The 144,179-nt window shown below is 42.6% G+C and overlaps 1 protein-coding gene across 3 annotated transcripts; it reads left to right on the forward strand.

Moving 5' to 3' along the window:
• The first annotated feature begins 17,384 nt into the window (after positions 1-17,384).
• Positions 17,385-110,680, forward strand: LOC110506282 (LARGE xylosyl- and glucuronyltransferase 2). Of its 3 annotated transcripts, XM_021585734.2 has the most exons (15): positions 17,385-17,924; positions 53,191-53,298; positions 84,333-84,520; positions 90,500-90,792; positions 91,024-91,106; positions 91,400-91,523; positions 92,695-92,866; positions 93,137-93,354; positions 95,534-95,659; positions 95,809-95,964; positions 106,144-106,307; positions 106,577-106,855; positions 107,130-107,276; positions 109,421-109,616; positions 110,225-110,680. In XM_021585734.2, exons 3-15 carry the CDS (start codon positions 84,421-84,423, stop codon positions 110,420-110,422), a joined length of 2,256 nt encoding a protein of 751 aa, XP_021441409.2. In that variant the 5' UTR covers positions 17,385-17,924; positions 53,191-53,298; positions 84,333-84,420; the 3' UTR covers positions 110,423-110,680. The 3 variants fall into 3 exon arrangements, with proteins under 3 accessions (XP_021441409.2, XP_021441411.2, XP_036819941.1); XM_021585736.2 differs by lacking the exons at positions 17,385-17,924; positions 53,191-53,298 and adding an exon at positions 68,338-68,601; XM_036964046.1 differs by lacking the exons at positions 17,385-17,924; positions 53,191-53,298; positions 84,333-84,520 and having other exon boundaries at positions 90,657-90,792; positions 91,432-91,523.
• The last annotated feature ends 33,499 nt before the right edge of the window (positions 110,681-144,179 follow it).

Below are 144,179 nucleotides of genomic sequence, written 5' to 3' on the forward strand. Positions count from 1 at the left end.
ACCTGTAGTGACACCCCATCCCGTGAACGGGAACCGTTGTCATCATCTGACACGAATTAGCATAACGCAACGGACATAAATCTCCCTATAAAATATTCCTATTCATGAAAATCACAAGTGAAATATATAGGAACACAGCTTAGCCTTTTGTTAATCACCCTGTCATCTCAGATTTTCAAAATATGCTTTACAGCCAACTCTAGACAAGCATTTGTGTAAGTTTATCATAGCCTAGCATAGCATTATGTCTTGCTAGCAGCAGGCAACCTTGTCACGGAAATCAGAAAAGCAATCAAATTAAATAGTTTACCTTTGATGAACTTCGGATGTTTTCACTCACGAGACTCCCAGGTAGACAGCCAAAGCGAAATAGCTCCGTTTGTTCTTCCCGTTTGGCTGAGAAATCGCCCGGAAATTGCTGAAAAATATAACAAATTAGCTCCATAATATCGACAGAAACATGGCAAACGTTGTTTAGAATCCATCCTCAAGGTGTTATTCTAATATTTTTTCGATAATATATCCGTCGGGACAATTTGTTTTTCACTAGGACCGATAGGAATAATGGCTACCTTTGTATTTTACGCGAGAATCTCTCTCGGAGCCACCATGTGACCACTTACGCCTATGGCTATTCTTCAACAGAAATGCATAAAACTATGTCACAATGCGGTAGACACCTTGGGGAATACGTAGAAAGTGTAAGCTCATTGATGGTACATTCACAGCTGAATAGGGAGTCATTGGAACGCAGCGCTTTCAATTCCTGGGGCACTTTTGGATTGGATTTTTCTCAAGGTTTTTGCCTGAAACATCAGTTCTGTTATACTCACAGACAATATCTTTACAGTTTTGGAGACGTTAGTGTTTTCTATCCAAAGCTGTCAATTATATGCATATTCTAGCATCTTTTCCTGACAAAATATCCCGTTTAAAACGGGAACGTTTTTTTTTTTTCAAAAATGAAAATACTGCATACTAACACCAAGAGGTTAATATGAGTCTGGAAGGAGAGTTTACAGTCTAACCAGACACCTAGGTATTTGTAGTTGTCCACATATTCTAAGTCAGAACCGTCCAGAGTAGTGATGCTAGGCAGGCGGGCAGGTGCGGGCAGCGATCAGTTGAAGAGCATGCATTTAGTTTTGCTTGCATTTAAGAGCAGTTGGAGACCACGGAAGGAGAGTTGTATGGCATTAAAACTTGTCTGGAGGTTAGTTAACACAGTGTCGAAAGAAGGGCCAGAGGTATACAGAATGGTGTCGTCTGCGTAGAGGTGGATCAGAGAATCACCAGCCACAAGAGCCCCATCATTGATGTATACAAAGAAAAGAGTTGGCTCTAGACCTGAACCCTGTGGAACCCCCATAGAGCCTGTCAGAGGTCCGGACAACAGGCCCTCTGATTTGACACACTGAACTATGTCTGAGAAGTAGTTGGTGAACCAGGCAAGGCAGTCATTTGAGAACCCAAGGCTGTTGAGTCTGCCAATTAGAAAGCGGTGATTGACAGAGTCCAAAGCCTTGGCCAGGTCGATGAATACGGCTGCACAGCATTGTCTTTTATCAATGCCGGTTATGACATCGGGCACGTTGCTGTGGGGGGTGCAGAGCTGTTGACAGGGGTAGCCAGGTGGAAAGAATAGCCCGCCATAGAGAAATGTTGATTGAAATTCTCAATTATCGCGGATTTATCAGTGGTGACAGTTTTTCCTAGCCTCAGTACAGTGGGCAGCTGGGAGTAGGTGCGCTTTTTCTCCATGGACTTTACAGTGTCCCAGAACCTTTTGGAGTTTGTGCTACCAGATGCAAATTTCTGTTTGAAAAAGCTAGCCTTTACTTTCCTAACTGCCTGTGTATATTGGTTCCTAACTTCCCTGAAAAGGTGCATATCGCAGGGGCTATTCGATGCTAATGCAATACACCACAGAATGTTTTTGTGCTGGTCAAGGGCAGTCAGGTCTGGAGTGAACCAAGGGCTATATCTGTTTCTGCCTGCTCGCTGAAGTGTTTTAGGGAGCGTTTGACAGTGATGAGGGGTGGTCGTTTGACCGCAGACCCATTACGGACGCAGGCAGTGATAGCTGAAATCCTGGTTGAAGACAGCAAAGGTGTATTTAGTGGGCGGGTTGGTCAGGATGATATTTATTAGGGTGCCCCAGTTTACAGATTTGGGGTTGTACCTGGTAGGTTCCATGATCATTTGGGTGAGATTGAGGGCAACTAGCTTAGATTGTAGGATGGTCGGGGTGTTAAGCATATCCCAGTTTAGGTCACCTAACAGTACAAACTCTGAAGATAAATGGGGGTAATTAATTTACATATGGTGTCCAGGGCGCAGCTGGGGGCTAAGGGGGGTCTGTAACAAGCGCAAACTGTTTGGGCACAGACCTGGATAGCATGACCGTACGCTGCAGGCTGTCTCTACAGTAGATTGCAACTCCACCCCCTTTGGCAGTTCTATCTTGGCGGAAAATATTATAGTTAAGGATGGAAATTTCAGAATTTTTGGTGGCCTTCCTAAGCCAGGATTCAGACACGGCTAGGACATCAGGGTTGGCGGAGTGTGCTAAAGCAGAGGGGGAAAAAAACATAGGGAGGAAGCTTCTGATGTTAACATGCATGAAACCAAGGCTTTTACGGTTACAGACGTCAACAAATGATAGCGCCTGGGGAATAGGAGTGAAACTGGGGGCTATAGGGCCTGGGTTAACTTCTACATCACCAGAGGAACTGAGGAGGCGTAGGATAAGGGTACGGCTAAAGGCTATAAGAACTGTCCGTCTTGTGTGTTAGGGACAGAGAATAAAAGGAGCAGATATCTGGGTGTGGTAGAATAGATTCAAGGCATAATGCACAGACAAGGGTATGTGAGTACAGTGGAGCTAAACCTATGCGTTGTGTGATGATGAGAAAGGTTTTGTCTCTGGAGGCATCAATTAACGTAGGTGAGGTCTCCGCAAGAGTGTGGGGTGTGACGAAAGCGCTATCTAAGGCATTTTGAGTGAGACTGAGGGCTCCACAGTGAAATAAAGCAATATAAACTAGCCAAGACAGCAGTAGACAAGGCATATTGACATTAGTACTCACATACCCTTGTCTGTGGCTCCAGGTCATCTACAAGTCCATGCTAGGTAAAGCTCTGCCTTATCTCAGTTCACTGGTCACGATGGCAACACCCACCCGTAGCACGCGCTCCAGCAAGTGTATCTCACTGATCATCCCTAAAGCCAACACCTCATTTGGCCGCCTTTCGTTCCAGTTCTCTGCTGCCTGTGACTGGAACGAACTGCAAAAATCGCTGAAGTTGGAGACTTATCTCCCTCACCAACTTCAAACATCAGCTATCTGAGCAGCTAACCGATCGCTGCAGCTGTGCATAGTCTATCGGTAAATAGCCCACTCAATTTACCTACCTCATCCCCATACTGTTAGATGCATACAGGACCTGAGTTCGAGAATGGGGCCGACAGGTAAACAAAATGAGGTACCGTGTTATTCAAACAGTCCAGGGGGCATCAGCTGTGTAGCCGAGTGATCATCGGGTCAAAAGAGTAGCAATAGGTGAGTCAGGGTGCTGTACAGTATTCAGTACTATGCTGGGCGAGCAGGGGACACAGTATTCAGACAAAGCTAACGTAGATGGTTCTGCGGCGATATCGTGACAGAATACCCTGTTGAGACCAGGATCATGTCGGCAGTCCAGTCGTGATGGATCGGCGGGGCTCCGTGTCGACAATAAAGGGTTCAGGCCAATTGGCAAAGGAGGTAATTGTAGCCCTAGCATTAGTTGGTATATGGGCCTAGCTCAAGGCTAGCTGATGCTTGCTTCGAAATAGATGCGTTAACTAACAGTAGCCACTCGTTTGCAGCAAGCTAGGAAGCTAAAGCTAGCTAGGAGTAATGATCCAGAGCGGCAGGAATCCGGTGATATGGTAGAGAGAAGCAGTCTGGTATTCTCTGGGTTGATATCGCGCAGTGCAGACTGGCAGGTGATTGTCCGAGCTAAGGCTGGCTGATTCCAGGGGAAAAAGGTGAGGACAGCTAGCCGTGGCTAACAAATACTAGTAGCTAGTTAGCTGGCTAGCTCCTGATGGAAGTTACAGTTATAAGGAATAAAAATAGCAGATCTGTACCTCATTGGGTGAGGCGGGTTGCAGGAAAGTATATTTACTTCGTAGATAGAAGTGAGATTGAGATATATATGAAAAAAGACTGGCTATTTGCAAGGGATAAGACATGGGATAAGACAAAGACAGATATATACGTCCTATTGCGCTGACATCTTGGATTCCAGATGTAATGTGGGTTTGGAGTGTGAGAGTATGTATGTATGTATGTGTATGTGTGTGTTTGTGTGTGCGAGCATGAATGTGTGTGCTTGTGTGTGTTGTGAAATTTCATGTTTTGAAGAAAAAGTATTGAAAATGTTAATCTTGTCTTTAGGGGGGATGACCTTCACCTTAGGACCATCTGGCAGAATGCCCAGAATATGTTCTATAAGTTACGATAGGAGACGGTGCCAGACACATGCCAGAACCAACCCTATGAACTATGCCTATGTAACGTGTCTGTAACCAGTATGTAAGGGAACTGAGAGGACTGCCCCGTTAGAGCTCCTGACAGACGTTCACTATGACGCATTGAGTTTGTTGGAACCTCTCCAGTTAACTGATAATAAACAATGATTTATTTAAGATTGACTTTCACTGTCCCTGTGTTAGAAGTACAACAGTGTGTTTGGTTGTGCTCGTGTGTGGGTTCTAAAGGAGAAATTTCAGAAACTCAGCAACCCATTAATTACATAACCAAACATCAGACAGGCAAATAAGCACATTAACATCAACTATATTGAGTAATAGGCACTAGGGCTGTCCTATTATGACTGTGTCAGTGTACTGTGTACCAGTGTTACTTGGGAAAAAAGGATTTCCTAGGACTCATATGACAGTTTGATAGCCCTGCCACCTTCAGTCATTTCTGCTACAGTAGACTCTCTCTCCATCTCCCAGTCTAGACCACAATAAGCTTTGTGTCCACTTCATTTCACCCTGCCTGCTGTGTAGAAATATTCACGGTTTCCTTTTTTGCCTTGTTCCTCTTGCTAGGGGCTAATGAGGCGATTTACCTGCCTGATGTCAGTGGCTCTCAGAATTTTCATTAGGACGCTCAACATCAGCTTCCATGTAGCATTTCTTCACTAGAATGGCTGTTGCTATTCTCTCAGTGTTTCCTACTTGTATTCATAGATATGGTGATGAGGACAGGGCCTTGAATCAGCATACAGTGCTACCAAAACCAACGATCTGTATAGAAGACCAACTGTAGCCGATGACTATTTGGTCTGCCTCACAAAAGTAAATGTCGAGGAAACACTTCCCCCTGGATGCGACAGAGCAGGCGAAACACAACAGTAGTATGAGACAGTAATAGCTGTGCTGAGTTAGTTTAGCCTCTCTGTCTCTCTCAGGACGATAAGGCTGTATAGAAACTAATCCCTCTCCAATTTCCCAGAAAAAATAAAGGAAAGAAAGAAAAACGAAAGCTGTGCAGCTCTCGCTAACCTGAGAGGAGGGTTTCCCTGGTCTGGGAGTTACCGTGGAAACGGAGCGTGAAGATAACTTCCTCCAGAGGGATGGAGAGAGGAAGACACAGACTCAGAGGCAGGGAATGAATGAATCAAAGAAAGATATTTTACAGTAGGGATGAGGAAGGACAGATGAGATTGAGGAGGAAACAGAACGGAAGCAGAGGGAGCGAGAGAAAGGTCAATAAAACCTCTTAGAATATCCTTCCTCTCCGATACACATCATGGAACACATTATATTAGCCATGTTTCACCCCTGGTGTGTGTGTGTTGCATAGAGGGAGATTGAGCATACAGAAAGCACCTCCTTGTCCAAACAGCTAGGCTGCCCACGACAGCTGAAACAGAACAGTACCTAGCCAATTGCTTTGCCCTAGTTTTTTATCAGGCCCGCAATCTGGAGGCCATGCAATGCAAGCCTGTGTACGTGGCCAAGACTGCCAAATATCAGCGCCACCATCTTGAACCTACACCCGAGGCTGAACAAGCATACCACGAGGGGCTGGTATTTAAGCAGCTTCTCGGCAAAGGCCTGCTCCATGTTGCCGTCGAATGAGCAGGCCACTTCCAAAATGAGCACCTCCCCCTGGCCTCCCCCATAACAACAATACCTGGTGTATTTGGCACACAGGAAAACACATCCTCAACATCAAACCAGATTCCCCTTACACAAGAATGTTTAAACATGTGTGCGGTTAGTGAGACTGCTTGTAGCATGTCAGCATGTCTGATTGCCTTCCTCTCTGATACCCATCATGGAACACATTACATTAGCCATGTTTCAACCCTGGTGCGTGTGTATGTGTGTGTGTTGAATAGAGGGAGATTGAGCAGCCAGCAGGGCAGAGAAATGCCTATGAACTGTGTGTGTGTGTGTGGTTGCTTGCGTTCGTGTGTGCGTGCGTGTGCACGCTCTGTGTGAGTGACTGAACTGATGGTAATTTGTCCTCTGCTGTTTCTCCTGTAATTCTCTCTGTGATAAGCTGTAAACCTCACACACACACATACCACTCCCTTAATAGACACTGCCATCAAAAACAACACCCACTAAAGACTCTATGAATGCCTATAAACAAATCCCAGCGAGTGGCAGTACTGCTGGCTGACTACAAAGGAGGGTACACAGAGAGAGAGCTGGTGTGTTTAAAATTGTATTTGTATTTTTTTAAATTTAAACCTAATATAAAAAAGTATGTGGACACCCCTTCAAATTAGTGGATTCAGCTATTTCAGCCACACCCATTGCTGACAGGTGTATAAAATCGAGCACACTGCCATGCAATCTCCATTTACAAACAGTGGCAGTAGAATTGCCTTACTGAAGAGCTCAGTGACTTTCAGGAGGAATAATGGTCTGTTTTTCATGGTTCGGGCTTCGGCCCCTTAGTTCCGGTGAAGGGAAATCTTAACACTACGGCGTATAGTGATATTCTAGACGATTCTGTGCTTCCAACTTTGTGGCAACATTTTGGGGAAGGCCCTTTCCTGTTTCAGCATGACAGTGCCCATGTGCACAAAGCGAGGCCCATGTGCACACAGCAAGGCCCATGTGCACAAAGCGAGGTCCATACAGAATTGGTTTGTCGCGATCGGTGTGTAAGAACTTGACTGGCCTGCACAGAGCCCTGTCCTCAACCCCATCAAACACCTTTGGGATGAATTGGAACACCGACTGAGAGCCAGGCCTAATCGCCCAACATCAGTGCCCGACCTCTCTAATGCGGTTGTGGCTGAATGGAAGCAAGTCCCCCAGCAATGTTCCAACATCTAGTCGAAAGCCTTTCCAGAAGAATGTAGGTTGTTATATCAGCAAAGGGGGAGGAGGAACAACTCCATATTAATGCCCATGATTTTGAAATGAGATGTTCGATGACCAGGTGTCCACACACTTTTGATCATGTAGTGTGTCTTAAAAGACAATTCCGCCACTTTATAACCAGTTAAAAGGAGATGATTGAGATGATTGTGGACTACAGGAAAAAGAGGACCGGGCACGCCCCCATTCTCATCGACGGGGCTGCAGTGGAGCAGCATGAGAGCTTTTAATTACTTGTATTTTTTTTAAACTCCATTGTTGGTTAGGGGTTCGTAAGTAAACATTTCACTGTAAGGTCTACACGTTGTATTCGGCGCATGTGACTAATAACATTTGATTTGATTTATTATGCTGCTAGTATATATACACTACTGTTTTGATGTTTTATCGTGATTGTTAGTCATACTGCACAGTTCCTAGTTTTTGTAATTTTGAAGCTTCTGTATTTCCGTCGTCTACTGCATACTACGATTCCAAGGGTGAATTTCGTCTCCCATGATGCAATGCACTGTATGGTTAGCCTGCAGTTAGCTTAGCTAGCTGGTTATCAGACTAAGCTTAGTCTAAATATAGTGCTTATTATGTCATAAGTTATGAGTGCATTTCACAACAGTCTAAAGAAAATGCAGGCCTGTTAGAAGAACAAAACATATATTATGAAATTTACAGGCAAATTATTGCGGAATCCTATTCTCTCAGCCTGTATCTTTGGTGCTAATGTTAGCAATGCTAGCTAGGTAAACCTGCTGCATCTGAAATAGTGTTTTCAATGATAACAGACAAGTACAGCCTCACCGACTGTCCAATCAACCATCCAACAACACTGGACACCTATTGTAACTAATAAAAAGTATTACGTTTATAGGTTATTCAATACAAAATATAGGCGGTTTGGAAAGGGCATAATGTCTTCCAGAGATGCAACTTTGCTGGATTACATTGGTGGAAACAGACTGTTCTCAGGGTAGATCTGGCGGTTTTGACTCGAAGAAGCAACTTTTTTTTTACTGGGATGACAGGGCAGCTAAGGTGAACAGTTATTAGAGTATGAGTGCCATACTCTTGTTCTGTAATACAAAGTCTGCAACAATAACAGAGGATGGACCTACTACAACTCCAATAAGTAGGGGTGCAGCTCTAACTCTCTCGCTCTCTCTCTCTCTCTCTTTATCAGTGCCCGTATTCTTATCTGCTCCCATTCATTTCTCCACTCATCCTCCCGCCGGTTTATCTCCTCTCTCTATCCCCATTCAATCACCTCCATATCTTTTCTCCATTTTCCAATATCATCTATCCAATTTACCCCCCCACCCCTCTCACCATTTTATCCCCCTCTCCTCTCTTTCTACATCTTTTTGCCATTACCTGTGTGTGAGATGGGTCCTACTTGGGGTATAAAGATGCATCTCACTTCCCCTCTCAGTCCCTCTCTGCCCTTTCTACCCCCCCCTCACTTTCCCTTTCTGTCCCCTCCTTCCCTCTACCCACCCTTTCTTCATCTGTCTCCTTCCCTCTCCCTCTCCTCAGTTCCTCCCCACCTCTGTCCCTCTCTCCCTACTGTTACCCCCCCCCCCCCCCTGTGCAGTATGGTCTTCTAGCGTCTGTGTGGAGTTTTATTGCAGGTAGATTGAAACGGGTGGAGCTGTAATGAGATGCCTCTACTGCAGGAGTATGAATCTCCATCTACCTCCATCTACCCATGGTTTTTTGAGGTCCAACATGCACATACACATGCACGCACCAGGGGCGAACCGTGACTGTTGGAGCTAGGCCCTCAGTTGCGGAAAAAGATCTGACCGTCATACACATAGATGCCTGTGTATACAGAGCATGACTTGAGACCTTTCTTTTGCAGACCTAATGTAGGAGAAGCAATTCTTTGATGACAGTCGAATGGTCCTAAGCCACGCCTCGGCTGCAAATATCGATAGCGGGAACCACGTCAGAAGAAAACGCGGTTGCGTCGTTTCCACTAAACATTTGCCAAAACAAACAGTCACTCAAATAGAGGCGGAATAAATTCCACCACACAAGTACTCGCATTGTTTGAAGACCACGGACAGTATATGCTGTCAGAGAGAAAACATTTTTCTGCCGTATTCAATGTTCTATCTCCAGCCTGCAACACTAAAAAAAAATGCACCAAGGCCTCCCGGGTGGCGCAGTGGTTAAGGGTGCTGTACTGCAGCGCCAGCTGTGCCATCAGAGTCCCTGGGTTCGCGCCCAGGCTCTGTCGTAACCGGCCGCGACCGGGAGGTCCGTGGGGCGACGCACAATTGGCCTAGCGTCGTCCGGGTTAGGGAGGGATTGGTCGGTAGGGATCTCCTTGTCTCTTCGCGCACCAGCGACTCCTGTGGCGGGCCGGGCGCAGTGCGCGCTAGCCAAGGTTGCCAGGTGCACGGTGTAGCCTCCGACACATTGGTGCGGCTGGCTTCCGGGTTGGATGCGCGCTGTGTTAAGAAGCAGTACGGCTGGTTGGGTTGTGTATCGGAGGATGCATGACATTCAACCTTCGTCTCTCCCGAGCCCATACGGGAGTTGTAGCAATGAGACAAGATAGTAGCTACTACAACAATTGGATACCCCTTTTTCTCCCCAATTTCGTGGTAAAATTCACACAAAAAAAATAAAAAAATATGCACCACTAGACGAAATGTCATGTTCCCAGTACGTCCAATTGCAATGTTATCACCTTTGTTTCTACCACACAACCAGTGATCTACGGTTGTTGATCATTCTCCTGTCCTTCTTTATGAAATGAGCAATGACGGGTTCATATAGCGTGTCGTTTGATTTTAAAACCAAAATAAGTTCTTTTTCGATTGAGATCGAAGCCAGGGCCTGTCCAGTGGTGATCCTGGAATATGTCTCCTTTTTAGTGCAGAAAATGTTTGTTTATTTCTACTGATGCAGTGGACACTGGAATGGTCAAAACTAGACAGGTAAGCAGATCCAATTGGTGCATTCTATCAATTAGTCTCTTCTGCTGGAGAGGGGTGTGGCAGATCAGCCGGGCTCTTACTCTCAAAGTCAGACATTGAGTACATAACTGTGAGTTCTGTTTTAAACTGCGGCCAATCAAAATTAGGGTCAAAGCTTTCCTCGAGACTTGAGAACGCAGCGCTTGGAAAGTTTGGCTTTCCCTATATATTGGGAACTTTTGTGGGTCAAGGACGGCAAGGAGCGTGAGCCTTTCGTGGTCATTGAACCTGTTTCTTAGCTGAGTGACAATGTTGTCGATGATCGCACTGTGTAGCTGTTGGTACTGCCCGCAAACCTCTCCTTGCATGTGTGTCCTGCTCTCCCTTGGAACTCACTCACAGTGTCCTTGGAGATGTAATCTCATTTTCATTTCCCCCCTATCTGTGTTGTTGCAGAATTAATCCACCCTGGACAAGCAGAACTGCATGTCAAACTCCCTGTTCCGCAGTATTCCAAACAGCACGTCGGAGTATGCAACTATGGAGTAGAACGCGGATAGCAGAAAGCAGAACTCAAAGCTTGTCGGGGCGCAACGTGTATCCATCTGCGCCGAGAACAGTGTTTTCATCAGAGTCAACGGGATGGTCTGCTATGTATTCAAAGAGTTCAATGAGTTCTCCCTTTTTTTCATACACTGTGCAAACTAAGCGTGAGGAGAGGTTCCATCCTGTTGGCGCCACTCTGGGTAGTTTTCGCTGGCGTATTTCATCCAGCAGTTTTGTTCGTTTGACAGGTCTTGATTTAAAAACAAGATGAGAAAAAAAAATCTTGCATTTTTTTTGTTTACCAACACCTTGTGACATGACCAGATTAAGAGTATGTGCATAGAAATGAATGAACAGAGCTTGTGGGATAGACCCTTTCTCCTTGGTTTGTACTCTGTTTATACCATCGTAACACTTTGCCACAACTTTGACCTTGCATTCACACTCCTCTAAAAACTGATAATTCAAGCAGCAACCACTTCTGCCAGATTATCCTCAGTTACATCCTCAAGATTTGAAAAATCTTTCCTTCCCACCACCATCGGTAGTGTAACGCAACACATAAGACATTTGGGCTACATTGCTGATGTCTGTCGTCTCGTCAAACCATGGTGGTTACAAAGGGGGTTCTCATGACATCTGTCATTACATTCGCGACTGCGTGTATCAGGTCATTTTGGATTTTGCTGGAAGTGCCTGTGAACACCGTAGGCGTAGCCAAATGGCAGTTTAACGTGCTGTCATACTCAGCCAAGAAATCCAGTATTTCCAAGTAGTTTCCATTATTAGCTGATTCTTTACCCTCATCATGTCCTCTGAATGCTAATTCTTGCTAGCTTAAAAACACAACCATATGAATAAGGCGCTTTAGAATCTCCCTGTTGTGCCTGACTTTATCATTGTGAGCAAGTGTCTCATTGCTTCCGCTGCTCGTTAAGAAAAAGGTCTTCTCTTGTTTCAACAAATGTTTTTAAACTCACTGTAGCTCGCCGGTGTGAAGTTGAGTTTTGGTGTCGAAGTGCTGACTTTGTCAAATAAGCTAAATCTTTGAAACCAGTTGTCGTTATAGGCAGACTATCACATTTTACCTATACTGTAGCCCATATGGCTGATATACATATTTTTTTAAAGGACTGAAGACAGAAAACAGATCACTTGGTTCCATTTCAACATATTTAACATGTATAAATGAAATCACAAAAACTTTTCAAATGTTCAAATCAAAAAGCTATTGCACAGAAAAACGTGGACAGATGGGCACATCGCAAATTCAGAACCGCTGGACAGCAACATAATGAACTAAAGCACTGATCATTGGGAAGGAGTTAAGGCTTGATCCATACATTAAATAATGAAACAGGTAGCCTACAAAACCTAAACAATCCATATGTTCAAAACAAAAAGCCTGATTTAACATGACATCAATAACACAGCCACATCTCGAGTCCCCGGTGCCGACATGCTCAGAAATCAAATGAGGGTTTAATATTTCGTTTAAAAGGTCTGACTAAGGCCAAGAGAACAAGAAACACTTTTCAATTACAAAACAGAAATCCACTTTAGGTAAATACTCGTGATACTTTTAAGGAAAACAAAAACTACTTAGCCTATATTTGAACACCACCACAGAAGCTTTGCTATTCAGCAAATGTACAATTAAGTAGCTTTGTTTTGTTGTTTGGCTACATGAAGAGATCGAGGGCCCATCTCTCGCAGCCCATATCTTCCAATGCATTGTGGGAAAGTGTGCATCGAATTCTACTCGATGAAGTGCCGATATGAGTTTAACATCCTGTATTTAAACCCACATGCTATAAAACGTTCTATCTTCGCATACTGAGAATGCGTCATGCGCAAAATTTGTTTTCCGCTATTCGTTTATTTCGGTAGCGCATCCCCATATCTAATTGATCAGCTGTTGTCAAAGCCGAAATTAGTATGACATACCAGGCAGGCATTGAAAATAGACTAGACTTTCGAAATGTTGCATATTAATCAACTTAATTTTTTCACATACTCAAATGGCCCACTATTTAGGATGCAAGTACGGGTATTTGGATACAAGCCAGTATCTATAGTCCTAGATTTTCCACAAAGTTACACGACCCCAAATCCCCCCCCCCCCCTCACCCTTTTTCCAATCCCCCCCACATCAGCCTGTGCCACTTTTGCTGATTGTGTTGCGATGGGATGATTAGGCCCCCCTCCCCCCATGTCATGTTGCGGTTCGCTGGTTCACACACACTGCCATCAAAGCATACGGTCCTCTGACCGCGCTCCTCCTCCGCTTCTCTTTCTCTCGTTTCTCTCTCTATTAACAGCATCGCGCTTACTTCGCACTTCTGGGCGCCAGTATGTGATGCATTATGGATGTGTGTGTCTGGCGTGGGATGTGTGTGTGACTAGCGTGTGTGAGAAAGAGCTCTTTGATCTGGAGAGCCTGTCTTAAAGTGTAGAGAACACACACACACCAGTGTTAAAGATGGCCATTAGAAGAGCCACTGTGCCACCTGGGGACTCATCAAATATTGACCATATGTCTGGAATTGCGGCTCGAGCGGAACACACACTTCTCTCTCACACACACACACACAAACACATTCATACACACACACCAGTCAAGTGTAGCGGTGGACACTATGAGGGTGCTTGCTGTTGGTGTAACACTAGCTCAGCCTCCCTCCTTTGGGAACTCTGGAGCTCTCTCAATGTTCTTAATGATTTGTATACTCAGTGTGTATATGGAAGGCATAAGTTTTTTGGTCATGGCAACAAAACGTTTGACAACCCCTGTTCGAGACTGAATCAACTTTTCAAGTACTCCCTGTTGTCCTTTACTATACTCACACACAGCGCGCGTACACGCACACAAACGCACGTACACAGATGCCTACTGTACACATACACACACACCAGTAGAGGCTGATAAAGGGAGGACAGCTCATAATAATTTCTGGAACAGAGCAAATGGAATGGCATTAAACACATGGAAACCATGTGTTTGATGTTGTTGATACCTTTTCACTTATTCCGCTCCAGCCATTACCACGTGCCTGTCCTCCCGAATGAAGGTGCCACCAACCTCCTGTGACACTCTCGCAAAATGAACACAAAATGCACGCACACACACACAGCTGCCTACACACACACACACACACACACACATATGGTCTATCATATAGACACATATGGTCTATCAGCATTTACACTCATGTTTGCTTATCCCGCCTCACCGTGAGTGTGTTTGCACGTCCGTGTGAGTGTTTTAGTGTTTGTGTGTGTGCATGTGTGTGTGTGTTTCTGAAAGGGTGAGGGGACAGATTTTGGAGTTTAGAGGAGCAGAAGTTTAAGTGTCAGAGCACAAAGTGTCTTTGTATCTGTGCTGTTCTTGAGTGGACCTTCGCTCTGAATTATTTGTGATATTGTGACTGTGTTGTGCTTTCTCTACAAATGCAGTCTATAGGCTAAGCAATGTTTTTTTTATACAAAAATACTTGTTACATCACTATCTGTCTGCTTTCTGTTGCTGCAGTGTTTGTCTGAGACATACTCCAAGGCAGACACACATTCAGATGCACGACACAAACACAGAGGGAACCGTTGTCTGCCATTTTTCTGAAGTTTTCTGTCATGTCGAATTTAGCATTAGTAAGTTATATCAATGTTTCAAGTTTACTTAAATTGCAAGCCCTGCCCAACAGTGCAGTATTTCATATAAAAATATTATAACTAAAAACTATTTTTAAAAACACGAGGAATATGTAGAAGAATGTCAGTACCAGTACCAAATGTACAATGTTCAGGGATACTGGAGTATATGTAGATGTAGACAGATACTGTTTTAGGAGAAAGTACATTTTTATTATTATTATTAACAGTATGGCAGCAGGGTGTGGGTGTGTGTGCGTGCGTGTGTGTGTACATGCGTATGTGTGTGTGTGTAGGTCTTATAGGTGATTATACAGTACATGTAAAGAGGGCTGAAAAGTGACTGGTATCAGTAATATATAAATACTTCTGGCCATATACTAAAGGTAATACAGTTGAAGTCGGAAGTTTACATACAACTAAGCCAAATACATTTAAACTCAGTTTTTCACAATTCCTGACATTTAATCCTTGTAAAAATTAATTGTCTTAGGTCAGTAAGGATCACCATTTTATTTTAAGTGTCAGAATAGTAGTGTCAGAATAATAGTAGAGAGAATGATTTATTTAAACTTTTATTTCTTTCATCAAGTTCCCAGAGGGTCAGAAGTTCACATACACTCGATTAGTATTTAGTAACATTGCCTTTAAATTGTTTAACTTGGGCCAAACGTTTCGGGTAGCCTTCCACAAGCTTCCCAAGATAAGTTGGGTGAATTTTGGCCCATTACTTCTGACAGAGCTTGCTCCTGACAGAGCAAGCTTTTTCAGTTCTGCCCACAAATGTTCTATAGGATTGAGGTCAGGGCTTTGTGATGGCCACTCCAATACCTTGACTTTGTTGTCCTTAAGCTATTTTGCCACAGCTTTGGAAGTATGCTTGGGGTAATTGTCCGTTTGGAAGACCCATTTGTAACCAAGCTATAGCTTCCTGACTGATGAGATGTTGCTTCAATATATCCACGTAATTTTTCCTCCTCATGATGCCATCTATTTTGTGAAGTGCACCAGTCCCTCCTGCAGCAAAGCACCCCCACAACATGATACTTCCACCCCCGTGCTTCACGGTTGGCATGGTATTCTTGGGCTTGCAAGCGTCCTCCTTTTTCCTCCAAACATAACGATGGTCATTGTGGCCAAGCAGTTCTATTTTTGTTTCATCAATCTATTTTTGTTGTACAATTTTTGTCCCCATGTGCAGTTGCAAACCATAGTCTGGCTTTTTTTATGGTGGTTTTGGAGCAGTGGCTTCTTCCTTGCTGAGCAGTCTTTCAGGTTATGTCGATATAGGACTCGTTTTACTGTGGATATAGATACTTTTGTACCTGTTTCCTCCAGCATCTTCACAAGGGCCTTTGCTGTTGTTCTGGGATTGATTTGCACTTTTCACACCAAAGTAAGTTTATCTCTAGGAGACAGAATACGTCTCCTTCCTGAGCGGTATGACTGCTGTGTGGTTCCGTTGTGTTTATACTTGCGTACTATTGTTTGTACAGATGAACGTGGTACCTTCAGGCGTTTAGAAATTGCTCCAAAGGATGAATGAATGAACCAGACTTGTGGAGGTCTACAAAAAAATGTTTAGGTCTTGGCTGATTTCTTTCGATTGTCCCATGATGTCAAGCAAAGAGGCACTGAGTTTGAAGGTAGGCCTTCAAATACATCCACAGGTACACCTCCAATTGACTCAAATGATGTCAATTAGCCTTTCAGAAGCTTCTAAAGCCATGGCATCATTTTCTGGAATTTTCCATGCTGTTTAAAGGCACAGTCAACTTAGTGTATGTACACTTCTTACCCACTGGAATTGTGATATAGTGAATTATAATTGAAATAATCTGTCTGTAAACAATTGTTGTAAAAATTACTTGTGTCATGCACAAAGTAGATGTCCTAACCGACTTGCCAAAACTATAGTTTGTTAACAAGAAAAGTGTGGAGTGGTTTAAAAACGAGTTTTAATGATTCCAACCTAAGTGTATGTAAACTTCTGACTTCAGCTGTATATACATGTAAACAGGAGTAATAGTGACCAGTAGCAGGATACATAGATTGATACTAATGTTAATGGCAATCAATAAGGGGAATTATACTGGTAGTATTACATCTAATCAATAATCATTTTAGCTGCAGTTTAGGAGTGAGAAGGGGAGTGGGTGTACTGTATGTGTGTAGTGTCGGTAATGACTGTGTGAATGAGTGAGTGAGGGAGGGAGGGTGTGTGAGTTAGTGTGTGTATGTGAGTATGTGTTTGCGCGTGTGAGGTAAGTGAGTGAGTGGTGTGTGTGTGTCTGATTGGGTGAACAGGGAGTACAGGAAGTGGCTATGGGCACACATCCTGGGGTCGTGAGCTAAGGGCACTATGGGGTTGAACCCTGAGTTGTAGTCGATGAACAGCATCCTCACATAGGTGTTCCCCTTTCTAGGTGGGAGAGGGCAGTGTGGAGTGCAATTGAGATTGTGTTTGTGGATCTGTTGGGGCGGTATGCAAATTGAGAATTTGGGAACAGGAAGGATGGTAGTCACCTTGAAATGTGAGGATTACCGACGGGGACAAGGAGAGGTTGAAAATGTCAGTTAAGACTCCTGCCTGTGTGTGTGTGTTGAAGCGTGTGTGTGTGTGTGTTGAAGCGTGTGTGTGTGTCTGAGTTAGTGAGTGTTTCGTGTGATTACTCCTAAGTGTTAACCTGTGCCAATGTCTGTATTGCCAGGGAGAGGGAGTGCCTGTGAGTGTGTGTATTTCAGTGTGTGGGTGGTCAGCGCTCTCCTATTGGCTGAAACCCGAGGGGGTGTATTTCGGGGCCGGGCCAGGACTTGTGGGGGAGGGGCCGTGCGTTGAGTCTTTCTCTTTGCAGGGTGCTCAGTCGAGAGCGGTGTGTGTGAGTGTGCACACAACAGAGAGAGCAGACGATAGAAAGAGGGAGCTGTTCTACTCTGGTTTTTATTCATCTTATCCGTTTGTCTCCTCCTGACACCCAGGACTCCTCTGACTCTATCTAACCCAGCAGGGTGCTTTCTGTTGGTGTAACAGTAGACCAGCTCAGCCTCTCTCCTTTTGGGAACTCTGGAGCTCCCTCTCTCACCGTCTGTGTTTGCTCTCCATCGACTGGCTGATTTTTCTTAATTTGGAGTGTGTGAGAGTTTTTTACTCGGCAGGATTAGGCAGTCAGTATGCACTCTGGTACAAGCTGGTGCGGTGGAGGGCGTTTCACTCGTAAGTGTGTGTCGTTGCGCCTCGCTCTGTGAGCCGCACTTGAGTCTCATACACTCGTCGGATCTAACGGAACGAGCACCCACTCTTCCCAATGTTTTGGGATATTTGTATAAAGGTTTAGTCTTCCCTGAATTGTGGATACAGAGAGGGCTCCACCTTACAACTTCCCTGAGGAGTAACATCGTCTGAGCAGGTGAGAGAGGCGTACCACTGCTTTCACTGGTTGTCCACATGGACTGAGGTGTGTGCTTTCGTGTGCCAGCTTTTAAATCTGTTCATGTTGTGGGTAGGGGCATCCATGGCGAGTTGCATAAACTAGAGTCTGGTTCAGAGGGAGCAGAGCTTATGTGCAGCTTTCTGCAGTAAAGTATTTTCCGCATGGATGTTTGTCCTTGTGGTTCATGGGCAGATTCCATGTTTTGGTGCGTTTGTGTAGGTCAGTGTGCTTTTTTGGTAGTTTTCGTGTGTGTGTGTGTGTGTGAGAGAGATCAGGTACATGTGACTGGTCTGTGGGCTATAGCCGTGGAAAGGTTAGAGCTAAATTAACAACATTCTTCTCTGCTGAGCCACAGAATATGGAGACCTCCCCCTTGCAATATCCCCTTATACCCCCATCTGTACACCCCTCACCCTTTACCCTCACCCCCTATCACATCTGCACCCTCCCCTCAGGCCCCCTGCTTGCACCCCCCCATTAAGGCCCCATCCCCCCCCCCCCCCCCCCCCCACACAACCTTTATTGCTTCCCCATCCTAGCTCACTCCCCTACACACACACACATACACACACACACACCACTCTACCCCTAGGGTCTCGCTCAAACAGCTGTTACTTCCTCGACACTTTAAACACTTCGCTGGTCACAGGTTGGGGAATGGTTCCAAAACAAATCACAACATTCACCTAAAATGAACCCTACAAATAGCAGTGTTGGGCGATTTGGAAAGCCATAGTCAGTCAATAAATAATATAATAATACTGGTAGGAAAGGTTTTCATCTTTAGCTCACAATCTGGGGATACTATATGATTAGAAAGGTTTAAAATGTAAAACAAAACAGCACAATTAAAAGATATATGGCACATGGGAACCAAACGAGGGTGGTCTATGGTGATGGGTAGGATGGGCTGAGAGTGGCTGAGGGGTAGGATTAAAGAGCTTATGGTTGTTAATGTATTATCGTTTTGTGATTGCTTTATGTACATGTACCATGTATGTAAAATATGTATGCTAAATGTGTATGTAATATGTATCTTGTAAAATGTATGTATATGTAGCAGAAAAGCTGTCCTCCGAAAGGGGGGGTTAATAATAATAATAAACTAAAAAAATACAAACAACTGTGCTGCTTTTCTGCTCCTCTCTCCTCCCTCCACTTCTCCTCTACCCTTCCTTTCTTTTCCCTCCCTCCCTCACTCGTCTCCTCCTCCACTTCTTCTCTCCCATGCTCCTCTCCTCCCTTCTTTCATTCCTCATCTCCCCTGCTGCCATTTTACCATCTACCACTCTCTGGGCAACCGCTGCAACGAGCTCCTGTAAAACAGTAACCAGTGTGTGTGTGTGTGTGTGTGTGTGTGTGTGTTTCAGGATATGTTTTATGCCTTAGACCTTGTATTCTCTGGACGAATGCTGTATTACTTCTCTCACTGGGTCCTTTACCTCCCCTCTCTCTCTCACTCACTCACTCACTCACTTTCACTACATTTTTCAATTCAATGTAAGGGCTTTATTGGCATGGGACACATATGTTAACGTTGCCAAAGCAAGTGAAGTGGATAATAAACAAAATTGAAGCAAGCAATGCAAATGAACAGTAAATATTAGACTCGCGAATGTTCCAAAAGAATGAAGACGTTACAAATGTCATATTATGTGCAAAGTGTAATAGTTAAAGTACGAAAGGGAAAATTAATTAACGTACATATGGGTTGCATTTACAATGGTGTTTGTTCTTCTCTAGTTGCCCTTTTCTTGTGGCAACAGGTCACAAATCTTGCTGCTGTGATGGCACATTGTGTTATTTCACCCAATAGATATGGGAGTTTATCAAAATTGGGCTTGTTTTCAAATTCTCTGTCTTTCTGTGTAATCTGAAATATGGTCATACATTTAGCAGGAGGTTAGAAAGTGCAGGTCAGTTTCCACCTCATTTTCAGGGAAGTGTGCACATAGCCTGACTTCTCTTGAGAGCCAGGTCTGCCTACGGCGGCCTTTCTCAATAGCAAGGCTATGTTCACTGTGTCTGTAAATAGTCGAAGCTTTCCGTAAGATTGGGTAATTCACAGTGGTCAGGTATTCTGCCACGTTGTACTCTGTTTAGGGCCAAATAGAATTCTAGTTTGCTCTGTTTTTGTTTGTTAATTCTTTCCAATGTGTCAAGTAATTCTATTTTTGTTTTCTCATGATTTGGTTGGGTCTAATTGTGTTGCTGTCCTCGGGCTCTGTGTGGTCTGTTTGTGTTTGTGAACAGAGCCCCAGGATGCTTAGGAGACTCTTCTCCAGGTTCATCTCTCTGTAGGTGATGGCTTTGTTATGTAAGGTTTCGGGATCAATTCCATTTTGGTGGTTGTAGAATTGAATTGCTCTTTTCTGGATTTTGATCATTAGCGGGTATCAGCCTAATTCTGCCCTGCATGCATTATTTGGTGTTTTACGTTGTACACAGAGGATATTTTTGCAGAATTCTGCATGCAGAGTCTCAATTTGGTGTTTGTCCCATTTTGTGAATTCTTGGTTGGTGAGCGGACCCCAGACCTCACAACCATTAAGGGCAATAGGTTCTATAACTGATTCAAGTATTTTTAGCCAGATCCAAATGTCAAATTGTATATTCCCTTTGATGGCATAGAAGGCCCTTCTTGCCTTGTCTTTCAGCTCGTTCACAGTGGCCTCCTCTCTCTCTCTCTCTCTCTCTCTCTCTCTCTCTCTCTCTCTCTCACTCACTCACTCACTCACTCACTCACTCACTCACTCACTCACTCACTCACTCACTCACTCACTCACTCACTCACTCACTCACTCACTCACTCACTCACTCACTCACTCACTCACTCACATTCACAAAAATTGCCCCAAAAATGTAAATGTCAAATATCAGGTTATTGGCTATGTACAGCGGTGTTATAATGTGCAAGTATAGTGCATTCGGAAACTATTCAGACCCCTTCACTTTTTACACATTGTTACATTTCTGCCTTATTCTAAAATGTATGAAATAAATAAAAAATACTCAGCAATCTACGCTCAATACCCCATAATGACAAAGCAAAAAAAAAGTGTTAAATTTTTGCAAATGTATAAAACAAATTAAAGATACCTTATTTACATAAGTATTCAGACCCTTTGCATCCTGTTTCTATTGATCATTCTTGAGATGTTTCTACAACTTGATTGGAGTCCACTTGTGTTAAATTCAATTGATTGGACATGATTTGGGAAGGTACAAAGGTGTGCATGTGTGTGTGTGTGTGTGTGTGCGTGTGTGTGTGTTGACAGTGCATGTCAGAGCAATAGACAAGCCATGAGGTCAAAGGAATTGTCCATAGAGCTCAGAGACAGGATCTTCTCGAGGCACAGATCTGGGAAAGGGTACCAAAAAAATTCTGCAGCATTGAAAGTCCCCGAGAACACAGTGGCCTCAGTCATTCTTAACTGGAAGACGTTTGGAACCACCAAGACTCTTCCTAGAGCTGGCCACCTGTCCAAACTGACCAATCAGGGGAGAAGGTCCTTGGTCAGGGAGGCTGCAGAATGCACAGAATAAAGCAGCAAGGATTGTTTTAAGGCGGAGATATGGTTCTTTTGTTGCAGTCATGCGCAGTGTTCTTGGTTGGTCATCAATCGACAAGATAATTGAAAAAAAACATGCTTATCTTATTTTATAATATACATCATTTAAAAAGGCCAAGTTCTATTCACAATGGTATTCAGTTGGTAAGAGACAGACATTACGTAAATACTAGGAATAGATTGTCCACCATCTATGCGTTATCCAGACAGAAAAAATAAATGGGCAAAAGAACATTTCGATTTAGAGCAATACAGAAATGGAATAAATTAACTGAGCAAACTATAAACCTTTCAATATATAAGTTTAAACATTATTTAAAAACATTTAAATATAGATTAGAGTATTTATTGGGTCATTATGCTAGTATATAATGTATGTTTGTAATAGTGTGTTATATGTGAAAGTGTGTTTGTATTATAAATTGTATTTTAATGTTAAGGTCTCTTGGAAGATTAGTCCAAATGGTCAAAAACCCAATGGTCACTCTGACAGAGCTCCTCTGTAGAGATGGGAGAAGCTTCCAGAAGGACAAACATCTCTGCAGCACTCTACCAATCAGGCCTTTTTTTTTTACTTTACCTTTATTTAACCAGGCAAGTCAGTTAAGAACAAATTCTTATTTACGATGACAACCTACCAGGGAACAGTGGGTTAACTGCCTTGTTCAGGGGCAGAGAGATTTTTACCTTGTCAGCGCAGGGATTCGATCCAGCAACCTTTTGGTTACTGGCCCAACACTTCAGCCACTAGGCTACCTGCCAGCCTTTATGGTAGAGTAGCCAGACGGATGCCACTCCTCAGTAAAAGTTACATGTCAACCCACTTGGAGTTTGCCAAAAGGCACCGAAAAACAAGATTCTCTGGTCTGAAGAAACCCAGATTGAACCCTTTGGCCTGAATGTCAAGCGTCACGTCTGAAGGAAACCTGGCACCATCCCTACGGTGAAGCATGGTGGTGGCAGCATCATGCTGTGGAGATGTTTTTCAGCAGCAGTGACTGGGAGACTAGTCAGGATCGAGGCAAAGATGAAAGGAGTAACATACTCCCTCAGACCCTCAGACTGGGGTGAAGATTTACCTTCCAACTGGACAACAACCCTAAGCACACAGCCAAGACAATGCAGGAGTGGCTTCAGGTCAAGTCTCTGAATGTCCTTGAGTGGCCCAGCCAGAGCCCGGACTTGAACCCGATCAAACCTCTCTGGAGAGACCTGAAAATAGCTGTGCAGCAATGCTCCCCATCCAACCTGACAGAGCTTGAGAGGATCTGCAGAGAAGAATGGGAGAAACCTCACAAAAACAAGTGTGCCAAGCTTGTAGCGTCATACCCAGGAAGACTCAAGGCTGTAATCGCTGCCAAAGGTGCTTCAACAAAGTACTGAGTAAAGGGTCTGAATGCTTCTGTAAATGTAATATTTCTGGTTTTTATTTGTAATAAATTAGCAAAAACGTATTCACCTGTTTTTGATGTTTTTGTCATTATGGGTGATTGTGTGAGGGTTTGATGAGTAGTTTTTTAAAAATGTTAATACATTTTATTTTAAATCTGTAACTTAACAAAATCATGAAAAAGTCAAGGGGTCTGAATACTTTCCGGAGGCATTGTAGTTAAAGTATGAAAGGGAAAATAAATAAACAGATACATATAGGTTGTTACAATGTTCATGCTCCAGTGGTTTCCCTTTCCTCATGGCAATGGGCCAAAAATCTTGCTGCTGTGATTGCACCCTGCGGTATTTTCCCTAACAGATATGGGAGTTTATCATTGTTTGATTTGTTTTCAAATTCTTTGCGGGTGTGATCTGTCGGAAATATGTGTCACTAATGTTGTCATACATTTGGCAGCAGGTTAGGAAGTATAGATCAGTTTCAACCTCATTTTGTGGGCAGTGGGCACATAGCCTGTCTTCTCTCGAGAGCCAGGTCTGCCTATGGCAGCCTTGCTATTCAGAGATGCTGCCATAGGCAGACCTGGCTCTCGAGAGAAGACAGGCTATGTGCCCTCTCTGATTAGCAAGGCTATGCTCACGGAGTCTGTACATAGTCAAGGATTTTCTTAATTTTGGGTCAGTCACAGTGGTCAGGTTTCCTGCCACTGTGTGCTCTGTTTAGGGCCAGATAGTACTCCAATTTGCTCCGTTTCATTTGTTTGATTCTTTCCAGTGTATCAAATATTTATAATTTAGCTTTCTCAGAATTTGGATGGGTCTTAATGTGTTTCTGTCCTGGGGCTCTTTGTTGTCTGTTTTGTGAATAGAGCCCCAGAACCACCTGGCTGAGGAGACTCTTCTCAAGGTTCAGCTCTCGGTAGGTGAACGCTTTGTGGTGGAATATGTGAGGATCGCTTCCTTTTAGGTGGTTGAAGAATTGAACGGGTCTTTTCTGGATTTTGTCAGTTAGCGGGTATAGTCCTAATTCCGCTCTGCCTGCATTGTTTGGGGTTTTGCATTGTACACAAAGTATATTTTTACAGAACCCTGCATGCGGAGTCTCAATTGGGTCTTTGTACCATCTTGTGAGTTCTTGGTTGGTGAGTGAACCCCAGATCTCACAACCATAGAGGGCAATGTGTTTGATAACTGATTAAAGTCCCAGCGTCGTCCAGGTTTGGCCGTGGTAGGCTGTCATTGTAAATAAAAAATGTATTTAACTGACTTGCCTAGTTAAATAAAGATTAAAATGTAAATTCAAAGTATTTTCTCTCTCCCTCCCTCTCTCTCTGTGTGCTGATGCTTGTAATGCTTATAAAGGTTTGGCATGGATTCAGTCATTGCACTTCAGCAGTGTGTTTGGTCAGCCCAACAGCTAGCTGTGTGTCCCGGATGGATGGCGTTAACACCTGGGACACGATCAGGAGGCAGACGTTGTGGAACTTTGAATGAATAGAACTGTATCCACTTTTATATCATGTTCACTCTGCCTATTTGTACATAATGTTTGTAAACTTTGTGCAAACTCCTCTGTATGTCTTCTCTCTCTACATCGTGTTTATCACTAGCAGCACCATATTACCAAGTCAAATTCTGAGTATGTGTAAATGTACCGATTTTGGCACGATTCCTAATTCTACACGTCAGAGAGGCGTGTTTGTTCTACATAACGTATTTCTATTCCCTGCTCCCAGTCTGCACTGATTGAATTCCAACTTCAGTCTTTTGCTTTACCGACACAACTCTGGATATCCGTGGGTTCTCCCAGTCCATTTCCCAGGTAACCTCTAGTGCCTAATGCAATATGTTAATGTGACGCTCTGATAAGAGCCACTCTTATCATACAGCATAGCTGCCACCATGGAGGAGCTTATCAGCCCATGTTAACTGGTGCAGGCTATCTGGTGAGGTGTGTGCATCCGTGTGTGTGTCTGTGTGCGTGCATGCGTGTGATTTTTTTTTTTCAGCCCAACCCTCTCAAAGGCCCAGTCCTCAGCAGCTGAGACGAATGTATGCATGTATGTTTGTGATTCTGATTAGACTAAGTGTCAGTGCCACAAGATATTACTTTTTATGGCAGTATTAGTTTTAAGACGAGTTAAAACTGGACCCTTCTCTTCTCGTATGAATGTTGAACAGAGATTAAACTCTGTAGAGAGATTAAACACTGATGTAAATTAATGTGTTTTTGCAATTTAAGGGTAATTGTGTTATTAGCACAGACATGCACATACGTGTGCACACACACACGCGCTGCTCAGCCAGCGGTGGTCAGATGTACTCTTTGAAATTGTGACCTGTTGCCATAGCGAGGGATGGTCATTAATCATACAGAGGGAGGGGGGATAGGCTTCCAGCCTCTCTAACGTTTTAGATCGGTGGGCCAGTAACCGAATGGTCGCTGGTTCGAATCCCTGAGCAAAGAACTTAATCCCCTAATTGCTCCTGTAAGTCACTCTGGATAAAACTGTCTGCTTAATGACTAAACATTCCCCTCTGCCCTCCATGACCCATGCATGATGTATGACTTCAGTGACCCCTCTTTGTCCAATGGGACCCCGCAGTAAACCCTGAAGGTTCAAGCTTGTAAGTACCCTCCCCCTGGGCCTCTTATTACTGATTGATGAACTGGTGGCGTGCTCTCTGGAGTGGATGACAAAAACAATGATGATTTCATGAGTTATTGACTAACGGAGCCTGTACCTCACACTCTTTCTCATACGCCCACATTTTCTCATTAACATTCTCGCTCTCTACCTCGTACACTTTTTCTCTGTGGTTCTTTCTTTCCCTCTGCAATTTCCTCAACATTTTTTCTGTCTCTCCCTTCATTTTATCCTGTTTTCTTTCGTTTCTTCGCTCTTTTGCTCAGCGGTAAATTGGCAGGGATGGCGGCAGACATTTCCGTATTAAGCCAAAATCTCTTTACTCCACCCACGGCTGATTTATGAACGACCACGCCCCACCCGCCCTCTCCTCTCTTTTCCCCATCCCTCTCTCCCCTCTAGACGCTCCCCTGTTCCTCTCACGGTAATGTTTTCTCCATTAACCCCACCTGATGGCTGTGCAAGTAATTATAAGTCTATTGACGGCCCTGTGGCCACACACAATGAGAAATAAATAACGTGTTCGCCCAAGCAGAAACACATTAGTTAGCTCTCTCCCTCCCTGCTCCCATCTCTCTCACTCTCTCACTCTCTCACTCTCTCACTCACTCACTCACTCACTCACTCACTCACTCACTCACTCACTCACTCAAAACTCAAGGAGCTATAGGCCTTGATTTTTCCACAGAACTGCATTGTGCATTACATCTCTCTTATTGGCTATTGTATGAGTTCTGATTCGCAGAGAGCCTTGCTCTATTATCTTCGTTTCAACAGCAAGGCTGTGCCCTTTATCCACATGCTGTGTGTGTTCCACTCCTCGTCCACTCCACTTTCACTCCACTCCCCCACCGCCATTATTATATGTACACTGCGTTCACAAATAGAACTGGTGAATGATGTGAATAGGTTGTTGAGTCCATCTGTATTCTTCTCTGACGTTTGTGGAATAGTGTATGTATGACCTATAGCCGTATCATTTTAGAGTGGAGCCATGGCCATATTATCCAGCCTTTTTTTTCCACACGGGGCATCTTCCTATAGTACATGTCAAGCTTACCGCTCTGTTGGTAAATCTAAATGGGCATGTGTATGTGACTCCTTTCCTTCCTTCCTTCCTTCCTTCTGTACTGGTGAAAGCATTCATTTGGTTGGCGTCACACGCATCACTTTGACTCATCACTTGCTTTTATATCAGTGCAAGATAAAGTAGAGGAGAAGAAGCCACTTCATTTTGAGATGCAAACATTGGTAATATTATTATCGTTTCATAGTCATCTTTTCCAGAGGTTAGGTGTCATAGCGTCCTACATAACGTCAACCCCTGCTCCTCTGGACCTGCTGATGCTGTTAAGTTACTGAGGCAATTTCAAGTTGTTATAACTCATATTTCATTCACTTTGGAGTCATGCCACATTACTTATACTGGTATGATTTATCGCTGGTTGTTAGTCACTAAATCTCCACTGTGTGGTGTTGTGTGAGACATTAGGCAAGCCTAGGCGCCAGAATGATTTGCTGTGGTAGAGTCGAGCATGAAGACTTCTGATTGCTTGATTGATTCGAGGTCGTCGTTTGTTTGTTTACTCACTCGGCTGTTTACCTCCGCAGTATGCCGAGAACGCTTGTCAGACTCGTGGCTTAGGGTGTCGGCAATAACCATTAACTAGTGTAGGTCAAACTATGCTGTAACTAAGATGGTAAATCAACGTTTTTTACAACTCATTTATCGAGGCTCCCTTTTTGATTCATGCCATGTTGTGAAAATGTCGTCCGATGCCGTTGTATGCTCAATAATTTAATTAGGAACTCTGTGTATGAAGTGCTATTACACTTCACTGTGCCTGGAGTTTAAGACCCTCTCCAAGTTATAGAGGCTCAAAGAGGGAAGGAGGCAGAGAGAGAACGGGGTTGGTAGAAGTTCAATATGAAATATTGAAGTACTTCTACTTTGTTCCCTCCCGGTACACGAAAGCATGCAGGAGGCACGTTGAAACAACGTGTTCACATCTAAGTGTTCATCCAACATCCATGCCACATTGTGGTGTATGTGTGTGTACTTTCAAACGGAGTGGGACAGCAGAACACAGACACATAAAGAGATTATATAAAAAATAAAATAATAAGTTATATGATTTAACTGTTCCTCCGTACTGGTTCAGATTCTTATGGGCGGGTGTAATCACTATCAGCCAAGATATGCTCTCAATACTTTCTAATTCTGTGTGTGTGCGTGTGTGTGCGTGCGTGAGAGTGAGAGAACTGAGGTCATTTCGCTGCACTCGTTTTTCCTGTAGACATCCAAAGCAAAGAGTCTGACGAGAGAGCCTTGGTAACCATCCCTCTCTTCCACATGGATAAACAGAGAGAAATGCAGACAAGGAGGGACGAGAGTGGGAGCCGAGTATAAAGAGAGACTGGGGAGGATGGTTGAAATAATGGCCCCCTGTCCAACATGTTCCACTCATCCTGCTCTTTTCATATTGAGTTGGGTGAAGGGTTCCACCAGACAGACGAGAGGAGTCAGGGTGTGCATGTGTGTGTGTGTGTGAGACCTGTAGAGGTGTTGCCCCTCCTGATGCCCACCATTGTGCTCCGAAGAGATGTGCAGCACTTACTCAGTACCTATTATGCTGAACACTATAGGTAAATGTGAGTCAGGGGTCATAGAGCTGCAGAGACATGCGCGAGACTGACAATGTGGCCGATTATTCAGTTTCGTTCAGTTGATTTTAATCCATGACAACAATGTTAGCTAGTCCTTTAGAATAGGGGATAATTATGTTCTGAATAGGTAACTGGCACCTGCTTTATCCTCTCTTCCCCCTGCTCTATATAACATATGCATAACTGTTTAAATGCTAATTAGCCACTAATAGCTCTACATGCCCCGATGCCTACATGACTGAATAGTCTGATAGGTGCTTTACATAGAAATACCCCTGTACTGTTGTGTGAGTGATTGTGTCTGGAGCAGCTGCCCCCAATAGACCAGTACATTCTTCTCAATATGGCCCAGTACATATTTTTTGAAGGTAATTACAGTATAATGTGACACAACACAACTTTTGTTGCTGTACAAGGCACACTTACATCCTCACAGTTGAGTGGTAGAATAAACAACACTGCCACCTCTTATGCCCCAAAACTGCTATGTCGCGTTTTGAAGTGGCGTGATCTGTGTAGTACAATATAGATCGGGTTGGAGTTCCTAATGGCATGACTTTCTGATGCTGCCCTGTGTGTCTGTAAACCCCATTTGTAGATCTGTAAATTCAGTGGGAGATGCTTTGTCAGCTGGCTGTGTTCCCGACCTCCCTGTACCCGTGTGTTTAAAGGAAAGGTTCACCCATTTTGGAATGTTATTGTTTTTGTTCATCTCTGAGGGATGCTCTATTGATTCCCAGCATCATGTTTTCACGTGTATCTGAGCTGTTGCCTTTCAAGCGTGCAAGAAAGTATGACGTAGCATTGCTTATAAAGCCACTCTCACTACGGAGGTTAATAGGAATATGACTTTTAGATCACGAAAACCCCTGATATATGTCAGATTTCAATACTGGCCGATGTCATAACGCAGAGCGTCGTCTTCTCTTGAATGAGCCATTGATCATATTTTTGCGGTTTTCCTACTTTGAGAAATGTGTAATTTTAACAGAGGGCCTAGCACATATCTTCTATTTGTCTGCCTCATCAGTCCAGGGTGCATTGCATGGTGATGTTGCATGGCTGTTGTGAATGTCAGACTCCATTCTGTGAGACATATCGATCTGCAGGTTGAACGTGGTGAGATTGGTGACTCCTCAATTGATAGTGCAGTTTGCTTAGGCAATTTTACAGTTAACTAGCTACTTCACATGCTGATACTGACTTTTGGTATTATTGTGTGTAACTACGTTTGCTAGCTAGCTAGCTAGCTACCTACCTAGCTAGCCAGCCAGTCAGCTCATAGAGAGAGCATTGCATTGTGGGTTTTGTAGTTGACTTGAGCCGCAACATATTTTCACATGTTGCTAACAACCTTATTATAATGACAAAATTAAACATTTGTTCACGAAAAATATTGTTCTCATATATTAGTGTTGTTTAACACTGTAAATGAATGAATTAATTAATTTGTGGTTCTGGATAGGTTTTTCCTTTTATCAAGAATCGTTGATCTACAGTGGTTCCTCCTTTAAAAGTTGCGTTGTACTGCGGCACACCTGGCGTGCTGCCGCAGCATTCGGTGGCACGTCATTTAATTATCGGTCATTTTTTCTGTTACTGCAAGTTATTGCTAGTTTGACCACCAGAGGGCATATTTGAGAAGCATTTGATAGTATTCCATATTGGCATTACCAGAGAATTTTAAACCTTTTTTGTAATAACATAAAATATGGGATTGATTTTAAGAAATGTGGCTTATTTAATTTAATTGATATTATGCGGGTTCGATTCAAAGAAAAACAAAAACTAAACCCTCAGGGTTTCCGTTAGGATGGAATGGAAAATATGGCGCTGTACAATGTGACGGTCGGGAGTAGGCTACAGGATTGGAGGATTCTAAATTGTTTGCCTTCATTAGACAACTTTGTTCCAATAATTCCGTAAATCAGTGATATTTATTCCCATAGTAATTCGTTATCGATCCAACTAAATCAACATCTGCATTTTGAAAGAGTATTTTTTTAACCATTATTTTATGAACTAAATGTGTCTATTTGTTTATTAGAATGTCTGTACTACAGAAAGTGGGGCACGTGGGAGACCGGGGTTCAAATACCCATTGGGGAGGAAGGAGTAGGCTGTTCTTGTAAATAATAATTTGTTCTTAACTGATTACATTATTCTACAATGTAGAAAAATATTAAAAATTTAGAATAATCCTGGAATGAGTACAGTAGGTGTGTCCAAACTTTTGACTGGTACTTGCTGGAATGGAAAATATGGCGCTGTGCAACATGACGGTTGGATGTATAGTACTGGGCTATTTAGCTAAATAATCCCTGCAGGGCACGAGGAAGAAGTATGCTGTCCTTGTAAATAAGAATTTGTTCTTAATTGAGTTGCCTAGTTAAATAAAGGTTACACTAAGAGCATAACATTTCTGCACCCTAATTTTCTAATTCTTGTCTAACCAAAAAATCTCATTGATTTATCAAGACCAGTCCCCATGCTTGTCTCAGAGCAGTGCTAAACAGTGAAACACTAAAATAATTGTAAGCTTTTTCTTCTAAGTTTTATATGCTCTTTAAATAAATTAAACCTACACCATTAACAGCACATTACTCAACAATAGTGAGACTCATTTTGCCTAGGATAGGCCTACAGTATATCGAAAAATCTTTTTTTCAATGACGTGACTCTCTGCCAATAATTGCATTTAGAGGATTGGAGGACTCTAAATGAATATCTAAGGGGCATTTTCCAGTAGGATGTGTAAGAATATCTAAGGGGCTTTTATATAATTCTAAATTAATTAATAATAATAATAATAATCGCTTGTTTAAAAAGTAACAATATTTTGGTTCATTTAACCTAGAATGAGCGAGAAAAGGGCAATTCTTGAACACGGTGTGAGACATTCTCACTCATTTGTAAGTAAAGCCAGTTTGTTATTTAGAATTGTTTATTTCTCTAGAGAAACCTCACTTGATTATTTAGCAGACATCACTTGCTTATATTCATGAAGATGATGAGCGATCGGCAAAGGCAATCTGTAATCTACTGGCATCACGACACAGTCAGAAGACAGTTGAAGAAACTTGCGTGGACTTATGGATCGCTCGGTAAGAAATGTTCTATATATAAAGTTGAAGTCGGAAGTTTACATACATTTAGGTTGGAGTCATTAAAACTCGTTTTTCAACCACTCCACAAATGTCTTGTTAATAAACTATAGTTTTGGCAAGTCGGTTAGGACATCTACAGTGCCTTGCGAAAGTATTCGGCCCCCTTGAACTTTGCGACCTTTTGCCACATTTCAGGCTTCAAACATAAAGATATAAAACTGTATTTTTTTTGTGAAGAATCAACAACAAGTGGGACACAATCATGAAGTGGAACGACATTTATTGGATATTTCAAACTTTTTTAACAAATCAAAAACTGAAAAATTGGGCGTGCAAAATTATTCAGCCCCCTTAAGTTAATACTTTGTAGCGCCACCTTTTGCTGCGATTACAGCTGTAAGTCTCTTGGGGTATGTCTCTGTCAGTTTTGCACATCGAGAGACTGAATTTTTTTCCCATTCCTCCTTGCAAAACAGCTCGAGCTCAGTGAGGTTGGATGGAGAGCATTTGTGAACAGCAGTTTTCAGTTCTTTCCACAGATTCTCGATTGGATTCAGGTCTGGACTTTGACTTGGCCATTCTAACACCTGGATATGTTTATTTTTGAACCATTCCATTGTAGATTTTGCTTTATGTTTTGGATCATTGTCTTGTTGGAAGACAAATCTCCGTCCCAGTCTCAGGTCTTTTGCAGACTCCATCAGGTTTCTACAAAGTATTAAATTAAGGGGGCTGAATAATTTTGCACGCCCAATTTTTCAGTTTTTGATTTGTTAAAAAAAATTGAAATATCCAATAAATGTCGTTCCACTTCATGATTGTGTCCCACTTGTTGTTGATTCTTCACAAAAAATACAGTTTTATATCTTTATATTTGAAGCCTGAAATGTGGCAAAAGGTCGCAAAGTTCAAGGGGGCCGAATACTTTCGCAAGGCACTGTACTTTGTGCATGAGACTAGTAATTTTTCCAACAATTTTTTTACTGACAGATTATTTATCTTATAATTAATTCACTGTATCACAATTCCAGTGGGTCAGAAGTTTACATACACTAAGTTGACTGTGCCTTTTAACAGCTTGGAAAATTCCAGAAAATGATGTCATAGCTTTTGAAGCTTCTGATAGGCTAATGGACATAATTTGAGTCAATTGGAGGTGTACCTGTGGATGTATTTCAAGGCCTACCTTCAAAGTGGATCTTTGCTAGACATCATGGGAAAATCAAAAGAAAAAATCCAAACCCGCCATAAAAAAAGGCAGACTACAGTTTGCAACTGCACATGGGGACAAAGATTGTACTTTTTGGAGAAATGTCCTCTGGTCTGATGAAACAAAAATAGAACTGTTTGGCCATAATGACCATCATTATGTTTGGAGGAAAAAGGCGGAGGCTTGCAAGCCGAAGAACACCATCATGACCGTGAAGCACGGGGGTGGCAGCATCATATTTTGGGGGTGCGTTGATGCAGAAGGGACTGGTGCACTTCACAAAATAGATGTCATCATGAGGGAGGGAAATTATGTGTATATATTGAAGCAACATCTCAAGACATCAGTCAGGAAGTTAAAGCTTGGTCACAAATGGGTCTTCCAAATGTCAATGACCCCAAGCATACTTCCAAAGTTGTGGCAAAATGGCTTAAGGACATCTAAGTCAAGGTATTGGAGTGGCCATTACAAAGCCCCGACCTCAATCCCATAGAAAATTTGTGTGCAGAACTGAAAAAGCGTGTGCGAGCAAAGAGGCCTATAAACCTGACTCAGTTACACCAGCTCTGTCAGGAGGAATGGGCCAAAATTCACCCAACTTATTGTGGGAAGCTTATGGAAGGCTACCCAAAACATTTGACCCAAGTTAAACATATTAAAGGCAATGTGTATACATACATACATACATACATACATACATACATACATACATACATACATACATACATACATACATACATACAGTTGAAGTCGGAAGTTTACATACACTTTAGCCAAACACATTTTAACTCAGTTTTTCACAATTCCTGACATTTTAGGTCAGTTAGGATCCACTTCATTTTAAGAATGTGAAATGTCAGAATAATAGTAGAGAGAATGATTTAGTTAGGCTTTTATTTCTTTCATGACATTCCCAGTGGGTCAGAAATGTATATACACTCAATTTAGGACCGTTTTTACAAAAACTTCTGCCTTCTTGAAGGCCAACAGGTCACTGAGCAATAGTTTTCCCTTGGGCTAGCTAGCTTTTGTTTTTGGCTAGTTTGCAGTGCTGCACATGTGTTATCAAATAGGATGTTGCTGCTAATGTGTTAGCTTCTCCCTTTTCAAGAATGACTATAAACAAGAAGGTATGTTTCAAATGATCATCATCATCATCTGGTGAGTGGAACCATTTTTTATTGCAGTGCATTTGCTGTTGTTAACCATCTATTTGAAAATAACTTATCTGTGTGAAACATTTTTGCATTGTAGCAACATGAAATCTTATAAATATCTGTTCAAATACACCCCCAGGAAGAATATGACACTTAAAGAAAATCTGACAAGCTACCACTTAGATCAGGTCCTTTTCACTTTTTCATACATTAGAATGTTTGGGAATTATGTATAGTAAGGCATTTGTGAAAATTCAGTAGCAATATAGAGTGGGAAAGCGGCCGTGCATTTGGACAATTTATAGACACTGCAATAAAAAATATCTGTCTTGTCCATGGCCAGAGTCTACACACAGACCGGTGCTCTATAGCCGATCAGAGCTACAGTAGGCCTTTACAGTGCATTCGGAAAAGATTCAGACCCCTTGTCTTTTTCAACATTTTGTTATGTTACAGATTTATTCTAAAATAGATAAAACAAAATAATCCAGGTTTTTAGAGATGTTTGCAGATATACTTAAAATTAAAAACGGAAATACCTTATTTACATAAGTATTCAGACCTTTTGCTATGAGAATCGGAATTGAGCTCAGTTGCATCATGTTTCCATTGTTCATACTTTATGTTTCTAAATCTTCATTGGAGTCCACCTGTGGTCAATTCAATTGATTGGGCATGATTTGGAAAGGCACACATCTGTCTAAATAAGGTCCCACAATTGACAGTGCATGTCAGAGCAAAAACCAAGCCATGAAGTCGAAGGAATAGTCCGTAGAGCTCCGACACACAATTGTGTCGAGGCACAGATCTGGGGAAGGGTACCAAAAAATGTCTGCAGCATTGAAGGTCCCCAAGAACACAGTGACCTCCATCAGCTCTTCCTAGAGCTGGTCGCCCGGCCAAACTGAGCAATCGAGGGAGAAGGGCATTGATCAGGGAGGTGACCAAGAACCCAATATTCACTCTGACAGAGCTCCAGAGATCCTCTGTGGAGTTGGGGGAGCCTTCCATAAGGACAACCATCTCTGCAACACTCTACCAATCAGGCCTTTATAGTAGAGTGGAAAGACAGAAGCCACTCTTTAGTAAAAGGCACATGACAGCCCACTTGGAGTTTTTTTTCTCCTCAATTTCGTGGTATCCAATTGTTTAGTAGCTACTATCTTGTCTCATCGCTACAACTCCCATACGGGCTCGGGAGAGACGAAGGTTGAAAGTCATGCGTCCTCCTATACACAACCCAACCAAGCCGCACTGCTTCTTAACACAGCGCGCATCCAACCCGGAAGCCAGCCGCACCAATGTGTTGGAGGAAACACTGTGCACCTGGCAACCTTGGTTTGCGTGCACTGCGCCCGGCCCGCCACAGGTGTCGCTGGTGCGCGATGAGACAAGTATATCCCTACCGGCCAAACCCTCCTTAACCCGGACGACGCTAGGCCAGTTGTGCGTCGCCCCACGGACCTCCCGGTCGCGGCCGGTTACAACAGAGCCTGGGCACGAACCCAGAGTCTCTGGTGGCACAGCTGGCGCTGCAGTACAGCGCCCTTAACCACTGCGCCACCCGCGGCATATTGATTTATTTTTGTCCCAAAATGTTTTTGTTTTTTTTTGCTTTGTCATTTTTGCTTTGTCATTATGTGGTATTGTGTGTAGATTGATGAGGGGGAAAACAACTATTTAATCAATTTTAGAATAAGGCTGTAAAGTAAAAAAAAATGTGGAAAAAGTCAAGGGTATTTGGTATTATATTAGCTGTTGCAAAAGCAGCAGCTACTCTTCCTGGGTCCACACAAAACATGAAACATAATACAGAATTACATAATTGACAAGAACAGCTCAAGGACAGAAGTACATACATTTTGAAAAAAGGCACACAGCCTACATATCAATGCCTACACACAAACTATCTAGGTCAATTAGGGGAGAGGCATTGTGCCGTGAAGTGTTGCTTTATCTGTTTTTTGAAACCAGGTTTGCTCTTTATTTGATCAATATGAGATGGAAGGAAGTTCCATTCAGTAAGGTCTCTATATAATAATGTACGCTTTCTTGAATTTGTTCTGAATTTGGGGACTGTGAAAAGACCCTTGGTGGCATGTCTGGTGGGATAAGTGTATGTGCCAGAGCTGTGTTTAAGTTGACTATGCAAACTATTTGTGATTTTCAACACATTAATGTTTCAGTATAAAATAAAGAAGTGATGCAGTCAGTCTCTCCTCAACTCTTAGCCAAGAGAGACTTGCATGCATAATATTTATATCAGCCCTCTGATTACAATGAAGAGCAAAACGTGCCACTCTCTTCTGGGCCAGCTGCAGCTTAACTCGGTCCTTCCTTGCAGCACTGGACCACACGACTGCACAATAATCAAGATTAGACAAAACTAGAGCCTGCAGAACTTACTTTTTGGAGTGTGGTGTCAAAACACCAGAGCATCTCTTTATTAAGGCCAGACTTCTCCCCATCTTTACAACCATTGAATCTAAATGTTTTGACCACAATCTAAGGTAACGGCAAGTAATTGAGTCTTGTTCAACAGCCACACCATTCATTGCCAGATTCAGCTGAGGTCGAGAACTTAAGGAATGATTTGTACCAAATATAATGCTCTTAGTTTTAGAGTCGTTCAGGACAAGTTTATTACTAGCCACCCATTCCAAAACAGACTGCAACTCTTTGTTAAGGGTTTCAGTGACTTCATTAGCTGTGGTTGCTGATGCATATATGGTTGAATCATCAGCATACATGGACACGCATGCTTTGTTTAATGCCAGTGGCAGGTCATTGGTAAAAATGGGAAAGAGTAGAGGGCCTAGAGAGCTGCCCTGTGGTACACCACACTTTACATGTTTGTCATTAGAGAAGCTTTCATTAAAGAAAACCTTTTGAGCTCTGACCAATCGTATCGAGTGGTTTCCATGACGAATTGGACGCTATACCCTAAAATGTTTGGTATAAATATTAGTTGTGAACCTAGCTATGAACCTCCTAAGCGGGTTGTATGAACTTCAAAATAGTCTGACATTAAGTAGAATATAATGGATTGAGTAGAATATAATATAACTTTGTTTCAAGGATGCAAGTCGTAAATACATGTAGTTATTACCAAGGATGAGATCCTCACATTGTAGCATGTACATTGAATATATTCACTGATCATGTACTCTACCTGGGCAAATAAAGGTGCAGGTTAGGTTTGAATGTCTGAGACATTCTTTTTCAGCCATATCCAATACCAGGAGTATCAGACTCCGGTCTTTGAATGATGCTGTATCTGCATGTATGTATTACAATTATACACTTCAACAGTGTTTATCAATCCTGGTCCTGGGACATTGTTACACATTGTAACTATGCAATAGACTAGAAACATGATTTAACTAGTTCAAGGCTGATTTCTAATCCATTTATACAGAAACACAATTTAAAAAACTGTACACTGCACTTCCTATGCATCATGTAAATACTCTAAAACTGATACTCTAAAACTGATACTTATTTTCAACCAGTAGAGAATGTGAAAAGCTTTCTTGAAAGAAGTTCCTTATCCAAGTGTTATAAATACATAATGCATGCATTATAAATATTATATTTGTAATATTATATTATAAATACAAGTTCAAATTGAACTTCAATGCACATCTGGTGTCCATTATAAAAACAGAGGAAGAAAGATAAAGTGGGAAGAGATGTGTGAGAGAGTGTAAAAGACAGAAAGGGAAAGAGGTAAGACAACATATGATTAATGAATTACAGTGCTACTAAACTTAATATTCTCTCAGTTCCTCACAATTACATTATACATTATAGTTCTAGGGTTTCTAGCTGTGTCTCCTTACCAGCCTTGGGCTCCCAGTTGGCATGAAGGTTATCTTAAGAGCGGATGAGGTGGCGATGACGGGACTGGGGTTTGGCATCCTCTCTCACATCCAAACATACCTGCGGACAAGAGACAGACAGATGGATAGAGAGAGAGAGCATAATTAAGCCTTGTGTTTTGTTTATTCTAACACTGTCAGTCATCATAATCATCAGGAGGAAAAATGCAAAACTGACCTTGGATCATTAACTCTGGGACTACTACATCTCTATCTGTATTTCAATGTAAAGCATCCCTTGAATAACACTTCATGTTGACCCGACCAAGTGACCTCAAACCTCTGATCATGCCGTGCCCTCTATGTAGCCAGTTTTTATTTTATTTTTTATTTTATTTCACCTTTATTCAACCAGGTAGGCTAGTTGAGAACAAGTTCTCATTCACAACTGCGACTTGGCCAAGATAAAGCATAGCAGTGTGAACAGATAACAACACAGTTACACATGGAGTAAACAATAAACAAGTCAATAACACAGTAGAAAAAAAAGAGTCTATATGCATTGTGTGCAAAAGGCATGAGGAGGTAGGCGAATAATTACAATTTAGCAGATTAACACTGGAGTGATAAATTATCAGATGGTCATGTGCAGGTAGAGATACTGTTGTGCAAAAGAGCAGAAAAGTAAATAAATAAAAACAGTATGGGGATGAGGTAGGTGAATTGGGTGGGCTATTTACCGATGGACTATGTACAGCTGCAGCGATCGGTTAGCTGCTCAGATAGCAGATAGCAGTTCAGATGCGGGAGGGTTCACCGACACTGCTGATATAACCTAGAGGATTTAGTGAGAAGGGGGGGACAGGTGTAAAGTGAAGGAGAGAGACTGTTATTGAGAAAATCAGGTAGTTAAATAGAGTGTTCAACAGGCATCTGTGTGTGTGGCCTCACCTGGTGTCCACACTAAGTGGCTGCAGAGTACTTTATACTGATAAACATGCACAGACACTCGTGGACAAACAATATAGCGTAGTTATAGAAATAATGAAGTGTCTTACTATTCTCCATGGTTGGTCCTTTTGCCTATTCTTTGAAGGTGGAATAAGACACAGTAACACACCTGAGCCTGCTTACTGCACAAAACAATTCATCAATCAGATTGATACACGAGTGTGTAGGTGTGGGTTATAGGGTGTCTAATTGTTCTATATTTTTCCAATATGGATGACTCTTAAAAGAGCCTGTTTTGTTTTTGTACAGACATCACCCTTACCTAAACAGCACCCTCACCTGAGAAATAGAAGTCAAAGGGAGAGAAACTGTGAATTGAATAACTGCAGTTGACATAGCTAAGTAAATGGAAAAACACTTTTTTTTACAAGCCTTTGGTCATGTATAGTGTAGTCTATGGTGTTGCCAGGGTATAGCACCATCTTTGTTAAAGTAGGAGGTGAAGATCTCCTACACACGGATTGCCTCCCATGCTGCGATGTTGGCCCCCATCCTTGAAACATCCTGCAGAGCAGCAGACCTCTCTGGCACATGGTGGCAAGATGCAGATCCCCTCAACCTCATGAATTTATAGCAGGACACAGTTAGGTTTCACATGCCTGAATTCCCCTAGGAGGCAGTCCCAGATGGCCCTGGTCACCGAACCATGCAGTGCCCTACACAGTGACTATAGGCTATCGAATTGAAGGAATCTCCAGTTGCAAGGTATCTGTAGGAATATGGAAGATAATTTTATCTTATCTTTACTGAAGTTTAATATCTCTTATAACAAATCATGATAAATTTGGATAGATAGATGCATGCACACTCGTGCACGTGTAGCATGTGACAACAGCATGATCATATCAAGAATAGCATCACAAATGAATACATAAGTACCGCTTGAAGCTTGATGATGAGTTGATCATTTGAATCAGCTGTGTCGTTCAAAAACAAAAATGTTCAACCCTTTGAGTCCCTAGACTGAGAACCACTGCTCTTCATTGGGACCTCTTCATCTACAGACAGACTTTCATAGATCTCTGTATCCGAGGACAGAAGACATCACAAGAAACAGACTTCATTATTCTCAAAGTAGACAGCACTGAATGTTATGTTACTATTATCTCTGTCCTCACTTCTAGGGACTGGAACTACACAAAAGTACCTGCCCTATCCAGATTAGCCTACTCTCTCACTTTGACAGTTGGGGCTGCTATCATTTCACCCTTCTCCATGGCTGGTAACTAGCTACCGACAAATGCACATATAGATAGCTAATATGAAGTTAGGTAGCTGGTGATATTGAATCGACTTAGCTAGCTAGCTGTACAGTATGTAGAGTTTGTTAGACAGCTAGCTAGCTACATTAGCAGCTCATTTGAGTTAGCCTGCACTGTAGCTGGTGAGCTAATAATGCAGTTTAGAGCATATTACAGTGCCTTGCAAAAGTATTCATTCCCCTTTGGCATTTTTCCTATTTTGTTGCATTACAAATGGATTTTTTTTTTGTTGGATTATAAATGGATTTTTATTTGGATTTCATGTGAAATGAAAAAAAATTACTTAAATAAAGTCCACCTGTGTTGCAATCTGTGTCACATGATCTGTCACATGATCTCAGTATATATACACCTGTTCTGAAAGGCCCCAGAGTCTGCAACACCACTGAGCAAGGGACACCACCAAGCAAGCGGCACCATGAAGACCAAGGAGCTCCCCAAACAGGTCAGGGACAAAGTTGTGGAGAAGTACAGATCAGGATTGGGTTATAAAAGATTATCGGAAACTTTGAACATCCCACATAGCATCATTAAATCCATTATTAAAAAATGAAAAGAATATGGAACCACCTCAAACCTGCCAAGAGAGAGCTGCCCACCAAAACTCACGGACCAGGCAAGGAGGGCATTAATCAGAGAGGTAACAAAGAGACCAAAGGCAACCCTGAAGGAGCTGCAAAGCTCTACAGAGGAGATTGGAGTATCTGTCCATAGGACCACATTTAAGCCGTACACTCCACGGAGCTGGGCTTTTTGGAAGAGTGGCCAGAAAAAATTCATTGCTTAAAGACAAAAAATAAGCAACACGTTTGGTGTTCACCAAAAGGCATGTGGGAGACTCCCCAAACATATGGAAGAAGGTACTCTGGTCAGATGAGACTAAAATTGAGCTTTTTGGCCATCAAGGAAAATGCTATCTCTGCCTTAAACCCAACACCTCACATCATCCTGAGTGCCATCCCCACAGTGAAGCATGGTGGTGGCAGCATCATGCTGTGGGGATGTTTTCATTCGGCAGGGACTGGGAAACTGGTCAGAATTAAAGGAATGATGGATGGCTTTAAATACAGGGACATTCTTGAGGGAAACCCGTTTCAGTCTTCCAAGGATTTGAGACTGGGATGGAGGGTTCACCTTCCAGCGGGACAATGACCCTAAGCATATTGCTAAAGCAACACTCGAGTGGTTTAAGGGGAAACATTTAAATGTGTTGGAATGGCCCATTCAATGCCCAGACCTCAATCCATTTGAGAATCTGTATACTAGCAGAACCCATCCAACTTCAAGGAGTTGGAGCAGTTATGCCTTAAAGAATGGGCAAAAATCCCAGTATTGACTTTGGAGAGGTGAATAGTTATGCACGTTCAAGTTTTCTGTTTTCTTGTCTTATTTCTTGTTTGTTTCACAAGTGTAAATCAAATGATTCAACCCCCCCAAAAGTCCATTTTAATTCCAGGTTGTAAGGCAACAAAATAGGAAAAATGCCAAGGGGGGTGAATACTTTCGCAAGCCACTGTGCTATTTACCTGTGAGTAAATTTCTGAAATGGAGAATGGATTAAACTATTTACCCATTTAATAACCACATCATACAAACTTACTATGCTGGATTCTGGATGCACAATCGAACGTGCTGCTAAATGCTGCCAGCACACCCACAAGCAAGCCACTCGGGGCTTCTGGAGCGGCACACAGCAATTTACCACATAATAATGTATCCAGGGAATTAGTCATGGATTTTTTTTTTTAACCTATTTTTAAAACCTATTATGAAGTTGGTTTTGTAGCATAAAATGGGAATTTGATATTATTTGACTGATGTTGTAATTGTCTGTTTTTTCGTATCTGCAAAGTAGTTAAAACGGCGTCACTTCCACTTTAAACGTTAGGTCACCAATTACTTTGTGTGCCAAATGTGAAATGTTATTTTTTTTTCGCAATAGGAGGTAATAGTTGTACATTTCAATTGGGAAATGCTTAATGGTTGTGTTTTTGGATTCTTATGATTGGGACCTTCTGGCTTATTATGTCTGAGTTTATGGACTGCTTATTGTTTGACATCATACTGTGTGTGACTGCTGTCTTTCCATCGGCGCTATGCGATGGTGTAGTGGTGCCTGGAAGTTCCCAAATGACCCGCCCAGCGAAGCAAAGGCACCCTGTGTGGAAAATCTTGTTTTCCAATAGAAGGCCCCGACAGGCCCACCCAATCAGATTGATGTGGTTTAAGCATTGTTGTGGCCTTAGACCATCAAATTCTGTATCTTTTTTTATATAAAAAAAAAGGTCTGATTTTGAGAGTGAAAATCTGAAAATTCTATTGGAAAATCTTGTTTTCCAATAGAATTTTCAGATTTTCACTCTCAACCACATCAATCTGATTGGGTGGGCCTGTCGGGGCCTGGCTCCCCAGTGGGTGGGCCTTGTCCACCTAGGCCCCATCCATGTGTATGCCCCTGACGCAAACAGTGCATGATGACAATTGCGCAACACAAATAGCCTAGCAACCAACACTCCAGACTAAATCTTTTCAATATTTGGTTTGCATACCCATTGTTGCCGTAGTTAGCATTTACTGGTAGACAAGTGCACAACTTTGGTTTTAGAAGTGGGATGTTTTTTTTATCCAGCCAGATAACCACTCCAAACAGCCCACCTGACCACCCAGAGGCGTTTGTATGGTCCTAAAGCACACCGTTGCCTGGTTTGTATCACATTTCAATGATAAAATGGGGGGGGGGGGACAAAAATGCTATTTATGAATGTATGTGTGTGGGGGGGGTTAATCTTCAACTGAAATGTCTTTCCTACCCTACCTGCTACCACTGTCTTTATTCTGTGAGCTGCTCCATGCCAAAACCAGTTCAGAGCTGCACAGTCTTGCTCCCTGCAGGTTATATTCTGCTGAAACTAGGCTACGTGTGCGGCACACGGTTGAATATATTTCACATGCTTTGCCATTGTGTAGGCTACTTTGTTCATGATTGCTCTATTGTACTACATCATTGATAAGTCGTATACCTCCACTACACTACTTTGATACGCATCAGTAGGGATTCAGAAGTGAGTGTACACAATGCCCACTGAAAGTAAAATGTGTATACCCTCCACTACACCACTGGCCTTTGTGTTTTACAAAAAGTGCATTCTCCTACATGAGTGCGCTGGTATTATGGCCGCTGTCCTTTCAGAATCACAAACCTGTCACACACTGAAGACCTATAGGTTCTCTACTGTATGGACCTGTCACACACTGAAGGCCTATAGGTTCTCTACTGTATGGACCTGCCACACACTGAAAACCTATAGGTTCTCCACTGTACTAACCTGTCACACACACTGAAGGCATATAGGTTCACCACTGTACTAACCTGTCACACACTGAAGGCCTATAGGTTCTCTACTGTATGGACCTGTCACACACGTAAGACCTATAGGATCACCACTGTATGGATCTGTCACACACTGAAGGTCTATAGGTTCACCACTGTACTAACCTGTCACACACTGAAGTCCTATAGGTTCTCTACTGTACTAACCTGTCACACACTGAAGGTCTATAGGTTCACCACTGTACTAACCTGTCACACACTGAAGGCCTGTCTATAGGTTCACCACTGTACTAACCTGTCACACACTGAAGGCCTATAGGTTCTCTACTGTACTGACCTGTCACACACTGAAGACCTATAGGTTCTCTACTGTATGGACCTGCCACACATTGAAAACCTATAGGTTCTCTACTGTATGGACCTGTCACACACTGAAGGCCTATAGGTTCTCTACTGTATGGACCTGCCACACACTGAAAACCTATAGGTTCTCCACTGTACTAACCTGTCACACACACTGAAGGCATATAGGTTCACCACTGTACTAACCTGTCACACACTGAAGGCCTATAGGTTCTCTACTGTATGGACCTGTCACACACGTAAGACCTATAGGATCACCACTGTATGGATCTGTCACACACTGAAGGTCTATAGGTTCACCACTGTACTAACCTGTCACACACTGAAGTCCTATAGGTTCTCTACTGTACTAACCTGTCACACACTGAAGGTCTATAGGTTCACCACTGTACTAACCTGTCACACACTGAAGGCCTGTCTATAGGTTCACCACTGTACTAACCTGTCACACACTGAAGGCCTATAGGTTCTCTACTGTACTGACCTGTCACACACTGAAGGCCTATAGGTTCTCCACTGCACAGACATGTCTATAATAGATAAGGCTCTTAAAATACTAATGTTTCAAGAAAGGAGTGTATATATTTGGCCTGGCAAAGCAGTTTTATGAGCTGACCGAATGGAAGCTGATAATTATTAGTTTTTTACTCGGCTGGTCTCTGTTAAGTCCTCACTGTCCGAGACCTAGTCAAGACCAAGTACAATTGTATCCGACACCGATACATTTGCACATTGGTGTTGGATACATTTGTACTCGGTCTTGACCGAGTCTTGAGTACTACAAGTCTACAACACTGGGTTTAAGGATTCAAAACAGTTGTCTGAAAGTGTCTCAAAACATGACGATTGTACATCACATGTAGACAATGCTTTTAAACTTGGATTACTGGTGAAATGAAACTTTGGGGCTCAGTTAGAAACAGTGGCATGTATTCATTCATGGATGTCAAGGGAAGCCAGGCTTCCCCAAAAAATGGTCCAATAAAAAAAATCTCTGTGCTTCATTCATTTCCCTTCAATTCGCAAGATGCTGAATTTATCTCACTGGAAAAAGCACATGAGTGAGAGAAACAGGGCCCCTATGTCTCTGTATGTGAAGACCATCTACAGTGCATTCAGAAAGTATTCAGACCCCTTGACTTTTTCCACATTTTGTTATTTCACAGCCTTGTTCTAAAATGGATACAATTGTTGTTTTCCCCATCACCAATCTACACACAATCTACACACTTTTTTTGAAATTTTTGCAAATGTAAAAAAAAAATCTGAAATATCACATTTATGTAAGAATTCAAACCCTTTACTCAGTACTTAAATTAAGCACCTTTGGCAGCGATTACAGCCTTGAATCTTTTTGGGTATGACCTTATAAGCTTTTGCAAATTAATTACTTAAAAATCATACAATGTGATTTTCGGGATTTTTGTTTTAGATTCCGTCTCTCACAGTTGAAGTGTACCTATATGATAAAAAATTACAGACCTCTACATGCTTTGTAAGTAGGAAAACCTGCAAAATCGGCAGTGTATCAAATACTTGTTCTCCCCACTGACTACTCAAATAGAGAGGGATGCTATGTTAGCTAGCTGGCTATGACTATTCAACATTAGAACTTCCAAGTCAAGGCAATCTTTTGGTTTTATTAATTTATTGCCACGATGCCCGCCGGTGTAACTGCTAAACTGCTTTCAGGTAGATGCAGGCAAGAGTGTGCAAGGCGGTATTGAATGGAGGTACCTGTGCACCGACCTGTACACCTACATTGTCAACTTTAATTCATAGCTAGGTTGTAGCCACCTCATGATGGAGGTGATACAGGGAGTATCATGTAGTAGTCTCAACCTATACATGTTACATTGAGTTGGGTGAATGGAATATGAATGACTACTTTCACTTTCTTTCTCCTCTCTCTCTCTCTCTCTCGCTCTCGCTCTCGCTCTCGCTCTCGTGAACCCCAAATATGATCTGAATGCCATTTCTCCTAAAGTGGCATAAAGGATGGCAGCGTGGCTGAAGAGAGCAGCCACAGCTAAATTCTTCTCTGACTACAGGGGCCAGGCTGGGGATGCCGAGTAAGGACAAACTGACAAGTTAAATTGAGGCACAAGAAATAATTAAATATTTCAGGAAGGTCAGGGGGAGCAGCTGCTTTCTGCATGGGATTGGGAGTGTGTGTGGATGTGATGACTGAGGTTTTATGTTTGGTTGTTCCTATAGTTCCATTCGGACTGACATTCTGTGCAGAGAGCAGCACAGAGGAGAACATAGGCAGGGTGACATATGAAGGGAGGCAGGGTGACAGAGGGAGGGAGGGGCAGGAAGATAGGGGAGGAGAGACAGAGGATGGAATGGAGAGGCAAGGTAAGGCTGAAGACTTAAAGACCTGCACTTTCATCTCTCTCTCTTTGCCTCTCTCTTTCCCTATTAAATTCAATTAAATTCAAAGGGCTTTACTGGCATGGGAAACACATGTTTACTTTGCCAAAGCAAATGAAATAGATAATAAGCAAAAGGGAATTAAACAATAGTGCTGCGGTAGGTAGCCTAGTGGTTAGAGCGTTGGGCCAGTAACCAACGCTAGTTCGAATCCCTGAGCCGGTAGGTAAAAATCTGTCGTTCTGCCCCTGAACAAGGCAGTTAACCCACTGTCCCTAGGCCATCATTATAAAAAATAATTTGCTCTTGACTGACTTGCCTAGTTAAATAAAGGTACAAAATGTACAGTATGTACATTACACCCACAAACATCCCATAGGAATACTTTTCAAATGTCATATTATAGCTAAATGCAGTGATGTAACGATGTGCAAATAGTTAAAGTACAAAAGGGAAAATAAATAAACATACATATGGGTTGCATTTACGATTGTGTTTGTTCCTTACTGGTCACCTTTTTCTTGTGGCAAAAGGTCACAAATCTTTCTTTTGTGATGGCACAATGTGGTATGTAATATATATGGGACTTTATCAGAATTGGATTCGTTTTCAAATTATGTGTGTAATCTGAAATAAATTATGTCTCTCTAATATGGTCATACATTTGACAGGAGGTTAGGAAGTGCAGCTCAGTTTCCACCTCATTTTGTGGGCAGTGTGCACATACTGTATGTAGCCTGTCTTCTCTTGAGAGCCAGGTCTGCCTATGGCAGCCTCTCTCAATAGCAAGGCTATGCTCATTGAGTCTTTACATAGTCAAAGCTTTCCTTAACTTTGGGTCAGCCACAGTGGTCAGGTGCCACTGTGTACTCTCTGTTTAGGTCCAAATAGCATTCTAGTTTGCTCTGTGTTTTTTTTAAGTAATTCTTTCCAATGTCAAATAATAATAGTTTTGTTTTCTCGTGATTTGGTAGGGTCCAATTGTGTTGCTGTCCTGGGGCTCTGTGGGGTCTGTTCATGTTTATGAACAGAGCCCCATAACCGTCTGGGAAGTGTTAATAGTGATGACGTGATTGGTTTCATAAGCACTTCAACCTGGTCTAAAAGACTTGCATGCATGTGTGGGTATAAAGGGGTCTGAGTCATAGCGATAGTGTGTGGTATGTACACCCCTCCACTTCTGCACTTCTCTGCCTCTGTTCCTTCTATACCCACTGTGTACGTGGTCCGTATTTATATGGCTGTAGCAGGGTAAGCCCATGCGTGACTGGGACTGTTGTGGGTGTCTGGTTTCGCAGTGAACAGATAAGGCTTCTCACCCACTTCTAACCAGACTAAGTTACCTGTGTTCCTTGGTTATTACATTAGAACAACGAGACAGATATTTCACCGGATGGTAGTGAGAGGAAGCCCAGTGGCCGGCAGTGGGAGAAGATGGAAAAGGGGGGATTTTGTCCGACATTCTGAACATTTTCTCATCAATGTTTATTTATTAACCTTTGTTTAAGTAGGCAAGTCAGTTATGTCATGACTCTCCTGTGACGATCTGAAGGATCAGGTTACAGCGGGTCCACTCTACAGCGTGCTCTCTCTCGTAGAGGGGGAGAGCGGGAAGTCTGCTGTTTTATGACGGCCATTAAATATGCTGCCTCTATGCTCTGTAGTGTTTGAGATTGGAATGTAAAACTATGGAACACCGAGAGACCCTTGCACATCAAAAGTTGCAATATTTAAACAGTATTTATATTTTTGAGAATGGGAGTGGTCCGCGGACACTTAAGGAACAATCCTGTCAAAGTTGTTTCATTTGGTGACCTCATGAAAGGCAGGAGACCCATGTTACTGTATCTCTGTTTCTTTGTGTTTTTAATTATCAGATTTACATCTAGATGTTTGATAAAATGAATGAGTAAATATGAAACTATTTGTGAAAAGATGTAATGTGATGTTAGACTTCTAAATGATTGTATGTATTTTTATATGAAGTTTAACTAGTCAGCGGCCACGCCCCCGTGAGGCCATGGAATCGGCCATTTTACCAAACTGCTTCCTACAAAATGTACATTAGGTCAGAGAACGCCGGGACAGGGTCCCCACATTGGAATCGATACAATTCTATAGGCCATTAGGCCAGAAAATATGGAGCTGACGCTACATGTTGAAGTGGTTAATAACACAACTCTATAGGCTCAGGAGACCAGAGGGTGTGTAGTGTTGACTACACGGCTGGAAATGGTTCAACTCTGAGACTATCGATCACTACAGAATAGGATCAAATCTTAGACGTATAATTACTAGTCTGCAGCTGGAAATTACGTAAACCTAGTACGAGAATACCGTCAACCGCGGGAAGCATCTATTCTATGCAACGACCCTCTGTACGCCTGATCTATCCATTACGACAGACACTATCCAGAATTGCTGAGAAAGCGACAACTACGAAAGACATTGACTCTCTGATGAACTGACTCTCCAGCAGAGACTCTCCAACAGAGAAGACAACATATGGGCGTAAATATATACATTGCAATTATTTTCGAATGAGCGGCCGTTCATGTGCAAATGATTAGCATTTCAATTAATATAATTATCAACTGTATGTATTGAATCCATTTTGTCTTTCCTGCTTTTTATCTGTCCCCACCCCTTTCCATTGTCTACCAAGCCATCATACCGGTATAGCCCACTAGTGACTTATCAATGTATTGTGTTAGTAACCAATAACTATATTGTTTGTTTATGTATTTCTGTGATTTGATTAGTTAGTTCGTAAATAAATAATTAAGCCAATTTGTATATCGCTGACTCATTATGGAAACTAGGGTTTGTGCAGATATCCAAGGGTTTGCGCTGTTCAGTAATGAGAACTGATGAGGTAATGATGATACATTAATACAAGACTGTACTCGATAAGATGAAAATATCTGAAGAGTCGATTCGGGAAAAAGAGACTCTATAAACATTTTCCCGTGGTTCCCCGACTTCTTAGTTAATCATGATTAGTTTAATCACAATTACACATAGATAATTTATTTGATAAAAAACAGTCTTCACAGTCAATGATAGTCACAGACTCGACAGTTAAGAACAAATTCTTATTTACAATGACGGCCTACTGGGGAACTGCCTTGTTCAGAACAGATTTTTACCTTGTCAGCGCAGGGATTTGATCCAGCAACCTTTTGGTTACTGGCCCAGCGCTCTAACCACTAGGCTACCTGCCACACCAATCAATTAAACATTTGATCTTAATACAGTTTTCTGTTCCCAAAACTAGAATATTTTACCCTGTTTTTTTTTACCCTTTGCCTAAGTTTTTTTTTTAATTGCGTGGTTTAGAATGAGTGCAAAGGCGAATTGAGTTATTGCACACGCTCACTTCAGAGTAGGCGTTTCCTAACGGGAATATGCAAATGTATGCTAGAACGCGCCAATAGGATCTCGCTAGCAAGTGCTTGGTGATGCCCACCTCCTTGCTTGTTCTGCCCACTATGACTCATTTGTTCCCATTTGAAACGATGTGCTGTGGTCTATCTTGGTTAAGTTATAAATAATCTTTGCCTTGTTACAGGGGAGGGCCTCCAGAGAACAGACAAACTCACTCACTCGCTGGTGGAGGTGAAAGGAAGCTTAATTAGAAGCCAGTTCAACTATCTTAAAGTAAATTGCTTGTGCTGGGACGCACACTAAAAAGATCAAAGAAAAAAAAGTGGGAACAAAATAATGATAGGGACAGGGAGAAGGAAACATGGCAGATGGGCAGCTGAAAGGTTATGCTGAAAAATATGTCAGTGCCCTTGAACAATGCACTAGAAACCTAATCGCTCCAGGGTCGCCATTGATAATGGCAGACCCTGTGAACCCACTCTCCGAGGGTCTCCGGGGGAGTTGGGATGTGCAAAAAAAACACATTTCCAATTCACACACGCGTATAATACACACACTTGTACAATAATATATAATGATATATATAGTATAACACACACACTTGTACACTTGAAATAGGACAAATATAAGCACCCACACACGCACTATCAATGTTATCCATAAATAATGCAGACTGTATTTTGCCGACGCTTCTAAATTCAGCGCCCCGAGCGGACTGTGTGTGGACGAGTCAGAGCCCGTCAGGCTATGTGTTTGTTTTCTTTGTGTCTGTTTTGTCTCTGTATATTCTATGCCTGCCTGTGTGTGTGCTTCTTTGAGTGTTTGTTTGTGTGTGAGTGCGTGAGATTGCTGTCTTTGAAGACATTTTAGCCTAATGCAATTCCATCTCAGTGAAGGGAGGGGGTGACTTCAAGCTAATTCTCTGGTAAGTGTCAAACCCAGGTGCTTTGAATACATGTTTACATCATAGAGTGTTTGCCTGTGTACACGTGTGGTTAACATTGCTGTGTGACCAACAGGAACTCCCCTTTGAAATGTTATGGACAAACAGTTAACATTTAACTGTTAAGTTTAGGCATTCATTCCAGCGGGTTAGGGCTAAGGTTTTTGGATAGGATTAACACACACACACACACACACTGGAAGCACAAGGTGCTGGGATTCAGTCAGGTTGTGTGTGTGTGTGTGTGTGTGTGTTTGTGTGTGTGTGTGAACCCTCCCCTTTTAACACACTCTGATACCTTGACTGTTAGTTTGGTGAAAATCTCACCTATTATCGCCATAGACATCACACGCCAGTGTGTGTGTTTGTATATGCGTGTGTCTGTCTGTGCATGTGTACTTGCGCTTGTGTGTGTCCCCTAGCCTTTTGTCTGCTGCTGTTCCCTTAGGGGTGCGTTCAGAGGCTAGCATTGATTCACACTTGACACCATATCCAGCTGCATCCACAGAGAGTGGGGTGGATCGGTGACAATGTGTTGAATGCAGCTGTAGTTCTAAAGGGTTGCTAAGTTGGACCGAGCTCATTCTGAAAATCCTCCAGGTATTCAACAATCTCCCGGAATAGCTTTACTGCTCACCATGTGGTGGAGCCCTATTCTGGGAAGCCCAATGTAGCAACCCTAGATTGCTAGCACACTGGTGTGGTCGTTGTTGCATCGCTAACTGCATTGTCAGTGGGAGATGTGCTGTGGTGTGTGCTAAGCTAAAGAGGTAGCTGTGGGAAATTGCTACTGTTGCGCTGTATGCTAAGCTAATTTAGTGTTGTGCTGCTTTGGGAGCTATGGCTACTGCTGTGCTCTATGCTAAGCCAATGTAGCACTGTGCTACTTTGGGGAACATGGGTGTAATGGAGTAGAGAGAGATTACTGTTCTACATTAGCTTCATTATCTCTGTGGTCGTTCCTGAAGAGACAACAATTTTGCGTTAGCTTTAAATGGGATTGTTCTTAAGGGCTGTGTGTGTGTGTGTGTGTGTGTGTGTGTGTGTGTGTGTGTGTGTGTGTGTGTGTGTGTGTGTGTGTGTGTGTGTGTGTGTGTGTGTGTGTGTGTGTGTGTGTGTGTGTGTGTGGGCTAGTCACGCATGGGATTTTTTGAGGGATACAGACACATGGGTCGCACTCTTAACACACACAATTGGTCTACACACCAAACTCACTCACTGCTCTCAAACTTGGCCAAACTATAAATCTCAATTTGAGAGGTTTTATTCTGGATTTGTATATTGGAAACTTAAAAGAAAATGTATCCTTATCTTTGGCCTGTTAACTTATCGTGACTACATCCAAGCTCTCTTGCGCACAAGGAAGTAATGTCATTCGAAACAGCAATGTCAGTTTTTCAGTGTTGCTGCTAGCAGTAAGAAGTCATATTTTTAAATCGCCTTGTTGGAGCCACTGCTCTCCCTCTCCCATTCTCTCTTCTCTCTTTCCCGCTTCTTACTCTTCTTTATCTCTCTGCCCCTGTCTTCCCCTTGTTCTCTCTCTATTTTTCTCTCTCTTTTTCTCTCTCTCTTTTTTCTCTGATTCTTGCCTCTAATTAACTTGTGTCCGTATGTACAGCCAAGACCCTGCTTGATTGATGATGAGTCAGAGTATCAGACTTGAATGATTGGACTGCTTGATTAGAGGGCAGTGCTGTCTCTACAATCTCCCTGAGTGTGTTATCTGTGTAATATGTCAAGAGACACTGGTCTTCCCTCCCTACCTATGCCCATCTCTCCCTTCACCCCTCCCTCCCCTCCTCTTCTTTCATCTCACTTCACCCCTACTCTCCCCCAGACAGTGTGGCTCTGTTTGAAGGTTTTCCTCCCATTCCCCCTGGTCGTATAGAGCTTTACAGCAGCATTTCCATTATGGGCCAATCTGTCCCAGTCATGTCACCATCAGTGGGCTGTTACCACACCGGGCTGCTGTTAACAGGCAAACAATGGCAACACACTAGCTATTAACAGTCAACAGGAGGAGAAGAATAGACAGAGACCTCATGTGGATCTGTGTGTGTGTGTGTGTGTGTGTGTGTGTGTGTGTGTGTGTGTGTTTGCATGCGTGTGTGAGTGTGCGTGTGTGTACCTTTAATGCTTCAGGCCCCTGCTGTCAGTGTCTAGTATGGAGACAGTTGTGTAGGTGAGTATGTGTCTACTCCGAGTGCAGCAGGGCCCGGGGCCCAAAGGCAGCCATTTCTGGAGCTTTTGACAGAGGTCACGTCCTCTGTTCTCTCTAAGAAGGAGATGGCCATCTGGAAACACAGCAAGGAGGAGAGAAGGATGGGCGAAGGACATAATACATTTATTCTGTTACTTACTCTCTTTGCTCTCGCTTCCATCTTAAAATACCCCCACTCTTTTCAGCCTCCCTCTCAGTCTCTTATAATGTAGTTCCATGTGACTTAGACACTCTCAAACTCTGTAATGAACTCTCATTCACTGTATGTCTGGGCAACATATTTATTTTTTATTTATTTAACTAGGCACGTCAATTAAGAAATACATCTTATTTACCATGATGGCCTACCCCGGCCAATCCCTAACCCGGACGGCGCTGGGCCAGACGACGCTGTGCGCCGCCCTATGGGACTCCCAATCATGGCCGCTTGTGATACAGCCTGGAATGGAACCAGGGTCTGTAGTGACACCTCTAGCACTGAGATGCAGTGCCTTAGACCGCTGCACCACTCGGGAGCCCATGTGATTGAGAGGCTACAGAAAGGGAAGCTTTTGCGAAAAGATAGGCGTTATCTGGCCCACTTGCACACACTTGAAAGCGCTGTAAAAAAAGATATATACAATATAACAAATACTAGGATTGATTGATTAAACAAACTCCTGTTGTTGTTGGTACTTTTGATCGACTTCTGTGCTACTTGTCATCCAAATCCCTGAGCATGATTTTATGTTATTTGTCTTTAGCTGTAATGCTCACTGTTTCCCTGTTTCTTTCCAGGTTGAGAGAGGGAGGAGCTCCCTCTTGTATTTCCAGACTGACCCGTGAGGTCTCTTGGTATTGAGGAGTTGCTTTTCCCATTAAACGAAATTTCAGAGAGCGAACCTGGTGAGTAACCAATGTGTGCGTGTGAATGTGCGTTTCAAACTGTAGCCTGCGAGCCTTTGTATGTTGTGGTTCAATCAGCTTCTGTGCAGCAGCGCTAGACGGGTTCTTTCTGCTGAAATCTGTGTTATCCCTTGTCTGTCGCCTGAGATTTGCTATGCAGTCCAATCAGTTTCCTTGGTCTTCTGATTTTGTGTGAAGATAATGTTTCATACACTGATCTTTACAGGAAACCTATTGATCGTAACAGTTTGTTGAGGGCTTCCCTTGAAAAACAGTTTTCCCTACAGCCAATTCTGTCAAATCAAAAGAATTAGCAAAAAACAATCAGATTCCGACAGAAATATGCCTGAGACGCAAAGAAAATTCAAGGGTACAAAAATGGTCCGATTAATACTGCCATTGAGAAAATTCAAAACAAATCGAGACAAATCTCTTTCAAGGACAGTCTAGAAAAAAGAAGCATTATTGCGTTCTAAGTACCCGCTATTCAAAGTGCTCTGAACGAATTAAGAGAATTGTTCACAAACTTTGGCCAATTCTAAGATTCGATGACAGTATCGGTAATGTGTTTACGGACCCTTCCTTAGTTGAATTCTCGCGGGGCAATCTCAGAGATTCCCCCACCCCCAAAATATCCCTGCACAACTTTTATTTGCGCCTCTACCGGATGGAAACTACAAGTGTAAGGGCTGCGTTCCAATGCAAGGGCACTTACAAATGTAGATCATTCGAACACTCCCAAATAGGAAAACAGATCCCAATCAAAGGTGTTATCACGTGCTCCACTAAGGCAGTTATTTGTCTTATAACTTGTCCTTGTGGTGTAAATTATGTGGGTAAAAAGAAGCGCAAATTAAAAGTGCAAATCCCAGAGCAACATATTTATCCCGAATCTTTAATTTAAAGACCCTTGCTGCCTTCGGTCTCAACTTTGACTTTGCTCTGAAGCCATTCTTGTGATTGTTGTGATTTTGCTGTTGTAAATGTTTGTAGGCTTATGTAGCCAAATTGTACCTATGATCTTATGCTATCATTCATGTTTTTTGTATATTTTTATGTCTAAGAATTAACCAATGATATCAGGCCACACCCGGCCATGATTGCAGACACCCGTGTGTGTCCTCTGACACTATATAAACTAGTAACCGGCAGTGTTTGTCATTATACCCTGATGAAGGAAGCTTGTCTGTCGAAAATGTTGGATATTAGGTTATTAAATGATTGCATCTGCTCCTTTTCTTTTTCTAGTGTTCTACTCCGCTAGCCAGCACCTCGTCTAAACAGGTGTTCTACTCCGCTAGCCAGCACCTCGCCTAAACAGGTGTTCTACTCCGCTAGCCAGCACCTCGTCTAAACAGGTGTTCTACTTCGCTAGCCAGCACCTCGTCTAAACAGGTGTTCTACTCCACTAGCCAGCACCTCGCCTAAACAGGTGTTCTACTCCGCTAGCCAGCACCTCGTCTAAACAGGTGTTCTACTCCGCTAGCCAGCACCTCGTCTAAACAGGTGTTCTACTCCGCTAGCCAGCACCTCGTCTAAACAGGTGTTCTACTCCGCTAGCCAGCACCTCGTCTAAACAGGTGTTCTACTCCGCTAGCCAGCACCTCGCCTAAACAGGTGTTCTACTCCGCTAGCCAGCACCTCGTCTAAACAGGTGTTCTACTCCGCTAGCCAGCACCTCGTCTAAACAGGTGTTCTACTCCGCTAGCCAGCACCTCGTCTAAACAGGTGTTCTACTCCGCTAGCCAGCACCTCGTCTAAACAGGTGTTCTACTCCGCTAGCCAGCACCTCGTCTAAACAGGTGTTCTACTCCGCTAGCCAGCACCTCGCCTAAACAGGTGTTCTACTCCGCTAGCCAGCACCTCGTCTAAACAGGTGTTCTACTCCGCTAGCCAGCACCTCGTCTAAACAGGTGTTCTACTCCGCTAGCCAGCACCTCGTCTAAACAGGTGTTCTACTCCGCTAGCCAGCACCTCGTCTAAACAGGTGTTCTACTCCGCTAGCCAGCACCTCGTCTAAACAGGTGCTCTACTCCGCTAGCCAGCACCTCGTCTAAACAGGTGTTCTACTCCGCTAGCCAGCACCTCGTCTAAACAGGTGTTCTACTCCGCTAGCCAGCACCTCGTCTAAACAGGTGTTCTACTCCGCTATCCAGCACCTCGTCTAAACAGGTGTTCTACTCCGCTAGCCAGCACCTCGTCTAAACAGGTGTTCTACTCCGCTAGCCAGCACCTCGTCTAAACAGGTGTTCTACTCCGCTAGCCAGCACCTCGTCTAAACAGGTGTTCTACTCCGCTAGCCAGCACCTCGTCTAAACAGGTGTTCTACTCCGCTAGCCAGCACCTCGTCTAAACAGGTGTTCTACTCCGCTAGCCAGCACCTCGTCTAAACAGGTGTTCTACTCCGCTAGCCAGCACCTCGTCTAAACAGGTGTTCTACTCCGCTAGCCAGCACCTCGTCTAAACAGGTGTTCTACTCCGCTAGCCAGCACCTCGTCTAAACAGGTGTTCTACTCCGCTAGCCAGCACCTCGTCTAAACAGGTGTTCTACTCCGCTAGCCAGCACCTCGTCTAAACAGGTGTTCTACTCCGCTAGCCAGCACCTCGTCTAAACAGGTGCTCTACTCCGCTAGCCAGCACCTCGTCTAAATAGGTGTTCTACTCCGCTAGCCAGCACCTCGTCTAAACAGGTGTTCTACTCCGCTAGCCAGCACCTCGTCTAAACAGGTGTTCTACTCCGCTATCCAGCACCTCGTCTAAACAGGTGTTCTACTCCGCTAGCCAGCACCTCGTCTAAACAGGTGTTCTACTCCGCTAGCCAGCACCTCGTCTAAACAGGTGTTCTACTCCGCTAGCCAGCACCTCGTCTAAACAGGTGTTCTACTCCGCTAGCCAGCACCTCGTCTAAACAGGTGTTCTACTCCGCTAGCCAGCACCTCGTCTAAACAGGTGTTCTACTCCGCTAGCCAGCACCTCGCCTAAACAGGTGTTCTACTCCGCTAGCCAGCACCTCGTCTAAACAGGTGTTCTACTCCGCTAGCCAGCACCTCGTCTAAACAGGTGTTCTACTCCGCTAGCCAGCACCTCGTCTAAACAGGTGTTCTACTCCGCTAGCCAGCACCTCGTCTAAACAGGTGTTCTACTCCGCTAGCCAGCACCTCGTCTAAACAGGTGTTCTACTCCGCTAGCCAGCACCTCGTCTAAACAGGTGTTCTACTCCGCTAGCCAGCACCTCGTCTAAACAGGTGTTCTACTCCGCTAGCCAGCACCTCGTCTAAACAGGTGTTCTACTCCGCTAGCCAGCACCTCGTCTAAACAGGTGTTCTACTCCGCTAGCCAGCACCTCGTCTAAACAGGTGTTCTACTCCGCTAGCCAGCACCTCGTCTAAACAGGTGTTCTACTCCGCTAGCCAGCACCTCGTCTAAACAGGTGTTCTACTCCGCTAGCCAGCACCTCGTCTAAACAGGTGTTCTACTCCGCTAGCCAGCACCTCGTCTAAACAGGTGTTCTACTCCGCTAGCCAGCACCTCGTCTAAACAGGTGCTCTACTCCGCTAGCCAGCACCTCGTCTAAACAGGTGTGCGCTTCTTTCGCCTCCAGGTCCCCTATCTGTCAGCCTGCTGTCTGCCTGGCCTCCATTGCTTTGATCCAAGCACACTTAACATGGTTTGGCTTTATATTTGTCCTCATTAAACATTTAAAACACAATCTATATTCACAGCCAGATGTGGTGATGTGTGGGTAACTTTGTGTGTGTGTGTGTGTGTGTGTGTGTGTGTGAGTGAGTGATGAAGAACCTGCAATTATATCCAGGGGCCAGGTGCATTTAGGGTCATGAAATATTGTGTGGATGAAGGGCGGGTTGAATAAAGAGAGAACAATAAATGTATCATTCATGTGCAATTTATATTTATAGGCTATATTGAGGCTTTTCTTTCATTATTTTGGGCTATCTGGCATCATTAGTCGTAAGCTTTAGGGCCTCCTTAACAGCTTCTACCCCCAAGCCATAAGACTGCTGAACATTTAATCAAATGGCAACTCGGACGATTTACATTGCCCCACCCCTTGGTTTTTACACTGCTGCTACTCGCTGTTTATTATCTATACATAGTCACTTTACCCCTACCTACCCCCACACATTGACTCGGTACCGGTGCCCATTTTATTTATTTTTTACTTTAGTTTAAATTTTATTTGTCACGTCCTCTGCATTCAACTGACCTAAAGGTTTGGAAATGATCATTTAACTTTCTCGACCATAGCCAATAAACAGTGTTCAACTCACATCTGAAGGCTGGGAGAATTTAGGACCTACTGCGGATCACTAAAATATCCTAATGATTATGATCACACTCCCTCAATGAAATATTATGGCGACACTATACCAATTTTTTTTTGCAATGGTTTAGAAACTTGGGAACCAAGTCATCAGTGTGGCCCTATCACCTGAACATGTTGAAATACTGTATCTTCGTGCCTAGAATAAAAACCTCCAGGCTTCCGTCACAATTTACAAAAAAAAAAAATATTAATAATTTCAGGGGCCAGTTTAGAATAAACTAATCCCGTCCGAATCGTCCTCAGGAATAATGGACATTCTGAAGTAATAATTACATAGTCAACATTCTCTAGTAATACTAGTCCCGTGTGAATAGGTCTTTGGTCACATGCAGTGCAATGCATACATGTGGCAAGTAAAGGGAGCAAGTGTTGAGGGAAAAGGGAATGTTTTTCCTAAACAAATGAGGGCTTTCGGTGACAGAACTTTTCAGTCAGAAATGGCTGTGCTTATGTTGCAGCTTCAGCAACACGGACAGCGCAATGAAGACTGATGTTCTGTGGTGGTCGATGCAGCAGGGACAACACAGTGCAGCAAGTCTGAGCCTGGCCCGGCACAATCAAATCAATTGCTGTTCGGACTCCCCCAAGCAATTTGTCTGTCTTAATTATTTAATCAAAGAGTGTGCTTAAAGCATCAGACCAGCTCAGTGAATATGGTTGATTTGATTAAAACACATAGGATGTGTCAATATATGGAAAAATCGCATTTAAAAATGTTGACTCATTAATTGGTCGAAGGAACCGACGACTCTTGGTCGACTAAGATATATTTTAGTCGGGGACAACCCTAGTGAGCATGCATACAGTATGTGGGTGAGTGCATGTGTTCATCCTTTGTTAAACCCACTCTCTCCCGGTCGTGCTGTGTGACAGGCTATATCCTGTGAGAATCATATAAGGTCTCTGTCAGGGCATTGGATCATAATCAAATTGAGCTCTAGGTGTAAACGTTCACACTGATATGTGGGTGGTGGGAATTTGATGTGGTTCACAGGCTCTCATAGGTCCTTAACTCTACTACACACACACACACACACACACACACACACACACACACACACACACACACACACACACACACACACACACACACACACACACACACACACACACACACACACACACACACACACACACACACACACACACAGCATCAAACTGGTCCTCTCCTCACAGGAGCCAGACACATCATTGCAGAGCTGACCGGTTAGGCACAATACCTCTCTCACCCTGACCCCTACCTCTTGACCTCAGAACCCTGACCAGTGAAAGTGGAAGGCGCTTATTGTCTTTACCACTGCCTGATTGGCTCTCCCACAGGGCTTAGAGGGTCAGGTGGTGTTCTGACTAAACACTTTGCACACAGGAGAGGGTAGAGTATCTCACAATATATCAGAGCCTGCTGTGCTGTGTGCTTATGGTCAGTGCCATGCAGTGGGGGTTGTGTATAGGCCTCACTCAATCTAAACAAACAGTTAGCATTTATCCCTGTCAATAACTACTGGTGGACTCACACACAGGACAATTTAAAACTTCCACCCCACTGCCTCCCATAACACCCCTGCCCCCAACCATCCCTAAAACATATACACCGAGTGCAGAAGACATTAGGAACACCTGCTCTTTCCATGATATAGACTGACCAGGTGAATGGTAGAAGGTGCCAGGCGCAGCCGTTTGAGAGTGTCAAGAACTGCAATGCTGCTGGGTTTTCACGCCCGACAGTTTCCCAGTTTCCCATGTGTGTCAAGAATGGTTCACACTACCCAAAAGACATACAGCCAACTTGACACTGGGAAGCATTGAAGTCAAACATGGGACAGAATTCCTCTGGGACGCTTTTGACTTCCTTGTCGAGTCCATGCCCCGACGAATTAAGGATGTTCTGGCGGAAAAAGGGTGTGCAACTCAATATTAGGAATAATCTTGATACACATGGGAAACTGGGAATCTGTTGGGCGTGAAAAACCCAGCAGCATTGCAGTTCTTGACACTCTCAAACCGGTGCGCCTGGCACCTTCTACCATTCACCTGGTCAGTCTATATCATGGAAAGAGCAGGTGTTCCTAATGTCTTCTGCACTCGGTGTATATGTTTTAGGGATGGTTGGGGGCAGGGGTGTTATAGGGATGGAGATGGGAGGCAGTGGGGTGGAAGTTTTAAATTGTCCTGTGTGTGAGTCCACCAGTAGTTATTGAAAGGGATAAATGCTAACTGTTTGTTTAGATTGAGGGAGTATACACTTTTCAAGTTAACCAATTGGTAGTTACAGTGTTGTTCCATCGCTGCAACTCCCATACTGTCTCGGGAGAGGCAAAGGTTGAGAGCTGTGCATCCTACGAAACACTACCCAGCCAAGCCGCACTGCTTCTTGACACAATGCTCACATAACCCAGAACTAAGTCTCACCAATGTGTCAGAGGAAACACTGTTTTTTTTTCACTATGTAATCATGGAATTGGGTTGTTCAATGACAGACATTTATTTGTTTAAAATCTGTCATATTTTATGGTTTCATTTCAGAGAGACAAATAATCATGTTTTAAAAAGCATGCTATATATCCGCCTCACTCTCAAAAAATAAGTAGTTCTGCTAAGTTTTACAGAGTGAAATGTAACAAATAACGACATGTTTAATAAAGAACTGTACAAATGATACAATTGTGACATCCAGGCGCATTTTATTTTTTTAAATAGTTACAGTAATTTGAGATCTGTATGTATAACATTTACATTTGGCATCGTAGTGATTTTGTCACACTCTGATCTGTTTCACCTGTCCTCGTGATTGTCTCCACCCCCCTCCAGGTGTCTCCCATCGTCCCCATTATCCCCTGTGTATTTATGCCTTTGTTCGCTCTTTGTCCGTTGCCACTTCATCTTGTTTGTCAAGTCAACCAGCGTCGTTGTTCGCGGCTCCTGCCTTTCCCAGTCTCACCTTTTTCCTCTCCCTCCTGGTTTTGACCCTTGCCTGTTCTGACTCTGAGCCCGCCTGCCCCTGACACTGAGCCTGCCTGCCGACCTGTACCTTTGCCCCACCTCTGGATTGCTGACCCCTGCCTGCCCTAACCATGAGCCTGCCTGCCGTCCGGTACCCTTGCCCCTCCTCTGGTTTACTGACCCATGCCTGCCTTGACCTGTCTATTGCCTGCCCCCGTTGGAATATTAAACCATTGTCAATTTGACGTGTCTGCATCTGGGTCTTACCTTGAATTCTTGATACATTTAGCAGATGTTTTTAGCCAGAGTAACTTACAGTTGCATTCATCTTAAGATAGCTAGGTGAGACAACCACATGTCACAGTCAAACATACAGGATACGAACATCCCATTCCAACTTAACAATGGATATATACCGTAAAAGAAGATAAAAGATTTCGATACACATCTAAAAATCTATGAATCAAACATTTGAGAACAGTCATATTTTACACACACATGAACATAACCCATAAGCAATCATTTCTGATGAAAAAAACACAAATGTGAAAAATTGGTTTTGGAAATAAACTCTTCATATTGAGAGAGGAAAAAATAAGGAAGAGATTAACAGAGAGGAGATGTGATTCGTACAGGCTCATAATGGAAGTCTCTCCTATCCCTGAAGTAAGCATCCTCGTCCCTTCCTCACCACCCCTCGCTACACTTCTGCTGTCCTCATTGTCTCTCTTCCCCTCTTTCCATCTGTTACACTTCTACCTCCTCCCTCTCTCCTCTTCTCCCCTTCTAATAGCCCTTACCCCCTTCATCTTGTCCATCTTATCCACTCCTCCTCTCTTCCACCTCTCATCCACTACTCTTTCAGAGAGATAAATGCCTCTCATCTTCTGCTTTGGAAGGTAAGAAATGGAGCTTCTACTCCACTGGGGAAATAAGCTATACCCCATCCTTTATCACCCTTCTCTCCACTGCACCCCACGCCTCTCATCTCCTCTCTCTCCCCCCCCCCCCCCCCATAAACAGTCCCTCTTTCTTCTCCCTTTTCCCATAAGGCCTACTGTCACACTTCCATCTCTCTTTCGCTCTCGCTCTCTCCCTCTCTATTCCTCTATTTTTCTCTCTCAGATGAGAAACCCTTAGTTTACTCTCTCATACATGGAGATGTTCTCTGATATGACATGTTCTTTATGTTCATGATCTCTGTTTCTAGCGATTCATTTATTTTCTTTGAGTGCCGGCCAGCTTTGGATGATTAACTACCAAGTTAAGTTAATGATGTTGTTGTTTTTTGAAGGCACTGAGTCACAGGTGTCACAGTCACAGTCACCTCGTGAAGCTGAGAATGCAAAGAGTTTGCAAAGCTGTCATCAAGGCAAAGGCTGGCTATTTGAAGAATCTCAAGTATGAAATACATTTTGATTTGTTTTAACACTTTTTTCATAGTTTTGGTGTCTTCACTATTATTTAAAACAGTAAAAATTAAGAAAAACCCTTGAATGAGTAGGTGTTCTTAAACTTTTGACTGGTAGTGTATATGTACACTGACGTTCAAAAGTTTTGGGTCACTTAGAAATGTCCTTGTTTTTTAAAGAAAAGCACTTTTTTTTTGGTCCATTTAAAATCGAATTGATCAGAAATACAGCGTAGACATTGTTAATGTAGTAAATGACTATTGTAGTTGGAAAAGGCCAGCATCCCTGAGACGCCTCTTCACTGTTAACGTTGAGACTGGAGTTTTGCGGGTACTATTTAATGAAGCTACCAGTTGAGGACTTGTGAGGCGACGGTTTCTCAAACTAGACATTCTAATGTACTTGTCTTCTTGCTCAGTTGTGTACCGGGTCCTCCCACTCCTCTTTCTATTCTGGTTAGAGCCGAATTGGGCTGTTCTGTAAAGGGAGTAGTACACAGCATTATACGAGATCTTCAGTTTCTTGGCAATTTCTCACGTGGAATAGCCTTCATTTCTCAGAACAAAAATAGACTGACGAGTTTCTGAAGAAAGGCCTTTGTTGCTGGCCATTTTGAGCTTGTAATCAAACCCACCTATGGTGACGCTCCAGATACTCAACTAGTCTAAAGAAGGCAAGTTTTATTGCTTCTTTAATCAGAACAACAGTTGAAAACTGTGCTAACATAATTGCAAAAGGGTTTTCTGATTATCAGTCAGCCTTATAAAATGATAAACTTGGATTAGCTAACACTACGTGCCATTGGAACTCTGGAGTGATGGTTGCTGAAAATGGGCCTCTGTACACCTATGGAGATACATATAAAACTGCAGTTTCCAGCTACAATAGCCATTTAGAAGATTAAGAATGTCTACACTCTATTTCTGATTAATTTGATGTTATTTTAATGGACAAAACATTTGATTTTTCTTTCAAAAACAAGGACATTTCTAAGTGACCCCAAACTTTTGAACGCTAGTGTGTAATATATACAGTACCAGTCAAAAGTTTGGACACACCTACTCATTCAACAGTTGACCTTTATTTTTACTATTTTCTACATTGTAGAATAATAGTGAAGACTTAAACTATGAAATAACACATATGGAATCATATAGTAAGCAAAAAAGTGTCACACAAATCAAAATATATTTAAAAGTAGCCACCCTTTGCCATTGATGACAGCTCTGCAATCTCTTGGCATTCTCCACTATGCGTTGTGCTTAAGCCATATACACCCCCCCCCCCCCCCCCCCCCCCCCCACCCCCCATGCTTTATTGCTTAATTTTATGACGTTTGGGTCTAATCCTGATTGCTGATTGGTTAAAAGCGCACTCCAGCGCACTCAACCTATTCCACAAATTGCCACCGGGTAAATATTTGACTTTAAAATATCTCTTTTTAGACTGGCATTTAGTTTTCAACAGTGGAGATTTGTGTAAACCTTGCTGTCTCTCTCCGACATTTGCAACATTGGTTCAATATTAAAGTTTGAATTCGATCTCCAACTGTCGCATAGTAATGAACGTGTAGGGGTTGGGAGTCGGGACGAGAGAGAGAGAGGCAGGCAGCGTTTCTCAGCCAGTCGAAATCATGAATCAGCTGGAAGCAAGATTATGAATGTGTACAAAATAAATGCAGCTAGTATGTGCAGCTAGTATGTCGTCTTTCCAGCTTACGTTTGAAGTTGTTGTGTTAGCTGTGTTGTTGGCTAGCTCCTCTGAACAGCAGTGTCCTGACGAGAGAGCACATTCTCTATGCCAGGCGAAATCGCGCCTCATTTGCTCATTGTTATGGATGTATCCAAATAAATGCCACTAGAAAATCGATTCAACAAATTCAGCTACTGTTGTTATTCTGTCTGCACTGATTGACAGGGATAAGAACGTTGCCAGCCAATTTGGCAATGGCACATTTAGAATGAACGACTGGGTCGCATCTCTGGCAACCGAACCGATAGAACAGCCTGCTTGGGTAGCAACCCTAGATTTGTGTCGGGACTTGTGGAAGGATGAAATAGAATGAATAAATGAATCAAAATAATGTATTTAATGAAAATATGTCAATCATTATTTGAATATGTTGGTAACCCGTTGTATGAAAGTGATAATGCCCTCGAAGCCGGTGTTTGGGGGATATATTGGCACGGTTTTGCCGGCCTGAGACGACACCGGTGCCAATGAATCGTTTATACACCGCCTTCTCGGGCGTTATCACTTAATTAACCCTTAAGAGTCTAAGCCCTGTCTAAGCCCAAAAATGATGAAATAATTTGATGAAGCATTGTTGGGGGCCTTACTACTATTAGCCCATACTATCGGATTGAATAGCAGATTCACTACATGGACCAACAGATAGCCCCAAAAAACATGACAAGGAAGTTTGTTCTGAGGGGTCTGTCTTATGTCTGAGATAAATAAGAGAGATCAGGAAACATTTGTTATTTTTTGGACGTGTGTTTATCCCCTTATTTTTTGGCACTAAACAGTCTCCATATATACTGTACCTCAATTGTTTTTATTTTCAACGGATCCTGGGGGACCTTCAGATGAGTCTTGTGAGGCCTGTGGTCATCCTAGAGAGTCTCACCTTTTCACAGAGGAGTCAAATTAGAGTGTAGCCCAAACTGTTTGGACGTTACAGACAGAAGTTGGCAGATCGGCTGTGCCGACTTCAGACGAGTGCCAAGACGCATCGTGTTCGTAAGAGTCCCATCTTTTGATAGAGGGGTCATAATAGTTTGTAGGCTAAACCGTTCGGACGCTACAGATGATTTTGTTAGAAGACAGATTTTGCTTGCTTGCTGTGCGGTAGCAGAGAGAACAGTCTATGACTAGGGTGGCTGGAGTCTTTGGGAATTTTTAGGGCCGTCCTTTGACACTGCCTGGTATAAAGGTCCTAGATGGCAGGAAGCTTAGTCCCAGCGATGTACTGGGCCGTACGCACTACCCTCTGTCATGCCTTGCAGTTGGAGGCCCAGCAGTTGCCAAACTGATATCATGATATCCAGGATCCAGTTGCAGAGGGAGGTGTTTAGTCCCAGGGTCCTTAGCTTAGTGATGAGCTTTGAGGTTACTACGATATATTCACCCTCTGAATGGCACACAATCCATCTCAATTGTCTCCAGGCTTAAAAATCCTCTCTCTTTCCCCTTCATCTTTACTGATTTGAAGTAGATTTAACAAGTGACATCAATAAGGGATCATAGCGTTCATCTTGATTCACCTGGTCAGACTATGCCATGGAAAGAGCATGCTAGACCTAGAAGCACAGACAGCTCAGCTGCTGCTGCAGCAGTCAAGTGCAGTGGAGGCACGAATAAAAAGCGGAGACACGGACTGACATCGACAGATGTACTGCCAGTTGTATGTTTTGGCTCTAAATTATAGTGTAATAGTAATTAACCCTTAGGATAGTAGTTAGGCTTTTATAAGGTATTATGAGCCATTGGTCATCTGTTAAGCATTTATTCTGTCATTATTCTTCTTTATCTGGTATATGAGACTATTCATTCACGACTAGGATGTTGCTGGGCCAAGCATGATACCCTGGTCTTCTGGTACCAGTGCTGTGGGAAAGGAGGCTTAGCGGAGACAGGTCAGAGGTGAGTGCGGTGGAGGTAGGAAGTAACCAGAGAGAGACGGATGTACTGCCAGTTCCTTAATGTGTTGGCTCTATGTGAAGTCGTGATAGACTGACAGTGACAGCAGAGAAGATACAGAGACAGACTGCACAGAAGGGAGGCAACAGAGGCACAGTTGTCGTGGTGAGTTGTGCCTCCAGTGGTTTCTAAGTGTTGTATTTGTCTTAAACATGAGCTGGTTAAAAGAGGAGGAGGACCAAGTTTCGCTGGTCACTGGTACAGTACATTTTGAAAAACGCTGTACTAGTGTGCTGCCTATGTTATGTGCAAGTAACATGGGGGGGGGGGGGGGGGGGGGGGGGGGGGGGGGGGTGCGTGCACAGTGATGTGGGCAGGTGTGGCTAAAATGCCAGGGCAAATTGTTGTGTGTGTGCACATCCGCGATTGAGTGTCTGTCTATATGCGTGTGTGTTTTGTAGCAGTTATCTGTCTTGCTCGGTGGTGCTGAGAGCCAACCCATTAGTTGTCTCCGCGGGGGAGAAAGGCAGTGATCAGATCAGCCCAGTGTCTGCAACTCCTACGGAGAAGAGATTAGCTGTCTGGCAGTTTGTTTATCCTGCGTTTTGAACACAAGTAGCAGTCTTCCCGGCCACGCCTCCTTTTGAAGGTAGAGCAGACAAGTTGCACTGAGAAACGGTGTTTCTCATAGGAAGCATGGAGGCGTTCCCGAATGTTCTTGGGAGGGCAAATACAGCCCCACCCCCCTCCTCACTATTTCCTACCCACCAATTTATGTGGAACATACGTGGGAGCCAGGGAAACCTAAACCATGTCATCTCCCTTCTCTCTCTTCCCCTTCCCACACATTTTATGCTGGTGGGGAAACCCAACCCTGAACCCTGGCCACTCTCCCGTTTATGTCGGACCCCCTGTATGGGTGTTGTGGTGGGGGGACTTTAGGTTTACTGGCCAAGGCCCAGCCAGACCTTTAACCTCATAATTAGGAGATAGGCAGAGGTGTTAACCTGCATTAGTCATCTGGTTTGACAGCCACCGGATCCTGCGCCAACATCCCTGGACACTGATCTAAGGTCAGTTCCTTGCTGCCTCTCCTCTAATAGTTAAGGTCAGGAATGGCGGAAGGTAAGCTGATCCTTGATTTATAACTGTGCCTATGGGTAACTTCTACCCAAAGCAACCAGAGGAGAAAGAGCACTGAAGACTACAAGAAAGCAGTGAAACCAGTTCAACTGACCCAAAGGTCCATTAGCAATGTGAAACCTTAAAACTGGTGGCTGTAGAAGTACTGTATGAATCACTATCCGTTTCATCAGCGTGTTTTCTTTTTGTTATTGGTATAGAACAGCGAGCGCTGCTACCAGTTGTTTGTGTTGTTTCTACTGGAATCGGACTGTCTTGGTTTAGCTTGGAGGCTCAATGGGAAACTGGTGCTCTAGGGACTGAGATTGAATTTCAGGATGTAACTTTTTTTTCTCTCTCACACACATAGACGTGTACACACACACACACACACACACACACACACACACACACACACACACACACACACACACACAGTATCTCCCCACACATACATATCCCTGTGACTGGCCTTGCATGGGTAGAGACAGTATTGTTGTGCTCCTGTGTGAGAGATAAGTAGTGCTGAGACTGTACTCTCTGCTCCTCAGCTCAGTTCAATCTCCCTTCAGACTTTCTCCAGTTATTACTGCCTCTGATAAGGGATCGATCATCACAGCTTAATTTAGAAAGCAGGCCAGACGCAGGCTCCAACTAGCTCTCTGTTTAGCAAAAACAGCATTGTGTCTACTTTAATTAGAGAGCTGAACTCCCCCGTCGCATGAACTCACACACACACACACACACACACACACACACACACACACGCACATACGTACGTAAGCGCACACAGGTGTTGTTAGGCCCAAGACGAAGTCGAGCTAATAATGCAGGATACTTAGTATATATCCATAAAAATTATGCCACCTGTCTACCTGTCTGTCTGTCTCATCCCAAAATGTTCATTACTATGGAACAGCTGGAGATCGAATTTGAATATTGAAACAATGTTGCAAATGTCAGAGAGACAGACCGCAAGGTTTATACAAATCTCTGCTGTTGAAAACCAAACGCTAGTCTAAAAGAAATGGGAGATAATGTCTAGATGCTTTTTATAGCGGAGATCAAGTTTATAAATTGCGTGGCTGGGCTGATGAGATAGTGGATTGCTCAGTGAGATGGAACAGAGTAAATAGGCATTTCAACTTCATAGCTTTAGCTGGTGGTAACTTGTGGAATAAACACTGGCTGAAATGAGGTTTTAACCAATGAAATTCGGAATGTCTGAATGTAATTTTATTCAAACAATACATTCTAATTTGAATTATCCACACCCTACAGGAAGCAGAATAAAATGTGAATTGAAGGAATTCACACACACACACACACACACACACACACACACACACACACACACACACACACACACACACACACACACACACACACACACACACACACACAGTGTTTAATCATCCACTCTTTGGAATCAGGTTAGACAATGAGAGAGAGTCTTGCATTCCTGAGCTCCAACCAACTCCTGTCTTTTGTCACAGAGGGTTAACCGTATGCACGGTGAAACCACTCCCCCTTTCTCTTGTTCTCCTTCCAGATTCTCTCGCCCCTTTCTCTGAGAGAGAGACTTATTGAAAGCGTGGCTGTCCACAACAACGTGGACTTGCAGCTACACGCTTGGTAGACACTTGACACACAGAGAGGAAACGATTGGAGCTTACACAAACACGTCGGTCGAAAGAATGTGCAAAGGTCACAGCGGCTTTTCACTATCGACTGTGTGGGTCTGTGTTTGTCCACTCGGTGTGGTGTGTATGCCGGCTTTGTTTTCACCGTCAGCTGTCAATGTTCTTGTCAGACCTACAAGCACGTCTCACAGATGGAAAGGTGAGAGAGAGACAGAACAAGAGTGTGTGTGTGAGAGAGGGACGGAAAGAGAGGTGTGTGTGTGTGTGTTCCTGTGTGAACAGGAGTGAGAGGTGAGCAGCACTCCTCTGTTCTCTCCTTCCGTTCCCCCTTGAGTGAATAGAGCATTTGTGCTGTCATTGTAGCCCTTCTGTACCCTTCTTTTACTTCTGTCCCTCTCTTCCTACAGTATCTCTCTCTGTTGTCGCCTACCTACAGAATGTTTGTGTCCTGCATCTCTACCTTTTTCTGATATATTTTCTCGCAATTATTTTCCTTAAAGGTACTATCTCCTAAAAGTTTTCCCCAGGAATTTGACCTTGGTGTGCTGTGTTTACTATCTTGGATGTCCTTCTCTAGACTGTGTGTGTGTGTGTGTGTGTGTGTGTGTCCTCTGTTATGTGTTCTGTCTTTGTTTTATGTTGTTACTGAGTCATCCAGAGTGAGCCGTCGGAGGCGACAGTATGTTAGAACAACAAAGTAGGGCAGATGGGACGAGGTAACTATCTCTGCAGTTGTTATTTCTGCAGGCCATTGAAGGATACTCAACTTCATCTGTTGTAGCGTCACTCTCTACAGGGGGCTGAGGAGGACGTTGTGTGTGCCTGTGTGTACGCCTGAGCATGTTTGTGAGTATTAGTGTGTTGGCGTCCGTGCGTGTTTATGCATAACCAGGTAAATTATTGATTGTAAACTGAGGTGAGATTAGTTAGTCTGTGATCTAGCGTAACCTTCAGCTTTAGTGTTTATCAAATAAAATAAAATGTTTTTGGTCTCATACACATGGTTTGCAGATGTTAATGCGAGTGTAGCGAAAAGCTTGTGCTTCTAGTTCCAACAGTGCAGTAATGTCTGACAAGCAATCTAAAAATTCCCAACAACTACCTAATACACACTAACCTAACAAGTAATCTAACAATTCTCCAACAACTACCTAATACACACAAATCTAAAGGGGTGAATGAGAGTATGTACATATAAGTATATGGCTGAGCGGCATAGGCAAGATGCAGTCGATGGTATATACATGTGATATGAGTAATGTAAGATATGTAGACATTATTAAAGTGGCATTGTTTAAAGTGACTAGTGATCCATTTATTAAAGTGTCCAGTGATTGGGACTCAATGTAGGCAGCAGCCTCTCTGAGTTAGTGACTGCTGTTCAGCAGTCTGATGACCTTGAGATAGAAGCTGTTTCTCAAGCTCTCGGTCCCAGCTTTGACCTGTACAGACCTCGCCTTCTGGATGATAGCGGGGTGAACAGGCAGTTGTTTGGGAGGTTGTTGCCCTTGATGATCTTTTTGGCAGGCGCTGTAGGTGTCATGGAGGGCAGGTAGTTTGCCCCCGGTGATGCATTGTGAAGAACGCACCACCATCTGGAGAGCCTTGCGGTTGAGGGAGGAGCAGTTGCCGTACCAGGCTGTGATACAGCCCGACAGGATGCTCTCGATTGTGCATCTGTTAAAGTTTGGCAGGGTTTTGGGTGACAAGCCAAATGTCTTCAGCCTCCTGAGGTTGAAGAGGTGCTGTTGCACCGTCTTCACCACACTGCCTGTGTGGGTGGACCATTTCAGTTTGTCTATGATGTGTACGCCGAGGAACAACACTTTCCATCTTCTCCACTGCTGTCTCTTTGATGTGGATGGGGGGGTGCTCCCTCTGCTGTTTCCTGAAGTCCACAATCATCTCCTTTTGGTTTTTTGACGTTGAGTGAGAGCTTATTTTCCTGACACCACACTCCGAGTGCCCTCACCTCCTCCCTGTAGGCTGTCTCGTCATTGTTGGTGTTCAAGCCCACTACTGTGGTAGTGATTTAATTGGAAGCGTGCATGGCCACACTGTTGTGGGTGAACAGGGAGTACAGGAGAGGGCTGAGCGCACACCCTTGTGGGGCCACAGTGTTGAGGGTCAGCAAAGTGGAGATGTTGTTTCCTACCTTCACCATCTGGGGGCGGCCTGTCAGATTGTCCAGGACCCATTTGCACAGGGAGAGGTTGAGACCCAGGGCCTCCGGCTTGATGATGAGCTTGGAAGGTTCGATGGTGTTGAATGCTGAGCTGTAGTCAATGAACAGCATTCTTACATAAATATTATTTTTGTCCAGATGGGATAGGGCAGTGTGCAGTGTGATGGCGATTGCGTCATCTGTGGACCTGTTGGGGCGGTATGCAAACTGAAGTGTGTCTAGGGTGGCCGGTAAGGTGGCGGTGATATGATCCTTGATTAGCATCTCAAAGCACTTCATGATGACAGAAGTGAATGCTACGGGGTAGTCATTTAGTTCAGTTTTCTTTGCCTTCTTGGGTACAGGAACAATGGTAGCCATCTTGAAGCATGTGGGGACAACAGACTGGGATAGAGAGCGATTAAATATGTCCGTAAACACACCAGTCAGCTGGTCTGCGCATGCTCTGAGAACGCGGATAGGGATGCCGTCTGGGCCAGCAGCCTTGCGAGGGTTAACATTTTTTTTAATTTACTCACGTCAGCCACTGACGGAAAGGGCGCAGTCTTTGTTAGCGAGCCGCGACGGTGGCACTGTATTATCCTCAAAGCGGGCAAAGAAGGTGTTTAGTTTGTCTAGAAGCGTTCTCCTTCCCCTGTGTCCCTGTGACAGCTGGGGTTTAGCTCAGCAAACAATCCTCCATATTGTAAACAAACATTATATGATTATGACATTGACCTTTTATTCAAACTAGAATTGAATGACCTTAACCAGGATTTGCTTTTCTTTTTTACTATGGCTCTGATTGCTCACACACACTCTCTTGCTGTGTGGAGTCTGTGTGTATGTGAGAGAGTCCTTGCATTCATGCGTGAAGATTAACCGATTTTCACACAGTTCAGAGAAAGCCAAATACACCTTACACACTGCTGAATCACCTTTTTTTCCCATTAGGTGAATAGTTTCTTTACATTTTTCAAACCATATTCTGAAAGTATTTTTTTCTGGGCCTCTGTGATTGATACCGATGATCTATGATAGATAAGGGATAGCTAACAGATAGGTAATGAGTCATAGATCATGGATATTTGTCCAGAATCCTTTATTTTGCTTCTTGCGCTGTCTCTCATGTTTCTGCAGGCTGCTGCAGAACTTTAGTTAAATTTAAACAACACACTTTCTCTCCTTCTGGCCCTCAGTAACCTGAAAACCATTCCCACCTAGAATTCCTAGACTAGAGTCCTAGACTGTAGTCGCTCTTTTTTTTTTTTTTTTACCTTTATTTAACTAGGCAAGTCAGTTAAGAACAAATTCTTATTTTCAATGACGGCCTAGGAACAGTGGGTTAACTGCCTGTTCAGGGGCAGAACGACAGATTTGTACCTTGTCAGCTCGGGCGTTTGAACTTGTAACCTTCCGGTTCCTAGTCCAACGCTCTAACCACTAGGCTACACTGCCACCCCACATGCCATGTGTTTATAGTACTACATGTGCTTTCTATTCACACTACCGTTTAAAAGTGTGGGGACACTTAGAAATGTCCTTGTGTTTGAAAGAAAAGCACATTTTTGTCCATTAAAATAACATCAAATTGGTCATTGTTAATGTTGTAAATGACTATTGTAGCTGGAAATGGCAGATTTTTAATGGAGTACCTACACAGGCACATTATCAGAAGCCATCACTCATGTGTTCCAATGGCACGTTTTGTTAGCTAATCCAAGTTTATCATTTTAAAAAGCTGATTGATAGTTAGAAAACCCTTTTGCCATTATGCTAGCACAGCTGAAAGCTGTTGTGTTAATTAAAGAAGCAATAAAACTGGCCTTCTTTAGACTAGTTGAGTATCTGGAGCATCAGCATGTGTGGGTTCGATTACAGGCTCAAATAGCCAGAAACAAAGACATTTATTCTGAAACTCGCCAGTCTATTCTTGTTCTGAGAAATGAAGGCTATTTCATGCGAGAAATTGCCAAGAAACTGAAGATCTCGTACACAGCTGTGTATTACTCCTTCACAGAACAGCGCAAACTGGCCCGAACCAGAATAGAAAGACGAGCGGGAGGCCCCAGTGCACAACTGAGCAAGAGGACAAGTACATTAGAGTGTCTGGTTTGAGAAACAGAAACCTCACAAGTCCTCAACTGGTAGCTTCATTAAATTGTACCCGCAAAACACCAGTCTCAACGTCAACAGTGAAGAGGTGGCTCCGGGATGCTGGCCTTCTAGGCTGAGTTCGTCTGTCTGTGTCTGTGTTCTTTTGCCCATCTTAATATTTTATTTTTATTGGCCAGTCTGAGATGTGTTTTTTTCTTAGCAAGTTTGCCCAGAAGGCCAGCAACCCGGAGTCACCTCTTTCCTGTTGACATTGAGATTGGTGTTTTGCGAGAGACAATTTTATGTTAATTTAATCGACAAAAAAATGTGCTTTTCTTTCAAAAACAAGGACATTTCTAAGTAACCCAAACTTTTGAATGGCCGTGTGCGCTCGTGTGCTTTAACTACCACAAGACAAGTGTGTAAAGACTGTAAAGTGGTTGCGACTTTAAAGGAAAACTTCACCCAAACACTGCCTTTTGGTATTTGTTTCATTAGTCCGTTATTGATATAATCCCAAAAATGTTTTGCATGTCAGCCATCAAGTTTTCAAGATTTGTCACTTTCCAAAATACCGGAAATCTGGCCTGTATGATGCATTTTGCATCATATGATGCTGGGTTTTGCAGTTGACCTTTAATATCTCCCACTGATAATCAAACCCATTGTTTATGAATTGTTGAGGCTGTGATCTATCAACTTGGATTGGCACTGGAGAAGTATTAATCTTTCCATTACCAGAACAGTAGAAGTGCTCTGAAATAGGACTGAAGGCGAGATGGGAGTAGAGGGGAAAATTAGGAAAATAAGGGACTTTGAGACAGACTGATGAAGGCTGATTTTAGAGGGTGGCCAGACGAGATGACACATATTAGCTCGGGTTCAAATGACCAACAGACCATGCAACGCTGAATATTTGTGTGCGTGCTTGTGTGTGTGTGTGTGTGTGTGTGTGTGTGTGTGTGGCTGTTGATAACAGAGCCGAGTAGAGTTAACAACTTCACAGTCCACCTAGAACTATTCCACGATCCTTATGGCAAAGCTACTGCAGTTAACTTTAGAGCTCTCTCTGTCTTTCTGCCATTCTTTCTCACTCTCTTTCTCTATGTCAATCTTTCTTATACAGTGCCTTCGGAAAGTATTCAGACTGCTTGACCTTTTCCACATTTTGCTACATTACAGCCTAATTCTAAAATGGATTCAATTTTTTTTTCCTCCTCATCAATCTACACAAAATACCCCAGAATGACAAAGCAAAACATGTTTTTATACATTTTTGCAAATGTATTAAAAATCTAAAACTGAAATATCACATTTACATAAGACCCTTTACTCAGTACTTTGTTGAAGCACCTTTGGCGGTGATTACAGCTAGAGGTCGACCGATTATGATTTTTCAACGCAGATACCGATACAGATTATTGGAGGACTCAAAAAAGCTGATACCGATTAATCGGACGATTTCTTTTATTTTTTTTATTTGTAGTAATGACAGTTACAACAATACTGAATGAACACTTATTTTAACTTAATATAATACATCAATAAAATCAATTTAGGCCTTCATTGAAAATAATAATGTGTTCTTAACTGACTTGCCTAGTTAAATAAAGATTAAATAAAGCTGTAAAAAAATAATAAATTAAATCGTCCAAATCGGTGTCCGATTTCGGTGTCCGGATACCGATTTCCGATTGTCATGAAAAATTGAAATCAGCCCTAATTAATCGGCCATTCCGATTAATCGGTCAACCTCTAATTACAGCATAGTTGTCTTGGGTATGACGTTACAAGCTTGGCACACCTGCTGATCCTCTCAAGCTCTGTCAGGGTGGACGAGGAGAGTCGCTTGCAAAGCTATTTTCAGGTCTTTCCAGAGATGTTTGATCGAGTTCAAGTCCCAGCTCTGGCTGGGGCGCTCAAGGACATTCAGAGACTTGTCCCGAAGCCACTCCTGCATTGTCTTGGCTGTGTGCTTACGGTCATTGTGCTGATGGAGTCTGAGGTCCTGAGCGCTCTGGAGCAGGTTTTCAACAAGGATGTCTCTGTACTTTCCTCCGTTCATCTTTCCCTGACTTGTCTCCAAGTTCCTCATAAATATCTAAAAGAAATAACAAAGACAGATAGAAACAAATTTGTGTTGATTTTGCACCGTTCATTACCCATCCCCCGACACTGTCAACCAAGAGTCAAGACTAAACCAATTCACCTTGGTGGTGTGCAGACTGGTTTATTAATATTATTCTTAACGATTTCACACAAAATAAAACAGAAAAAAATAACAACAATTTGTCCGTAAAACTGTATATTCAAAGTATTATGAATGAATTGTGGTTCATTTGGTTGTATGTCGTAGTGTGACCGATTTGACTAATTACATCCCCAGGTCGCTGCTGTAAATGAGAATGTGTTCTCAGTCAACTTACCTGGTCAGATAAATAAAACATTAATACTGTACAGCGTTGGCGCACCTCTATTTGATAGATTCACGTTCTGACCCTAGTTCTTTTGTGTTTTCTTTGTTTTAGTGTTGGTCAGGACGTGAGCTGAGTGGGCATTCTATTGTCTAGTTTTCCCATTTCTATGTTTGGCCTGATATGGTTCTCAATCAGAGGCAGGTGTTAGTCATTGTCTCTGATTGGGAACCATATTTAGGTAGCCTGTTTTGTGTTGGGTTTTTGTGGGTGGTTGTCTTCTGTCTTTGTGTCTATGCACCAGATAGGACTGTTTCGGTTTTTCACATTTGTTGTTTTGGTATTTTGTAGTGTTCACGTTTATGGTCTTTATCAAACATGTTGAACTCTAACCACGCTGCGCTTTGGTCCGATCCTTCGTCCACAGAAGAAAACCTTTACAGTGGGGAGACCTGAGGTCAACCATCTCATACTTCTGAGTGGGAGACCTTCCCTGGCAGTAGCCTGCCTAGCTCACAAACTACAATCAGGGCGCCCACTCCGACAAGGCTAATTGACCCACAGTCCCACACGGTGACATGATATCATTGTCGTGACGTGCAAATGAGCGATTCGAAATTTGATCGCACAAATGTCACCTTTACGAGTTTTATGGTGCGGGTGCCCCGTACCACCCCCGGCAAGATGCCCACATCGCCTCTACGTAAATCCGCCACTGCTCACACTCGCACACCCACAAAAACAAAGAAACACACACACTCTTATGTTAGCAGTCAGAGCTGCAGCAGATGTGATATGAGCAGCAGAGTCTAACTGTCTAAACTGCAGTTTCATGTTTCATGTGAAAACTCCCTGTTACTGTGAAGTGTGTGAACCATCATATGAGCACAGATTATTGAGCGGGGTGATAATTGTGTTTCTTACCCTGCTCTGAGTGAAATGCAGAAGAGAGAAAGGTGTGTGTGTGTGTTGCGCCTCTCTGTCATCTCCCCCGACACACGCCTGAACAGACTCCATTACTGTATATTGCCCCAAGTGACATAAAGCCTGATTTGACCTGATTTGAAGTGAAGAGAAGTGATCTAGGGAGGCTGCAACAACAATACATGATGACACACAGTCAGCCAACCAAACTCTAATACAAACATTCACACACCCACCCGAAATTGCAAATAAATATAGAAAATACGCTGTAGGCTACAGTCAGAGAAGGAGCAATGATTTTTTGACAGGGGGTGCAGAATCGTTTTTTGCCTAATTTAAATATGTTTCTGCTTATAATTTCTGACATTTTGGTAGGCTATTTGTTAGTCAACTTGTCTGTAATTAGATACATGCAGCTTCCCTTCTGTCAGTATATGTTGCCCTTGAAGACCAAATAAACTTTTGCTCACCAGAATGTTTATTTAAAAAAGATTTATATATATTTAACTAGGCAAGTCAGTTAAGAACAAATTTACAATGACAGTCTACTTGTAAAGCCCCCCTTGGCCAAACCCTCCCCAAATGACACTAGGTCAATTGTGCACCGCCCTATGGGACTCCCGATCACAGCCAGTTGTGATACAGCCCGGGATCGAACCCTGGTCCTTAACGACACCTCTAGCACTGCGATGCAGTGCCTTACACCGCTGCGCCACCTGGGAGTCTACACTGTTAAAAACAAGTGCTTTAAGGCCTCCCGGGTGGTGCAGTGGTCTAAGGCACTGCAATTGCAGTGCTAGCTGTGTCACCAGAGACTCTGGGTTTGAGCCCAGGTTCTGTTGCAGCCGGCCGCGACCGGGAGATCCATGGGGCGACGCACAATTGGCCTAGCGTCGTCCGGGTTAGGGAGGGTTTGGCCGGTAGGGATATCCTTGTCTCATCGCGCACTAGTGACTCCTGTGGCGGGCCGGGCGCAGTGCACGCTAACCAGGTGTTTCCTCCGTAACATTGGTAAAGCTGGCTTCCGGGTTGGATGCGCGCTGTGTTAAGAAGCAGTGCGGCCTGGTTGGGTTGTGTTTCGGAGGATGCATGGTCTTTGACGTTCGTCTCTCCCGAGCCCGTACGGGAGTTGTAGCGATGAGACAAGATAGTAACTACTGGATGTCATGAAAAGGGGGTAAAAATACATTTTAAGAAGTGCTTTGTAACACCAAAACTAGTGGCGACTGAGCTGCCACCAACTTGAAGGAGATGAAACTTTAACTTTGGTGGAGTATTGAAACACATTATCCTGAGATGTTTTGAAACATAGCCTGGTGTGTTGTAATGCCACTTAAGTCTTGTGTACACCATGCCAGAGACTGGGAGCACTAAAAATAAATGATTGAAAACACTATTTTGGTGTTTCAAGTCCTGTTTAGTGCCGAATTAGATACCTTCTCTTATGGTGTCGTTTCCTCACTCTAAAGCTCCTAAACACCATCACGATTAGAATCCCTTCTAATGCATAATTAGATCCCTTTTTCTGAAGTGTTTTAATGTTTAACATTGTTTTATGTATTTGATCATTTGCCATTGTATAACAGTTTGGCAGGTATTGTCAAGCTCAGTGTTCAAACCATCAACACTAACTGGTTGAACAGCAAAACTGTGGGACTCTGCACTTGCCCTCTTCCATTGACAATCATGAAGGCTTGAATGGGTGCTGTCTTCATTGAACATCAATTTGCCTGATGGTTTTGATATCCACTCATCATGATCCATTACACCTCATGGCACAACGAGCTTATTACTCATATAAAAATAGACTTTTCTTTCGTCAAACATGTATACAACATTGTGTGAAAGAATGATAAAGTCAAAAAATGTTGCATTATGCACAATCCTTTAACATCAGAGTCACATGGCAGGATATCAAATGCAAGGTGATTAAAACCAAAGACTTCCAATGAGTTCGATCACGACATTTTCCTCATGAAAGTTACTTACATTTTTAGGAATATATTTAGTTGAATTTATTCTTTGATTATTTTGGTAGAATGAAATGAATAAATCATAGAAATAACTTGCATACATATTTTTTTAAGGGTATTTTGGTTGTATTTTGACACTATTGGAACAGTCATGAAATGACAGAGGGGATACAGATAGGTGGGAGAAACAGACTGAAGGGTTGGAGCGGGGAATTTAAGCCCCGTCTTCGGTGGATAGAGAGGGGTGACATGTTTAAGCCGTGTGCGTTATTGCTAGACCACAGGCACTACACGACTTGCATTCATTTTTTACGTTTGAGTTCATTTCAATTAACTCCATAATAATTTCTTGCAGTGTGACTGTGTGGTTGAGTGTGTCAAATTCCAACAAAATGTACCATTTTACTGCCCTCCTGTTTCTAATCTTAAAAAAAATAAAAGAAAGGTGGAATTCCACAACAAATATTCTCCATCGGTCCTTGTCATCAATCAATATTTAGGCTATAAACCATTGATTGTATGAGAAACAGTTTTTGTGTTTTCGATGCTGTCTTTTATGTGCACTAAAACCCTCAGTGTTTTCACAATACTCTCCTCAAAACAACAATATTAAGGTTGAAGAACCACTTTGGGTGTTTCAGAGTACTTCATTTCTGTTTAAAAACACATTCTGTGCATTAAAACACTTGCATTGGGTTTACATTCAAACAACCTCCAAACACCAGATCTCAGCTTAGTTTTCATGGTTTCATTACACAATCATGGTGTTTTGAGGCTTTTTACTTTTACAGTGTAGTTGACATCGCAAATCTGTGCTCTTGGGGACCTTCAATGCTGCAGACATTTGTTGGTACCTTTCCCCAGATCTGTGCCGTGACACAATACTGTCTCAGAGCTCTGCGAACAATTCCTTCGACCTCATGGCTTGGTTTTTGCTCCGACCTGCACAGTAAACTGTCGGACCTTATACATACAGGTGTGTGCCTTCCAAAATCATGTCCAATCAATCGAATGTACCACAGGTGGACTCCAATCAAGTTGTAGGATGATGATCACTGATGATAGGATGATGATTCTGTTTTGTATTATTATTAACTTTGCAAACATTTCTAAAAACCTGTTTTATGGGGTATTGTGTGTAGGTTGATGAGGAAAATGTTTTATTAAATCAATTTTAGAATAAGGCAGTAATGTAACAAAATGTGGAAAAAGTCAAGTGGTGTGAATACTTTCCGAATGCATCGTATGTATTATATGTATATATAGTTATATTCCTGCCTCTGACATTGCTCCTACTGATAAATCATAATTTCTTAATTTTTCTGGATTATGCGTGTGTTTTATAAATGTTGTATTATTATTGCTAGGTATTACTGCACTGTTGGAGCTAGAAACACAAGCATTTCACTGAACCTGCAATAACATCATTTGTAAATCTGTGTACTCGACCAATACACTTTGATTTGATTTGCCTCTCTCTCTTTCTCACACACACACACACACATAAACAAGAAAACAAACACACACACACACTCTTATGATAGCAGTCAGAGCTGCAGCAGATGTGATATGAGCAGCAGAGTCTAACTGTCTAAACTGCAGTTTCATGTGAAAACTCCCTGCTGTTACTGTGAAGTGTGTGAACCATCATGTGAGCACAGATTATTGAGCGGGGTGATAATTGTGTTTCTTACCCTGCTCTGAGAGAAATGCAGAAGAGAGAAAGGTGTGTGTGTACTGCGTCTCTCTGTCATCTCGCCCGACACACGCCTGAACAGACTCCATTACCGTATATTCCTCAAACATTCTGTGCATTAAAACACTTGCATTGGGTTAACATTCAAACACTCTTCAAACACCAGATCTCAGTTTAGTTGTCATGGTTTCATTACACAATCATGGTGTTTTGAGACTTTCTACTTTTACAGTGTAGTTGACATCACAACATTGTTCTCTGTCATCTCTGCTTCTTTCATGGAGCAAAGACGTTTAGGGACCGGGGAGAAAATGCAATAATATGCTTTTTATTATAGTTTTTTTTAAAAATATATTTGGTGTATCAATCAGCCAGGTCCCCCGTGATACAAGTCAGTATTTGATGTCCATCCATGTCTGAGGATGTCTGGCGATGGATGACGTGTAAACCGTCCGCTAGGAGCAAAAGTGAGCGCTGTTACCTTCAAGTAGGTTTCGGTTTTGCTCGGGAGTTAATGTTCAGACTATGTGAGAGGTTATAGACCTACAGTCATTATCCAGATTTCAGTTTCCGTTTAACCCATCTGAACAGTAGGCTACAGTTCCCTTGACGTGTCATAGGGCTATTTGAAGTCTCCGCCTAGTGTCTGTCGAATTCATATAGTGCCTCACACAAATCACACACACAACATAGCCGACACTGCTACCATCCTCTTTTACCACTTCACCAAATATTTCCCAAAAATACATTTTCTGGCCCCTCCCTACTCTTTATTTTTAATTCTCCATTTTGCAGCATTTCTGTTATTGAATTAAAATCTGACATTGTACTTTTTTGCCTCAGTGGAAAGACATTCACTTTTTCTACCCGTTCCCAAAAGCTTGAGGGGATTGGTGTGTAGGCTATTTGGCAGATGTCAAGTTAGGCCCTAAAGCTTAGGTTTATGCACTAATGCCAGACCTCAATGTAGCCTATAGGCCTAGATGTAAATTGCACAAAAATTATGCATTTATAGATTTTTTTTTTTCTGTACTATTTTCTCTTTATTCAACCCGACAGACAGCCACCCGCCCGACCCGCAGATATAACTGCGGGGACTGCAGGTTATGAGTCAACCCACGTATCAAACACACACACACACACACACACAAACACAAGACAGGTCAAACAAATGCACAGGGACCCAATCCGTCTGTGCCACAGATACACTCACAGACATACAGACAGAGGTAAACGTATCCACTCTGAATGGATGGTCTGGTTTTCAATCAAGAATCTAATCTCAAGAGTGTGAGCGCGCGCGCGTGTGTGTGAACCCTGAGCTGAGGTCAAAATAGAGAAAGAGAGTAGATGATTAACTGTCTCTGTTATCATGGTTCTCTGATGCAGGAAGCGCCAAACTGATTATGCCCTAATCAGAGATATCTCCCTTCCTGCTTAGCTCAGTGCTAAAAGGCCCTTCACTTTTAATGGGGAAGCTACCGATAAAAGCCTTTACACAATGGCGTCAGCTCTTAATTGCACTATTACTTGCATTATATGTTTCTCGTGTTTTATTGACAGCCATGCTTAGAAATACAGGAACAGGCAGGTTTCCCTTGGCACCATTCACTATGCTCTACAATAATGTGAAATAGAAAACTTTGGCTGTTTTGTACCTAACTAATTAAGAATTTCTGCTTTGGAGGACAATGCATGAAATGTTGTATTCTGTTTAGTTTTCTTTTTCCAACAAATCTCGTGGTCTGACTGCAGTATTCGACTTTTGACCATGAACACAGACATTTTGACGGTTAAGCTTAGGCATTCATTCCATATGTTTAAGATAAGGGTTAAAGTTTGGGGTAGGATTTTAAACCAGGGTTTGGAACCGGTTCAGGGAACAGAGCCGAAAACTGGAAAATAACAAACTTTTTCAAGGAACAGAATCAGAGCCAGTGATCTAAGTGATCTATGCTGTTCCGGAGCAGAATCCTTGTTTTAAAAGCATGGGAAACGGTTAATCACGTTGTTTTATGATCTGGGCGGGAGGGAGGGAGGGGGAAAGAAAGAGATTTACACCTATGGTGTAAATCATTTCAGAATGGGTTTATCTTCAGCACACACACACAGAGAAAAACACATGAAAGATCAGAGAGAAAATAAGAGATTCAGATATCTTGCAGTACTTGCAGTATTTATCACTTGATGCAGCCAAGGGTTTCTGGGAAAAAATTGCCTTCCTGATATCACCTTGACCAGGTGTTGTAGCTCCAGGGCGTAACCTCAATACTATGTGGATCACATGAACTATTACTGTACTTTAACAGGCAAAGAGCAATAACTGTGCTTATAAAAGCACAGCAAGGAAATGTATGGGGTATTTGACGTGAATGTAGTTTGAGGTTATAGTTGAATGAACTGTGGATTTGAGGGGATTGTTGAACTGTCCTTTTAAGGCAGGGTTGGCCAACCCTCCTGAAGAGGGGCCCGTTGAGGTGGATGGTTCGGTTGAAACACCTCTCGCCTTTCTCTTCTGTATCTGCAGGCCTTGGCTCTCTTTCCCTATCCAAAGTACAACATCTCTCAACAGCCCTCACTTACTCTGACTGTTTTTTAAAATTGTATTTATTTAACTAGGCAAGTCAGTTAAAGAACAAATTCTTATTTACAATGACGGCCTACCTGAAGGCAAAAAGCCTCCTGCGGGGACAGGGGCTAGGGCTTAAAAAAAATGTTTTTTTTAAATAACACACATCAGACAAGAGAGACCTAAGACAACAACATTGCATGTCAGCAACACATTAAAGCACAGCATGGTAGCAACACAACATGACCACAACATGGTAGCAACACAACATGGTAGCAACACAAAACATGGTACAAACATTATTGGGCACAGACAACAGCACAAAAGGCAGGAAGGTAGAGACAACAATACATCACGTGAAGCAGCCACAGCTGTCAGTTAGGGTGTCTGAGTCTGAGTGAATGAAGAGATGGAGATAAAACGGTCCAGTTTGAGTGTTTTTTTGCAGCTCGTTTCAGTCGACAGCTGCAGCGAACTGAAAAGAGGAGCGACCCAGGGATGTGTGTGCTTTGGGGACCTTTAACAGAATGTGACTGGCAGAACGGGTGTTGTATGTGGAGGGTGAGAGTTGCAGTAGATATCTCAGATAGGGGGGAGTGAGGCCTTAGAGGGTTCTATAAATATGCATCAACCCTTGGCTCTTGCGATGGGTATACAAAGATGACCCATTTACAGAGGAGTATAGAGTGCAGTGATGTGTCCCATAAGGAGCATTGGTGGCAAATCTGATGGCCGAATGGTATATAACATCTAGCCGCTCGAGAGCACCCTTACCTGCTGATCTATAAATTACGTCTCCATAATCTAGGATGGTCATCTAAATCAGGGACTGTGAGCCAGCGATGGCTTTGGTTGTTGTGTTATTAATGTTACTAATAGCATTTTCTATAGAATGATACTTTTGGTTACTATACTGCACATGTCGGAGTTGCTCTCCAGCATGTTGTGGTATTGTTGCTTCTCTCTCTCTCTCTCGCTGGCATTATCAGCAGTGCTCTTTGTCCTTGTCGTTTTAGAGTCTGCGAGCTGTAGGCGCTGTGACGAGAATCCATTGGAATGAGAGACCTTGAGCAAACACACACACACACACCTCGAGCAACCAAGTTAAGCGCCTGTTTTAAGTAAAGTTGCACACTGAAGGGCAGGATGTTCATTTGATGTTAATTTGTCTTGTGTGTGCGTGTGCTCACGTCAAGTAGATGATAACCACAGGTTAGCGTTTTTCATCATGTATCTTGTTCTGGAGTCTGCTCTGCAGAGTGGTCACAAGCTGGTACAGTCATAGAATCAGATTTTAAACCTTAACCAAACTGCTAACGTTAATGCCTAAACCTAACCTTAAATTAAGACCAAAAAGCACATTTTTGTTTTCATGAACTTTTACAATATAGCCAATTTTGACTTTGCAGCTGGCCCATTTAGCAGTAATCGCTCAGTTCTGCCTCCAGGACAAGACTCATCCCAATAAACGTCAACCTGCATGAAAACCTGGGTCAAGGAGCGAGTTCAGTTTAATCCACCCATTCCACTTTCTCCTCCCTCTCTTCCCTCTCTCACCAGAGTTTTCACACCAGCAAAGCACAGGCCAGACACACTCTTCTTTTCATAAACTCTCAGATATTTTTTGACTTCTCTTCTTTAATTGGCAGCTGCATCCAATCTTGTTTCCTTCAGGCCTGCATCTAATTAAAGTGAAACATGATTAATTAAGCTCGTCATAAAACAAAGAGAGGACCTGGAACTCTTATAGCCTTTATAGATAGAGGGAGGTAGAGAGGGAGAGAGCGAGAGCGAGAGCGAGAGTCTGCCCGCACTTATTGCCAATTGAGCCTGGCTGTGAATAAACTGTGTGTGTATGTGCGTGCTTGCGTGCACGTGTGTGTGCGTGCGCGTTTGTGCATTCATGCGAGTGCTTGTATTTGTGTTATGAGAGTGAGATGACATCATATTTTAATTGTGCCCCTGGCATTTCCGTGTCCTAACTTCTGCTTTGCTTGAATACAAACTGCACTGTTATGCCACTAAAGCATTTTGTGATAGCATCATGCTAACCTTCTCCCTCCTCCTCTCTTTCTCCTCGTCTCTCCCTCCAGATGAGAGGATGCAGCAGGAAGCGGATGTGAGACTGAGCCCCACCTGAGCCCTCACCCCCCGCCCCCGCCCCCACCCGGCCGTCCCATCATGCACATGCCGTTTCGAGGTCGTCTGAAGCTGCTGGTGGCATCTCTGACCGCCGTCATCCTGCTCACCTGGCTCTACCTGCTGGCTGGGAACCTGGAGAGTAAGTAGTACCGGCCCGTCGCCATGGTTACACGACTGACCGGAACTACTTTTCCACTGAGCTGCAGAAGAAAGGAATAGGAAACACATGTATGCATGTACTGTAGCTACTTTAAAAACACATTAAACAACGGTATACAGATGCCGTATCTTAATTTGAACATCCTATTGTTGCAGGAATATGGAGATTGCAAACTTGTTCATTCAAGGTTTAAAAAGGCTTCTAAAGTTTGTCATTTCCATTTTGAAATGTCAGACTCAAATTAATGTTTACGACCTCAAAATAACAACTGTAACGACCCTTTGTTTACTTTTTTCAAATGTCTTACCCCTTTTTCTCCCCAATTTTGTGGTATCCAGTAGCTACTATCTTGTCTCATCGCTACAACTCCCGTACGGGCTCGGGAGAGACGAAGGTTGAAAGTCATGCGTCCTCCGATACCAAACCGGAAGCCAGCCGCATCCAACCCGGAAGCCAGCCGCACCAATGTGTCGGAGGAAACACCGTGCACCTGGCAACCTTGGCTAGCGTGCACTGCGCCCGGCCCACCACAGGAGTCGCTGCGCCACCCGGGAGGCCCTTGTCCGGCATTGCCATCAGCCATTGAGGAAATGCTTCCTTGAAATCAATGAATGCTGCTTCACTGCCCGTGTTGCGCTCACGATGCGTCACGTCCAATGTCAGCGTCCAAGCTCAAGAATCACAGAGGTTAAATTCTCGATGGCTGACGCAAACGTTAATTCTATCTTGTGATTTGAATTGATGACAAATAAAGACGATTTTGGTTGCACATGGCCACAACTATACACCACTGGTTATTGTAAGTCAAGAAGCTACTACTACTAGCTAGCTAGTTACATTGACTAGCTAGGTTCAAAAGCAGCGTGTGAAATTAGGGGATCATTTAGTACAACCACTAGCAGCAGTTTAGTGAGTACTTGGGAAAAACTGGACCAAAGCTATTATACTTACGCATAATCGTTGAATATGGTACAGTAGGCAAAATAGAATAAAGGCTCCTCTCTCAAAACAACGAACTCTGTGTAGCAGGTAAAACTTCACGTTGACGTGACGCTGATGGCAAAGCAACACAATGCATATAGTGGAGCTGAAGAGTAACACTACAATCAGAGCCGGCAGCAGAAAATTATCAGCTAGGGGAAATCAGGTTTTATATAATTCTAGAAAATATTTGCAAAAAAAAAAAGATGACGAACAGGTTTCTGTGCCAATGCACCCCACAACCAATAAACAAAGCATACTGACTTCGGGCATTTCTATATGATGGTTTGCATTTTCAACACCACAATAAATAGATGTCAATCTCGACAAACATAAAATGCATCCCTCTATCCCAACCTAGGATTTACATGCCAATCACCGAATGTCATTCGAGTTTTTGGTGTTTTATAAGAGATGACTCTTTCCGTTAATCAAATGTTTTGCTACACAGTTTGGATTGATTTGAATCGTTCAGTAAATACATATACACACAGTACAACAATTTTTCAAAGTGACCGGGATTTCACAATTAAAGTCAGACTTATTTCCATTGTGTTCGCTATTTTCCTGCATAGATACATAATGAAATGTCATAGATAGAGACACATTACAGAGACACAGACCAAAAAAATGCTCGACTCTAGATGAGTATGAGTTTAAGTACAATTCTTACAAGCTTGTTTTTGCAGCTTATTCTTTAGATGTTTGGGGCTGCTGGTGAAACACTGACCTAGCACACTTGCCAGAGTCTTTAGGGTGTCCCTATAGCGAGCTTTCCATCCAATTGGTGACAGATTTTCATATAAATATGAAAGAATCTGCATAAAAACAATAGTTTCCCATCAGAGTTGTGTTTCCATCAAATTGACTTGTTGCGTAAAAACAGTCCACAAAAATAACTTTTGCGGTTAGATTCCCGTAGCGGAAAAAAACAAACAAGGTAAATGACTTTCCATCGCATTTAGTCCTACTGATGGTTTTGTCCCCAAAGAAATGCGTAGGTATGGTGAACATGCTCACTCAATATCAAGCCATTTTGAGGAGGCTAGAATTATATTTTGGACAAACGTGCGCATGCCTACAGTAGACTTCTGAAGTAGCGCATATAAAAGGCCAGAATTTTTTAAAGTTTACATTTAGGCTACATTGAAGCGTCAGGTTCTAGGTGTACAAGGAATGGCCGCTCGGATTTGAAGAGGAAGCAGAGCGTGCGTTCAGCGTTCCAGAATAGCTGGGCCTGCCGAGAGCATACAGTTGTATAATATGGCCACATTATTATAGGATGACTTGGGAGAATGATGATCTGCAGCACACGGCACATCTCAGTATCAGAAGTAAGAATACAGCCAGAATGGTCTGCTACTGTGCTTTTCTAGACCTTAAAAACTGTCCACCCACAACTGATCCAAATGGAACGAAACATTTAAAATCACAGGGCTTTTACGTAATTATTCAAAGGACATTTTCACTGCAGCCTAGAGTAGAATTTTGTATTGCCGCCTATACTAGATCATGTCTTCAATGTTATTTTATGCACAATGATGCACCTGGCTTCTCGACTGCCTATCAGCTATTCCTATTTGTTCTTGTGGATTTATATTGAAAATGTATGCAGCTTTGAGGCATGTGAGGCATGATTGCCAGTTAGCCTCTTGCAGATCTTGACAAACGGTGCATATACCACTGTTGTCACTATGAATGGTGGATAGAGGACAGGATAGACTGGTAGACTACATTGAGTACACCAAACATTAGGAATACTTATGCTAATATTGAGCTACCTGCTGTCCAGGCTCTGTTGCAGCCGGCCGCAATCGGGAGACTCATGGGACGGCGCACTATTGGCCCAGCGTCGTCCGGGTGAGGGGAGGGTTTGGCCGGCAGGGATGTCCTTGTCCCATCGCGGCACTACCGACTCCTGTGGCAGGCCGGGCGCAGTGCACGGTCGCCAGGTGTACGGTGTTTCCTCCGACACATTGGTGCGGCTGGCTTCCAGGTTAAGTGGGCATTGGGTCGAAAAGCAGTGCGGCTTGGTTGGGTTATGTTTCGGAGGACTCAGGGCTCTCGACCTTCACCTCTCTGGAGTCCGTACGGAAGTTGCTGTAACACTGTAACTACCAACTGAATACCACAAAATTGGGTAGAAAAAGGGGTAAAAAAAAAAAAGAAATAGTTGTTTGAGACGTGACCTACATCTCTCTTCACATAGAAACTGTAATCTCCATGAACCACTATCGATCGACCCGAGCCCCCCCGCCCCTCTTTTTGCCCTCAGAACAGCCTCATTTCGTCAGGGCATGGACTTTACAAGGTGTTGAACGTGTTCTACAGGGATGCTGGCCCATGTTGACTCCATTGCTTCCCACAGTTGTGTCAAGATGGCTGGATGTCCTTCGGGGTGGTGGACCATACTTAATACACTTGGGAAACTGTTGACTGTGAAAAACCAAGCAGCGTCGCAGTTCTTGACCCAGAACGGTGCACCTGGCACCCGTTCAAAGGCACTTTGTTTTTCCCATTCACCCTCTGAATGGCACTCACCCATTTTATGTCTTAATAGTCTCAAGGTTTAAAAATACTTTAATCTGTCTCCTGCCCTTCATCTATACTGATTGAAGTGGATTTCACAAGTGACATCAAGAAGGGATCATAGATTTCACTTGGATTCACCTGGTCAGTCGGTCATGGAAAGAGTACGTGTTAATGTTTTGTATAGTCAGTGTATATTGATTGACCTGGGGTATAGTAAAAGTTAGCATGCAGAAAAGCGTAGTGCATAAGGGAAGTACCAAAACAACTTGATATACAGTGCCTTCGGAAAGTTTTCAGACCCCTTGACCTTTTCCACATTTTGTTACGTTGTAGCCTTATTCTAAAATGGATTAAATAAAACAATTTCCTCAGCAAATGACACGCAATACCCCATAATGACATTGCAAATAATAGTTTTTTTATTTACATTTTTGCAAATGTATTTAAAACAAAAAACGGAAATACCTTATTTACATAAGTATTCAGACCCTTTGCTATGAGACTCGAAATTGAGCTCAGGTGCATCCTGTTTCCATTGATAATCCTTGAGATGTTTTTACAACTTGTTTGGAGTCCACCTGTGCTAAATTAAATGAACTAAACATGATTTGGAAAGGCACACCTGTGTGTGGTCCCAGCATAAGGTCCCACTGTTGAAAGTGCATGTCAGAGCAAGAACCTAGCCATGAGGTTGAAGGAATTGTCTGTAGAGCTCCAAGACATGATTGGGTCGAGGCCAAGATCTGGGGAAGGGTACCCAGCCAAACTGAGCAATCGGAGGAGAAGGTCCTTGGACAGGGAGGTGACCACTCTGACTGAGTGACCATATGGGTGAACCTTCCAGAAGGACAACCACCTCTTCAGCACTCCACCAATTGGGCCTTTATGGTAGAGTGGCCAGACAGAGGCCACTCCTCAGTAAAAAGCACACGACAGCCCGCTTGGAGTTTGCCAAAAGGCACCTAAAGACTCTCAGACCATGAAAAAACAAGATGATCTTGTCTGATTGAACTCTCTTCACGTCCTTGAGGAAACCTGGCACCATCCCTACGGTGAAGCATGGAGGTGGCAGCATCATGCTGTGGGGATGTTTTTCAGGGGCGGGGACTGGGAGACTAGTCAGGATCGAGGCAAAGATGAATGGAGCAAAGTACAGAGAGATCTCAGACTGGGGCGAAGTTTCACCTTCCAACAGGACAACGACCCTAGCACACAGCCAAGACAATGCAGGAGTGGCTTTGGGTCTCTGAATGTCCTTGAGTGGCCCAGCCAGAGCCTGGACTTGAATCCGATCAAAACTGTCTAGAGACAGATCTGAAAATATCTGTGCATCGACACTTCCCATCCAACCTGACAGAGCTTGAGATGATCTACAGAGAAGAATGGGAGAAACTCCCCTAATATAGGTGTTCCAAGCTTGTAGCGTCATACCCAAGAAGACTCAAGGCTGTAATCGCTGCCAAAGGTGTTCAACAAAGTACTGAGTAAAGAGTCTGAATATTTATGTAAATGCAATATTTCAGTTTTTTTATTTGATAAATTAGCTAACATTTCTAAAAATAAAAATTACGTTTTTGCTTGTCATTATGGGGTAGATTGATGAGGGAAAAAAATGATATAATACCTTTTTGAAAAAGGCTGTAACTTAACAAAATGTGGAAAAAGTCAAGCGGTCTGAATACTTTCTGAAGGCACTGTAGGGGAGGCGCATGCAAACAGATGTGGAAATGTGGCTAGGATAGAATCAATTATATAATTAATCCTGCAAAAGAGTGAATGTAAACCAGGGACAAAACACACTACCCTCCCCTGTGCCCAATTAAAAATAAAAACTTCCCAATTTCGATCTGTCCCTAACAATTCACCTTTCCTCTTGCTGCCGGAATATAATCTTTCTGTGTGAAACTGGCTCAAATTAAGATATGGCATCTGTACTAACAATCTTGTAGGCTGTTCGAGATTCCGAGATATCTTCGTCCGAGAATGTGGTTAAGTATCCTGTTGTAAACAAAAACGATAGACCCTGGACGTACTGTCATACACTCCTAAAACCAATTTATGAAGTGCGCCAAAATTCATAAGCGCACACATGTGCATGCAAATCCTCTCTCACACATACTGTACCTAAGATGACTGATGGGGTGCAGTCTGTTCACTTCAGCTCTACGGAATAGCCGTAAGAAGCAGTGAATTACTGTGTACACAGGAGAGGACAAGGCTGTCCTTATACAGTATCTGTGTCAGTATTAGGTCTGACTGTCTACATATCAGTATTTCTCTCTCTCACCCACTTTCCTCTGAGCGACCAGGAACAGGTTGTGAACATTCCCCGAGTGCCACATTCCAGCTGTGTCAGCTTCCTGTGTTATACAACTCTACAAATGAAAGACTTTATTAAACCCTAATCTTAATTCCCCTCTATCCCCTCCTCGCCCCCCCCTCCAGATGGGCGTTCTCTCCTCCTGTCCCCCTGTTTGTCAGAGACCCCCGAGGCACGGGTTCTAGAGCGGGCGGTTCTAGAATCGCGGGTGCGCGAGATGGAGGAGGAGAACCGGCAGATCCGCCTGCAGCTCAGCCAATTGCAGGGCACGGCCGGCCAGCCCGCCGACGGTGGTAACTATGGCAACGCGGCGTGGGGGGCGTCAGCTGACACTGGGCCCGAGGATGTGGAGAACACGGCGGAGGAGAGAGCCAATCACACAGAGTGTCCCCGTTCGCCCACCGTACTGAAGTGTGAGGTGAGCCAGGATCAAATACTTATTTTAGCACAGCTCTGTGTTTTTTACCTGTGTTAGTTTAGCTTCACTGTTTGGTCATTGGTGTTAAGTTGATATGTCAAATCTACTGTCATTGGTGTTTGTGTTTTGGATACAATAACATAGACATAGTTCAAAAAAATATGGCTGTAGTGCTAAAATGTAGGGAGTTGATATTCGCAACAGTGTTCTGCTTCTCTCTTTTCTGCACAGCTGATCCATGTAGCGTGCGTGTGTGCCGGTCACAACGCTAGCAGAGATGTGGTCACCCTGGTCAAGTCCATCCTGTTCCACAGGTAACACAACAGAGCTTCACATACAACTGCACCTGCTGCTTATAGCTACAATAGAAAGAAACGGCAGTTGTTTGTTCGACTCGATGAATCCTGCGCCAATAAGGATGAAGTCAATTCGGAAGGCCACTTGTAAAAATTAGAATGATTTATTCATTAATTATTGGAAGTTTAGGAAATGTTCGACCCTTCATAATCAGAGAGATGAAGCACTTGAGTAGCTCTTGGCATATGTTTCTCTCTCTCTCTCTCTCTCTCTCTCTCTCTCTCTCTCTTGCTCTCTCTTGCTCTCTCAGGAAAAATCCTCTCCATTTCCACTTCATCACAGACGCAGTAGCCAATCAGATCCTGAGTTCTCTGTTCCAGTCCTGGATGGTTCCGTCTGTACAAGTTAGCTTCTACGACGCAGATGAACTCAAGGTAAATGCCAACTTTGGTCCTCAGGAGCCTGAGTGTCTGCTCTACCTTTTAAATCCGTGTTTAGGAAAAACAATGGCGTGCACTCTTTGAGCAACCATTGACATAAAAGGGGATTCCACCCCTTTCCAATCAATCAGTTGGCAGGAGTAAGAGAAATCCAGTGACACTTCACAAGGACTGGAGACCATACTTGCTCTTATTAAATGTTCCTTGTTCTACATGCTCTTTACTCCCTCCTTCTCTTCCCTTTCCCTACTCTTACAACAGTGATGTGTCACCTCAGTCCTTCTACTCCTCTGGCCTCTCCGCTCAGTCACTGTGTGTCTGTGTAAATCGAAAAATGGTGTGTGTGTGTGTGTGGGTGGGTCGGAGGGGGTGTATGTATGCATGCGCTGTGTCTTTTATGTGTGGTATGTGTTGCGTGCATGTACTGTTGGTGGTTGGATGTGTGCGTCTAGCTTTGGCTCTTTTGCTATTGACAAAGGGTTGATAAAGTAACATGTTGTTGCTCAACTCCCGTAACAACCTGGCCTCGACCTGTAATATGACTTGGTTCCGTCTCTGTCCTCATCATCAAATTCTCTCTCAGCACTCCGCAAGCTTAGCAGGAACAAAAGCTCCTTGTGCTCTCAAATGTCTCAACCTACTCACCGTTTTCATTAACTCAGTTCAAACAGAGAAGGAAACACTGCATCTTCTGAGCTGATTATGTTTGCAAATGATTCACTTATGCAGATCCCGTTCTGTAGAATCAAGAGGCATAAATTATCAGACATGGTTGCCCAGATGCATGCCGAGAGTTATGCAGGTTTCAGTATTCATTTGGGTATCCTGGGCATAAAAAGAGATGCCATTTTTTAAATATCGATGCTATTAAGTAAACAGCAGTAAAGCTCCAATTGCTTCACCTCTGCTTTAAAGGGACTTTTATACTAAAGGGACCTTAGGAAACGGATGGGTGTCTGAGCAAGTTAGCTATTTAAAGGAAGGAGAATGCCCTTATACACCTGACAAAAGAACCACAGTGGTGTTTGCTTCTAATGACATTATTTTTCATACCTTGCAACTTTATGTTCCGTTTCTTTTTTAAATCAATATTTGTGAGGTCTAAAGTGGTTCAACCTCGCTCTTGCTTTCTCTCTCCATCCCTCTGCCGTCTCTTCTCTTCCAGTCTGAGGTGTCATGGATACCTAACAAGCACTACTCAGGTATCTACGGCCTGATGAAGTTGACCCTAACCAAAGCGCTGCCCTCTGACCTCACAAAGGTCATAGTCCTGGATACGGACATCACCTTCGCCACCGACATCGCTGAGCTCTGGGCCATCTTCAGGAAGTTCACTGGTACGACCTTTGACCTTGATAAACATTTCTGGTTGATTGATTGAATAATGAATTCATTGGTTGAGTGATAAAGCAAATTAGTGAATTGTACATGTTTTTATGCTATAAAGAAAAATCCCTTGAGGGCAAAAATGCCTAGAGAACAAAAATTATATTTGATAAACTAGTAGTTGAAAAGCTGTCTATATGCTGAAGAATACACCTCATTACCAATGATAATCAGCATTTTAAAATCCGGATGAATGATGATTGGTGATGCTGTGATTGCAGACAAGCAGGTGATAGGTCTGGTGGAGAACCAGAGTGACTGGTACCTGGGGAACCTGTGGAAGAACCATAAACCCTGGCCCGCCCTGGGACGAGGCTTCAACACTGGGGTCATCCTGCTCTACCTGGAGAGGCTGCGACGGATTGGCTGGGAGCAGATGTGGAGGCTGACCGCCGAGAGAGAGCTAATGAGCATGCTCAGTACCTCGCTGGCTGACCAGGTCTGTTTATTTACTTTTATTCTATTCTAGTCTATTCTTTTTATTCAGAATATTATTAAATACTCTTTAGATCATTACTTTTTTAACAAATGTTATTATAGGGCAGGGATCGTCAACTAGATTCAGCCAATTTTTTTTCTTGAACGGATGGTCAGAGGACCGGAACATAATTGCAAATAATTTGTAGACTGCAAATTGACTGCAAGAAGCCCAAACAGATATAATGTTAGACTAAAAGATCATAATTTCAGACCTTACTCACATTTGCATACAATCAAGTGACTCTCTGTTATGCGTGGAAATAATTGGGAAGAGATGTCTTGAATAAAAATCACTTGAAGTTGATTTCCTGATGTTTTTACAGTCTTCTATGTCCAACAATAAAAAATTAATATATATATACATTTGAAGTTGGAAGTTTACATACACCTTAGCCAAATACATTTAAACTCCCTGTTTTAGTTCAGTTAGGATCACCACTTTATTTTAAGAATGTCAAATGTCAGAATAATTGTAGAGAGAATTATTTATTTCAGCTTTTATTTCTTTCATCACATTCCCGGTGGGTCAGAAGTTTACATACACTCAATTAGTATTTGATCGCATTGTCTTTAAATTGTTTAACTTGGGTCAAACATTTCGGGTAGCCTTCCACAAGCTTCCCACAATAAGTTGGGGAAATTTTGTTCCATTCCTCCTGACAGAGCTGGTGTAACTGAGTCAGGTTTGTAAGCCTCCTTGCTCGCACACACTTTTTCAGTGCTGCCCACACATTTTCTATGGGATTGAGGTCAGGGCCTTGTGATGGCCTCTCAAATACCTTGACTTTGTTGTCCTTACGCCATTTTGCCACAACTTTGGAAGTATGCTTGGGGTCATTGTCCATGTGGAAGACCCATTTGCGACCAATTTTTAACTTCCTGACTGATGTCTTGAGATTTTGCCTCAATATATCCACAGAATTTTCCTACCTCATGATGCCATCTATTTTGTGAAGTGCACCAGTCCCTCCTGCAGCAAAGCACCCTACAACATGATGCTGCCATCCCCGTGCTTCACGGTTGGGATGGTGTTCTTCGGCTTGCAAGCCTCCCCCTTTTTCCTCCAAACATAATGATGGTCATTATGGCCAAACAGTTCTATTTTTGTTTCATCAGACCAGAGGACATTTCTCCAAAAAGTACAATCTTTGTCCCCATGTGCAGTTGCAAACCGTAGTCTGGCTTTTCTGTGGTCTTGGCTGATTTCTTTTGATTTTCCCATGATGTCAAGCAAAGAGGAAATTAGTTTTAAGGTTGGCCTTGAAATACATCCACAGATACACCTCCTATTGATTCAAAATGTCAATTAGCCTATCAGAAGCTTCAAAAGCAATTACATAATTTTTGGGAATTTTCCAAGCTGTTTAAAGGCACAGACAACATATTGTATGTACACTTCTGACCCACTGGAATTGTGATAAAGTTAATTATAAGTGAAATAATCTGTCTGTAAACAATTGTTGGGAAAATTAGTCATGTCATGCGCAAAGTAGATGCCCCAACCGACTTGCCAAAACTATAGTTTGTTAACGAGAAATTGGAGTGGTTGAAAAACGAGTTTTAATGACTCCAATCTAAGTGTATGTAAACTTACGACTTCAACTGTATATACAGTATATAAAAATGTTGGGGTACAAATAAAACCACCCTCGGCAAAATTCGACCCACGGGCTGCCAGTTGGGGACCCTGATATAGGGTCTTATGCCCTATCTTATGCCTCAAAGCATACTGTGTATGAGGCAAATGGTAATGTAAGTGTGTAAGACATCTCAAATGAACATTTGGTGCATGTGTAAATGTGAATGTTTACTATTGTGTGCCAGAGTTCTATATGATTTTAATGTCAAAATGAGTGTGTATAATACACTCATAGAAAAAAAAAGGTGCAATCTTGAACCTAAAAGGGTTCTTCGGCTGTCCCCAAAGGAGAACGCTTTGAATAACCCTTTTTTGGTTGGAACCCTTTTTAGTTCCATGTAGAACCCTTTACACAGAGGGTTCTACATTGAATCCAAAAGAGTAAACATGGAACCAAAAAAGTTTATCCCATGGGGACACCGAAGAACCCTTTTGGAACCCATTTTTCAAGGAGGGTATTACACAGGTGTTTAATGTGAGTGGGTAATCTTGTGTGCAGGACATCTTTAATGCGTTCATTAAGCAGAACCCAGTCCTAGTGCATCAGCTGCCCTGCTTCTGGAACGTTCAGCTGTCTGACCACACACGCTCCGAACAGTGCTACACAGAGGTGTCTGACCTCAAGGTAGGGCTATGCAGTGAAATACACACACATACACACACACGCGCACACACTCAATATAGCAAAATCCCTCACTTATTTCCTTATGAATGTACTGCGTCTAGTCATCTGGCTACAGGTCACCATGGTAACATGTTTATGTCCCATGTCAGGTGATCCACTGGAACTCTCCTAAGAAACTTCGTGTGAAGAACAAGCATGTGGAGTTCTTCAGGAACCTCTACCTAACCTTCCTAGAGTACGATGGGAACCTACTGAGACGAGAGCTGTTTGGCTGCCCCAGCCATGCCACCTCAGAGAGTGTACAAGTGAGTAAAACATTACCTTAACGTTAACCATAATTATGTGATAAATCAAAACAAATCAAATCACATTTTATTTGTCACTTGCGCCCAAATACAACAGCTTACAGTGAAATGCTTACTTACAAGCCCTTATCCAACAATGCAGTTTTAAGAAAATACCTTTAAAAAAAGTAAGAGATAAGAATAACAAATAATTAAGAGCAGCAGTAAATAACAATAGCGGGGTTATATACAGGGGGTACAGGTACAGAGTCCATGTGCGGGGGCTCCAGTGTGGAGGTAATTTAGGTAATATGTGCATGTAGGTAGAGTTATTAAAGTGACTATGCATAGATAACAACAGAGAATAGCAGCAGCGTAGAATGGGGGGGGGGACAATGCAAATAGTCTTGGTAGCCATTTGATTAGATATTCAAGAGTCTTATGGCTTGGGGGTAGAAGCTGTTTAGAAGCTTGGCTCTCCGGTACCGCTTGCCGTGCGGTAGCAGAGAGAACAGTCTATGACTAGGGTGGCTGGAGTCTTTAACATTTTTTAGGGCCTTCCTCTGACACCGCCTGGTATAGAAGTCCTGGATGGCAGGAAGCTTGGCCCCAGTGATGTACTGGGCTGCACACACTACCCTCTGTAGTGCCTTGTGGTTGGAGGCCGAGCAGTTGCCGTCCTGATGCAACCCGTCAGGATGCTCTCGATGGTGCAGTTGTAAAACCTTTTGAGGATCTGAGGACCCATGTCAAATATTTTACGTCCCCTGAGGGAGAATATGTTTTGTTGTGCCATCTTCATGACTATTGTTTGGTGTGCTTGGACCATGTTAGTTTGTTGATGTGGACGCCAAGGAACTTGAAGCTCTCAACCTGCTCCACTACAGCCCTATCGATGAGAATGGGGGCATTCTCGGTCCTGATTTTCCTGTAGTCCACAATCATCTCCTTTGTCTTGATCACATTGAGGGAGAGGTTGTTGTCCTGGCACCACACGGCAAGGTCTCTGAACTCCTCCCTATAGGCTATCTCATCGTTGTCAATGATCAGGCCTACCAATGTTGTGTCGTCAGCAAGCTTAATGATGGTGTTGGAGTCGTGCCTGGCCGTGCAGTCATGAGTGAACAGGGAGTACAGGAGGGGACTGAGCACGCACCCCTGAGGGGGCCGCCGTGTTGAGGATCAGCATGGTGGATGTGTTGTTACTTACCCTTACCACTTGGGGGCGGCCTGTCAGGAAGTCCAGGATCCAGTTGCAGAGGGAGGTGTTTAGTCCCAGTGTCCTTAGCTTAGTGATGAGCTTTGAGGGCACTATGGTGTTGAACGCTGAGCTGTAGTCAATTAATTGCATTCTCACATAGGTGTTGCTTTTGTCCAGGTGGGAAAGGGCAGTATGGATCTGTTGGGGCAGAATGCAAATGGGAGTGGGATAATGGTGTTGATGTGAGCCATGACCTGTCTTTCAAAGCATTATCTACAGACGTGAGTGCTATGGGTCGGTAGTCATTTAGGCAGGTTACCTTAGTGTTCTTGGGCGCAGGGACTATGGTGGTCTACTTGAAACATGTTGGTATTACAGACTCTGACAGGGAGAGTTTGAAAATGTCAGTGAAGACACTTGCCAGTTGGTCATGCTCGGAGTACACGTCCTGGTAATCCATCTGGCCCTGCGGCCTTGTGAATGTTGACCTGTTCAACCTCTCTGGGATATGTAGGACGCTAGCGTCCCACCTGGCCAAAAGCCAGAGAAAATGCAGAGCGCCAAGATCAAATATATTACTATAAAATATCAAACTTTCATGAAATCACACATGTAAGATACCAAATTAAAGCTACACAGCGAAAGCAAACGATGCTATTATCTGAGAGTAGCACCTCCGTAAACAAAGAGAGAAAACATATTTCAACCCTGCAGGCGCGACACAAAACGCAGATATAAAAATATAAATCATGCCTTACCTTTGACGAGCTTCTTCTGTTGGCACTCCAATATGTCCCATAAGCATCACAAATGGTCTTTTTGTTCGATTAATTCCGTCGATATATATCCAAAATGTCCATTTATTTGGCGCTTTGATCCAGAAAAACACCAGTTCCAACTTGCGCAACGTGACTACAAAATATCTCAAAAGTTAACTGTAAACTTTGCCAAAACATTTCAAACTACTTTTGTAATACAACTTTAGGTATTTTGTAAAGTAAATAATCAATCAAATTGAAGACGGGATGATCTGTGTTCAATACAGGAAGAAAACAAACTAACGCTACCTTTCTGGTCACGCGCCTCTAACAGTACCCTTGAAGTGACCCTCGTTTTGAACAGGACTGCTTCTTCATTACACAAAGGAAAAACCTCAACCAATTTCTAAAGACTGGTGACATCCAGTGGAAGCGGTAGGAACTGCAAGAAGATCCCTTAGAAATCTGGATTCCCAATGAAAGGCCATTGAATAGAGAGTGACTTAAAAAAAAAATCTGAATGGTTTTTCCTCTGGGTTTCGCCTGCTACATAAGTTCTGTAATACTCACTCACAGACATGATTCAAACCGTTTTAGAAACTTCAGAGTGTTTTCTATCCAAATCTACTAATAATATGCATATCTTATCTTCTGGGGATGAGTAGCAGGCAGTTGAATTTGGGCATGCATTTCATCCGGACGTGAAAATAATGCCCCGTCACCGAGAAGTTAAAGGTCTTACTCACATCGGCTGCGGAGAGTGTGATCACACAGTCATCCGGAACAGCTGATGCTCTCATGCATGTTTCAGTGTTGCTTGTCTCGAAGCGAGCATAGAAGTTATTTAGCTCATCTGGTAGGCTCGTTTCACTGGGCTGCTCTCGGCTGTGCTTCCCTTTGTAGTCTGTAATAGTTTGCAAGCCCTGCCACATCCGACGAGCATTGGAGCAACTGTACTATGATTCGAACTTAGTCCTGTATTGATGCTTTACCTGTTTGATGGTTCGTCGAAGGGCATAGCGGGATTTCTTATAAGCTTCCGGGTTAGAGTCCCGCTACTTGAAAGCGGTAACTCTACCGTTTAGCTCAGTGCTAATGTTACCTGTAATCCATGACTTCTGTTTGGGTTGTGTATGTACAGTCACTGTGGGGACGACTTCCTCAATTCACTTCTTGATAAAGCAAGTGACTGATGTGGTGTACTGCTCAATGCCATCTGAATAATCACTGAACATGTTCCAGTCTGTGCTAGCAAAACAGTCCTGTAGTTTAGCGTCTGCTTCATCTGACCACTTTTTCATTGACCGAGTCACTGGTGCTTCCTGCTTTACTATTTGCTTGTAAGCAGGAATCAGGAGGATGGAATTATGGTCAGATTTTCCAAATGGAGGGCGAGGGAGGGCTTTGTATGCGTCTCTGTGTGTGTAAAATGCCATTGAAGCCGGTGTTTGGAGGGTATATTGGCATGGGTGTTGCGGCATTGGTGTTGCGTGTCATCCTCCAAACACCGGCTTCGAGGGCATTAGCACTTTTAAACAGGTTACTAACATATTAAAATAATTATTGACATGTTTTTTTTTTTTTTAAGCAGAGACACAGAGCTACAAAATGGTATATTAAACATTGGACTTTTAAGTTGATAAATTTGTAACCTCACTTTTGAGAAAATGGCCAATGTTTTGGTACCTACTGGCGAGCTCTTCTTTGTCTACAACCATTCAGCATCGATGACACACTCTTAAGCTTTAGCCCCACCCATCTCTTTAAGAGTTGATCCAAGCGTTCTGTCCTAACAACAACAGTCAAGCACCCAATCTAACAGCTACTTCCAACCACAAATGAGAGAACAGCTCATTGACCATTTTACTCTGGTTAGGCTGTTTATATGTTGGTGACTGCAACTGTGCTGCTTGCAACAATTTACAACAATTTACAATGTTTACTGACACTGACCATATTCAACGGGTGTTGAGTGTTCGTAAATTCGTCAGTTATTCTGCACTCTGGCACACTCAGACGAGAGTGCTCTGAAATCGGATTAGATAGCCAGAGCAAATTTACCAGCTAAGTCTATCAACAGTTGTTGCAGTGACATTCTTTTGTTAAGACATGTAGTTAGCTAAACAATGAACCATAATCCCAACTCATGACATTACTACCCTGCATGAATCTGCAGGTAGCTAACCAACCAGGTCCAACGCTAGCTACTGTAGCTAACATTAGGCTATAACTAGTAAAGTAAATGCCTTTGAGAAGTTAATAATAAGATCATACACGTAACAGTAGCTAGTGAGCCAGCCAGCGAACATTACAATTTAATTTGAAATGAAAACGACTTTGTCAAAATTAAAAACGTGTAATATCTGAAAATGTGGCTAGCTAGACTATCTTCTCCGTATACATCATGGATGGATGCCTCTCCCTGTCACGGATGCCATGGTTGCCCTTCGTTTGAAGATGTAATCCAGAGACATGTGTTTTCTCCATCTCCTTAGCTATCATACTCTAATTCCACTGATTTCAAATCTCAGTCCTCCAGAAAGTGGAAAGCAACACTTATGCAGTTCTACTATGTGATACATTAAAAAAAGCTGTGTTTGACAGGATTACCTACACATACTGACCAGCTCAAATAGATAGAAGAGTGCTATATGGCAGACCAATCCGAACTCATCTTTCGGCATATCCAGCCCACTCGTTATCTCAGCCAATCATGGCTAGCGGGAATGTTGCTCGCTATACAATACAATTGTATTCATATTTACAGATGGCATACAAGTCTGTTAATAACGCACATGAAAGTTCATGTTCCAACGCATTTTGATTAAAAAAGTTTACATTCAATTGGCTCTCCTGTGAAATAGTGACCCGCGACATTCACCTAGTTTCCTGAAACGATTCTCATATTTTCATAAAAAACGTTATTTTGGGCCTCCCGGGTGGCGCAGTGGTTAAGGGCGCTGCACTGCAGTGACTCTGGGTTCGCGCCCAGGCTCTGTCGCAACCGGCCGCGACCGGGAGGTCCGTTGGGCGACGCACAATTAGCCTAGCGTCGTCCGGGTTAGGGAGGGCTTGGCCGGTAGGGATATCCTTGTCTCATCGCGCACCAGCGACTCCTGTGGCGGGCCGGGCGTAGTGCGCGCTAACAAGGTCACCAGGTTTCCTCCGACACATTGGTGCGGCTGGCTTCCGGGTTGGATGCACGCTGTGTTAAGAAGCAGTGCGGCTTGGTTGGGTGTGTTTCGGAGGACGCATGGCTTTCGACCTTTGTCTCTCCCGAGCCCGTACGGGAGTTGTAGCGATGAGACAAGATAGTAACTACTAACAATTGGATGCCACGAAATTGGGGAAAAGGAAAAATCAACAAAAGGAAAAATAATGACACAAATTCTAATTTGGGTTGGTTTATGGAGTTGTGAAATAAGCCGTGTCCTTGTCTTCTACAAAGGATAGGAAAGGTTGTCAGATATTATAAAAAGTAATTGCAGATCCCCTAACGGAGTAGTGTATTTTCCCTAGCTCGAGATGTTGCATAAATTCCTTTATCCAATGGTTAAAAGTAGGATCCTTCCACTTAAATCGTATAAGACGTCTAGCTAGAAGAATAGTAAATGCCAGCATGTAAATTCCAAGAACTGTTTAGAGAGGCCTCCTGTGGTGACAATCCAAATAATGCAATGAAGGCAGAAGGCTCTGTAGGTCTCCCCAGTATCTTAGAAAACGTCTCAAAAAATTGATATCCAGAAATCTGTCAATTTCGGGCATGTCCAAAATGTGTAATAGAAAAGAAAGGAGCCTGCTTACATCGGTCACGAGTGGGATCTATTTCTGGTCTAATCTTGCCTTTGACCAATGCAGCCGATTAACTATTTTAAATTGAATTACAACATGTCTTAGACATATAGATGAAGAATGTATTCTCTGAAGCATATTCTGCCACGTTTCATCTGTAAATTGTTCACCTAAATCCTCTTCCCATTGGTTCTTAAGGTTCTTAATAAGAGAGTACAGGGAATCCAGATTGTGCGAGTTTAACCTGTTATGGCTGCAATCCCCCTATCGGGATAAGTGGCATCAACAACCGCTGAATAGCAGAGCGCTACATACAGTGTACAATAAATATTACTATAAATATTTATATTCATGAAATCACAAGTGCAATATAGGAAAACACAGCTTAGCCTTTTGTTAATCCACCTGTCGTGTCAGATTTTGAAATTATGCTTTACAGCGAAAGCAATCCAAGCGTTTGTGTAAGTTTATCGATCGCACAATAAAACATTAAGTACACTTAGAAAATCAGAAAAGCAATCAAATTAATCGTTTACCTTTGATGATCTTCGGATGTTTTCAATCACGAGACTTCCAGTTACACAACAAATGTTCCGTTTGTTCCGTAAAGATGATTTTTATATCCAAAATACCTCTGTTTGTTTGTCGCGTTATGTTCAGAAATCCACAGGAAAGAGCACTCACGACAACGCAGACAAATTCCAAATAGTTTCCATAATATCCACATAAAACATGTCAAACCTTTTTTATAATCAATCCTCAGGTGTTTTTAAAATATATAATCGATAATATATCAACCGCAAATGTCTTTCACAGTAGGAGAGGGGAAAACAATGGCTGTCCAAATTCTGTTTCGTAAGCAAAACTCATGTGACCACTTGACGCAATGTTATCGTTCTGGCTCATTTGTCAAAATAAAAGCCTGAAACTATGTCTGAAGACTGTTGACACCTTGAGGAAGCGATAGGAAAAGGAATCTTGTTCATATCCCTTCAAATCCAGCAAAGCGAGGCTATGGAACATGAAGTTTTCAAAATAGGAGCCACTTCCTGTTTTGATTTTCCTCAGGGTTTCGCCTGCAATATCAGTATATATACTCTCAGACAATATTTTGACAGTTTTAGAAACTTTAGAGTGTTTTCTATCCAATACTAATAATAATATGCATATATTAGCAACTGAGACTGAGGAGCTGGCCGTTTACAATGGGCACCTTTTCATCCAAGCTACTCAATACTGCCCCTGCGGCCATGAAGTTAATAATGTATAGATCAAGATTATGCCCCCTTTGATATAAGGGTTTACTTTAAAAAGAGAATATAGAAAGGAGGTAGATGGGCGTGATGGGAAGTTACTGGAGTATGAAGATACAAAACTACGCAATTGCAGGTATCTAATGAAATGGGATCCAGGAATTAAACTTTTGTACTAACTTTTCCAAAGATGAAAAATCCTTACCAATGTACAAGTCGTTCAGTGAGGAGATCCCTTTTCCAGACCAGAAATGAAACGCACGGTCTAATACTGATGGAGAGAATGTATGGTTCTTTAATAATGGGGCAGAAGTTGAAAGTTCACCGAGATCAAACGATTGCCTGAACTGTTTCCAGATTTCTAGAGAATGTTTCACACTAGTGTTTTTAGTGTATTTGGAAACAGGCTCAGCTAATGCAAGTCTTGAGAAAAGTAAGGCAGCTACGGAGGTGGGGCCACAGGATGAGATCTCCAAGGTCAACCATTTCGGACCTGTAACATCTGGGGTATCTGTCATCCAATATAGAATTATTCATATATTAGCTGACCAGTAATAATATTGAAAGTTCGGAAGTGCTAGACCAACATGGGGACGAGATCTCTGCAATATGCTCTTACGTATCCGAGGGTTTTTCTTGTTCCAGATGAAAGCATATATCAGTGTATCTATGGATATTAAAAAATATATATATACACTGCTAAAAAAAATAGAGAACACTAAAATAACACATCTGAATGAATGAAATATTCTTATTCTTATTCTTATTCTTTTTGTGAAGAATCAACAACAAGTGGGACACAATCATGAAGTGGAACGACATTTATTGGATATTTCAAACTTTTTTAACAAATCAAAAACTGAAAAATTGGGCGTGCAAAATTATTCAGCCCCTTTACTTTCAGTGCAGCAAACTCTCTCCAGAAGTTCAGTGAGGATCTCTGAATGATCCAATGTTGACCTAAATGACTAATGATGATAAATACAATCCACCTGTGTGTAATCAAGTCTCCGTATAAATGCACCTGCACTGTGATAGTCTCAGAGGTCCGTCAAAACCGCAGAGAGCATCATGAAGAACAAGGAACACACCAGGCAGGTCCGAGATACTGTTGTGAAGAAGTTTAAAGCCGGATTTGGATACAAAAAGATTTCCCAAGCTTTAAACATCCCAAGGAGCACTGTGCAAGCGATAATATTGAAATGGAAGGAGTATCAGACCACTGCAAATCTACCAAGACCTGGCCATCTCTCTAAACTTTCAACTCATACAAGGAGAAGATTGAGCAGAGATGCAGCCAAGAGGCCCATGATCACTCTGGATGAACTGCAGAGATCTACAGCTGAGGTGGGAGACCCTGTCCATGGACAACAATCAGTCGTATATTGCACAAATCTGGCCTTTATGGAAGAGTGGCAAGAAGAAAGCCATTTCTTAAAGATATCCATAAAAAGTGTTGTTTAAAGTTTGCCACAAGCCACCTGGGAGACACACCAAACATGTGGAAGAAGGTGCTCTGGTCAGATGAAACCAAAATTGAACTTTTTGGCAACAATGCAAAACGTTATGTTTGGCGTAAAAGCAACACAGCTGAACACACCATCCCCACTGTCAAACATGGTGGTGGCAGCATCATGGTTTGGGCCTGCTTTTCTTCAGCAGGGACAGGGAAGATGGTTAAAATTGATGGGAAGATGGATGGAGCCAAATACAGGACCATTCTGGAAGAAAACCTGATGGAGTCTGCAAAAGACCTGAGACTGGGACGGAGATTTGTCTTCCAACAAGACAATGATCCAAAACATAAAGCAAAATCTACAATGGAATGGTTCAAAAATAAACATATCCAGGTGTTAGAATGGCCAAGTCAAAGTCCAGACCTGAATCCAATCGAGAATCTGTGGAAAGAACTGAAAACTGCTGTTCACAAATGCTCTCCATCCAACCTCACTGAGCTCGAGCTGTTTTGCAAGGAGGAATGGGAAAAAATTTCAGTCCCTCTATGTGAAAAACTGATAGAGACATACCCCAAGCGACTTACAGCTGTAATCGCAGCAAAAGGTGGCGCTACAAAGTATTAACTTAAGGGGGCTGAATAATTTTGCACGCCCAATTTTTAAGTTTTTGATTTGTTAAAAAAGTTTGAAATATCCAATAAATGTCGTTCCACTTCATGATTGTGTCCCACTTGTTGTTGATTCTTCACAAAAAAATACAGTTTTATATCTTTATGTTTGAAGCCTGAAATGTGGCAAAAGGTCGCAAAGTTCAAGGGGGCCGAATACTTTCGCAAGGCACTGTATGTCTGTGTAGTCACTCTGAAGGGCACATAGCTAAAATAAGTTTGCATGGCAGAAAGATTAATAGGCACCAATTCAGTTTTTTGTAGATTAACTTTATAATGAGGTGCGATTTCACATGGCAAAGAAAATGTGCTCTTTCGTCAGGACACTATTGTTCAGAGGAGCTAGCCAACAACACAGCTAACACAATCACTTTAAACTGAAGCTGGAAAGACTGCAAACTTTGTTTTACCTTCTTTCTATTGACATTTCTTTGTATATACCCATAAAAATGATGCCAGCTGATTTATGATTTGGACTGGCTGAGAAACGCTGCCTGCCTGTCTGTCGCAGTCCCGACTCCCTAACGTTCATTACTATGGGACAGCTGGAGATAGAATTTGAATATTGAAACAATGTTAAAAATGTCGGAGAGAGACAGCAAGGTCTATACAAATCTCCGCTGTTGAAAACTAAATGTTAGTCTAAAAGAAATGTGAGATAATGTCCAGATGCTTTTATAGTGGAGATCAAGTTTATAAATTGCCTGGCTGGGCTGATGAGACAGTGGATTGCGCAGTCAGATGGAACTAGGTAAATAGGCATTTTAACGTCGTAGATTTAGCCGGTGGTAACTTGTGGAATAGACACCGGCTGGAATGCGGCTTTAACCAATCAGCATTCAGGATTTGCACCACCCATTGTATAACATTTAACAAACCACTCCCTAACACCTCAAGTAGGTTTTAACATTCACCATACCTTTATTCACTATACTATCATGGACATCCAGACAGAATACAACAGAGTGTGCAGGTGTGCCGCATGCACTCATGAAACCATGTTAGCCTATTAGAGGGAATATTTACAATCTGAACATGGGTTTTGACCGCCCTCTGTCCATCCCTCTCCAGTTACAAGGAGCTCTGGAGGAGCTGGATGAAGACGACCAGTGTTATGACTTCCGGCGGGAGCGAATCACAGTGCACCGCGTGCACCTCTACTTCCTGCAGTACGAGTACACGCCCACCGGGGACGACACGGACGTCACACTGGTCGCACAGCTCTCCATGGACAGGTGAACACTCACCTTATAGCTCTGAACCTACTGGCCTTTGGTTTACTAGTTATTGGAGATGTGAGCTTGAATTCATTATCACGTTATGGCTAATCAGGAGGGCACCTCTCCACAAATACGATTTGTATTTTGCTTATTTCTCTACTTCTTCCTCTTCCCCCTCCTCCATCTTTTCTTCTCTACTTCCACCACTGCTTTTACTATCATTATACATGCTTGTGATACTATACTACTCTGTTTGTAATTTATGTAATCTCTATTTCTCTCAGGTTACAGATGCTGGAGGCCATATGTAAGCACTGGGAAGGCCCTATCAGCCTGGCCTTGTACATGTCAGACGCCGAGGCCCAACAGTTCCTGCGTTACGCCCAGGCCTCCGAGGTGCTGAAGAACCGTAAGAACGTGGGATACCATATCGTTTACAAGGAGGGACAGTTCTACCCTGTCAACCTGGTGAGAAATGTGGCCCTGAGGAACGCCAACACACCTTATGTGTTCCTGGCAGACGTGGACTTCCTGCCCATGTACGGCCTCTATGATTACCTCAGGTGAGTCGTAGTTCTTCCCAAAGATGTTCCATCATAAACATAGACAGAACACTGGCTGGGATTTTTTATTTATTTTTGTCATTTAGCAGCCATTTTAATCCAAAGAAATGTACAGACAACATATGTATGATGTTCATATATGGCCCATGTGGGAGTCGAGCCCACAGCTAAGGTGTTGCCAGCAATGCATTCCTACCAACTAGTGGCAGCTGTGGCTCTAGCTGATGAAGAGTATTCATTGTAAATGAATGGTTTCTCTATCGTACCCCCACAGAAAGTCAGTGGTCCAGTTAGACATGGCCAACACTAAGAAGGCTCTGGTGGTACCAGCCTTTGAGACTCTGCGCTACCGCCTATCCTTTCCCAAATCCAAAGCCGAGCTGCTCTCCATGCTGGACATGGGGACCCTCTACACCTTCAGGTACACCAGCACTAACAGCTCACCCCATTGGTCAATCTGGCTTGTAGATCAGGAGGTTTGAATGGCCCTTCTGAAATAGACCCAGATGACATAACTTGGAACAGCCATCCTGATGTTGATACTATGTTTGTTACATTGATACATTGAAGTAATTTGATAATATATACGGTACCAGTCAAAGGTTTGGACACACCTACTCATTTAAGGGTTTTTCTTTATTTGTAATATTTTCTGCATTGTAGAATAATAGCGAGGACATCAAAACTATGAAATAACACATGGAATACTGTAGTAACCAATTTTTGGGGGATTTGTTAAACAAATCAAAATATATTTTATTTTTGAGATTCTTCAAAGCAGCCACCCTTTGCCTTGATTACATATTGGCACACTCTTGGCATTCTCTCAATCAGCTTCATGAGGTAGTCACTTGGAATGCTTTTCAATTAACTGGTGTGCCTTGTTAAAAGTTAATTTGTGGAATTTATTTCCTTCTTAATGCATTTCAGCCAATCAGTTGTGTTGTGACAAGGTTGGGGTGATATACAGAAGATTGCTCTATTTTGTAAAATACCAAAGTCCATATTATGGCAAGAACAGCTCAAAAAAGCAAAGATACATTTTACTTTAAGATATGAAGGTAGAAAGTACACTTTAGAAAATCCCTAGGTGTGTCCAAACTTTTGACTGGTACTGTATACAGTGCATTCGGAAAACATTCAAAACGCTTGACCTTTTACACATTTTGTTATGTTTACAGCCTTATTTAAAAAAATATATTTTAGTTTTTATAAATGTTTGAAAATGTATCAAAATAGCAAACAGAAATACCTTATTTACATGAGTATTCAGATCCTTTGCTATGAGACATCCTGTTTCCATTGAGTCCACCTGTTTTAAATTCAATTGATTGAACATGATTTGGAAAGGCACACACACACACCTGTCTATATAAGGTCCTACAGTAGACAGTGCATGTCAGAGCAAAAACCAAGCCATGAGGTCGAAGGAAGTGTCCGTAGAGCTCCAAGACAGTATTGTGTCCAGGCACAGACCTGGGGAAGTGTACCAAAACATTTCTGCAGCATTGAAGGTCTCCTCATTCTTAAATGGAAGAAGATTGGAACCCCTAACACTCTTCCTAGAGCTGGCCACCTGGCCAAACTGAGCAATCGGGTGAGAAGGGCATTGGTCAGGGAGGTGACCAAGTGCAATCTCTGTGGAGATTGGAGAACCTTCCAGAAGGACAACCATCTCTGCAGCACTCCACCATTCAGGCCTTTATGGTAGAGTGGCCAGACAGAAGCCACTCCTCAGTAAAAAGCCACTTGACAGCCCACTTGGAGTTTGCCAAAAGGCAACTAAAGGACTTTCAGACCATGAGGAACAAGATTATCTTGTCTGATGAAACCAAAATGTAACTCTTTGGCCTGAATATCAAGTATCACGTCTGGAGGAAACCTAGCACTATCCCTACGGTGAAGCATGGTAGTGGCAGGGACTAGGAGACAAGTCAGGGTGGAGGGAAATATAAACAGAGCAAAGTACAGAGAGATCCTTGATAAAAACCTGCTCCAGAGCACTTAGGACCTTAGACTGGGGCAAAGGTTCACCTTGCAACAGGACAACGACTAAGCACACAGCCAAGACAACGCAGGAGTCTCGGAATGTCCTTGAGTGGCCCAGCAAGAGCCCAGACTTGAACCCGATCTAACATCTCTGGAGAGATCTGAAAATTGCTGTGCAGCGATGCTCCCCATACAACCTGAAAGAGCTTGAGAGGATCTGCGGAGAACAATGGCAGATACTCCCCAAATACAGGTGTTCCAAGCTTGTAGCGTCATACCCAAGAAGACTCGATGCTATAATCGCTTCCAAAGGTGCTTCAACAAAGTACTGTTTAAAGGGTCTGATTACCTATGTAAATGACAAACATGTTTTTGCTTTGTCATTATGAGGTATTGTGTATAGATTGATGAAAAAAAACTAAATATTTAATCCATTTTAGAATAAGTCTGTAACGTAACAAAATGTGGGGGAAAAGTCAAGGGGTCTGAATACTTTCCCAAATGCACTTAATGCAATCTTGTTCAAAACTATTATTAACACACCTGCACACTTCTCTTTCTCCTTGCCTTCCCCAGGTATCACGTTTGGACCAAGGGCCATGCTCCTACCAACTACGCCAAGTGGCGGACAGCCACCACGCCCTATAAGGTGGAGTGGGAGGCGGACTTTGAGCCCTATGTGGTGGTGAAGCGGGACTGCCCTGAGTATGACCAGCGCTTTGTGGGCTTTGGCTGGAACAAGGTCTCCCATATCATGGAGCTGGATGCACAGGTACAGTATGGAGGATAATGGTGGGGAGTTAAAATATAATATATTTATTTTCCTCCAGTACACATTATCACACCACAGTACATTTGCACACATTGGGTAGACCAAACAACCATAGCAGACAAGAGGGGCAGACAAAGAGATGTAGTTAAAGTCTGCATATGCTCATCTGTTTATGGCTTGTTGAGAAGAAAAATGTTTGTTAAAGTTATTGTTCACATTTTATCCTCAGACTCTACTCCCAAATAATCTGCACATAATAACTCCTTTTAAATTTAATTCAAATCCTCAACTCATCTTTGGAATTCAGTTAAGGTTATGCTAATGATTAGAACAGATTTGATTCGCAGTAGACCCCTGTTATTAGGTTTAATGCTTTCACTAAGTCAGGAATAATAGCTATTGTAATGGCCCATAAATCAAAGTCGAGCCGTGACATTTCAGTGTTCAGCACCTCAGAGCAACGAACGTGACTTTGTTTCTCGAGTCTTAAATTATTCAGTCACAGCCGGGACTGCAGATGAGTATTAGCTACGTTGCCTGTTGTACATGGACCGTGTCCAATAAACAAATAAAATAAAACCCGTTTTCACCCCTTTCCCACCCCCCAGGAGTACGACCTGATGGTTCTGCCCAATGCGTTCATGATCCACATGCCACACGCACCCAGCTTCGACATCTCCAAGTTTCGCTCCAGCCCGGGCTACCGCTACTGCCTGCAGACCCTGAAAGAAGAGTTCCACCAAGACCTGTCCCGGAAGTACGGCGCAGCCGCCCTCAAGTACCTCACTGCTCAGAGGAACATCTAAACCAGGACTCCCAAGGGCCACTGGGCTCCATATCTAGGGCCCCAATGGCCCCACTGGCCCCAATGCTCTTCCCTGGCAAGTCTGAAGGGGTTTGGGAATATTGGTAACTATCCTCCAATATCTCGACTAATCTTGGATATCAAGATGGAGCTTTAAAGTCTTGTAGAAATTTCTGGAGATGTGTTAAACTTTCTGGTGTGGTTTGGGCTGGGATGACCCACCCAACTATGCTAGAATGGATTATGGCCCAAACTGGAATAAAATAAAAAAAAATGAACCAAACAGAACAGACATGACATTTGTCGCAAGATGTTGGGCTCACTGGGAAGACGTTCCTCTGAGAGGGATGAGTGGTTGACTGCTTTAAGTCTGGGAGTAAGTGACGATTATCATGATTTGTTCTGACAATCAGGGCCTTTTCTGAGGAAAATACATTTCAAACCGATATGACCACATGGGATATCTGTACCTGGAACTCAAGGACAGGACATTTGGGAAACACATAACTGAAAGAAAGGGAAGTTGCATCTTCCCTGGTCTCTTCAAGGGGACGAATCGGAATCACGTTCGGAGTGACCAATCAAACTGGATAAACGTTTAAGCCTTATAATTTTCCATTATATTTAATAAGATATTTAATGATATCAGTATTTTTCTCAATGTAAATGATTAGCAATTAATAACAAACAAATATGGCATATATATGTTTTGATTATGATGTTGCATTATAATTACATTCTATATCCTTTCTCTATTTTTGGGCCCCCCTGAAAGGAAAGAGTATGTCCTTGTTTGAAAGCCTCTGAAGGCTTGAGCGGGGAGAATAGCCAGGCATCATGGTTAAACTGGACATTGTGTATGTGTGTGCACTCACTGACTAAATGAGCTGCTCACTAAGTCACCATGCTATGTCATACTACATTCTTATCACTCAGTCATATACTTTTCTCTTTCCTCTACATCATACTAATATCATCATGCATCTAAATAATATATACATACAGTATCAGTCAAAAGTTTGGCCACACATACTCATTCAAGGGTTTTTCTTTATTTTGACTATATTCTACATAGTAGAAGAATAGTGAAGACGTTAAAACTAGGAACCAGCACATATGGAAACATGTAGTAACCCAAAAAGTGTTAAACAAATCAAAATATATTTGATATTTCAGATTCTTCAAAGTAGCCACACTTTGCCTTGATGACAGCTTTGCACACTCTTGGCATTCTCTCAACCAGCTTCATGAGGTAGTCACCTGGAATGCATGGAGGAAGGGGAATAATTTAGGTGTACCTAATTTGTGGAATAAATTTTCTTCTTAATGCGTTTGAGCCAATCAGTTGTGACAAGGTTGGGGTGGTATACAGAAGATAGCCCTATTTGGTAAAAGAAAAGTTCCATATTATGGAAAGAACAGCTTAAATAAGCAAAGAGAAACAACAGTCCACCATTACTTTAAGATATGAAGATCAGTCAATCGGGAATATGTCAAGAGGTTTGAAAGTTTCTTCAAGTGCAGTCACAACAAACATCAAGCGCTATGATGAAACGGCACTCATGAGGACCGCCACAGGAAAGGAAGACTCAGAGTTACCTCTGCTGCAGAGGATAAGTTCACTAGAGTTAACAGCTTCAGAAATTGCAGCCCAAATAAATGCTTCACAGAGTTCAAGTAATAAGACACATCTCAACATCAACTGTTCAGAGGAGACTGTGAATCAGGCCTTCATGGTTGAATTTCTTCACAGAAACCATTACCAAAGGACACCAATTAGAACATGAGACTAGCTTAGACCAAGAAACACGAGCAAAGGACATTAGACGGGTGGAAATCTGTCCTTTGTTTTTTTTGTTTTTTTCAACGCTGTGTCTTTGAGAAACAGAGTAGGTGAATGGATGATCTCTGCATATGTGGTTCCCATCGTGAAGCATGGAGGAGGAGGTGTGAGGGTGCTTTGCTGGTGACACTGTCGGTGATTTATTTAGAATTCAAGGCACATTTAACCAGCATGGCTACCACAGCATTTTATAGTGATACGCCATCCCATCTGGTTTGCGCTTTCATTTGTTTTGCAATAGGACAATGACCCAACACACATCCAGGTTGTGTAAGGGCTATTTGACCAAGAAGAAGAGTGATGGAGTGCTGCATCAGATGACCTGGCCTCCACAATCACCTGACTTCAACCCAATTGAGATGGTTTGGGATGAGTTGGACTGCAGAGTGAAGGAAAAGCAGCCAACAAGTGCTCAGCATATATGGGAACTCCTTCAAGACTTTTGGAAAAGCATTCCATGTGAAGCCGGTTGAGAGAATGCCAAGTGTGCAAAGCTGTCATCAAGCCGAAGGGTGCCAACTTTGAAGAATCTAAAATCTATTTTGATTTGCTTAACAAATGATATGCTTTTTTTGTTGTTTACTTCATCATCTCACGTGTGTTATTTCATCGTTTTGATGTCTTCACTATCATTCTACAATGTAGAAAATAGTCAAATAAAGAAAAACCCTTGAATGAGTAGGTGTGTCCAATCTTTTGACTGGTACCGAATAGGTGTCAATATTAAGATTTTTGTTTTTCCTTCTTCATATATTTATCCCTTCTAAGCCAAATATGCACCCAACTTCAGTCAAAAATACAAGTCACCACTGATTGGGACCATCGCAAACAGACCCCAAAAAAATCAAAATAGCAACAACAAAAAAGCATCTCGCCAGAAATGCAATGGCTGAAAATAAACGGCCTGTTGTTGAATTGTTAACAATCACTACAGAAATGCCATGAGCGATTGGAGCATTACCAGTGCCATGTCGAGATGAGTAATACACTGTATGCTATGTGCCATCTACTGTAACAAACCTTGTCATCTACCAAACAAGCCGTTCTCCTTTTACGATGAACCTTTCCCCTTTTCTTTAAAACTTCATTTCTTTTTCTATTGACCCATTCCTTGTTTTTTTTCCGTATACCATCAGGAAACCCACTTCTGTTCTCACAAACCATCCCTTCTTTCTCTAATCCCAACCCCTTCCTAAATCTCTATATGCTACTACTACTGTTTTGAACTCTATAGTACACATAATCCATGGGACAACCGGGCAGTAACAAATCAACCTTTCAACCCCAATGAACCTACCACTCCAAATGCCAAATAATAGGTAAACGCCTAAAGTCACGAGAAACGGCACAAGTGTTCAAGCCTATTTGCTACTGTAATGACTTTGTAATGACTGAATGGTTACATATAATGCCACTATGGGGTCGGCACATACAAGACAACTATGGGATGGGCACATACCCTGCATCGTTACTATGGGTTAGGTATATACACAGCTGCCATTGAATTGGCTACCAAGGAATGGATCAAGACACCACCTCTCCCTGCCACCTTCCATGCCTCCCACAACCCCTGTCGACTGTTCTGAGTGCAGTAAATGCTAGTGCCTTTGCTGTATTGTGTAACTGGATATTGATTGTACTGCTGTACGTTACCAATGGGGCCTGAGGATAGTCAGGCACTCTATTTATTATTGTCGACTCAAATCAATCATATTTTTCTATGTCGGGGACAAAGTGCTTTAAATAAATATGCCCTTTTTCAACCAGTTTGTCTGAGGTTTGTCTCCATTGGAACATAAGTGGAACGGATTGAAGGATATGGTATCACGACTATAAGTGTGGAGTTATATACACATTATTTATTTTCAGAGTTAATTGGTTTTAAAACATCAAGGATTCTCCCCTCATTAATGTTTTTATATGGAGACATAATGTCTGCAATGACTTCATACACACACACACACACACACACACACACACACACACACACACACACACACACACACACACACACACACACACACACACCAAGGAGGGAAAACAAAACAAATTGTAATTCTCCGTCAGCTGTTTGTTATCTTCTGTGACATTTATTACCAGCCTGAAAATTGAATTGTCTCTTGTAGATGTACTGCTTGTCTTAAGGAAATAATCGGCCGCCAGGCAGGCAGTTTTCTTTCACCAAAGAATAGAATAAAAATAGTTTAGCATTTCTTCATATCCACTTTCCCATCTCCGATATCTTCAGAAACAACTGTGGCATGATTATAGTAATCTATGAAAACAGTTGTGTGTCACTCCACTGCATAAGCAATAAAAAGTCTGATATTTTCACATTACAAAAGGTAGAATGGATCACCGAGATGATCTATTAATGGGCATTCACTCACAGAAGGCACAACTAATCTGCAAATCATCATCACCTAAGTATGACATGAATTGCTGAATACGGATCATTCAAAGATTAGTGGGAAAAAGTCAAATACAAATGATATACTTACACTAAACATTTAAAAAACTTTGTAACAGGGGCCATTGTCGAACTAAAAGACTAGACATAATGCAATAAAGTATCTGTATTCTCCTTACGAGAACGAAAAAGGATAGAGCTGCAGTGTCGTTAATGGCCTTTTCAAGGAGCCACATCAGACAAGTCCTATCAAACCATTAGACTGATACATTAGGTATTCACAATTAAAAAATGACTTATCTTCAATGACATTTCTTGACCTTTGAATGATCCTGGTAGTGATAACCAGCTTAAAGACTTGTTTGACCTCTCAACATATACAGGGTCAAGTTGTTCTGAAGTTCTTCCAAGCCGATTGGAGGGTAGAGATGTAGGGCATCTTGAATGGATGCGATGCTTCTTTCAAATTGAATTAAACACTTTATGTAAACCCTCTTTGTATGGACAAATTTACACCACCCTCACTTTCTCCTTCCCTCCATCCGTCCCTCCTTTCCTTCCTCCCCCTCTCTTATCTGCTGGCTAATAATGGAGTAATTGCTGGATGTGGTCCTTTATGACGTTATGAATCATCTCGCCCACTGCACACATTAGACGGGCCTGACACAAGCACTCTTAATATAACAGGAGGTCACATAAGACCAACCACGTAGAGGCGTACTGGAAGCTTCTCAAGAGGAGAGGCAGCAACATAAAGCTTCAAAAAAATCCAGCAGAGGAATGTACTCTTGCTTTACATTGAATTTCAGATAGGTGTTTATGAAAATGCTGACTATTTGGTTGTTCAAACCTGCTCTAATTTGTGATTCATGAATGGCTGGCAAAATTGGCTTGTTTCTAGTTATGAAATGCTCGACGTGGAAGCACGGAGGTGAGCTTGAGCGCTATATTTTTTTACCCATGTTTGTTTAGACTCCTTTTGTTTTTGTTCCATTTGCTTTGCAGAAGCTTAAACCGTGTGCTAGGCTAGATATATTTAGAAAGAGTTGAGCCTTTGTGCTCCAAACAGACACAATCTGGAGTTACACAACAGTTTCTAAGATTGCCTATCAATGTACAAAGAGAAGGAAATGATTCAAAGTGTTGCAAATGAGTTGGATGATGTGATCAATGATGTTCTGTTTTAGATATATTTTCCCCCAGTTTCCAAAAAACAAAGGGGTCAACAATAAAGTTAGCAAACTGTAAACTTGGAAAATCTAGAGGGTAAGCAGCAAGATTCGCCGGAGGGCAATTTTTTTTTAATTATGATCATTTTTACACTGCAAATTGATCTCAAATAAGCCCAAAATAGATTTGAAAATAGTAACGTCATACCTTGATTATCTTGAGACACGATCGTATATGTCTCTTTTTTAAACATTTGTGGGAATACTTGGGAACAGATTTCCTTAATTAAAGGAATTTGGGTGATTTTATGGTATTTTTTTGTACAAACAACTGCCTATATAGATAGGCCCAAGCAAGTCTCTAATTATTGGTGTCCTTTAGGAGTTGTTTCTTTGCAGCAATTTGACAATGAAGGGCTGATTCACACAGTCTCCTCTGAACAGTTGATGTTGAGATGTGTCTGTCTGTTACTTGAACTTTATTTGGGCTGGAGTTTCTGAGGCTGGTGACTAATGAACTTATCCTCTGCAGCAGAGGTAACTCTGGGTCTTCCTTTTCTGTGGCGGTCCTCATGAGAGACAGGTTCATCATAGCACTTGAGGATTTTTGCGACTGCACTTGAAGACATTTTCAAAGTCCTTGAAATGTTCAGGATTGACTGACCTTCATTTCTTAAGGTAATGACGGACTGTCATTTCTCTTTGCTTATTTGAGCTGTTCTTGCCATAATATGGACTAATATGGTATTTTCCCAAATAGGGATATCTTCTGTATACCACCCCTACCTTGTCACAACACAACTAATTGGCACAAACGCATTAAGAAGGAAATAAATTCCACAAATGAACTTTTAACAAGGCACACCTGTTAATTGAAATGCATTCCAAGTGACTACCTCATGAAGCTGGTTAAGAGAATGCTAAGAGTGTTTAACACTGTCATCAAGGTCAAGGGTGGCTACTTTGAAAAATATCAAATATCAAATATGTTTTGATTTGTTGAACAATTGTTTGATTACCTCATGATTCCATATGTGTTGTTTCATAGTTTTGTTGTCTTCACTATTATTCTACAATGTAGAAAATAGCAAAAATAAAGAAAAACCCTGCAATGAGTAGGTGTGAACAATCGTTTGACTGGTACTGTATATAAACTCAGCAAAAACAAGAAACATCCTCTCACTGTCAACTGCTTTTATTGTCGTGTCCCTAGCCCTCACCATCCGATCCAACATGTCTCAGATGTGCTCAATGGGATTGAGATCCGGGCTCTTCGCTGGCCATGGCAGAACACTGACATTCTTGTCTTGCAGGAAATCACGCACAGAACGAGCAGTATGGCTGGTGGCATTGTCATGCTGGAGGGTCATGTCAGGATGAGCCTGCAGGAAGGGTACCACATGAGGGAGGAAGATGTCTTCCCTGTAATGCACAGCGTTGAGATTGCCTGCAATGACAACAAGCTCAGACCGATGATGCTGTGACACACCGCCCCAGACCATGATGGACCCCCCACCTCCAAATCGATCCCACTACAGAGTACAGGCCTCGGTGTAACGCTCATTCCTTTGACGATAAACGCGAATCCGACCATCACCCCTGGTGAGACAAAACCCCAACTCGTCAGTGAAGAGCACTTTTTGACAGTCCTGTCTGGTCCAGCGATGGTGGGTTTGTGCCCATAGGTGACGTTGTTGCGGGTGATGTCTGGTGAGGACCTGCCTTACAACAGGCATACAAGCCCCAAGTCCAGCCTCTCTCAGCCTATTGCGGACAGTCTGAGCACTGATGGAGGGATTGTGCGTTCCTGGTGTATCTCGGGCAGTTGTTGTTGCCATCCTGTACCTGTCCCATAGGTGTGATGTTCGGATGTACCGATCCTGTGCAGGTGTTGTTACACGTGGGCTGCCACTGCGAGGACGATCAGCTGTCCGTCCTGTCTCCCTGTAGTGCTGTCTTAGGCATCTCACAGTACGGACACTGCAATTTATTACCCTGGCCACCTCCTTGTAGCATGTCTAAGGCACGTTCACGCAGATGAGCAGAGACCCCGGGCATTTTTCTTTTTGCGTTTTTCATAGTCAGTAGAAAGGCCTCTTTAGTGTCCTAAGTTTTTATAACTGTGGCCTTAATTGCCTACCGTCTGTAAGCTGTTAGTGTCTTAACGACCGTTCCACAGGTGCATGCTCATTAATTGTTTATGGTTCATTGAGCAAGCATGTGAACAGTGTTTCAACCCTTTACAATGAAAATCTGTGAAGTTATTTGGATTTTTACGAATTCTCTTTGAAAGACAGGGTCCTGAAAAAAGGACATTTATTTTTTTGCTGAGTTTATATTATTTGACAAAACACTTCGGGGGTTCAATCACTTGCGGGCTGTTTTTTTTTTCCCGTGGGCCACCTGTTGTCCACCCTTGATACAGTATGATTACTCTCTCAGTGTCATTTTGTGCCACAGTGCTGGCAGACAGTCCCAGACATGCGAGATAAACCCATCAGGGGACAGAGTGGGTGGCACCAGTCTCATTATTGGTGTCAGCTGTGGGATCGATGTCCTACCTCCGAGTCTCCAAATAAAAATGAACTCCCACAACCGCCCCCGTCCACACTACTCTTCCACCGCTGCCTCCACTGAATCAATGGCAATAACCTCTCCCTCTCTTTATTTTCCCCTCCGTTTGGTCAATAAAGTGTCCCCTAACAATCCATCCCACTCTACTGTGATTGTGCCTCCCGGTTGGGGGAATGAAAATATACCTTTCATACTTTAAAGTCTTTATTGTCCTATCCTATAGAGATACTCTTATGGAGCAGACTATTTGTTTACTGGAGGATATTATTATATTTGTTTAGCGTGTTTCTGGAAGGTTTCGTTTGTTACTTGATACCTGTAATTCCAGGCAATTTCTCTCCTCTAGGCTACCTTGATCAATATGGAGACGGGGTCAAAGGGCGTAGGTCGTGAGGGGTGGCGGTGGCATTTACAGTCATCAACAAGGGTCAGGAGAGCGTCTAGATCTATAGCGCCTTGTAATTGTTTTTCTCCAATTGGATTTTTGCAGCTAGAGCTGATTATGGATACAATGACTTGTTTATTGTACTGAGGTTCAGTTCACTGATGCTTATGGACTCTGTTTTGTTTTGCACGCCTTGTACAAAATAATAAAATGCAGTACGACAGGATATTTCTTAAAGTAGCTCTTTATTAGCTAGCTATAACTGGCATGTTTACGTGTCTCATACCATGACCGACCGAAAATGACCTCACCACCTGGTTGGTCTTAACCAATCATAGCGCAGTATGATGTGGCGGTAAAATGCATCCAATTACAATTCAGTATGTTTACACATATGAGATCCCCCTTATATATATATATTTTTTTTACATATTCTAAATGTTCCTTTTGAATACATACTCTGTAGTTTGAACTCAAGGTAAGTGACCATTTATACGGCATACTGCACCAACTAAATCAACATAACAGACTCTGAAACAATGATTCAGCATACTGTTAATTTTAGAACGAAGAATTCTCAGTAACTCACCTTTCACTCTAGCAATGACATCTTAAAATTTCAAACAAATACAATACCAAAGCATTTCAAGTCAACTTTTCAAGAACAAGAACAATCAAGAACTCTTTTAGGGCAGCTATCCGCCTATACCTTTTGACATTTCACAGGTCTAGGACAGCCCTGGGCTTGACCTTTTTTCCTGACCTTGTGTGATATGATCCTGAGCATGCATGTTGTTGTCTCTGCGCATGTTTTTCATGCATTTCCGTGTAGCTGACAACCTCCGGCTGCAGCTGCTGGTTGGTGCTGGGAAGGGTTGAGCGAAGTCTGCGGCTCATCAACAGCTGGACTGGTGATTTGAAGTTGTCAACTGGAGTGTTGCGGTATTCAAGAAGACTGAGGTAGGGGTCTCTCGTCTGCTTTTGCTTTGTCCATGAGAGATTTAGCAATCTGCAAGGATTTTTCAGCAAGGCCATTACTTTGAGAGTAATACGGGCTTGTGGTGACATCTGAACTCCCGTGCTTTTGTGAAGGATTCAAACTCATTTGATTTGTAACAGGGGCCATTGTCAGACATTAAAGTCTCTACAATGCCGTGCCTAGCAAAGATTGCTTCCAGGATTCTGTATCACAGCTGCAGATGTGGTGCTGTGAAGTTTGTCAAGTTTGAAGTATCTGCTGTAGTAGTCCACTGTTACGATGTAATCTTTGTTGTTCCACGACCTGCCAGGGTTGGTCTGGGATACAGTGAGGTAACATTGGCTCTTAGGTGTTTGAGGGGCGTTGTTCAAGACAGGTGGGGCATTTACAACAATGTCCTCTATTTGTTTGGCCATTCTGGGCAAAAAGCAATTTTTCAATGACCATATGTCCAGCATGGATCTTTGTCAAAATCTCTTCTCTGAGACTGGTAGGAATGATGATTTTCTCTCCTTTGAAAATAATTCAGTTGATCTGTGATAGTCCATCATGATGGTTCCATAACTTTGAGACAATCAGAGGGGATTTTCTCCTCTCCTTAGGCCATCCATCCTGTATGACTTTCCTCAGCTGTGTGAGTTTTGTGTCCTTTTCTGTTTCTGCTATTTTTGTAGTTGAAGGATCATTCTATGTAGCTTTGGCGAGGCTTGCGGCTAGTGGTTTCCTTATGATTAACTCGAGGGCCTTGTGGTTGGATTCCACAATGACTTTACACTGCCAATTTTGCAGGTTTTCCTACTTACAAATTACACACCTCTACATGCTTTGTATCATAGGTACACTTCAACTGTGAGAGACGGAATCTAAAACAAAAATCCAGAAAATCACATTGTATGATTTTTAAGTAATTAATTTTCATTTCATAGATTTTTTGATTTCACAGTCTGTGAGAGATTTGGAAGCGCTAGCCGATGGGCTTTCCTTCTTGCAGTAGCACTGCACCTACACCCACTCCTGGTTATCTTGTGATCAAGTCTTTCACTCTCTGGAAAGCAATGTCTTGTTGCTTGTCCCAGAGGAACTCACTGGACTGCTTTAGCAGCTGATGCAGGGGTGCACTGGCTTGATTCCATTCGCTGTGAGAAGATGTCCAAAGTAGCTGACCTCTGTAGTGCAGACTGCGCTTCTCGGGGTTGAGCCGGCCTCCTCTCTCGCGGGACCTTTGCAGCATTGCGCGAAGGTTTCTGTCGTGTTCCTCTTTGGTTCGACCATAGACAAGGATGTCGTCCACAATTGCCACAACTCCGTAGAGGCCTTCGTACACTTTGTTGATCCTTTGCTGAAACTCGTCTTGGGCTGAGATAATACTGAAAGTCAGGCGACGAAACCTGTAGCGTCCAAACAGTGTGTTGAACGTTGTGAGCTTAGATGACTCTTCTGTGAGCTTGATAGCCCAGTAGCCTGATCTGGCGTCCATGACACTGAAGTAGCGTGCTCCCGTTAGCTTGTGTGTGATGCCTTCTAGCGTCGGTAAAGGGTAATGGGGGCGTTTGATAGCCTTGTTCAAGTCTCTTGGGTCGAGACATACTCGGAGCTTGCCTGTGCGTGGTACTCTCCACCACCACTAACGCGTTTACCCAATCTGTCGGTTCTGTAACCTTGGTGACTATGTCAGATTGCTCCATGCTATCCAGCTCTTTCTTCAGATGGACACAGAGAGCAAGGGGAATCTTTCTCGGTGGGTAGACCACGGGGGTTGCGTCTGGGTCAAGGTGAATGGTGCATTCTCCTGGGAATAATCCTATTCCTGTAAAAACATCAGCAAACTCCTCCATTTTCTGTCTCTACTGGTGCTGTCACTGATAAAATTAGCTTAATGAGGTCCATGTCTAAACATGCTTTAAGACCTAGCCCTGCAGGTGCTCTAGTGTCAACAACGTAAAAGTCCAACATGTGCATGTGCCTTTTACTAGGAGCTGTTCACCACCATAACCAGTCAGTCAGTCTGCGCGTGGTGGGCTGTAGCTCGCATTTATCATTAGTCATTTAGGTCAACATTGGATCATTCAGAGATCCTCACTGAACTTCTGGAGAGAGTTTGCTGCACTGAAAGTAAAGGGGCTGAATAATTTTGCACGCCCGATTTTTCAGTTTTTGATTTGTTAAAAAAGTTTTAAATATCCAATAAATGTCGTTCCACTTCATGATTGTGTCCCACTTGTTGTTGATTCTTCACAAAAAAATACAGTTTTATATCTTTATGTTTGAAGCCTGAAATGTGGCAAAAGGTTGCAAAGTTCAAGGGGGCCGAATACTTTCGCAAGGCACTGTACAAATAAACAGTCAGTAATCAGTAGTGTAAGTGAGTGGTTGCGTGTATAGATGGGATAATGAGGAGTGTTGAACGGTGCCAAAGCAAACAAACCGTCCACAAAAATGCCACAGCCAAAGTAAAAAAAAACAGTGTGTCTGCATGGAGAAAGTCTCCTCAATGAATGGGAAAAGAGGTGTATTTATCCCGGAACACACCCGAAGCCCAGGTGTGTCTCATTTCGCTGACGACCCTCCCGGCTCCGCCCACAGACATCCTATTAAGGAAAACAAGAGCAAAGAGAAAGAATTCGGCAGACAGAGTAGGAGGGTCGTCACAATTGGCCCAGACAGCCCTCCGGCCCATAATAGAAGAACATCTTCTATCATCAACAAGTTACATATTATAACCAGTGGTGTGTATTCATGGATGCAAAGGGAAGCCAGGCTTCCCCAAATATTTGACCAATAAAAGAAATTGAATCATAAAATCATTTATCTTTCGGCTCTCCCTGTGTTTTCAGAATTGTACGTCAATGGAAACAGCGCCCCTCTATCTCAGTATGTGTAGCCCATGTCTCTGATGCTGTCTTGACCAAAAGAGTTTAACATGTTGCCGCCTTAGCATTTTATTGAGTGATGCCAGCAAGCATTTGGCCTCCCTTGAATCAGTGTTGCGCTCAACTGTGGGTTGTCCTGATGCATCAAAAGCCCCCCAAGAGAGGCCCGTTTGGATTTGGCTTCAAACCAAGCAAATCACTTCCTTTGAAAAACACAATTGTCTGAAAAAACGTGTCTGTTTCTTGTCTGCTTGTGTTGACGTGCTGCGGTTGCTAGCTTGCTAGATGTAACCTAATAGGCTCACGTTAGCTAGCTAGCTAGCTGAGTTGGTTCATTGTTGCCCATGCGAGGAAGTCAGGCTAGCAAGCACTTTAGCTAGGTAGCTTATGACAACCAAAACTAAAAGTGTACTGTATGACAGAGCCATAGACCGTTTTGCCAACATGAAAGAGAAGAGGATGGCATTGGCGTTCAACTAGTCTATAAGTAGGGTGAGTAAAAACAAACAAAAAATGTTTTACTTGCATGTGCACGCATGGATGCCCACGCATACATACATACACAGAAATGAATACCATGGACATCACATCACATTTAGCAACATTGATTGGACTAAATTGTTTTTGGTATCTTTAAGTTTGTTTTCAGTGTATTAAAGTAAGCATATTTAGCCTTGTTGATTTGATGATGTTTAAGTGGAAATGGTGCAGGGATAGCAGTGCTCCTGTTGTCGTTGTGCTGACTTGCAGTATTTCCGTGATTCTAAATCAGTAGTTGTTGAAAACATTAACTTGCTTGACAATGCTGTAGGTGATAACTATTTTTATGCAATATTTGCTATGAGGACTTCACCAGACAGATGTTGCTCTCGGTTTTGTGATGAAACAAACGTACGTGTAGTTGAACTAACTCCGCCACTCTATGACTGTTGTATTTCTGTTGTCACGGCCTTGTTGTATATCACGTGGCGTATGAATGAATTGGTTATAGAGCAAACCGAGCAATTATCATAACATAGGTTGTAGTATGTCTTTTTACTGGATTGGCTTCCTCATTGATTTTACCCACACATGACTACTGATTGTAACATGCTGTAAAATGATTGGCCGCCCAGTCCTGCCCCTCAGTGTGTGTGTGTGTGTTGGTGTAGGGTCTCCATGCTCCAGACCTCCAATTACAAGCCAAACCCCTCATCTGGTACACAGGCCAAAACACCTGTTCACAACAGCTGCTGAGATCTCTAGGGAACATTTTTGTGTTTGTGTCCTGAAGACTCATGTCTGAGGCCAGAGCTAATACCTAGACATACTGGACGCAGAGGCATACACATAATATCCATGAGTTCATCTGACGTTGGGTAAGTAGACAAAGAAAAACGGTCAAAATCTCGCACCATCCCTGAAAAGTCTGAAAGGTTATATCACTAACTGGTCTGTGATCCGGCTTTTGTTGAGCCAGGTGAGATGAGGTGAAATGAGGATGACTTTGTTCTGACAAGCCTGTAAGAGATTAATTCTAGAGGCTTTTTTTCCCCAACTCACTAGATTTTATCATGTCAAAAATGCTTTTCTTAGAACTCTAAATTTCTAAAATACATTTCAAAATGTTACTCTTTTATTTTGTCTTTGTGTTTAGTTCATCAGAGATATGAAGCATAGAACAGAGAGTGTGCAGAGGAGAAAAATAAAGAGATAGAGAGCAAACAGACCATCAGAGAGCTAGGGCTTTTAATAATAATCTGTCTCCGACGGCAACGTTGGACGGTGAAAAGCTGATTGATGTGCTATGAGATCATTACAATAATTAAACACTCAGATGCTCTTATCAAATGGTGTTTAATTTGACGCAGCGTTATGATGCGTAATGGGAGAGACAAAGCGTGTGTGTTAGCCAACCTTCATTAGACTAATTGAACAGCACACTGTCAAGCCAAACACTGTTAAAATCAGCAAACAGGCTAACAGTTTAGTGAAGCGCTTACAGAAAGCATCTCGCATCCGCCCTCCAACACATCAATAACACTTCCGCTGTGTCAAACTTAACACTTACGGCAGCTGGCGTGTGTGTGTGTGCGTGTTTGTTTGTGTGTGTGTGTGTGTGTGTTACCTACCACAGCAGTAGCTGAGGCTTCCTGTCAAAACTCTTTTAACGTCATCTCGTATTTCTCTCTCTCTCTTTAACACATCCATCCATCTCTTTATCCTGATCCCTCCATCTATCACCAAGCTGATAAATATGTGTCCATAGCTAATGGCAAACTGTCTCCCAGCCAAACCCCTCTGTGGGTGGTTACAGCTCTTCCACATTGATTAAAGTATACAGGGGTGTTCTATCTACATCCTCTTTGTAGTGATTTGTGTTATACCCGGCTCCTTTCAGCTGAAAGTTTTTGTAGTTTTTTTTTCCCCAGTTGGTGTAGATATTTCCTAAAAACACTATGGTGTTCAAAAATATTTACCCTCATTCTATTCGGCGATAGGATGTAACAGACTAAAGATTTCAAATGTACTGTTTCACGCAGTTAGATACTTTGTGACCCACAAGGTTCTATGTATTTTTCATGTGTATAGGCTGTGGGCTCCGCCCCGGTCGCTGGCAAGCCACACCCAGTCATTTCCTGGTAAAATAGAAATCTTTGGTAACTAGAAAACTGATCATAATTTAAAAGCCCAGAGTCTACAGTGCATTCGGGAAAAGTATTCAGACCCCTTGAATTTTTCCACATTGTGTTACGTTAGTCTTATTTCTTCCTCATCAATCTACACACAATACCCGTTAATGACAACAAAAACTATATTTAAAAAATAAAAAACTGAAATATCATATTTATATAAGTATTCCGACCCTATACTCAGTACTTTGTTGAAGCACCTTTGGCAGCGATTACAGCCTCGAGTCTTCTTGGGTATGATGCTACAAGCTTGGCACACCTGTATTTCGGGAGTTTCTCCCAATCTTCTCTGCAGATCCTCTCAAGCTCTATTAGGTTGAATGGGGAGCGTCGCTGCACAGCTATTTTCAGGTCTTTCCAGAGATGTTCGATTGGGTTCAAATTAGGGCTCTAAATTGGCCACTCAAGGACATTCACAGACTTGTCCCGAAGCCACTCCAACGTTGTCTTGGCTGTGTGCTTAGGGTTGTTGTGTAATGGCTCTCGTCGGAATGAGTGGACCAAAGCACAGTGTGGAAAGTGTTCATGATTAAATTTATCAAAGAAACACTCGAACAAAGTAACAAAACGAAAGTGAACAGTTCTGTCAGGTAAACAAATACTAAACAGAAAATAATTACCCACAAAACCCAGGTGGGAAATAGGTTGCCTAAGTATGATTCCCAATCAGAGACAACGATAGACAGCTGTCTCTGATTGGGAACCACACTTGGCCAAAACAAATAAATAGACAACATAGAATGCCCACCCAAATCACACCCTGACCTAACCAAATAGAGAAATAAAACGGCTATCTAAGGTCAGGGCGTGACACGTTGTCCTGTTGTAAGGTGAACCTTTGCCCCAGTCTGAGGTCCTGAGCACTCTGGAGCAGGTTTTCATCAAAGATCTCTCTGTACTTTGCTCCGTTCACCTTTCCCTCGATCCTGACTAGTCTCCCAGTCACTTCTGCTGAAGATCATCCCCACAGCATTATACTGCCACCACAATACTTCACCGTAGGGATAGTGCCAGATTTACTCCAGACGTGACGCTAAGCATTCAGGCCAAAGAGTTCAACCCTGGTTTCATCAGACCAGAGAATCTTGTTTCTCATGGTCTGAGAGTCCATTAGGTGCCTTTTGGCAAACTCCAAGCGGGTTTTCATGTGCCTTTTACTGAGGAGTGGCTTCCGTCGAACATAATGGCCTAATTGGTGTAGTGCTGCAGAGATGGTTGTCCTTCTGGAAGGTTCTCCCATCTCCACAGAGGAACTCTGGAGCTCTGTTAGAGTGACATCGGGTTCTTGGTCACCTCCCTGACCAAGGCCCTTATCCCCTTTTCTTTGAAATGTAGAAAGAAGCACTTTAATTGTGTTAGTGTCCGAATAGCCTTACCTGAGTTCTAAATAGTAGTCATCCTGGGTATGTGAAAATAATGAAAATTGAGTATGCCTTAAATGGCAGGAAATTAAACTAATGTTGCCTTGTCATCTAGTAGAATTTGCTGCACACTATTGAGGAAGAGAATCGTATTTAGAGACCCACGTGTAACTGACAACAGCTGATAATCAGCTGGGGGACACGCTGTACCAAAATGAATTCATGTAGGGAATCAAGGAAATTGCACATTAGATTACGCATTCTCAGGATAAGCCTAGTATGCTGATATTTGTTGCTTACTGTATTTGTTTTACTAAACATTACTTTTGTCACGTGTGCGCCCTACCCGGCCGCGAGGTCACCAAGCTGCTCGTTATGGCGCACACCTGTCACCATCGTTACGCGCACCTGTGTGTCATCAGACTCATCTGGACTCCATCATCTCCTTGATTACCTGCCCTACATATGTCACTCCCTTTGGTTCCTTCCCCAGGCATCGTTGTTTCTGTTCCTGTGTCATGTCTGTGCGTTGTTCGTGTTTTTTATTTTCTATTATGTTGTGTTAATTTGAAAACACTCACTCCCTGAACTTGCTTCCCGACTCTCAGCACACATCGTTACAACTTTCTAAATAGTATATAGTACAATTAGTAGTAGCCAAGCCAGATTTCAGACACAGCCAGTGTGTTGAGAAAGGTGCAGACAACAACTTGACGTGTGATTTAAGTGCCTTAATGTGTTTGGAACCCAGGAGGAGTAGCTGCTGCCTTGGCTCCCTAATAAATACAAAATACTATACAAATTAAGATTAAGAATGAATTTTAATAAGGAGCTAAAGTACCAGTAAAAACTCATTCCAGGGTTTTTCTTTAGTTTGAATATTTTCTACATTGTAGAATAATAGTGAAGACATCATCGCTGTGAAATAACACATATGGAATCATGTAGTAACCAAAAAAGTTTAGATTTGAGATTCTTCAAAGTATGGCTACTTTCATTTTGCCTTGATGACAGCTTGGCACACTCTTGGAATTCTCTCAACCAGATTAGTCACCTGGAATGTATTTCAATTAACAGGTGTGCCTTGGTAAAAGTCAATTTGTGGAATTTCTTTCCTTCTCAATGTGTTAGAGCCAATCAGTTGTGTTGTGACATGGTAGGGGTGGTATACAGAATATAGCCTTATTTGGTAAAATACCAAGTCCATATAATGACAAGAACAGATCAAATAAACAAAGAGAAATTACAGTCCATTATTTTAAGACATGAAGGTCAGTCAATCCTGAACATTTCAAGAATTTTGAAAGATTCTTCTAAGGCAGTCGCAAAAATCCTCAAGCGCTATGATGAAACTGGCTTTCATGAGGACTGCCACAGGAAAAGAAGACCCATAGTTATCTCTGCTGCAGAGAACTAGTCAATTAGAGTTACCAGCCTCAGAAATTGCAGCTCAAATAAATGCTTCACAGAGTTCAAGTAACAGACACATCTCAACATCAACAGTTCAGAGAAAACTGTGTGAATCAGGCCTTCATGGTCGAATTGCTGCAAATAAACCACTACTAAAGGACACCAATAAGAAGAGACTTGCTTGAGCCAATAAACACGAGCAAAGGACATTAGACCGGTGGAAATCTATGCTTTGGTCTGATGAGTCCAAATTTAAGATTTTTCGTTCCAACCACCGTGTCTTTGTGAGACACGGAGTAAGTGAATGGACGATATCTTCATGTGTGGTTCCCACCGTGAAGCATGGAGGAGGAGGTGTGCTGGTGTGGGGGTGCTTTGCTGGTGACACTGTCAGTGATTTATTTATAATTCAAGGCACACTTAACCAGCATGGCTACCACAGCATTCTGCAGTGATACCCCATCCCATCTGGTTTGCGCTTAGTGGGACTATCATTGGTTTTTCAACACGCCTCATTTGTTTTTCAACACACCTCCATACTGTCTAAGGGTTATTTTACCAAGAAGGAGAGTGATGGAGTGCTGCATCAGATTACCTGGCCTCCACAATCACCCTACCTCAACCCATTTGAGATGGTTTGGGATGAGTTGGACCGCAGAGTGAAGGACATGTAACAAGTGCTCAGCATATGTGGGAACTCCTTCAAGATGTGTGGGAACTCCTTTGAACTCCTTCAAGAAAGCATTCCAGGTGAAGCTGGTTGAGAGAATGCCAAGAGTGTTTATAGTTGTCATCAAGGTAAAGGGTGGCTACTTTGAAGAATATAAAATATAGTTTGATTTGCTTAACACTTTTTTGGTTACTACATGATTCCATATGTGTTATGTGTTGTCCTCACTATTATTCTACATTGTAGAAAATAGCAAAAATAAAGAAAATCCCATGAATGAGTAGATGTGTCATACTTTTCACTGGTACTATAAATCTTCAGCCTTGTAGACGAACACACTACAAGGGCCTAAAATGTATATTACATTACATGTACACCTAAATAAAGTCCTACAACGATTGATGTGTATTTTTATAACGATCTACTTCGTGACATACAGTGGGGCAAAAAAGTATTTAGTCAGCCACCAATTGTGCAAGTTCTCCCACTTAAAAAGATGAGAGAGGCCTGTAATGTACATCATAGGTACACTAAAACTATGACAGACAAAATGGAGGGAGAAAAAATCCAGAAAATCACATTGTAGGATTTTTAATTTATTTATTTGCAAATTATGGCGGAAAATAAGTGAGATTGGACATTGTCATTGAGGCCATCTCCATTTTGAGGTAGTCAATTTTCTTCTTCTACTACTTCTATGAGTTGGTAAATAAACTGAAAGGGTGCATACTGCCACCTGGAGTGTTTTGTTTGAACAGGTATAAAGCCAAGGAATGTGGAATATGAAATATGGAATGGAATATGGAATATGGAATATGGAATGTTTGCTCACAAGTATAATTCATTGGCTAATCCCTCCTGGTGACCTCGATGGAATTATGTGATCCTTCCTTAAGCCATAGGAAGTCCCACCCAGTTGACTATACTTCAAAATGGCGATAGTCCTTAATGGTGCCACCCATTAACTTTTGCGAACTACTTTTCTTTGGATTATTACACAGAGAAACAGCTGAACTGTATTTCATTATTTCCTTTATTGCACCGGGATTTTTGGGGGAGGGGGATTTTGGAACTGAACTCAATAGAACATTTACTTTTATTGTAAGACAAAGGCATTGTTGTTGCTCAACTACTAAAACAGAGACTTCTTAAACATTTGAGTTAATTAATAAATGAAATTGCATTTAGATTAGATTTTAATTCATTTTAGGGTATTTTGGTTTGATGTCTTTATGCCAGCTGATTTATTTGTGAATATACAATTATTTGCATGACATTCCCTTGTTTTTCTATTACCGACGAGAGCATTTTTTTTTACAGGGTTTCTCAGAGTTAATCTTGGTGGTGTTGTCAGCAGATGTCTGTGAAGAAGCAGAGTGGAGGGCAATTTCCTCGGGGCTCCAAACTATTCTGTGCTGGGCTGGGTTGGTCTCGGCTGGACTAGGCTGGGGAGAGAGTCAATGAGGTGGGCAGAGGGACAGTAATGATGTGCAATATTCTTTCCAGTTGTTGACAGCATGAGGACATGTTCTCGGAAATACACTAACATACAGTACATTTTTGACAGAGTGGGTTTCAATAATATGGATCGGAGGATGAGGTATACTAGAAAACAGTACGATCTAGAAGAAAAAGAGACGCACACCTATTTAGGCGAGGTGCTGGCTAGCGGAGTAGAAAACTTGAAAATAAAACTCTAGGAGCTCAGATGCAAAAATTGAATTACCAGCCAAGCTGTCTTCATCAGGGTATGACTGGAAAACTGTAAAACAGTGACAAGTGTTACTCCTAGCTAAGTAAATAAAGTGATACAAATAGTGTACTCCCATTACCTAATTGTATTTATTATTAATCCCCATCCCCAGCTACTCTTCCTGTGGTCCAGCAAAATGAAGGCAGTTATACAATTTTAAAAAATTACAATACATTCACAAAATAATTCACAACATATTAAGTGTGTGCCCTCAGGCCCCTACTCTACTACCACATATCCCCAACACAAAATCCATGTGTATGTGTGTGTATAGTGCATATGTTATCGTCTGTTTGTGTTGGTTCACATTCCCCACTGTTCCAAAAGGTGTATTTTTATCTGTTTTTTAATCTACTTGATGTGGAATAGAGTTCCATGTAGTCATGGCTCTATGTAGTACTGTGCCATAGTCTGTTCTGGACTTGTGGGTTACGCATAGGTGTCCGAGCTGTGTTCCAGTAGTTCAAACTGTGTACAGTGCCTGGCAAAGTATTCATCCCCCTTGGCGTTTTTCCTATTTTATTGCATTACAACCTGTAATTTAAATGGATTTTTATTTGGATTTCATGTAATGGACATACACAAAATAGTCCAAATTGGTGAAGTGAAATTAAAAAAATTACTTCTTTCAAATAATTCTATAAAATAATAATCGGAAAAGTGGTGCGTGTATATGTATTCACCCCCTTTGCTATGAAGCCCCTAATTAAAATCTGGTGCAACCTTCAATGTCACATAATTTGTTATATAAAGTACACCTGTGTGCAATCTAAGTGTCACATGATCTGTCACATGATCTCAGTATATATACACCTGTTCTGAAAGGCCCCAGAGTCTGCAACGTCACTTAGCAAGCGGCACCACCAAGAGCACCTCCTCCCAGCTGCCCACTGCACTGAGGCTAGGTAACACGGTCACCACCGATAAATCCATGATAATCCAAAACTTCAAGTATTTCTCAACGGCTGGCCATGCCTTCCTCCTGGCTACTGCAACCTCGGCCAACAGCTCCGCCCCCCCCCCCGCAGCTACTCGCCCTAGCCTCCCCAGCTTCTCCTTTACCCAAATCCAGAAAGCAGATGTTCTGAAAGAGCTGCAAAACCTGGACCCGTACAAATCAGCTGGGCTTGACAATCTGGACTCTCTATTTCTGAAACTATCCGCCGCCATTGTCGCAACTCCTATTACCAGCCTGTTCAACCTCTTTCATATCATCTGATATCCCCAAGGATTGGAAAGCTGCCGCAGTCATCCCCCTCTTCAAAGGGAGAGACACCCTGGACCCAAACTGTTACAGACCTATATCCATCCTGCCCTGCCTATTTAAGGTCTTCAAAAGCCGAGTCAACAAACAGATCACTGACCATCTCGAATCCCACCGTACATTCTCCGCTGTGCAATCTGGTTTCCGAGCCGGTCACGGGTGCACCTCAGCCACGCTCAAGGTACTAAACGATATCATAACCGCCATCGATAAGAGACAGTACTGTGCAGCCGTCTTCATCGACCTGGCCAAGGCTTTCGACTCTGTCAATCACCATATTCTTATCGGCAGACTCAGTAGCCTCGGTTTTTCTAATGACTGCCTTGCCTGGTTCACCAACTACTTTGCAGACAGAGTTCAGTGTGTCAAATCGGAGGGCATGTTGTCCAGTCCTCTGGCAGTCTCTATGGGGGTGCCACAGTGTTCAATTCTCGGGCCGACTCTTTTCTCTGTATATATCAATGATGTTGCTCTTGCTGCGGGCGATTCCCTGATCCACCTCTACGCAGACGACACCATTCTGTATACTTCTGGCCCTTCCTTGGACACTGTGCTATCTAACCTCCAAACGAGCTTCAATGCCATACAACACTCCTTCCGTGGCCTCCAACTGCTCTCAACCGTTCGCTGCCTGCACCCGCACGCCCGACTGGCATCATCACCCTGGATGGTTCCGACCTATAATATGTGGACATCTATAAGTACCTAGGTGTCTGGCTAGACTGTAAACTCTCCTTCCAGACTCATATCAAACATCTCCAATCTAAAATCAAATATAGAGTCGGCGTTGTATTCCGCAACAAAGCCTCATTTACTCACGCCGCCAAACTTACCCTAGTAAAACTGACTATCCTACCGATCCTCGACTTCGGCGATGTCATCTACAAAATAGCCTCCAATACTCTACTCAGCAAACTGGATGCAGTTTATCACAGTGCCATCCGTTTTGTTACTAAAGCACCTTATACCACCCACCACTGCGACCTGTATGCTCTAGTCGGCTGGCCCTCGCTACATATTCGCCGCCAGACCCACTGGCTCCAGGTCATCTACAAGTCCATGCTAGGTAAAGCTCGGCCTTATCTCAGTTCACTGGTCACGATGGCAACACCCACCCGTAGCACGCGCTCCAGCAAGTGTATCTCACTGATCATCCCTAAAGCCAACACCTCATTTGGCCGCCTTTCCTTCCAGTTCTCTGCTGCCTGTGACTGGAACGAATTGCAAAAATTGCTGAAGTTGGAGACTTTTATCTCCCTCACCAACTTCAAACATCTGCTATCTGAGCAGCTAACCGTTCGCTGCAGCTGTACATAGTCCATCGGTAAATAGCACACCCAAATTACCTACCTCATCCCCATACTGTTTTTATTTATTTACTTTTCTGCTCTTTTGCACACCAGTATCTCTACCTGTACATGACCATCTGATCATTTATCACTCCAGTGTTAATATGCAAAATTGTAATTATTCACCTACCTCCTCAGGCCTTTTGCATACAATGTATATAGACTCTACTTTTTCTACTGTGTTATTGACTTGTTTATTGTTTACTCCATGTGTAACTCTGTGTTGTTGTCTGTTCACACTGCTATGCTTTATCTTGGCCAGGTCACAGTTATAAATGAGAACTTGTTCTCAACTAGCCTACCTGGTTAAATAAAGGTCAAATAAAAATAAAAAATCCATAATAAAACAAGTTGAAAGGATATGGAACCACAGCAAACCTGCCAAGAGAGGGCCGCCCACCAAAACTAATGGACCAGGCAAGGAGGGCATTAATCATAGATGCAACAAAGAGACCAAAGATACCCCTGAAGGAGCTCAACAGCGAAGATTGGAGTATCTGTCCATAGGACCACTTTAAGCCGTACACTACACAGAGCTGGGCTTTACGGAAGAGTGGCCAGAAAAAAGCCATTGCTTAAAGAAAAAACGTTTGGTGTTCGCCAAAAGGCATGTGGGAGACTCACCAAACATATTGAAGAATGTACTCTGGTCAGATGAGACAAAAATTGAGCTTTTTGGCCATCAAGGAAAATGCTATGTCTTGTGCAAACCCAACAGCTCTCATCACCCCGAGAACCCTATCCCAGTGAAGCATGGTGGTGGCAGCATCATGCTGTGGGGATGTTTTTCATTGGCAGGGACTGGGAAACTGGTCAGAATTGAAGGAATGATGGATGGCCTAAATACAGGGAAATTCTTGAGGGAAAACTGTTTCAGTCTTCCAGAGATTTGAGAATGGGACGGAGGATCCGCTTCCAGCAGGACAATGACCCTAAGCATACTGCTAAAGCAACACTCATGTGGTTTAAGGGGAAACATTTAAATGTCTTGGAATGGTCTAGTCAAAGCCCAGACCTCAATCCATTTGAGAATCTGTACACTAGCGGAACCCATCCAACTTGAAAGAGCTGGAGCAGTTTCACATTGAAGAATGGGCAAAAATCCCAGTGGCTAGATGTGCCAAGCTTATAGAGACATACCCCCAAGAGACTTGCAGCTGTAATTGCTACAAAAGGTAGTATTGATTTTGGGGGGTGAATAGTTATGCATGCTCAGGTTTTCAGTTTTTTTTGTCTTTTTTCTTGTTTGTTTCACAATAAAAACATGTTTGCATGTTCAAATTGGTCAACATGTTGTGTAAATCAAATGATACGAACACCCCAAAAATCTTTTTTAATTCCAGGTTGTAAGGTAACAAAATAGGAAAAATGCCAAGGGGGTGAATACTTTCGCAAGCCACTGTCCATCCAAGGACTAGCCGTGCTTCCCTGTTCTGAGCCAACTGCAATTTTCCCTGGCAGCTGACCACACGACTGAACAGTAGTCCAGGTGTGACAAAACTTGGGCCTGTAGGACCTGCCTTGTTGATAGTGCTGTTAAGAATGCAAAGCAGTGCTTTATTATGGACAGACTTCTCCCCATCCTAGGTACTGTTGTATCAATACGTTTTCACAGTTTGACAGTTTACAGTTTACAAACCAGGGTTACTCCAAGCAGTTTAGTCTCCTAAACTCCTCACATTATTCATTACAAGATTTAGTTGAGGTTTAGGATTTAGTGAATGATTTTTACCGGTATACAATGCTTTAGTTTAGAAATATTTAGGACTAACTTATTCCTTGCCATCCATTCTGAAACGAACTGCAGCTCTTTGTTAAGTGTTGCAGTTATTTCAGTCGCTGTGGTATCTGACGTGTATAGTGTTGAGTCATCCACATACATAGGCACACTGGCCAGTGGCATGTTGTTAGTAAAGATTGAAAAAGGTAAGTGGCCTAGACAGCTGCCCTGGGGAATTCCTGATTCTACCTGGATTTTGTTGGAGATGCTTCCATTAAAGAACACCCTCTGTGTTCTGTTAGACACAACTCTGTATCCACAAAATAGCAGGGGGTATAAAGCCATAACACATATACATTTTTCCAGCAACAGACTATGACCGATAATGTCAAAAGCCGCACTGAAGTCTAACAAAACAGCCCCAACACTTTTATATCATCAATTTCTCTCAGCAATCAACAGTCATTTGTGTAAGTGCTGTGCTTGTTGAATGTCCTTTCCTGTAAGTGTGGTGAAAGTATGTTGTCAATTTGTTTACTGTAAAAATAAATTGAATTTTAAAAAAGTTTACAAAAGGTTGGTATTAGGCTTGGTCGGCTATTTGAGCCAGTAAAGGGGGCTTAAATATCCTTAGGCAGGTGAATGACTTTTGCTTCCCTCCAGGCCTGAAGGCACACACTTTCTAGTTGGCTTAAATTGAAGATATGGAGTGGCAATAACGTTCGCTATTATCCTTAGTAATTTTCTATCCAAGTTGTTAGACCCCGGTGGTTTGTCATTGTTGATAGGTGCGAGGTTGTGAATTTCAGTTCTATAAATTATGGAAGTAGTGCAGTGAATGCTGCTCCACTGTATCTGGTGTAATGCTCACTCATTCTCTCCCTCTTGTTCTCTTTTCCTCCTCTCCTTCTCTTTCAAAAACCATGGTAATGCAGTATACGATGTGTTGACCTCATTCAATCCTAACCCCCCCCCCCCCCCCCCCCCCCTCTCTCTCTGTGTTTCTCTCCACCTCTCTCCCTGTGCTATTCTTGGCTCTGTGGTCCAAAGCTAGGGGCTCTAAATGCGTCCTGTCCTGCTTCTGTCCTCGCCCTCTGGGTGACCATGGAGACAGATGGTCCTGCCCTGGGTGGAGATGTAGGATAATGAGGAGACTGGTGATGTCACTGGGGCTCTAATGCACATCTTAAACGTACGATGTGACTTGTTATATGTATTTTTTGCTTTCATGTAAGCGGTTGGCTAGCTGGGCCAAACAAATGTCGTTTGTCAGAAATAGTTTGAACAGAATGCCCCAGAGGCACAGTGAAAGGATTTGGTTCTGTTTGAAAGTTTTTAGATTATGTCTGAACTCGATTGTCCTGCCATGCGTGACTCAGCTGAGGCCATGCAGATGTCTGCTAAGGATGTGTGTGTAGTCAGCAGTGAATCTCACACACAGAAACACACACGAGTAGGCATGCACACACACACACACACACACACACACACACACACACACACACACACACACACACAAGCTGTGACTTTTAAACTCTTGTCATGACCGAGACTCCATGAGACATCTCATCCCTTCCATTACAATAGCTGACCTTTTAGATGATGCTCTGGGTCACCATGTCAACCCAAACAAAAATCATATTAAACACACAAGCTAAAAAGGGCATTCCGTGAATGGATTGGGAGGATTTGGCAAAGAGCAAAATTGGCAAATTTTCCATCCCCGTGTCGAGCATGGGAGATTAGAAAATCATTAAGGCCTGTAATCATTGGGAATCCTGTTATCTGCGGATTAAGAGAGGGATATGGAGGGATGAAAAGAGGGATAGAGGGATGAATAGAGGGATATGATAGCTGGGGACTGGTTGTCAGTGGGCAGAATTTGGGAACAGAATCACAACTGTTGTTGAAGAGCGATTCTGTGGCCAATCTACAATTTCACCCGTTTCTGTCTCATTTCAATACACTTCAGGCTGTTCATCTAGGAATGACATTTATATAACAATACAGATTAACAATGTTGCTACCAAATGACCACAGAGAAATTCAGCCTGAAGTATCATAGGTGGTTTCTAACCATTTTTCTCCTTAATAGGAATGTTTGCCTTAAATGATAAAGGCTTGGGCCCAACTGTTCTCTGTTGAATATGAGCCTTTGGGGAAAAAAAACACTCTGGAAATGCATTTGAATCATATCATAATTGAAAAGATGGAGGCTTGGATGAGAAATTTCACTGTTCTGATAACAATGCAGCAATCATCGTTGGTTTTCCGAGAAGGAGCAGTAAGGATTCCATTTGCGCCCATGGGAGAATTCCATTGTAGCCATGACAGTAAGCAGGAAGGCTCACGCTGGTGAATGGGGCAACGGCAGACGGCACTCGCACCCATAATTAATCTTTCTCCACCTCTATTTCCCTTCGTCTCCACATCCCACTGTCCCCTCCACACCACCATTTTCTCTCCATCTTTTGAGCTCCATCGTTTCCGAGGTGAAAGTGTGTCATTTTGAGCGTGGGTTCTGAAGGCTGAATGGCACCTCTCGACGGGAGAAATAGTTGTTCAACCAAGCTTTTATGACTTTAAGATAAGCATAAATGTAAGTATAGAGACAGAATAGACATTTTATTATTGGTTAGTTCATCCATCTTTTGTGTTCAAACCTCCCCGCTGTGCTCCATCCCTGTAGGGAGTCTCCCATTGTTAGGTAGAAGATAGTCACATAGAAGGTCTATTTCAGGTTGTTGGAGAAGAATAGACTGTCATGGTATCCTCAATTCTCATCTCCTCAGTTCGTTAATCTCCCGTCAGTGAGGGAGGCTGTAGATTCATTTCAAACAGGAACCTCTCACTGAGCCTCTCTGAGGAGCTCCATTAACAGATTAGATCATTGTTAAAGTCAAATGGATTAATTCAATGGGTTAAGTTTAATGTAGAGTTGGTTTTTTTTCAGTGTAAAGAGTAGGAGACATGGATTGTTTCCTCTTGTTACATGTGTTACCATGAAAGCTTAAAGTGAATGTTTTATTAAATATTTCCCCATACTAAAATAAATCTTGCTATATGAGCCACGTTACAATTCCCACCGAATGGGTGTTAGAAGTGGGATGACAGCATGAGGCCATCGGAACGCACGGCCGGATGTTTGAGGGGGGCCATGAGGACGTACCTTACCATTCAGGGAGAGCAGTGTATCAATCCTCTCTATATACTGTAAGCCTTTTTACAATTCCCACCAATTGGGTTAACCCAAATGGCACGATGCATGGTATGTTTGCTTTTCACACCAATGGCCCAGGTTCGCTTCCCTGCCCCGCCATTGTCTACAGTATGAAATTATAAAAAATAATGTGTTAATGAATGTAATTGATCAAGACTATCTTAACACACTGTAATGTGATGATAAGTTCCTATTGAGCAGTAAACGTGGTTAACCCTCATACTACCGACTGGGGTCGTTTTGATCCCAGGGCCATTTTTTGAAATCATATCCCAAAGGTTGTTTATTCAATTCTTAAAAATGTTTAAATTGTTCTTAGTAAATCTAAATCATGTTTCTGTATCAATATTGATTTTTTAAAATTCAAGCAAAAATCGCCTAATTCCGTCTATAGTAATTTGATAGATGGGACCATTATTTTAATGCAGGTTTCTCTATACAAAATAACAAGTTATCCAAACATACCACCAGAGGGTGGGGGGACCTGTATCAGTGATTTTGACCAGATAGACAGATCATCTGCAGAGATATACAATACCAGTCAAAAGTTTGGACACACCTACTCATTCAAGGGTTTTTCTTTCTTTATACTATTTTATACATTGTAGAATAATAGTGAAAAAAATCTAAACTACGAAATAACACATATGGAATCCTGTAGAAACCCAAAAATATTTTAGATTCTATTCTTCAAAGTGTATCTCACTGATCATCCCCAAAGCCAACACCTCCTTTGGCCGCCTTTCCTTCCAGTTCTCTGCTGCCAGTGACTGGAACGAATTGCAAAAATCACTGAAGTTGGAGACTTATATCTCCCTCACTAACTTTAAGCGTCAGCTGTCAGAGCAGCTTACCGATCGCTGCAGCTGTACACAGCCCATTTGTAAATACCTCATCCAACCAACTACCTACCTCATCCCCATATTTATTTTTGTTTTTCTGCTCTTTTGCACAACAGCATTTCTACTTGCACATCCTCATCTGCACGTATATCACTCCTGTTTAAATTGTAATTACTTCACCACTATTGGCCTATTTATTACCTTACCTCCTTACCTCATTTGCACACACTGTATACAGATTTTTCTATTGCGTTATTGGCTGTACGATACAGGAAATGTTACATAAATACCAGAATTCCTATAATATTCTACAATATTCAATGTGTGCAAATTGTTATGGTATTTGGGTTGCTCTAAAATTTGATTTACAGTGACATTAAGGATTTGACCATGCTTTTTGAAGTGTCATGCCATTAGCCCTACCACTCTCATTGTTTCACTAGCAGCGATGCTAATGCCGACTGTGGGGTAAGTAAATAAAGAGACTTACGCCATATTGTTGGTCATTTTGTCTCTCAGGATCAATGGATGAATCAATTTATGTCAATATATGAATATTGTTGGTGTACAACCTTTTATTTCTCTAAAATGTTGTTTGCTTACATCCCTGTTAGTGAGCCTTTCTCCATTGCCAAGAGAATCCATCCACCTGAAAGGTGTAGCATATCAAGAAGCTGATAAAACAGCATGATCATTACACTGGTTCAGCATGTGCTGGGGACAATAAAATGCCACTAGAAGGTGCAGTTTTGTCACACTACACAATGCCACAGATGTCTCAAGTTTTGAGGGAGCGTGCAATTGGCATGCTGACGGCAGGAATGTCCACCAGAGCTGTTGCCAGAGAATTGAATGGTAATTTATCTACCAACGCTGTTTTAGAGAGTTTGGCAGTACGTCCAACTGGACTCACAACCACAGACCAATTGTAATCACGTCCGTAACTCCGCATCTTCAACTGCAGGATCGTCTGAAACCAGCCACCGGGACAGCTGATGAAACTGTGGGTTTGCAAAACTGAATATTTTTTGCACAAGCTGTCAGAAACTGTATGGGTGTGGTTGGAGGCGTGGCCAAACCTACAGGTGCCAAACCTACAGGTGCCATACCTACAGGTGCCAAACCTACAGGTGGCATCTGGGATAGGCCATCATTTCAAATAAGAACTTGTTCTTAACTGACTTGCCTAGTTAAATAAAATAAAAAATGAAAAATAAATAAATACATTTAGGCTGAAAAAATAGGAATTTAAGTCCTCTTCTCCTATATTGAACACTGTTTTGTCGGAAAATATACATGGGATAGTTCAGAGCCACCTGTGTCCATTGGACTTGAATTTATTTTGGATTATGGACTTCATTACCTTTTTGTGTTTTTAGAGTGTTTTTCAATTATGTGTTTTATATCAATCTTTTGTTGATTTGCCTATCAATTTACGAGATGGTCAGTTTAGAATATCTGTAAGTCTGACAGTATAGGAGTGTTTGGGAAATGTACAGTGCCTGCGGAAAGTATTCAGACTCCTTGACTTTTTCCTGATTTTGTTAAATTACAGCCTTATTCTAAAATTGATTTTTAATCCCTGAAGAAATCTACACGCAATACTAATTTAATTTGCTATGAGACTCGAAATTGAGCTCAGGTGCATCCTGTTTCTGTCTACTTGAGATGTTTCTACTACTTGAATGGAGTCCACCTGTTGTAAATTCAATTGATTAGACATGATTTGGAAAGGCACACACCTGTCTATATAAGGTCCCACAGTTGGCAGTGCATGTCAGAGAAAAAACCAAGCCATGAGGTCGAAGGAATTGTTCGTAGAGCTCAGAGACAATGTTGAGGCACAGATCTGGGGAAGGGTACCAAAAATGTCTGCGGCATTGAAGGTCCCCAAGAACACAGTGGCCTCCATCATTCTGAAATGGAAGAAGTTTGGAAGCACCAAGACTCTTCCTAGAGTTGGCTGCCTGGCCAAAGTGAGCAATCAGGAGAGAAGGGCCTTGGTCAGGGGGGTGACCAATAACCTGATGGTCACTCTGACAGAGCTCTAGAGTTCCTCTGTGGAGATGGGAGAACCTTTCAGAAGGACAACTAGATCTGCACACCAATCAGGCCTTTATGGTCGAGTGGCCAGACGGAAGCCATTCCTCAGTAAAAGGAACATGACAGCCCGCTTGATGTTAGCCAAAAGGCACCTAAAGACTCAATATTCTCTAGTCTGATGAAAACAAGATTGAACTCTTTGGCCTGAATGCCAAGTGTCATGTCTGGAGGAAACCTGGCACCATCCCTACACTGAAGCTTGGTGGTGGAAGCGTCATGCTGTGGATAGGTTTTTTGTGGCAGGGACTGGGAGACTAGTCAGGATCGAGGCAAAGATGAACGGAGCAAAGTACAGAAAGATCCATGATGAAAACCTGCTTCAGAGTGCTCAGGACCTCCGACTGGGGACGAAAGTTCACCTTCCAACAGGACAAAGACCTTGTGCACACAGCCAATGATGGAGTAGTTTTGGGACAAGTTTCAATGGCCTTGAGTGGCCCAGACAGATTCCAGACTTGAACCCAATCGAACATCACTGGAGAGACCTGAAAATAGCTGTGTAACTCTCGACACATATCCTGACATAGCTGGAAAGGATCTGCAGAGAAGAACAGAGAAGAACTCCCCATATACAGGTGTGCCAAGCTTGTAGCGTCCTACTCAAGAAGAACTGACGCTGTAATCACTGCCAAAGGTACTTCAACAAAGTACTGAGTAAAGGGTCTGAATACTTATGTAAATGTTTCAGTTAAAAAATATTCTATAAATTAAAAAAAAAAACATATTTGTCAGTATGGGGTATTGTGTGTTGATTGATGAAGAAAAAACAAATCATTTAAACAATTTTAGAAGAAGCTGTAACTTAACAAAATGTGGGAAAAGTCAAGGGGTCTGAATACTTTCCAAAGGTACTGTGTTCCTTGGTTGTGGGTTCACGGTGGGCACGTGTGGTGTTTCGTTTAGTTTATTTGATCATTTTAAACAAGGTACACATAAAGTATGCATTTGATTAAGAATCAGAGGAAAAATACAAAAACGTCAACAACTTATTTTCATTGTGGTCCTTTTTCACAATAGCATTTGGCATGTGTGGCAGGATAAAAAAAAACAGAAGCTAAAAATGGCAGGTCAATTTTGTTATATAATGACATAAAAACACAACATATACATACTATACACAAAGGAACACTATTTGGTCATCATCGATGGACTAGAAGGGATTGCTCACAGAGGCACACTATCCATTAAAACCTCTTGGTACTACCCATCCGGGAGCGTTGTCATCAACTGACACTAATTAGCATAATGCAATGGACATAAATATTACTAGAAAATACTCCTATTCATGAAATCACAAGTTAAATATATTGAAACACAGCTTAGCCTTTTGTTAATCACCCTGTCATCTCAGATTTTGAAAATATGCTTTACAGCCAAAGCAAGACAAGCATTTGTGTAAGTTTATCGATAGCCTAGCATAGCAATATGCCTTGCTAGCAGCAGGCAACCTGGTCACGAAAATCAGAAAAGCAATCAAATTAAATAATTTACCTTTGATGAGCTTCGGATGTTTTCACTCACGAGACTCCCAGTTAGATAGCTGTCTGAGAAATCGATCGGACATATATATTCCAAATTAGCTCCATAATATCGACAGAAACATGACAAACGTTGTTTATAATAAAAAAATTTATAATCAGTTTTTCAAATATCTATTCAATAATATATCAACCGGGACAGATGGCTTCTTAGTAGGAAAGAGAGAAACAATGGCCGCATTTGTCCTTTACGCACAAAACACTCTGATAGACTTCAGCTGACCACTGACGCAATGTTGATGTTCAGGCTCATTTTTCAAAATAAAAGCCTGAAACTGTGTATTGTGACACTAGACACATTAGGGAAGCCATAGAAAAAGGAATCTGGTTGATATCTCATTCACTGCTCAATAGGGACGCATAGGAATGCAGAGGTTTCTAAATAAGAGTCACTTCCTGATTGGATTTTTCCCAGGCCTTTGCCTGCAATATCAGTTCTGTTATACTCACAGACAATATTTTTACAGTTTTGGAAACTTTAGAGTGTTTTCTATCCTAAGCTGTCAATTATATGCATATTCTAGCATCTTGTCCTGACAAAATAGCCCGTTTACTTTGGGAACGTTATTTTTCCAAAAATGAAAATACTGCCCCCTAGATTCAAGAGGTTTTAAGCAGTATTTCACCTTCCTTTATAAAGCTACTCAAATCAAATCAAATCAAATCAAATTTTATTTGTCACATACACATGGTTAGCAGATGTTAATGCGAGTGTAGCGAAATGCTTGTGCTTCTAGTTCCGACAATGCAGTAATAACCAACAAGTAATCTAACTAACAATTCCAAAACTACTGTCTTGTACACAGTGTAAGGGGATAAAGAATATGTACATAAGGATATATGAATGAGTGATGGTACAGAGCAGCATAGGCAAGATACAGTAGATGGTATCGAGTACAGTATGTACAAATGAGATGAGTATGTAAACAAAGTGGCATAGTTTAAAGTGGCTAGTGATACATGTATTACATAAGGATACAGTCGATGATATAGAGTACAGTATATACGTATGCATATGAGATGAATAATGTAGGGTAAGTAACATTATATAAGGTAGCATTGTTTAAAGTGGCTAGTGATATATTTACATCATTTCCCATCAATTCCCATTATTAAAGTGGCTGGAGTTGAGTCAGTGTCAGTGTGTTGGCAGCAGCCACTCAATGTTAGTGGTGGCTGTTTAACAGTCTGATGGCCTTGAGATAGAAGCTGTTTTTCAGTCTCTCGGTCCCAGCTTTGATGCACCTGTACTGACCTCGCCTTCTGGATGATAGCGGGGTGAACAGGCAGTGGCTCGGGTGGTTGATGTCCTTGATGATCTTTATGGCCTTCCTGTGACATCGGGTGGTGTAGGTGTCCTGGAGGGCAGGTAGTTTGCCCCCGGTGATGCGTTGTGCAGACCTCACCACCCTCTGGAGAGCCTTACGGTTGAGGGCGGAGCAGTTGCCGTACCAGGCGGTGATACAGCCCGCCAGGATGCTCTCGATTGTGCATCTGTAGAAGTTTGTGAGTGCTTTTGGTGACAAGCCAAATTTCTTCAGCCTCCTGAGGTTGAAGAGGCGCTGCTGCGCCTTCTTCACAATGCTGTCTGTGTGAGTGGACCAATTCAGTTTGTCTGTGATGTGT

This window comes from Oncorhynchus mykiss, chromosome 26 (assembly GCF_013265735.2).
Source record: "Oncorhynchus mykiss isolate Arlee chromosome 26, USDA_OmykA_1.1, whole genome shotgun sequence".
NCBI classification, from domain to species: Eukaryota; Metazoa; Chordata; class Actinopteri; order Salmoniformes; family Salmonidae; genus Oncorhynchus; species Oncorhynchus mykiss.

What these genes read in the sequence shown, in the direction of transcription:
- LOC110506282 (XM_021585734.2), top strand. Translation starts at nt 84,421, where the DNA reads ATGCACATGCCGTTTCGAGGTCGTCTGAAGCTGCTGGTGGCATCTCTG. An exon ending in ACGACGCAGATGAACTCAAG is followed by an intron (nt 91,524 to 92,694) that starts GTAAATGCCAAC and finishes CTTCTCTTCCAG; the next exon opens with TCTGAGGTGTCATGGATACC. An exon ending in TCATGGAGCTGGATGCACAG is followed by an intron (nt 109,617 to 110,224) that starts GTACAGTATGGA and finishes CCCACCCCCCAG; the next exon opens with GAGTACGACCTGATGGTTCT.